General features: G+C 34.8%; 6 protein-coding genes and 1 long non-coding RNA gene across 7 annotated transcripts; 5 read left to right on the top strand and 2 right to left on the bottom strand.

Moving 5' to 3' along the window:
- The first annotated feature begins 2344 nt into the window (after positions 1-2344).
- On the top strand, positions 2345-15806 carry LOC145601465 (protein TPLATE-like). The gene is made up of 7 exons (XM_081657485.1): positions 2345-3617; positions 4170-4766; positions 6343-6704; positions 9955-10258; positions 10332-10454; positions 11092-11544; positions 14981-15806. The coding sequence occupies exons 1-7, from the start codon at positions 2484-2486 to the stop codon at positions 15527-15529; spliced, it is 3522 nt and encodes a 1173-aa protein (XP_081513611.1). The 5' UTR covers positions 2345-2483; the 3' UTR covers positions 15530-15806.
- Positions 15807-34440: 18634 nt separating this feature from the next.
- Positions 34441-37611, top strand: LOC145601859 (uncharacterized). Its single transcript, XR_014104455.1, has 2 exons — positions 34441-34903; positions 37401-37611. It is a non-coding gene; the product is annotated as an uncharacterized LOC145601859 (long non-coding RNA).
- A 3698-nt stretch (positions 37612-41309) lies between these two features.
- LOC145601320 (histidine--tRNA ligase, chloroplastic/mitochondrial-like) lies at positions 41310-63661 on the top strand. The gene is made up of 12 exons (XM_081657319.1): positions 41310-41456; positions 41690-41995; positions 42070-42165; positions 47917-48005; positions 48223-48352; positions 51095-51187; positions 52909-52983; positions 57075-57192; positions 60560-60702; positions 61881-62009; positions 62883-63046; positions 63183-63661. The coding sequence occupies exons 2-12, from the start codon at positions 41699-41701 to the stop codon at positions 63319-63321; spliced, it is 1473 nt and encodes a 490-aa protein (XP_081513445.1). The 5' UTR covers positions 41310-41456; positions 41690-41698; the 3' UTR covers positions 63322-63661.
- A 7190-nt stretch (positions 63662-70851) lies between these two features.
- Positions 70852-87107, top strand: LOC145601179 (phenylalanine--tRNA ligase beta subunit, cytoplasmic-like). The gene is made up of 20 exons (XM_081657131.1): positions 70852-70997; positions 71314-71385; positions 71486-71541; positions 71649-71749; positions 71903-72065; positions 72145-72257; positions 73760-73826; positions 77056-77097; positions 77995-78036; positions 78207-78283; positions 78536-78662; positions 78737-78904; positions 81353-81481; positions 81558-81659; positions 82272-82406; positions 84283-84357; positions 84469-84576; positions 86063-86158; positions 86245-86328; positions 86865-87107. Exons 2-20 carry the CDS (start codon positions 71328-71330, stop codon positions 86931-86933), a joined length of 1812 nt encoding a protein of 603 aa, XP_081513257.1. The 5' UTR covers positions 70852-70997; positions 71314-71327; the 3' UTR covers positions 86934-87107.
- A 9371-nt stretch (positions 87108-96478) lies between these two features.
- Positions 96479-104465, bottom strand: LOC145602652 (chaperone protein dnaJ C76, chloroplastic-like). The gene is made up of 7 exons (XM_081658819.1): positions 104149-104465; positions 102605-102685; positions 102005-102042; positions 100139-100218; positions 99048-99128; positions 98806-98920; positions 96479-96961 (listed from the first exon to the last, which is right to left on the bottom strand). The coding sequence occupies exons 1-7, from the start codon at positions 104455-104457 to the stop codon at positions 96820-96822; spliced, it is 846 nt and encodes a 281-aa protein (XP_081514945.1). The 5' UTR covers positions 104458-104465; the 3' UTR covers positions 96479-96819.
- A 28556-nt stretch (positions 104466-133021) lies between these two features.
- On the top strand, positions 133022-134870 carry LOC145602529 (putative transmembrane ascorbate ferrireductase 3). The gene is made up of 4 exons (XM_081658722.1): positions 133022-133261; positions 133468-133516; positions 134040-134239; positions 134368-134870. Exons 1-4 carry the CDS (start codon positions 133100-133102, stop codon positions 134623-134625), a joined length of 669 nt encoding a protein of 222 aa, XP_081514848.1. The 5' UTR covers positions 133022-133099; the 3' UTR covers positions 134626-134870.
- Positions 134871-136259: 1389 nt separating this feature from the next.
- Positions 136260-143800, bottom strand: LOC145600133 (microtubule-associated protein 70-2-like). The gene is made up of 11 exons (XM_081656027.1): positions 143087-143800; positions 142904-142989; positions 141825-141890; positions 141573-141743; positions 141312-141482; positions 140997-141152; positions 140700-140846; positions 140448-140519; positions 139834-140361; positions 139557-139744; positions 136260-136819 (listed from the first exon to the last, which is right to left on the bottom strand). Exons 1-11 carry the CDS (start codon positions 143382-143384, stop codon positions 136780-136782), a joined length of 1923 nt encoding a protein of 640 aa, XP_081512153.1. The 5' UTR covers positions 143385-143800; the 3' UTR covers positions 136260-136779.
- Positions 143801-144179: the final 379 nt, after the last annotated feature.

Below are 144179 nucleotides of genomic sequence, written 5' to 3'. Positions count from 1 at the left end.
TATACTCATTTTCTTCTTATATTATTTCTACTATCCCTTTATTATTACTTAAAGTTAATTCTAAAGCCTCGTCTTCTGGTATTTCTATGTAATCCCAACTACCTAAGGCTTCCATTAATTTATGATTAGCTTTCTTACATTCATTAGCATAATGTCCTAATTCTCCACAAGACCAACACTTGCATGTTTTCTTTTTCTCAGGACAATATGTTGCTTTTCTGAAAAACCTACTTGGTTTTCTATATTTATGTTTATAGTACTTCTTTTTATAGGTTTCTCCTGTTGATCTGTCAAATTTATTTTTCTTATAATTCCTTCTCTTATTATAGTTTTTTTTTCACATCCATAGTTATTATTTGGGAAGTCCCAACAAGTGAGAAATTGTCTCTTCATTTGTTGAGCTCCTGCAACTTCTCTACATTTCTTTTCAATCCATTTTCTTAAAAATGCAATTCTATTTCCTAGGGCATCCCTAGCTAAGAATTTTTCTTTCCATTCTTGATATTTTTCACTAATTTCTTCATTAAGGGGACTCGGTAATTTATCATTGAACATTCCAAGATTTGTTTCATTTTCACCAATTTAATAATAATATGTTTCAAACTCCATGATGTAACTTTCAACATATTTCATATTACAGATGGACAAATTACTTAACTTTCTTTGATATTCCATTCGTTTTTCATTAGGATCATCTCTTGGGCCAATGAATTCTAACTCAATGTATTGACATAACTGCCTAAACATTCTAGTAGGAGATTCACTAGCTAGCTCTTAACGTAGTTTTGACTTCTTCATTTATACCATCGTACCAGTCTTCTACACAGCCATAAAAACTATATTCGATATAATTTAATAAATTTTCAGAAGTCCAGTCAGTGTTTAGGTTAAGTACACTACTCATGCTCTTTTTCCACTGATCTAAAACATGTTGTCTATCCCTTACTCCATCTAACTTAAGCTTATATTCGGTCTAACTTATAGGCTCAAGTGTTACTTCTTCTTGTTTAGGAATTTGGTTTGGCATAACCTTGACACTAAACCGGGTAGTCTTCCCTGGTATGTATCTTGGTCGTGTGCAACTTCCTTCTCCTTGATTTCTAGGTCTTTGGATAACATTGTTTAAGTTAATTTTTTCATCAATAATTTCTTCTCCCACATCATTATTATCCATTACTCTTTTACCTAGTTTATTTTCAATCTTTTGTTGGACTACTTCTATGGGTAGAAAATCCAGATCATTTAACTTCATTAATCCCATTTGTTGATATAAATTCTTCTAAAGTAACATAATTATTTTCTTCTATAGAAGAAATTCCTTTCTTAGAAATTAAATTAATGACTTCGTTAAGCTTATTAGGGTCTTCTTCCTTATCGAATAAGACTTGTAGTTCTTTAAGCGTTTTCTCCTGAAGATGATGGTTCATCTTTAGTTTCTTGGTTCTTTTCTCGATTACTAATAGGTCCTTTAGGAAGTGATACAGTAAACTTCTTATTTTTATCTAGATTTTGAAAAAGATATTTATATTTATATGGAACAATCTTTCCTTACTAGGTGATACTTCTTTGTTAAACTGATGTCTAACCTCGTTTGTTAAAGCAAGTTGTACTTGTTTAACTTGTTCTTTTAATTCACTTAAATTTTTATTAATCTCTGATATTTCTGTTAATAGCTTATGCTCACTGCTCATGCAACGACAATGTACGCTACCAACTTCTACCTTAAGCTCACCAATTTGATCTATAATATAATTAAGGACTGGGCCAAGATTGTTAAAGTTTTCTGGAATATGATAGTAATGCTTAAACTCAGGCTTCTTACATTCAGTAGATGGTCTAGTATTTTCCAGTTTTACTTAAAAATAGCAACCTATTTTAGCTTTTAGTAGTATGGCTCTGATACCAATCGAACGCAGCTAGATACCAACAAAGTTTTAATTAGGATACCAACTATATAGCTACTTATACCAACAATAAAATTTGTTTAATATGATACCAATCGCAGTACTATGATGATACCAACAAGTTGTAGGATGGTATTTTGATACTACTCAGGATGGTATTGTCTATATATATATCGTTGGTACTCACAGATAAGATACTTTTTTTTTTGTTTAATTACGAAAATAACCTTACTAGAGACCACCATGGTCTCTACCTACTTGAGACCAAGAATTCCTCGTTGGGTTTGGTATCCGACTAACAATGTAGATGATATGAATTTGATTGACAATATTTCATCATCAATCAAACCACACGGTGTGACAAGACAGACATGGTGTCAATGTGACAAGCCGTACACAAGACGGCCTGAGTTCTTCTATTACCAAACCGTTAATTAGCTGTGAATCATTCAGTGTCCATTCCTTTCCCCCCTGTCATTTGCAATTGCAAGCTTACTAGCACTGCTTGTACCTCCATTTCAATGACTCCTCCTCCATAGTCCATAACAAAATCCATCTTCACTAATAACAATAACAACAATGGACATCCTATTCGCGCAGATCCAAGCCGATCTCCGGTCCAACGACGCCCTCCGTCAATCCGGCGCCCTTCTCCAAGCCCTCCAACAATCCGCCGCCGGCCGCGACACTTCCATCATCGCCAAAACCTCCGTCGAAGAAATCGTCTCTTCCCCCGCTTCCGCCGTCTGTAAAAAACTCGCATTCGATCTCATCCGCTCAACTCCCCGCCTTACTCCCGACCTCTGGGACTCCGTCATTTCCGGCATCAAATCCGACCTCGACTTCCCTGACCCCGACGTCTCCGCTGCTGCTGTCTCCTTCCTCTCCGCCATCCCTTCCCATCTCCTCGCTTCCCTCATCACTCTCTCTCACCACCACATCACTGCTTGCTTCGATTCTCCCAGCAGCAATCTCCGCTTCTCCATCACCGAGACTCTCGGCTGTATTCTTGCTAGAGACGATCTTGTTGTTCTTTGTGAGAATAATGTCAATTTGCTTGATCGTGTTTCCACTTGGTGGAGGAGAATTGGGGTTAATATGTTGGATTCTTCCGATGCTGTTGCTAAGGTTGCGTTTGAATCTGTTGGGAGGTTGTTTAAGGAGTTTGAATCCAAGAAGATGAGTCGTTTGGCGGGGGATAAGCTTGTTGATAGCGAGAATTCGGTTGCGATTCGGTCGAATTGGGTGTCTTCAATGGTTGATTTTGTGTGGAAGAGGAGGAATTCGCTTATGTCTAGGGCTTTTGTTCTTCCTGTTGAGAGCTTTCGTGCTACCGTGTTTCCGTTGGTTTACGGTGTTAAAGCTGTGGCTTCCGGTTCTGTTGAGGCGATTCGGAAGCTTTCGTCGAAAGGGGGTGGAGTGGCGGATGGGGCGGCATTGCTGGTTACTGGGAATGCTGAGAAGTTTGTGGGTGTGTCAGATGTGGTTATGCATTTATCCCCATTTCTTGAGTCTTTGGATCCTGCATTGATCTTTGAAGTGGCGATCAATATGCTGTATTTGGCTGATGTTCCTGGTGGCAAGCCTGAGTGGGCTTCGGGTTCTATTATCGCCATTCTCACGCTATGGGATCGACAGGAGTTTTCGTCTGCTCGGGAGAGTATCGTTCGAGCTGTTGTTACTAATCTTCATCTCCTTGATCTCACTATGCAGGTCCATAGCTGTTTTTTTACTCAAAAATTGTTTATATAGTCGAGTTGGTTTTGTTTATGTTCACTTATTGAATGTTTTTGGTAGATTATGATGGAGCAAAATTATGTTTTTGTATGAAAAGGTGCTTTAGAGTAGTTTTAGTTTATTATCAGTAAATTGTTTGTGCATTCTCCCCAAGTCCCCATTCATCAGTTTCGTAAGAATTTGTTGGGAAAGCCGATTATGATGAACAAAATTATGTTTTCGGATGAAAAGGTGCTATTCTTGTTTGTGGTTAACATCTGTATTAGAGAAGTATCAGTTATTATCAGTAAATTGTTTGTGCATTCTCCCCAAGTCCCCATTAATCAGTTTAGTAAAAATATGTTGGGAAAGGCAATTAGTTAGAAGCTGTTACTTTCATACTGATTTAAGAAAGGCGACGGACTTTTCTGGATTTTCTAGCGTTTTAATAGTTGCTTTGTATTGGTTTGTTTGATAAAAGAAAACCTGTATTGCCCTTTGATTATGCAACCACTGGAAGTGTCTGACTCTGTGGCTTCTCTGCAACAGGTCTCATTGTTTAAGAGGTTGCTTCTTATGGTGAGAAACTTGAGGGCAGAATCAGATCGAATGCACGCTTTAGCATGCATTTGTCGTACAGCTCTTTGTGTTGATCTCTTTGCCAAGGAAAGTGTTCGCAGAGGTCAGAAGCCGCTAGCTGGAACTGACATTGCTTCTTTATTTGAAGATGTGAGGATTAAAGAAGATCTTAATAGTGTCACTAGTAAAAGCTTGTTTAGAGAAGAATTGGTGGCTTCACTAGTAGAAAGCTGCTTCCAGTTGTCTCTGCCTCTTCCAGAGCAAAAGAATTCAGGAATGGAGAGCCGAGTCATTGGTGCCCTTGCTTATGGTACTGGCTATGGGGCTTTAAATTGGACTGAGCCTGCTTTGGAAGTCGTAGAAGTGTGTAGACCTTGTGTTAAGTGGGACTGTGATGGTAGAACTTATGCAATTGATTGCTATCTCAAGTTACTTGTCAGACTTTGCCATATATATGATACAAGAGGTGGTGTAAAACGAGTGAAAGATGGTGCTTCACAAGATCAGATTCTGAATGAGACTAGGCTGCAAAACCTTCAGCGTGAGCTTGTCAATGATCTGCGTGAGGTTGGTGCACTTGTCTCAAAACTTTTTTTGGCTGTCAAAGATGGTACTATCATAGCCTTTGCATTTGGCTTGGTCAATACCTACTACTGCTTTCATGCCTTAAATTTTTGCTTTAATGTTTTGTTTCCTCTTAACTTGTGAAGGGGTATCACTGGAACTCATACCTCAATCTCTGCTTGTTGTAGATATTTAGAAATGATCTTTCTTTCTTGTTTTGGTGGGTAGGAGGGTTGGTTTGTGCAAACCTCCCCCACCTTATTTTTAGGGATTTGACATTAAATAAATGATGTAAGGAGCTGTACTAAAATCCACGATTTTGGCAATGCAAAAGCCATTGATAATTGAAGTTATGGTAACAACAATAATTTTTTGTTTCGGTATTTATCTGTATTCATATCCCTCTTCCTTTGGCCCTAGCTAATTGTTATCTAAACAAACGAAAATGAACCATTTTCTCCCTTTCCACTTCCATACCCTTCCCTCCTTTTGCCTTCAAATATTTCTAACTAGACACTACTAGTTTTGACTAAAGCATAAATGTCTTGAGGAGTTTTGTCCATATTTTCCTTGGTAAGTTATAGGTTATGAATATTTGATGAACAATGCCTATTTTATTTGTTTAACTTGATTAATTTTGGTGGGTTATTATATTCTTTAGAATTCTTATTAGTTACTGCACCCTATCCTAAACGATAGTTACACTTAGCAACATAGGCTAAGGAGGGTAGGATAGAGAATTTAAAAACTGGAGTGTGTGTTGATACTGTTGTATGTAGGGTATATTTGTAAAAGAGAGTAAGAAGGAATTGTTTTTAAGAGGGGTATTGTAAGAAAAAAGTTTGCCAAAATAGGAAAAAAGCACAAGTGTAACCAACAAAAAGGAGCGCACATACATAGAAAATGTAACCAACAAAAGGGAAAAAAGGTTGTATTCTACTTCCTCCATTCCTTTTTAATTGACACATTTTTTTTATCACATTTGCCAATGCACAAGTTAATATCTTTAATTATCAATAAGTAAAATTTATTAAAAGTTGATGTTATGAAATTACACATTGTGACTATTTTAACAATCTAACAAGACCTCACATAGTTATGTTTTATCATAACTATAAATCACAGAAACTAGTCAAACTAGTCAACACTGAGGTGTTGAGTTAATTCTAATGCATGCATTTGCATACAAATCAAAATGGGAGTTGTTGTTTTTGTTCAAGGAGTTGATATTCAGGTCCGGCTCACTAGATGGATAAAGATCATATGATGTCCTTTGATGCCATTTTCTAAAAACTATATAGGCTTGTTGCAGCTCATTTATGTAATTTTCTTATTGTCATACGCAGCTGTATTTGAGACGTGTACACATTTATTAGTTTTCTAGTTATTCGTTTCTAAAATTTGGCTATAGACCCTACAGTGAGAAGTCTGAGAATATTAAAATTTGCTTTCTAGCTATGAAGTATTTATTTTGTTGTATACCAAAGAGCTATTATTTGTAAGAAAATCGTAAAGTTAGTGGACTAGATGTGGTTTACAGAATTACTTCCCTTACTGGCTTACTGTTTTCATTTTGTAGGTGAATACACCTAGAATATCTGCCCGTCTCATTTGGTCTCTAGCTGAGCACATTGATCTTGAAGGTTTAGATCCCCTTTTGGCTGATGACCCTGATGATCCGCTGAACATTATTGTGACTAATATCCATAAAGTTTTGCTCAATATGGATTCATCTGCGATGACAACAAACAGGCTTCAAGATGTCCAGGCAGTTCTTCTGAGTGCTCAGCGATTGGGGTCTCGAAATTCAAGGGCTGGTCAGTTGCTGAGTAAAGAGCTTGAAGAATTCCGAAATAATGGCTCGGCAGATTCTGTCAATAAGCATCAATGTCGTTTGATATTGCAGAGGATTAAGTATGCCACCTTGCATCCAGATGACAGGTAAATTTTTCTGTCTGTCCTTATAAATACGGCAATATTCTTCCTATTAAGGGCATACCCTCCCGGTCGTTTCTGTCAAGTTCATTGACCTATTCTCACCTGTGTTTCTCTTTCACTCTCTTTTTTGAAGTTGAGTCTATGATCTGAACTTTTTGCTGAGTATACTAATTGCAATATATGCTGTTAGTTTGTTCATAATTGAGTGGTCTTAAATATTTGTTGCGACTAAAGTATAGAGCTTTGTTATTTGTAATTTATTTTATATATTTATTTATTTATTTTTTGAGGTAAACTTGTTATACTTCCTCCGTTCTTTTATTATTGCACCAAAAGAGTTTGGCACAAATTTTTTGGTAGTGGAAAAAAGGATGAGAGGGAAAGTTAGAAATACAAAGTTGCCCATGCGATTGTATGTACATGATAAAAAGTAAGTGTTGAAAGCAATGGATATTAGCTATTTATAGCGTGAACACAAATATTTCTTTTCCTAAAATGGATGTGGTGCAATATTTGTGAAACTTCCTTAAAAGGCAAGTGGTGCAATATTAAAAAAATGGAGGAAGTATGTAATTTCAACATTCTCAATTCGTCAAATGCTCTGACCTTGGATCATTGACCTAAATCTTGATTATGTGAAAGACTTTTTTCCCTTAACCGGCTAACTCACATTTCAAATTCTTTATCTTAGTGTTTGTGTTTTAACCTGTAATTGAAATTACGTATCAACGCGTATCCAAACTTACTAGGGCTTATTGTAGCTGTGAACTGAACTTGATTAGCCTCTATTTGAACTTTGTTTCCTAAGACTTATTCTAAGGTGACAAAAACGCATTCTTATTATACTCGAGTAAATTTATAAGGTGTCTATCTTGAATTATTTGTCATTCATGCCTCCGTACACCATATTCATTAAAACTATATCATAGAGAAATAAATATCATATAACTAATATATAAAGTTAAATTTTTAGCCGGACGACGAGACAACGACATTTGGTGTTTCATCTTTTCGCCAAGTGTCGTGCCACGTTGGCGATAATAACTAATTATAATACTCCCTCTGTGTTTTTTTTAAGTGTTACAGTTTGACCGGCACATATTTTTAGGCAATTTAATTGACTTAAATAAAATAAGAGGTAAGTGGGGTAGTTGGAGTATTAAACAATTGTAAAAGAAAGATAGTGGGGTTAATAGTTTATTGAAAAGTAATGAATGTGAGAGGAAAGATATAATAAAAAAGTGGTAGTGTGTTTGGGTGGGGACCATGAGAGGAGAGAGATATAATATTTTAAATTTTTAATGTAACTTTTTGCCAAAAAAAAAAGGAAGTGTAACACTTAAAAAAACACGGCCGGAAATGGAAATGTGACACTTAAAAAAACACGGAGGGAGTATGACATGTTGGATTTATTTGAATATATTTTTTTTGTAGAATAGGATAAAAAAGTTATTTTAGAGTTTTATATAAAATAAAATTTGAATAGATTTACTTGGATAAAAAAGTTATATTACACGATAAAACTTTGATTTTGAATTTTATTTCCAATACAAAAGGAAAAAAAATAAAAAATCAAATAGACCTGCTATTATATATAACCGTTCTCTTAAGTCTTAACATATAATTAGCCTTTCCCTAGATGTTCAGAGAATATGGAAAGAGACCACAACTTTAAACAATCGTTCTTTTTAGTTGTACTACTCCCTCCGTTTTTAAATACTTGCTCCATTTCTCCATGCGCGAAGTTTTAGGAGAAATTGGAGAAAGTAATAAAAAAATATGAAGGTAGTGGGGTTGGTGGAAGAATAAAAAAAATGTAAAAGGCAAAAGTTTTGGAGAGAATTGGAGGAGAGAGAATATATGTTGTGTCCACTAGGTGAGAGAAATTAATTAAATATTATAAAAACTTTCCAAATAAGGAAATGTAGCAGATCTTTAAAAACGGTCGCAAATGGAAAGTGGAGCAAGTATTTAAAAACGGAGGGAGTATTACTTTTAATTTTTTTCGATTGTCAAGTGATTATTAATCTATAAAATATACATAAACGGACAAGTATGATTGTCAAGTGATTATTAATCCATGAGTAGAATAACATACTCCCTTCATTTTGAACGTTCTACTCACTTTGCATTTGCGGCTTTGCGCGGTCTCCAACGAATATTTTGACAATGAATATCTTCGGCTATGTATAAGTAAAAATTATAAAAAGTTGATATTTGAAAATTTTATACTAAAGAGAATCTAATAGGATCTCTTATACTAATTTATTTCTATGGTATAAATCATAATATGTGGTTATAGTTTTTTTTATTTTTTTCTTTTATTTTGACCAGAAGAATAGTGAGTCAAACTTTCAGGAACGGAGGTAGTATATATTTTAAATAAAAGGTTTTAATTTAAAATTCAATAAACAACTCGGGCATCGCACGGGGCACAAAACTAGTACTATATAATAGCCATGGTATTCCCATTCTTAAATAATTATGAAGAGGACAGTTTAGATGAATGAAATTTTGTCTTTATGTGGTGTTTTTAGCTCTTGCACTTATCTGAAGTAGCCCAATCAGTAGAAATTCCTAGTTTTACACTTCCATGAAATTTTTTCTTCATAGAGTTTATATGCTAAATGTATTTCACCAAGTCAATAATAAAAACTGGATAAGGCATTAATGAAGAGAATATTTGATTTTAACATGCTCTAACTTGCAGTTACTGCTGAATAGGAGCCTTCAAAAGTAAGATGTTTGCCACTGATTAGAAAAATTAGAATATAATGACACGTACAGGATATATATGGATCATCTACTACCATGAACTTGAAGTACAATCAATAAGATGTATTTACATTTGTCTTTCGACTTTTTGCATGTAGTGTAAATGAATCAGAAATTACAAAGGGCACAGTCTCACCTATAACGAAGACATCACTCAAATTAAAACGTTATTTCTCTTCCCAATACATATCACTCTTCTCTGTGCCAGGAAAATGCTCTCTCATCTCCAACAGTAATATCTGTTTGCCATTGTTTCAGTACTTGTAGCGTATATCGCATGCTAAGTGCTCTATCTTTATTTGCAATTTCCTGCATCTAGTTACTGTAGAATTTTTATTATTTTTATTTATATTTATTTATTTTATTTTATTTTATTTTATCTTGGGGGGAGGGGGGGGGGATATTAAACTGTTTGCTGTAGAATAAATATTGATAAGTGTAAGCTCAAACATATTACTTGTTGGTTTTCTTTTCTCAGATGGGCTGGGGTAAGTGAAGCCAAAGGAGACTATCCTTTTAGCCATCACAAGTTGACCGTTCAGTTCTATGAAGTAGCTGCAGCTCAGGACAGAAAGCTGGAAGGGTTGGTACATAAAGCAATTTTAGAGCTTTGGAGGCCTGATCCCAGTGAATTGACACTCATGCTGTCAAGTAAAATAGATTCAACTCTACTTAAGATTCCACCAAGAGCATTTACGTTGACTGGCAGTAGTGATCCATGCTATGTTGAAGCTTATCATTTGGCAGATCCTAGTGATGGGAGGATCACTTTGCATCTGAAGGTTGATTTTCCCCCCATGAATTTTCCGACTTCCTATGTGGTCTATCAAAAAGCTAAGCAATTGATTCTTTCAGGTTATAAATCTAACTGATATTGAACTTAACCGAGCTGATATTCGAGTTGGCCTGACGGGGGCATTATATTTCATGGATGGTTCACCACAAGCAGTGCGGCAGTTGCGTAACCTTGTTTCACAGGTTCTCTTGCCAAACCTTGTTCAATTTGTGACTTCAAAATCATCTAATTATATCCATCTTATCTTGTGACTATAGGATAGATGTGTCGTGAAGAGACTGATGTTTCAATTCTGTTTGACCTAATTGTTTAATGCTGTAATGTCAAGTGCTTTTCAAAAATTGCTGGTTTGTTTTCTTTTTAATTTCTAGGCAAATAACTATTCAAATTTTTTTGTTATAATTATTTTAAATTTTAAAAGTACTGCACCTCTTTTTGCAGTCCCTGTTTTCGATACTGAGCTATTTTTCATTACTTATGAAGGTAATCTATTCTTGAATGATTGGTTGGGGTATAGCAATTAATTGTAGGTAGTACAACAATTTTAAATACCAGATGGAGATGAATTGGTGGATTGAACAATAAATAGCATAGGGAAATAATGGAGGTAGACTGAAAGACATCCCTAATGATGCTAGTCCTGGTCATTTTCTGGGCAGTGTACTTACTTTAATTGTTTTCAAATGTGTTGCTAAAAGAGACTGTGCTGCTGGTTATCGTGAATTTGTCTGTTTGTTTGTGTTTTCATACATTTATCTATTATCTTGTTGGCTTGTTTGTGCTTGCATCACTATTTACTTTTACTCTGTCATCATGTAGGATCCTGTACCTTGTAGCATTACTGTAGGAGCTTCTCATTTTGAGAGATGTGCCCTTTGGCTACAAGTACTGTATTATCCGTTCTATGGCACTGGTCCTCTACATTATGAAGGTGATTATGCTGAAGAAGATCCCCAAATTGTACGACAAAAAAAGAGTTCCAAGCCAGAGCTAGGAGAACCTGTGATCTTGAGGTGCCAGCCTTATAAAATTCCATTGACTGAGCTGCTTCTACCACACAAAATCTCTCCTGTGGAATACTTTCGGTTATGGCCAAGCTTACCAGCTATTGTGGAGTACACAGGCACATATACTTATGAGGGAAGTGGTTTTATGGCTACTGCTGCTAAGCAATATGACTCTTCACCATTCTTGAGCGGATTGAAGGCTCTGGAATCCAAGCCTTTCCATAAAGTTTGCTCCCACATTATCCGCACAGTTGCTGGATTCCAGGTATGAGAGACATTATGACCTGCTTACTAACTCAATATTTCTTCTGCTTACTTTTCCACTCTCATTTATGGTTATTTGTCCATTTGGCATCTGTTTCTTGTGGATTGGGCTTGTATAGAACCGGATGTTTAAAGCTTTACCTATCATTTTAGCTTAGGGATAATACATAGGCAGCTAACTTGAGGTTAAACAAAATCACTTTGCTAAGGATTCGTTTGGCATTGTTGTGGTTATTAGTTTTTTGTATTTTAAAATTGTATGATATATGTCATATAATGAATTAAAAATTAGTCAAATTTATTAAAATCATGCTAATTTTGAAAACTGACAACAGAAAAGTGAAAACACTTTTTCTTGTTTCCTGTTTTTGGTTTTTTGTTTTCAAAAAATTGAAAACAGAATACAAAAAACAATGCCAAACAAGCCCTAACATGAGGGGTTTTTATTTTTTTATTTTATTTTTTTTTTCCCTCTAGGAAAAGTAAAAATGTTCATTATAAGCCTTTAAAGTTTGTGAACACGACACAATTTACCCCCCCCCCCCTCCTTCCCCCAACATTATGGGGCTATCAACTTGTAACATTGGGTCAGCAATTTGTTTTTGCCATAACCCTGGGGCTTAACAAAGATAAGTGCTCACCTCAGTTTTAGGATACAAATTGCAAGTACCTCGTGCTGGATATTATGTTCTACTCGATTAGTGGCAATCATACCATAATTTTTTTTCTTCATATTTTTCGCTAAATTTATCAAATAGCTGTAATTTCCGGTTTATTAATTGCAACATATATTTTGGTGGTCAAACTTTTCTTTGACTGTTTGCTTTAACCATGTAATAAAGAAATTTATTATCTTGTGAGATCTTGTTAGCTTTGTTTTCATGTGTGTTATAAAAGTAAAAACTTTTTATTATGTTTACTTACACAGAATTAGATATTTTTGTGGCCAGAGTGTGCTTTAGAGCATGTGAAATAGGGCATATTGCTAGTAAATAAGATCAGGAGAAGTATTAAAATTTTTATACTACCTCCGTTACATATTATTTGCAACGATTAGACATTTTCCTTCTCTACTTTATGTCAAATCGTTGCAAATAATGTGTAGCGGAGGTAGTATTATTTTCCCATATTTTTTTTGGTATTATTTCTTGGTGAAAATCTCTTGTAGACTCAAATGCAAATTTGAGCAGAAGGAAAGTATTCGGCCAATTGACCAGATTGGTAAATAAAAAAGACCCCTAGCGACAATTTGGTAAAAAAAAGCTAACCATATGCGACAATTTGGTAAAAACAATAAACTCCGACTACATTTAGACCTTTTTTTTTCCGACAAACTCTTTAAAAATCATAATTTAATTTTTTTTTGTGTTTTTACATTTATATTTCCCTTTTTAAATTTTGAATTAATATGTAATCTCCTTTTTATTTTGCTAAATCCCAATACCAAATTTATTTCCACCCCTTTTAAAAACATTTCGTTAATAGGGGGTTTGAAACTTAAGTGAAAAATTGATACTTAACATGTTTTTTTTTTTTAAATTATTATTTCCATAAAAGAATTGATTAAAAAAGCATGCGAACTACATTAAGTATTTGCGAGTAATTTGTCGGCAATTTTTGTCTTTTTTTGGGTTAAATGTCGTCTGAGATAATTTTGTTTACCAAATTGTCGCTTAGGGTTAACCTCTTTTACCAAATTGTCGCCGGAGTTAATTTTTTTACCAAATTGTCACTAAGGGTCTTTTTTATTTACCAATCTGGTCAATTGGCCGAAAGTATTCCTTATTTTCTCCCTCCCCCTCCCCCTCCCTAGGAGTGTGTTTAGATTGAAGGAAATGGAGGGGGAAAGGAAGGGAAGGGAAATGGAGGGATGGAGGATAACAAATGAGGGATAAAGGAAATTGGAGGGGGAAGGGATTAAATTGTAAGAAAATGATTTCTCCTGCAGTGGAGAGATTTGGAAGGAAAACTCTTTTTTTTTTTTTTTTTTCCCGCTCCCCTTCTTTTCCTTCCCTTTTCATTACCCAAACAAACTGTAGAGGTTCTCTTTTGTTCTATTGTAAAATGAAGATGTTCTCAAATTATTATTGTATGTGGAACATATTGGATTTTAGTACAAATTACTAATTTATACTTTATTTTATGCTATAAATGATCTGTTTGCTAAATTTTCTGAAGCAGAAGGAAAATACTACAATAGTTGACAAATTGGTAACCATGAATTTTGTTAGCCTTTTTTTTTTTTTTTTATTACTGTAAATGCAAATCTGTAAACCCAAGGTTGTGAGAATAACAGTCTGCAGTATCTATTATAATACCAATCAATCAATCAATCCATCAAAGCCTTAATTCCATAAGTGGGGTTGGCTACATGAAATAGTGATTATTCCGTATAGTCATCCACACTTGGAACTTAGAGTTCACTAAATTCGAGTCCCTTCCAAACCCTCCCTCATTGTATTTTACCTCACCTTTGGAAATAAGAGTTTGAAATTCTGCTCCTCTCAGGAAGTAATCTGTCCAAAGACATTTCATTATTAAATTTATACTTTTCTGTTGTAGCTATGTCTGAAGTAAGTCATACTTAATGCTATATTGGAACTTAATAATTCAATTACATTTATTTATTTATTTAATTATGGGATTATAAGTATGTGTTCAATCAATTACCAATCTTTTATATTGTACTTGTAATCTACAAGGCTGAGCATGTCAAATATAAACTACGGAGTAGTTCGATTTAGGTCTTATTTGGTTTAATGTAAGTAATAGAAAAGAAGAGAAAGGAAGGAAGTGGGAATAGAAAGTGAAAAGATTTTCCAATGTTTGGGTAATGAAAGGGAATTGGATTTACCCCTTTTACATTTCTTTTTCTTATTGAATTCCTAGCTGCTTGAATACTCTTCAACCAATTTCAATGGGCTATAAAACATAAAGTTGAAAGGACTTTCTAGAACCAGTAGCCCTTGGAAGTTCCTAATTTGCCTGTTAGTTTTACAATTATTACTACTGAAACGTTCTTTACTTGAGGTTAGAGCTCTAAGACTTGAAGGGAATGGGAAAGCCTTGTAATATACTTCAAACTGGAGACTGCTTAGCCCTGTGAATCTTGACCACAAGATGAAACCTTGATTATTAAACTGCTTTGTAGGACGTTAGGCCTGAAAATGTGGCAGTTGCACATGTTCAATTTTATTTTACCTCATACCCACCAGTTTGGTGCTCTTAAATTACAATTAGAGCTTAATTTGTTGTGTACTTGCGCATGTGTGCGTGTTTTGTTTTATTTATTTATTTTATTTATTTTTGGGTTGGGGGTATAGGGAGGTGTTTCTTTCCTCATTTATTTCTTGAGCTTCCATATAGTTCCTCTTTTCATTTCACATTTTTTTATATTATCAGGGTCCTCTGTGCTTACCATCTTTCTATTGTAACAGCTATGCTTTGCTGCTAAAACATGGCATGGGGGCTTTTTGTGGATGATGATATTTGGTGCTAGTGAAGTGAGCAGAAATGTTGACTTGGGTGATGAAACAACTACCATGATGTGTAAATTTGTAGTACGAGCATCTGATGCCTCGATCACAAAGGAAATTGAATCAGACTTGCAAGGTTGGCTAGATGACCTTACAGAGGGAGGCTGTGAATACATGCCTGAAGATGAGGTTAAAACTGCTGCTGCTGAAAGCCTAAAAGTATCAATGGAGCGAATAGCACTTCTGAAGGCTGCCAAGCCACGCCCCAAAACCGAGCTTGAAAGTGAAGAGGACGAAGGAAGTAGTGGGGGAGAGTGGGAGGATGAGGAGAAGAAGAAAAAGAGAAAGGAAAAGAAAGAAAAGAAAAAAGCGGAGGAGGAAGAAAAAAGTAAAGGACCTTCCACTTTGTCAAAACTAACAGCAGAAGAGGTGGAGCATCTTGCTCTTCAAGCTGCAGTTCTTCAGGAGTGGCATGTACTGTGCAAGGATAGAGACACGAAAGTTTATTAATGTTTCCTGAAAATGTTCGAGTACTCTTCTAATTCGGTTAGTCGTATAAATTTAGTTTAGGTTGCAAAGTCTTTTGGCTGTTTTTTTTTTATCCTCTCTAATTGTTCTCACCGTTGCATGGTGGTGTTATATAGGATTTGCATAGTAGTGTTGTAACATAGGTTTTCAAATTTTCATTTCCATTTTTTGTGTCATGTATTTTCTGATTTCATTCTTGATTCATTACACATTTTGTATCGGCTGAAAGTTTTACTACGAAAACTTTTTTCTATATATATGTCATTGTCTATAGGTGTTCATTCAACTAATTGCTCCATATCTAGTTTTACTAACTCTACCTTAACTACTTGTGATTTAAATGTTACAGTGTAGAAAATTTGTCAATTTAGATTTTGTTAGATTTATCTTGATATTTACTTGAAGAAATTAATCTTTATAACCATTTTATTTTCGAAAAATGCTGACTTTGATTATTTTTTTATTATTTATTTTTTTATTTTTTTTTATGAACAAAAAAGCTCCCTCCGATTCAAAGTAATTGACATTGTTCTTATTTTCGTTGTTCTTGTATAATTGATACATGACCAAAGTAGTGAGGGGCAACTAATATTATTTTCTTTCTATGGCGTACTTATTTTCTATTATTATATAAAGAAATAACAGGTCAAAAAATAGAAAAAAAATAAAAAAGAAAAAATACACTTTAATAATCACAATTATGGGAGCGATTTCCCTCAATAATGTTAAAACAAAAACAAATTCTCACAATACACCCATTTAAAAACAAATTTCCAAATACCGTCCATGTAGGATTGGTATTTGGTTTGGCTTAAAACCGCTAGCAACATTAGCGGTTTTTTATCTTTTTTTAAAAAAAAAAAGCAAAGAGACCCGTTATTAGTGAAATTAGGTCTCTTTGAATTTAACAGTAATAATGTCTAAGACATGGTTTCAGAAAAGAGACCCTCTTTTTAATTGACAGGTCTCTTTGCCTCCTTACTATTTTTCAAAAAAAAAAGGTAAGGAAGAAAAGAGGCTTGTTTATTGAAACAGGAGGTCTCTTTTCTGAAACCGCTAATAACAGTAACGGTTTTATAGCTATAACCGCTATTGTCATTAGCTATTTTAAGGTGAAAAAAAATATTAAAAAATCACACCCAACACCGATCCTACATGGACGGTATAGGGAATTAGTTTCTAAATCGATGCACAAAGGGAATTTATTTTTATTCTAGCATTATGGTGGGAAATTGCTCCAAATATGGACAATTTACTTCTAATTATCTTAATTAAGGTTATATTTTTTAATAATTCTAACTATGAGGTCAGTTTGCCTCCAATGGTCCCTAAAAAAGTTTTTTTAAAAAAATTTTTTTATTAATCGCCACATGTCAACACGTGAATGGTCCAAAATTAATAAGTAAAAAAACTAAAAAAATAACCCAAGTTTCAGCCACCCTTTCCCCACCCCCTAACCTCGCCGAAAATCTGATGGCCAACCCTCCTCGACCCCCAAAACCACCTTGAAAACCCCCTTAACCTCATTAAACCCGTGATGAGATTAGATCGAAATTAGGGCCCAATTGACAACGTTTGCGAGGTGACGAGAAGAGTAGTTGTAATAGGGAAAGATGGTGGCTTGCGGCTGGAGTTGCGAACTAAGTTGCGGGTGCTGTTGCTCTGTTGTTGTTGTGATGAAAGGTCGGTGGAGAAGGTTGGTTGTGGGAATTGGCGACGAGAGTTGCGCGAATTTGTGGCTACAGTTTGCGTGAATTGGTAGCGAGAGGTAGAGATTGTAATACCCCTCATGATTGCTTTAAAAGAGTTTGATATACAACTCATATCAACAAGATGCATCTTCCTTTTAGGGAGCTCATATGCTAAGAATACTCCATAGTTAAGCGTGCTTGGCTAGGAGTAGTCTTGGGATGGGTGACCTCCTGGGAAGTTTTCCTGGGGTGCGCATGAGTGAGGACAAAATGCGCCGGAAGGACTCGTGTTGGTTTGTGGGGACAGTTGTTGGCCCTTGATGCGCATTTCGTGACAATAGGCCCCTCCCTAATCTGTTTGGGGTCGGGGTGTTACAAATGGTATCAGAGCAACCCTGCGACCGCGTGCTGACCGTGGATAATTAATCCTATGTCAGTCGTCTAGCGGAGTAGCGGGGGAGAATTCTGGGGCCATATGGCCATAGCCAGACTGGATATAACACTTTGGCTACCCAGTTGCCGTTAGGCGTAATACTGGAGTCCTCAGGCTTCCAGGCGCAACGAGGGCGTTGTCGTTCTAAAGTGGGGGTGTATGTAATACCCCTCATGATCGCTTTAAAAGAGTTTGATATACAACTCATATCAACAAGATGCATCTTTCTTTTAGGGAGCTCATATGCTAAGATACTCCATAGTTAAGCGTGGTTGACTGGGAGTAGTCTTGGGATGGGTGAGCTCCTGGGAAGTTTTCCCGGGGTGCGCATGAGTGAGGACAAAATGCGCCGGAAGGACTTGTGTTGGTCTGTGAGGACAGTTGTTGGCCCTCGATGCGCATTTCGTGACAATAGGCCCCTCCCTAATCTGTGTTGGGGTCGGGGTGTTACAAATGGTATCAGAGCAATCCTGCGACCGCGTGCTGACCGTGGATAATTAATCCTATGTCAGTCGTCTAGCGGGGGAGAATTCTGGGGCCATGGCCATAGCCAGACTGGATGTAACACTTTGGCTACCCAGTTGCCGTTAGGCGTAATACTGGAGTCCTCAAGTGGGGGTGTATGTAATACCCCTCATGATTGCTTTAAAACAGTTGATATACTACTCATATCAACAAGATGCATCTTCCTTTTAGGGAGCTCATATGCTAAGAATACTCCATAGTTAAGCGTGCTTGGCTAGGAGTAGTCTTGGGATGGGTGACCTCCTGGGAAGTTTTCCTGGGGTGCGCATGAGTGAGGACAAAATACGCCGGAAGGACTCGTGTTGGTTTGTGGGGACAGTTGTTGACCCTTGATGCGCATTTCGTTACAATAGGCCCCTCCCTAATCTGTTTGGGGTCGGGGTGTTACAGAGATGGCTGGAGTTGTGAGAATTGGTGGATGGCTTGTGAGTATTGGTGGGTGGAGTTGCGCGAATTGGTGGCGAAAGGGGGAGATGCATGGGCGGAGCCACGGGGGGGGGGGGTGCTGGTGGAGGCCCGGCCTCCCGTGGCCCAATTGGTGATATAAGTAATATATAATTTGGCCCCCCTAAAATTAACTAATAAATAGCTAATATTTGTTCTATATATCATGATGTTATTAATATCCCAGTTGGTTTGTTGGAGTTTTTCATGGTGACTTGGTGGGAGAGGGGTCTCAGGTTCAATTCCCACTATGAGCGTTTTTTATTTTATTTTTTCGGGGTAACTTTATCGTTTCTTGGCCCCCATAGATTTTTATTCCTGGCTTCGCCCCTGAGAAGATGGCTAGTGGCTGGTGTGAATTGGTGTCATAAGATATGAGGAAGGTTGGTGGTGTTTGGTGGCGAGAAGTGTGTGTTGTACTGTTGTGAGCAGGGAGGAGCTGGGTGGTGGACTGTGAAGGTGGTGGACTGTGACCTCCTGGGAAGTTTTCCTGGGGTGCGCATGAGTGAGGACAAAATGCGCCGGAAGGACTCGTGTTGGTTTGTGGGGACAGTTGTTGACCCTTGATGCGCATTTCGTTACAATAGGCCCCTCCCTAATCTGTTTGGGGTCGGGGTGTTACAGAGATGGCTGGAGTTGTGAGAATTGGTGGATGGCTTGTGAGTATTGGTGGGTGGAGTTGCGCGAATTGGTGGCGAAAGGGGGAGATGCATGGGCGGAGCCACGGGGGGGGGGGGGGGTGCTGGTGGAGGCCCGGCCTCCCGTGGCCCAATTGGTGATATAAGTAATATATAATTTGGCCCCCCTAAAATTAACTAATAAATAGCTAATATTTGTTCTATATATCATGATGTTATTAATATCCCAGTTGGTTTGTTGGAGTTTTTCATGGTGACTTGGTGGGAGAGGGGTCTCAGGTTCAATTCCCACTATGAGCGTTTTTTATTTTATTTTTTCGGGGTAACTTTATCGTTTCTTGGCCCCCATAGATTTTTATTCCTGGCTTCGCCCCTGAGAAGATGGCTAGTGGCTGGTGTGAATTGGTGTCATAAGATATGAGGAAGGTTGGTGGTGTTTGGTGGCGAGAAGTGTGTGTTGTACTGTTGTGAGCAGGGAGGAGCTGGGTGGTGGACTGTGAAGGTGGTGAATGGTGGAGCAGGTGGCTGGTAGGGGGTGGGGAGTAGGTGGCTGGATTTTTGGGTTTTTTTTTAAATATAATTTTATGGTTTTAATTTAACTTTTCAAAATTAATTTGGTTTAATTACGTGTTGACACGTGTCATGTTACTTGTTAGAACAGGTTATTGACCCGTTGTTGACCGGCTGGGATCATTGGAGGCAAACTGATCCCATAGTTGGGATTATTAAAAAATAAACCTTAATTGAAATTATTAGAAGTAAATTGCACATAGTTGGGATTATTAAAATTTATTTTTCCAATAAAAAAAATGGCATCCCTCGGTAGGGATGGCAATCTAGTCCGGATCCGACCCTACTCCGCCCCGATTCGAGGTAAAAAATCCGCTTCGAGTCCGAGAAAAAAGTAATCCGAGTTCGACTCCGTTAAAATAATCCGACTCCGAGTCAAAGGAGGGTCGGAGTCGGATCCTACAAAAAATCCGAGAAAAAAATCCGACTCCGACAAATGTCCGACTTTGACGGATTATCCAACTCCGACTCCAATAGATAGTGGATTTTTGTGTGGGTCATGGTGGCATTGGGTGTGGGTTGTAAAGGCCCAAATAGCCCAATATCTCAAAGTATATTGAATAATGAAAAAAAACTCGGAGTCGGGTCGGATCGGAGTCAGAGTCGGAGGTCGGATTTTGAAGTCGGAGTCGGATATTAGAGTCGGATGTCGAAATCGGAGTTGGATGTTGGATGTTGGATTTAACCTCCGACTTCCTGTCGGGTTGGATTCTGATTTAGCATAATCCGCTCCGAGTCCGACCCGTTGTGGTACCTGGTTTTTAGTGGACAAAGATTAGTCTATAAAGGTTCCACTTAGGTGTCTGATAAGACTTATAAACAAAAATTAGAGTCGCCACCTTATTTTTATTCGAATAAGGACGGATTTTAAAACAGACGATTTTAAGAAATAAAATTAAATAAATAAATAAAATCAACTGCTAACTCCATAAAAAAAAAAAAGGCACAGGGTTCGGGGTTTAGGTTAAGAGAATCGAACGTCTGGAACTCGTCTTCTCTTCCGTTCTAAGGAACGGGCTCTTACTATTGCATTGTTTAAAAAAAAGAGTTTTAAGACATATTAACCACAAAAAAATAATTAATACAAGGTAGGTTTGAGCACCATAGTTGTACTACGTACCGATCATAGTGAGATTTTGAATTCACTCACTGATCAAAACCTTCGTAGTTCGGACAGATGCCATGTTTTTAAATAACCAATTCCATTGGGTTTTTAATTTGGGTTGTTGACATAAATGTCATTTTTGTAAGTGGGATTTTAGTGATCTTTGACGGATTCACTCATAAAGTAAAATGAACCACCTTGGTTGAGGAAAATCACCCCAATTAGTGATCACCAAAAATGTCTTTTGAATAAGACAATTCAACAAATGCGTCCCAATTGACGACTTTTTAGTGGGTCAAGGTATTTTTTGGAGCAAAACTGTAAGGGTTCACTATATAATCTCACTTTGGGTTTAAATTCACTCAAGGGTAATTTTGTAAGGTTTTAAGGATTATGTGTTTAGGCTTAATGGAATTGGCCAAGTAAAACACGACACCTGTCAAGGCCTTACTTCCAAATAAAAGGGAACAATAAACTATTTAATCATATCCGATTGTCAATTAATCCATCGGGTTATTATAATGGGATGTAAGCTTATTTTCATGGAGATGGATAATTGTTACAACCTTATATGGCTAAATAATCAATCTTAACCTCATATTTGAAAATGAGGCCATAACCCCATATTAACTATTATTACTTATTAAAAACAAACAATCATAGTTATGATTCATTCTTGTTCACAAAAGGGTTTGAAATAAGAAGGTTCACAAAATTATAAAAGAAAAATAAAATTTGTTAAAACTTTTATTTCTAAAGTCTTACAAGAAAATTAAAATCCCTAAGACACCATTTATTTCAAATGTCATCTTACAATAAGATTAAAGATTTTAAAACAACAACATTTAGAATTAAAGACTCTTATTTCTGAAGTCATCTTTAAAATAAGATTAAAGTTTCTTAAAATAACATTTAGAATTAAGGCTTGTTAAAACTCTTATTTCTAAAATCATATTTAAAAGAAGATTAAGGACATTTTTATTAAAACTTCATAAGTTAAGAAGTATAAATATAATATAGTGTAATAAAGATTTCATGCCACCATTAATAAAAATTTTAAAAAGCAATTAAGAGAAAAACGTGCATATTTTAATTTTTTGATAGTTTAAACTAAAAAAATCATTAAAAATCATAGAAAAGTCGAAAAAATTATTGTGAGATATGGTTGGAAAGCTCTTGAAAAGTTATATCATTTGAGCTAAAGAACTGGAGCTGATTCTGGTCGTAAAGGTTCTTTCTTAGGCCATCTTTGGGACGTGGTAAGTAACTCACTACTCTTGAATAACCTCTACATAAACTCTTAATTCATTAGGTCTTTAAACACACTTTAAAAAATAAATCATCCTTAAAAATATGCTTTAAGCAGACATATGAATGTATTAATCTTTCATATTTAAAATGCATTAGAAAAAGATGCAATGCAAAATGCAATTACCCCCCTCTTTTAATAACCTATCACCAAACCAATAGGCTTGGCTTTCTAATGTGGAGTAATGAAAGATTTAGGGCTAATTTATCACCTAATATCATCATTACCCCTATTGGTAACATCACATGGAAACAAACATGTTAGTTAGCATAATAATAATAATTAAGGAAATTAAGAAAAGATTGAAGATAATACCTTGAGCTAGATGTAGCAATTTTTTGGATAACCTCTTTGGTTTATCAAGGATGAAAATATGATCACTCCTTAGTTAAAATTAAATTAAAGAGTTTAAGTACTTTTTTTTTAGTTTTGATATATTAAAGAAACTAAAGCAAAATGAAGCTAATGAACTTTTTTTTTTTTAATTTTTGATTAGAGAAAATAAACTTTGAAAAATAATGCTAAACTTAAGAAATAAACTTTTTTTTTTGGGTTTTAAGATAGAATAAGAGTACTTAAGCAATTAAACTAATATTTTTAACAAAGATAATAATAACAACAATACTTGAACTTGAAATATTTTTGTGTTTTTTTTATAGGAATTAAAGATAATAACAATACTTAAATAAAAATAGCAACTTAATTATAAGATGCTTTTTAATAAGTTAATAACTTAATAATAAAGCTAAATTAGAGAGATTTTAACTAAAATTAAGATTAGAGGAGAATTTTAGAGAGAAAAATTGTAAGAATGTTTTGGTGTGTTAAAACTTTGAGAATTAGGGGGGTATTTATAGGTAAATAAAGGGGTTAATTTGTAAATAAAAAAAAAGTAAAGAAGTTAAAATTCAAGGATTCCTTTGGTAAATATCAAGATCTTGGTAATAATGAGAATCTTGATATTAAATTCTCTTATTTCACATGTAACAAACTTGCTAATCTGTTTTGCAACGCTTAAACTGATAAAATAAAGAAAACCGTATTAAAATCAACTCTAATATTCACATAATAAAAAGGTTCTAAAATGTCATGGTATATATATAAAAAAAAATGTATGACCAAGTCGTGTCATAACTAAAAAAAAAAAAAAAAAAAAAAAAAAAAAAAAAAAAAATAATAATAATAATAATAATAATAATAATAATAATAATAATAATAATAATAATACTCACATGGTATAATAAAAGAGCGCCTAAATTTAATTAGTCACTATTATACTCACCAAGGTGCTAAAAATAAAAAAAAAAAGTTAGCTCTGAGATGTCAGCTCTAAAAGATATACAAAGACATTAGGTTACAATACTAAAAGGGTTGGACAAAATATCTCAGAGTTAGTAAAAAAAGTAAAAGAGAAATAACCCCTACCCTTATTAGATAGTACATATAAATTTACCCAAGAATATCTGAACACACGACAAAACCTTATACATACGAGCATTTCTAATAATAACCCTTACTAAAAAAAAGTGGATCATATAAAATCATAAGATTGACAAGGTTAATGTGAAAATACATCATACAATACTAAGTCATACAACATAAATTTAAGGTGGTCAAGAGTAAAATATATTCCCTTAACCGAATGACCTTAAAAAAAACGTGAACTCTTATCTTACTTTACTAAAACGCAAATTTATATAACCATAGTCGTAAAAAACAAAGACAAAAGATACAAAACTAGACCAAAACAACAGGAAAACAAATAAAACAGGAGCCAAATGTATGTCGGCAAACAAAGTTTTCATAACAGAAATTACTATTTGGAATAGTGCCAAATAGTGTTTGCATAGTGTCAAATAGTGCTTGCATAGTAAAATACAATACATGACGCGTATGGAATCCTGCTATCCCAATTAGTGTCGGATAAATATTGATACAATTGATCCAAACTGAAATTTATTGGACACCACATTTACCGCGGGGGATAAAAAAAAGGTAACGTTAATTCACTATTGACAATTGCTAAAAATGTCAAAGGAAAACACAGACTAGATTGAAATAAGCAAGTTATACAGAAATATAAAAGATAAAAATAAAAAGAAAAAAAAAACTGAGCAATTAAGGTGAATGATGAATGATTGAAAAGGAAGAAAAAGACAAAAAAAAAAAGTTCCAAAATGCATATCTGATGTCTTTACTCATATATGTCAGTAGTGATTAAAACCATGCATTGGTATGGTGATCCGCAAAATGCGCTGCCAGTACAATAAATCCTAACTGAAATCAAGATAAATACTCTACTGTCTGTACTCATCGAAATACAGACCGTATTATTTCTATACGCGTAACATTCTAATTTAACCATCAAATTCCCACTGTCCCACAAATCGCTCACGTCTCTATATCTATCATGCTAGATAAATGTTGGCACAATTGGCCCGAATTGAAATTAATTGGATCCGATATAAATTGAGGGAAAAAAAAAATAAAAAAAAAAAATATTCCCCTAGCGAGATAAAAATATTGTACTTTATACTATACGATTATTATACATATACGTATAAAATACGGTCTAAAATACTTACTTTTACTATAAAAAGAAATTACCCTTATCCAAAATCTCCACTCACCACTTAATTCTTATTTTCTTCCATCTTCCTCCTTACCCGAAAAAATCAAACAAAATCCACCATTAAACTCAACCACCATGTTTCAAGAAAATCAAGAATATCCCCTTCAAAAAAAAAAGAAAATCAAGAAGATCAGCCTGTCTTTTCATTTGAGGAAGACATGAGGATGATAAGGGTGTATTTCATGTACATTGTGGGGCTAGTGGTCCTCCTAATGGCCATATTAATTTACTTGTTAATCCACAAGTAAAAACTCGAAAATTACTTCGGTGGAGCAGGGTAATAATGCATGTAATGTGAGCTTGTACTTCAATATTTTGTAATTTAGTAATTTAGAAGTACAAATTGTAACATGTATTTTGGAAATTATTAATAAAAAATCATTATTATTACTCTCTTCCTTCGTTTTATGTAATAAAACAAACATTATTAAGTTTATAAAAATAATTAGCAAAATAATAATTACAAAATATTTGTTGGTAAAAAAAAAAAATAATTATAGTAAAAAAAAAAAATATTAGTGATAATTAAAAAGGTAGGATCAAAATTTGGTGTCTACACCCGTTGCCATCCCTATCCCTCGGCAACTTCCCCAATTTTATTAATGGTCCCATCGCATGTTTAAATATAAGTTGGTAAGCCTTATTTGCGTCGTTCGCACTCGTTGTAACAACTTAAAGGTAAATGTCGTCAATGGCATTAGTTGGTGTTGTGTAAAAGCTTCTTATGCCTAATGTCTATAATATTTTTTTTTTAATTAGAACAATGCCTATAAACTATAGTAACTTGTGTAAAAAAAAAAAAAAAAAAAAAAAAAAAAAAAAAAAACTGAAATTGGCTTCAACAACACGAACTTTTAACAAGGTGCATATAGTAGCATGAACTTTGACAAGTAGCCATAACAACACCAACTTCTTCATCTAGTGCACAAAATATCATAAATGAAACCTTGGATTGGAAGTTTTATCCAATACATGAAATCTTTAATATTGTATTAACTTTTTGCAAATTTTGATATCATATTTAGTCCTCAAGGTCCAAATTGACCGAAGACCTTAACCGAGTCATTTTTATAGCACACAAATCGATTTCTTTTGTAAGTTTTTTGCTAAATTTGATCTCAAAATTGACTAAATTGACCTCCAAAACCTCGTTTTATAATTTCTTTCCGTATACAAATCTAGGCACGCAATACCAGACAATTTTTTATGATAATAAAATATTAAATACCATGTCTTCGACAAACTTTTTAGTATCGAGCTTCATTTATGATATTTTGTGCATCTAATGAAGAAGTTTGTGCTGTTGTAGATACTAGTCAACGTTCATGCTGCTACTTGCACCTTATTAAAAGTTCGTGTTGTTGAGGCCAATTTTGCCAAAAAAAAAAAAAAAAAAAAAAAACAAAACAAAAAAAAAACGTTTGTGTTACTTTACTTTTCTTTCGTTTGTTACTTTGCTGTAAACTTAGTTTAATTACATTAAAAAAAACTTACAAATAATGATTGAAGGATAAAGAAAAATACTAAGCAGTGGTAAATACTCTTGAAAACATATTTAGGGCTTGTTTCTCTTTAGCTTATTTTTCAGTATAATTCTGTGCAGTTCTGTTCTTAATTTCTTTCTCTTATAAACATTCAGTTTAGTTCAGTTTAGTTCCAATAAGTTCAGTTCAGCTCAGTTCAGTCAATCAGAACATGCCTTTACTTTAAACCCTTATCGGGCGTTTATATTTTGGGAATGGGAGTTTGCGAATTAAAAGGTGGGAATGGGATTGAGAATTAATTGATGGGAGTACATCAAAATATGTCAATACATTGTTTGGATAGTGGGTGAAAATACCCTTACTAAGTGTCACAATTAATTTTTCATTAACTATGATAGCGATAGAAACACTAACCACCCTAACTCTTCACACTAACATAATATATGAACACACAATATAATAAACACGATAACACACTCAAACACTTAGAATATAACAAAGCATACTTCTTTTATTAATATCATTAATAACATAATTACACCATAGTTTCTGGATACCTTGGACAGACCCCAAGGTCATCTATTTATAGGCAAAGAAGGACAACCCCTCCAATGCGAACAAACACTAATCACGCATGCACGCCAAGCGGCGCTCATGCAATTATCCGTAAACTAATACAAGTCAGCAATCCTAACCAATCGTTGCTAATAGCAATCCTAATTAACCGACGTGGATAGCAATCCTAGCCAACTGTCGCGGATTGCCACCATCATCACTCGTGCCTCTTCGCTTCATCCAGAATGCCTTTGCCCACAATCCGTTATCCATAATGTGAAGTGTCGCTTCGCCTTAGCTGAGCATCCAATCCTTATCCATAGATAACCGTTCGCATCACTATCGTCCAGCTCCAACCAATGCCTTGCTTCGCATTCCATAGCATCTCTTCACATAAGGATTAACTTCCAACATCCATGCCAACAACCACTAAGCATTGCACCCACATGCTGCATCGTCAGCACCATGCCGGAGCCCAAGCGTCGCGTTGCTTCGCAACACCGCACCTATGCCCAAGCGTCGCATCGCTTCGATGTCCCGTGCTGTTGGCTGGGCAACGCCCCGTAGCAATGCCGGTGCCCAACCGACGCGTGCTACAAAAAGACCGCTACTGTTATTAAACCGTAATTTATCCCTTGCAACTAGAGGTGGGCAAAAAAATTGTAACCTTTTACCATAACCGTCAACCGGCGTAACCGGCTCATTTAAACGGTTAATTTACCGAACCGTTTAAATTAAACGGTTATGGTTAACCGTACCGCTAAATGTAGCGGTTGAATATATATATATATATATATATATATATATATATATATATGTGTGTGTGTGTGTATATATATGTGTATATATATATACATATATGTATACATATACACATATACATATACATATATACATATATGTATATATGTATATGTATACATATATATATGTATATATGTACACACACACACAGTCACACACACACACACACACACACACACACACATATATATATATAGGGAAAATATACTACTTTCGGTTCATATTATATGCAATTTTGGTGTATTATTTGTGAGATATAAAATAATTCAAAGTTATATTATACAAACCGGAGGTACAAGGTTACCCTAAAAAACTCTTATTTCCCGGTTAACCATGGTCTCATTTTGAAGAGGATTACTTAATATTTATGTTATTATGCTTTTTAAAAAACTTAGTACTAATTAAAACATTGTAATGTATTTGATTTGTGGGTTTGTACTCTAAATTAGAACATGAATTTTATTGTTTATTGCTTTATTTTTTAGTTTGTATTAGAGTTGGACGTTTGGAACTAAACGATTAATGGTTAACTTGTAACTGTACCGTTAAGGAACGGTTAACCGCTAGCGGTTAACCATTTCTTAACGGTACGGTTACGGTTCGCAATTTTAAGTAACCGACATAACGGTTAATCGTACCGTTAAGGCTAAATGGTACGGTTAACCTATTGTGCCCAGCCCTACTTGTAACACCCCAATAATTCTCTCTTTAAACCTCTGAGGACCCTGAACAATATTCAAGAGAATTACTGGCGTGCTACCGCCACGTGTTCACACGTTAAGGCTTTATCAGAAAATAGCAGCGGAAAAACTAAATCAGTTATAAATAAGTTTCAAAACCAACGAATTAAACCAAATTAAGTCATACAACTTGGAACCATTAAGGCCCTTATTCAAAACCCAATAAAAGTAGTAAGTGATTAAATTCAGTGTTCAAATAAATTCAAACCCAAAAGAAATAGTGTCGAATAAAATCGAATTAAAATAAATTCAAACTTGCAAAAGAAATAAAATGAAACAACCAACTCTCTAGTCAAGATCCCACAACCCTGATGAATGCTGCATGTGTAAGAACCTGTGGTAATTCTGCTCCCCAATATTACAAGTGTAAAAAATTAGATCGTCACAGGGTCATTGAAAGGCAAAGGCCATGACCAAAGAAAGACACGCAAAGCACGCAATCAGCAAAGCTGAGTACATACAAGCTGCAAAATAAATTAAGAATTCCATAACATGCTACTAATAATCAATCATCATGCATCATTAAATTATAGACTCAACACACGACTCAACTATTTATATTACTAAGACTCCATTAATTAATAATAGGTAAATCATTATTTTTATTCATTGGATTACGCAATAGACAAGGTTGTCCAACCCATGCTCCATTTGGAACATCAATAAAAGAAAAACCCCATGCCTCCTTTCGGAAACATCAATAAACATCCAACGACCACGGGCGCGACTCCGTGACCGTAGTTAGTATGAGATCTCACCTAACTCCTAGTTTTGAAAAATATTTGAAATAAGAAACTCGTAGATCAGACGGCCTCGAGAAAAGTACACGGCTAATACCCCATGTACCCCAACCCCTGATTGTCATTACTCCAGAAGTGCACCAATCCAGAGTTTTATTGCTCATCCATCTTGCACTTTACGTGATTTACAGGTTTAGACTTGGTGATGACTCATATGCATAACAATACAATCAATCCAATATCAATTCAATCAAGTAAAGCAACTTTTCAATTTCAATTCTTGATTTATTAGTGGCAAGCAACATTTATTATTTATTCCTTTACTACCTCGATGTATAAACACCTTGAGTGCATAAGGCACCCCAAACTCTTAACCTTGTCTTATAAGACATGAACCATTCCTTTACTCATCCTATTTCATTAAATCATGAATGAGTAATAATTAAGTCATTTCACCAATCACATACCTTTGCCTCTAAGCGCACCTTGCATAATTAGAACATAACCAATAATTACAATAAGGAATGGTGCACGTCAAAGGAAATTCACAATGTATAACCAAACAATTTAACCCAGTCATCCCTAGACATGATACTAAGTTCTCGATCCGTCCTTAAACATGCACCTAAAAGCAAGGTTTTGTAACTTGTACGTACCTTGAGCAAACGAATTGGTATGCCACTTTACTAACTAGAAATCACCTTCAATAAACTCCTCTCCTAAGCCAAATAATAACATCTCAACCAATACCCAATCAATTAAATTTACAGTAATACTAACTTACTTTAAAACCTTCAAAATCCAAATCAAACAACACTTTAAAACCTTCCCTTTTGTTAAAATTAAAGGCTTATATATAGTTCTTTAAATTTTTCTTCATAAAAACCTTAAAATACACTCTTATACATAAAATTACAGCAAGTTCAAAGTGTAATAAAAATCTGAAAATTATATAAAAACCCCTAAAATCTCTCTTTTTAATGGGTGATTAAACTCTCTTTATAAAACATCAAAAGTAGTACTTAGAAACTATTTCCAACACTTGAAACTTCAATAAAAACATATATTTATGCTTAATTAACTTTAAACATAATTAATTTTATTAATCAAACTCAAGGATAATATTTTTAGTATGTAAAAACTTCGTTAAAATCAAAAACTGCCCGAAAATCATATTTAGAGACTGAATTTGGCCTCGAGAGGGTGGTGCTCACTACCATAGGTAGTGAGATTTTCTTAAAACGTGGTTTCCACATGGAAAACACTACTTTTTTGTCAAAATCGGATGAGTTTAGAACCTGATCGGGATTAAAACGGGATTAATGTTAACGAACGGAAATCTAAAAATTAAAACACGAATCTATGTGTTCAAAATAATCTGGAATTAAGTTAAACTAATCAGTAGTTATAATCACCAAAATTTCAAAACATCATTACTATAAAAACCCTAAATCAATTGTTCATAAAAACCCTAAAATCATGATTTTCAATAAATTGAAACCCTAGGTTTATAATTAATAAAATATGAAATTTATAACATAAATATAATCTGAAATTTATAATCTTTATACCATTAAAATATAATTTGATACTAAAAATATAATCTTTATACTAAAATCAAAACCCAAAACAATTAAATTAACATTAAGCAAAATAATGAAGAGGATGAAAATAAAACTAACCTTTTTGTGTGGGAAATTTTTGGAGATTCATGGGATATTTATAGGAGAGAATTATTGTAGGGTAAAAAGAAAGATTGGGCCTCATAAAAATAATGGGTCGATTAAGTAAACAAATGGGTTAGGCTTGTATGATTGGACATAAATTGTAGAATAAAGGTGCATAAAATAATTTGTTCAAATAATTTTCGACCCAGATTAATAATTTGAAACTTTTGAAATTAAATTATGAAAAATAACAAATAAATATTATAAATAAAATAAATTTTCATTTATAAAATATTTAAAAATACGGGGGATTACACTACTTGGAACCCAAGACGTGTTGTTGGGCAGGAATTGCTTTCTGATATCTTCCTTCATTACATCCCATGAGGCTATGGGATCTTTTCAGGCTACTTAATTTATCCGCTTCTTGGCGAGATCTCCACCTCAGCTTTGCATCACCGGAAAGATACAGTGCGGCCAAATCAACTTTGCCACCATCTCCCCGATTTGTCACTTTGAAATAGTATTCTAAATCCCAAATGAAATTTTTTAGGGTCTTAGAGTCCCTAGAGTCATCGAATGACTTCGATTCTGGAACCTTAGCACGATCCTTAGATGAATATGAAGATGTTTTCTCTTCAACCGCCTTGTGAATAAGAGAAAGTTCTTCCCTTAAATAATTCAACTTCGCTTCCATCCATCTCTATTTCTTTCTCCTTGTACAAAGGAGTACCATTAGGGATAAGCATCTCCCTTTGTTTTCCCACAAGATTTTTTATCATCCCATTCATTTCGTTCAGTTGTTCAGAAAGTAACATAACTGATTCATGCACCATACTAGGGGGAAGATTATCATTTCTATAACCTAAGTACCTTTCAATCTTGGCCAAAGAGGCCGTGTTTTCTTCAGAGAACTTCACCATTTTCCTACGTTTGTTGAGTGACAAAAGTTTCCGAAAGAATGCTAGTTTTATGGGACTAAGATTGAGGGCCAGAATTTTGTGGGGATGGAAGCACACTCAATGGGACTGGATTGTAGATGTGGTGATGGATTGAGTAACCACAATGATCAGGGAAAAATCAATCAATACCTTCCTCGACAATATCCTTAATTTGAGAATGAAGTTCTTTGTAGCGACGAGACTTATCTTTCTTTAATCTTTTAATTTCTCGTAAGTATGGGGCAATAGGACGAGGAACCTTCTTTAAGATCATCTTTCAAGGAGACATAACAATGCAGCAACGCTATCATAAAAACCCGCTCTGATGTAGCTAATTTTTCACTAACTATATATGATGGCGTTAGAAACACTATCCAGCCTAATTCTTCACACTAACATAATATATGAACACACAATATAATAAACACGATAACACAGTCAAACACTTAGAATATAACAAAGCATACTTCTTTTATCAATATCATTAATAACATAATTACACCATAGTTTCTGGATGCCTTGGACAGACCCCAAGGTCATCAATTTATAGGCAAAGAAGGACAACCCCTTCCAATGCGAACAGACACTAATCACGCATGCATGCCAAGTGGCGCTCATGCAATTATCCGTAAACTAATACAAGTCAGCAATCCTAACCAATCGTTGCTGATGGCAATCCTAACCAATGGTTGCTGATAGCAATCCTAACCAACCGACGCGGATAGCAATCCTAGCCAACCGTCACGGATCGCCACCATTATCACTCGTGCCTCTTCGCTTCATCCAAAATGCCTTTGCCCACAATCCGTCATCCACAATGTGAAGTGTCGCTTCGCCTTAGCTGAACATCCAATCCTTATCCATAGATCGTAACCGTTCGCATCACTATCGTTCAGCTCCAACCAACACCTTGCTTCGCATTCCATAGCATCTCTTCACATAAGGATTAACTTCCAACATCCGTGCCAACTACCACTAAGCATTGCACCCACGTGCTGCCTTGTCAACACCATGCCTGTGCCCAAGCGTCACGTTGCTTCGCAACACCGCACTCGTGCCCAAGTGTCGCGTTGCTTCGATGTCCCGTGCCGTTGCCTGGACAACGCCCCGTAGCAACGCCGGTGCCCAACCGACATGTCGCTTCGTAGCAACGCCGGTGCCCAACCGACGCGTCACTTTGTAGCCTACACCAAGCACGCACCAGCAAAGGCTCGCCACGAGCCTTTACTCAAACCCAAGTCACTTAGCCCACTAAGTTTTCAAGCAAACCTTGTTCCCAAGTCCTAGATATCCCACACCATCCTTAGAACCATGCATCATGGCCTTAGCCAATGATGCACCCATGGTGTAATACCCCGTATTTTTATACGTATTTTATTTAAAGTATGTATTTAATGAAATATTTAATTAGTTATAATCATTTTAATTAAAGCATTTTTATTAATATTATTATAAAAGGAAAGTTTTATTTAATTACTTTTATTTTAAAAGATGGGGTTTTAATTTAAGAAAGTTTATTTTTAACAAGTTTTATTTGGGAAGGGATTAGGAAAATTAAAAGAGGAAAGTTTAGGGTAAAAGGGTTGGTAGAAAAGGGGTATAAATATCCCACTTATGAGGCAAATCAACTTTGCCCAGAGTGGAGAAAACCCAAGGTAAGCTTCTCCCCTTTTCTCCTTACTTTTCTTTCTTTTTTTTCTTCCTCTTCCCATTCCCCTTTCTCACGGTCGGCCACCACCACAGCCACACACGTGGCCGGACCACCACCGCACACCACCACAGCCACCGGCGCACAGCCAGCAGCTGCGGCGGCAGGCGACAGCAGCCCAGCCTTGCCGCGGTGGCTGCTGCTGCCGTGTTTGGCTCTCAAAAAAAAAAATTTAATCTTTCTTGCTTTAATCTAATCTATGCATAGATCTAATTATAAATTATGAGTTTTGGGATTAAATTTTGATGTTTGAATGTTGTAATTATGTTAATTAATTTTCAGATTTGATTTTAATTAAAAAGCCCCAATTTTTGAAACCCTAGGTTCTTGATTTATGAAATTATGGAAGTATATGATGTATTAATGTTTAGACCTTCAATTTAAGTGCTTTAAGACTAATTTTCAGCAAGTTTTAATTATAAAAATAGTGCAGGAATTTTATGTAGAAACCTAAATTTTATGTTTTTAAAGGGAATTTAAATTACCCATTAAAGGGGACTTAATTATGGTGTTCTAAATATAATTTCAGCTTATTCTAATTAATTTATGAAGGGTTTTAAAATAGTATATATTGCTGGAAATTTGTTTAGAGTGGACTTTGATACACTATTATAATTTTAATGTGTAGGAGACTTTGAAGTAAGTGATTTTTACTAGTCGTGGCGAATTTAAGATCATATTCAAGCACTACTACAAATCCCTTAGTTTCTCGACGCTTTTGCCTCGACGCTGAGCATAAGGTGTCAGCATAAAATTTAAGGTTCCGTTTTTTTGTGACGCTTTTCTAAGACGAAATTGTGTCTGGTCGGTGAAAAGCGTCGATAAATCATATGCACGTGACTCAATAGCAGCCTGATAGATAAGATTAGAAGTTTATGAGTAATTTTAATAAAGTAGGGTTATAAAAAAATACGCAATAAAAAATTAAAACCTCTTGCTCCCACTCGCCGCCATAGATCTAGATCCCAAAACCTAACTTATGTGCTCCGTATCATCCATCATAATCTTCAGTTCTCAAACAATCTCATCTCTTAATGGCCCTTCAATTTTAGAGATTTTGCCTTTAAAATGTGGAAAATTATTCCTCGTTATTTTTCTCAATTCCCGGTAATGTTCTCATAAATTTCCTTGCTTTTATGCAGATTTATTGTTCAAATTAGGTTTTTATTTTGATTTATTGTGGTGAAATTGTCTTCAATTATTAGTTATTGTGTATATTCGGTCATTATTAGTATCAAATCAAAGGCTTGCTTGATTAATTCAATTGTTGTGTTGGTGTCGCTTATTTTTCTATGTTCCGCACTGCCGCCACCCTCACCTCCTGCACTCGCACTCGCACCCGCACCAACATCATCGCCACCACATGTGCCGTAAGTCCTCTTACCTACTATCAATAGTTTCTACCGTGGTTAAGTGAAAATGGAGTTGTTTGTTAAAAAAAAAGTGAAAATGGAGAATTACTTGCTAATTTATTTTACAATTGTTTCTGTTTTGGTTGATTTATAATGGAGGATTACTTGCTTTTATTTATTTTCGGTTTAGATGAATTGGTAATGGAGGTTTTCTTGAATTTAATTATTTTTGTCTTGGTTAATTGATAATGGAAGATGATTTTAGCTTCATTTATACTATAATAACTTAATGGTATAATTCTTAAGGTAAGTATGTATTACGGGTAACAATTTATGAATGGAGGGTTGTGATTATCTCAACTACAAGATTCGAATGCCGAAAATGGAGTTAGTATTAAGTTTGATTTTATGAGAAATACATTTTGGGTGTTTTGCTTCAATTTAGGGTTCTTATTGCTTAGCACTCATACACCCATATATCTGATTGTTCTTCTTCATCCCTTAATCTTTCGTTTCTGTCCTTAATATCTATGTTAAACTGAAAGATGCTCTTCGAATTCATCAAATCTGGAATTCTAAATTTTTTTAGGAAAGGCAAAACATCAGGTAACATACATTTAGAGCTTGTGTGAATGCTTGCTTGTGATGTGTGTGTGTGTGTGTGTGTGTGTGTGCCCTGATCCCCTGCTACTGCTTGTCCTGCTCCCCTGCTTGCTTATGATGTGTGTGTGTGTGTGCCCTGCTACTGCTTGTCCTGCTCCCCTGCTGCTTTTATACTGCTTGTCCTGCTCCCCTGCTGCTTTTATAATAGCACCAATATGTTGTTGCGTGACTTGTGAGTTATGTATTGGATATCAAATTTCTGATATTGGATATTAATTCTCAAACTTTGGTGATGAGTAATGGAATTAATAAGGTGTTCAATTGATAATAGATTCTCAAACTTTGGTGATGAGTAATGGAAGTGAAGTAAAGGGTACCCGTTTTGCCTCTGAACCAGTGCCTTTTACGGCAAAAAATAAAATAAGTTTTGCATTTTTTCCATTAAATTAATACAAAGACTTGCACATATAAAAACTCAGATATTTCCATTAATAAATAGCTATAATGTTTTACACTTTAATAAAACATGCAAGGAAAAAAAAAATTATAATGGGAGCATAACCACAATAGCAGGGGCATAGCAACATCAGCATCAGGAGGATACATCAGCAGGAGCAGAGCAAAATGAGCATCAAGAGCAGACATCAGCAGCAGCGGAACCAAAACATAGTGCAGCAACAACAACAACAGCAGCAGCAGCAGCAAAGTGCAACACCAGCCACGAGCAACTACAGCCACACGTACATTCACTATAATAGCCACACAAACCGGATTAATATTTACAGCAGCACATACATTCACTAAAATAGCTATACAAACAACTAATTTGAGCCATGTAACACATAGAATCGCAGGGTTCGAGTCAGCAACAGAGGATGTATTAGAGTAGTTGCATTTCAAAAAAAAAAAAAAAAAAAAAGAATTCAGAAAAATGATCTAACACAACCTGCTAGAATGGCTGCAAATTCTGGTTATTGTTTTGTTGTTTGTAATTTTTAGCATGCTGTGATATCTTCTGTGTTGTTCTGTTCTGGTTATTGTGTTCTGTCTTTGGCCATTGTGCTCGGGTTTGGTACAAGTTGATTTAAGGACATTCATCGTGGTCAGACTTTGTTAAATCAATTTATTTATCGTGTGTGTGTGTAGTGCTGTATGTCTTCACTGTTGAGTGTTATCATGGTGTTGTAAGAAAATCCTTTTATCTCTGCTTGCTTTTCTGCCCTTGTGTAGAGCTTCTTATAGCTTTGATTTTTCTCAGAAAATTTCATGAAAAATGCATAGACAAAGGTGGACTAAGTTGGTGACTCCTATAATGTGTACCTTCGTTTATTTTCGAAGAAGGGATGCTTTGTCTCACAGCTATATATTCACATTAGCGATATGTTGCAGTATTGCCTTATTGCATTATTGCCTTTGATAATGCTTTACATTCAACCCCACAAATAACCTAACAAATAACCTTACATTCAACTATGATGCATTGATGTTTGTTGTTCTTAAGTGTTGTTGCTGTTTGCTTTTAGCTATCATAAATTTGACTCTGAGCTTTATTATGGCTGAAGTTTGGGGATAAAATGAGCTTTATTATTATTGCTGTTTGTTAGAGTTGTTACCTCCCCCATTTTGAATTTGTTATGTGATTATTGAGGTCTGATGATTTTACTTGCTCTAATTTTTACAAAAAAAAAAAATACAAAATTTCTCATAAAAAATGGATGAATAAATAAGAAAAGTAAAATGAAAGTGAGATTAATTAATTCAAACAAAACTGATGTACATATATCTAAGCTATATGAAGTATGAACTGATTGTGATCAAGTTATTCATATGTGTAATGGTGGTTGCTTTGGTAAAAAATGATTTAGACTAATTTATACTTTGTATTTTTTTTTTTTTTTTTTTTTTTTTGAAGATTGGAAAAGGCAATGTAGGTGCAACAAAAGAATAGGCCGGGACACTTGAGCATCAACAAGCTACTATATCGATCAATGTGGCCATCATCTATCTATTTTGGTTTTTAGTCTTATATTAGTGATGTATTTATTTAGGGACAAGCTTCATACTATAATATGAGACCATTTTTTTTTTAATGATTGTACTGTGTTGATGTTTTCTTTTCTAAATTTGGTAATTAACTACGTACTCTTTTTATTGTTGATTAGTTAGTGTTTTTTTTAATCTAGTTATATAGAATTTTTGTTTATTTTTATTTTAATGTTATTAATTAATTTAATTTATGATAAATTTAAATAATTATAATATATGTATGATGATAATAATTTGATAAAAGAAAAAAAAAACTTAAAAAATAAATCTAGACGCTTTTTAATGTCTACATAATTGCACATTTTCAAATTTCAAAGACTTTCCCGCCATACCATAGGCCGACATGAATAAACGCAAGACAACAAAAAGCGTCGCTAAATTTGATTATGTGGACAGCAAAAAGCGTCGCTAAAAAACTACATACATTTGGGATAATGCGCGAAATACGTAATTTTCGACGCTTCGTATATTAGTTTAGACAATAAAAAGCGTCGAGAATCTCGACGCTTTTTAGTGTCCTCGAAAAATTTTCGACTCATGGATTTGCGACGCTTTTTTGCAGCGTCGAGAAATAATTTTTCGACGCTTTTTAGCGTCGAAAAAAGGCCTAAAAAGCGTCCAAAAAACACGCTTTTTGTAGTAGTGAAGGTACGTTCGCGTACTTAGCATATTTGATGATGTAGAATCATGTTAGGTTTGGTTGCAATCAATTACAAGTAGTATCATGCTAAGGTTCATGTGTTGAATTGTGAATTATTGGTGTTGGTGATTGAATTGTGAAGCATGAATTATTTGTGATGATCTATGGATTGGAAAATTATATTTTGGCATGATTATATGGACTACATATTTATTTATGGCATGATAGAGAGCATGTTTAGTCAAACTAATTGTTTGGTTATGTTTGGATTATTGAAAAGGAATTTTATTATGGTTCATATAATTTTTATTGATGCTTTAAGCATGAGGAAGGAGCTATGCAAGTGTCTATGTACACAAGGAATAAATTGTATGTCGGTGCCTTTGTGCACTTAAGGTGTTTTTAACACCGAGGGATAGGATTGTTGGCGCTTTATGCGCTTAAGGTGTCTTTGACACTGAGGTAGATTTAAAAAGGGTTCAACATTAAATTATATGTGGTCACTAATCATTCAAGAATTAAATTGGTATGTTTGTTTGTTTGAATTATTATTGATGATTGAATTGTTATGCTTTGTGAGTCATCACCAAGTCTAATAATATGTAAACAACGTAAAGTGAAAGAGATTACGCACCAAAACTCTTGGAACGTATATACCTTGAGTATGAACATATGGGGGGAGTTATGGGGTTTTATATTTAACCATAACTTCTAATGGAGTACCGGACGCTGTATATTCCCTTTTATTATTATTATTATTATTATTATTATTATTATGCGCTGGAATTCCGCCACCAATGTGTGGCATAGGTGATGCTGGCACGGTTAGCTCCCGTGTCAGTGGTCCTCAATTTATTGAGGCAGGTTTGGTTGGAAACCCGTTCGATGTGTAATCAACGCTAAATAAATTATTTTGTGTCCAGTTAAAGAGTCATGTTGTTTGTTGTGTGTGCTTGTAAACAGGTGCAATGAGGTAAGTATGTGTGATGCTAGGAATTTCATGTTAGTGTGTTTAAATACGCTTATGTACTCAGCTTTGCTTATTGTGTGTATTGTTTGTCTCTGGCTATGTCTTTATCTTGGGCCTACGATGATCCATTTTAATGGAGAGTAGTGGGGGCAAGTAGAGATACTCTTTTCAGGTATTGAGGCATGTTCATGATGGGGCATGAGTGAAGAGAGAACTATGCTAGTTTTCACTAGGATGTGAAATGTTTATGTTTTGGATACTTTTGTTTAATTGTTTGTTGGACTAACGTTATTATTTGATTGATCGGTTTTGAATAAGGGCCTTAAGTGGTTCCAAGTTGTAGTGGATTTTATTTAACTTGGTTTTGTTGATTTTCAACTTTACTTTTGTTTAGTTCGGTTTTTAAATTGTGTTATTTCTTAATTTTGACTTTCAAGTCTTCCGCTGTGTGTCTTTGATAATTGCCTTAGCCGTTTTCACGGTGGTGGTAATGTCTTAGATCTTCCTAAATCGTATTTTTAAAAGAGTAAAGTGTGTGTTTAAAGGAAAGGAATTTCTAGGGTGTTACACATGGCCGCACCAAGCCATGAGAGATACCTTCCCCCTAAAGAGCTTTATATTGCTCTGCGCTTGTAATCCTAGTGAACACACCAGTGACAGAAACACAATAATGGACTATTGGCCCCAACCACCGTTGGCTCCAATGCCCATCTAATCAACCTTAGCTTACCAAGCTAATATATAGAAGCAACCATATGCCTTTACTTATTTATTAACCACACCATAGGGTCATATAGTAATATGTACCAGACCTAGCACCTAGCCAAGCCGTAGTGTGCCTTTGCCTAGGCACGCCATACCGCGCATGGCCCAATAGGGGTCTTACACTAAGATTATTACTTCATTCATTTCATTAAAGGCAAAAATGTCATTTACTCCTTATTCCCTTTCCATCTATTTATTACCTACTCTCTCTAGGTAATAAAATGATGGGAATTCACCCATAAATAATCCCATTCCCAATCCCCTTTTTATTCCCATTTCGACCAAACAAATACGCTTAATTTTTAGGAAAAATTGCTCCCATTTATATGAACTTTGCCCCGTCCGCCCAAATTAATCCCTACTTTGGATTATTCCCCATCACTCCCAACTTTAGGGGGTATTAATTTTTATTGCACCAAACCGGTCATCTAACCTGATATAGTAAGTTACCAGACACGTGTCAATACGTGATAGGTCCAAAAAAATTAAAAAAAAGAAAAAAAATAAAAACAATTTTTTTTAAAAAAAAAACTACCAAACCCAGCCCCCACCCTATCCCGGAAAATATCCCTCCCCCTCACCCGCTGCCAGAAAACGATGGCCAGCCCACCCCCGAAAACTCCTCCCACGCTGTCGGAAAACAGCGTGCAGCCCTCCCCCGCCCTCGAAGCTTACCCCTTTCCCTTTCCCCACCCCCAAAAACCCCTCCTCCGCCCTCGAAACTTACCCCTTTCCTTTTCCCACCCTCGAAAACCCCTCCCTCGCTGCCGAAAATCGGCGCCTAAACCTCCCTTCGCCGTCATTTCCTCCCCTTTCTCCTCATTTTCCGCCCTCTTCCCCTTCGTTTCCGCCCCCTTCCTCTTCGATTTTTGCCCTCTCATCCCATTCCTGACGAATTCTGACCACCTCCCTCGCATCCCTGCCGAATATCGCCCCTTCCCCTCTGATTTTCGGCTGCTGCTTTGGTGGCCGATGCTCCGGGGGAAACGGGGATGGCTAGCAGTGGGTGGCTGCGGGTTGGGTGGTTTTGTTTTTATTTTTAATTTTTATGTTTTGATTTTTATTTAATTTTTATTTTTTTTACTTTTGAACCAATCCGGTTGCGACACGTGTGCAACTAATCACAAGTCAGCAAAATTTACCTCATCAACCGGTTCCAAGTCATTTGGGTGCAATAGAAATTAATACCCCTAAAGTTGGGAGTGATTGGAATAATTCAAAGTAGGGATTAATTTGGACGGACGAGCAAAATTCAGATAAAGGGAGCAATTTTTCCTATTTTTTAAATTGGGATTAAAACTCCCAATCCCACCCTCAATTCCCAGTTACCAAACACCCGAGTTATAATTGACCCTCGTGTAAGACCCGCCCCATTTATTAGACGGATGTAACCCATTTATAAATGTGGCGGGTCATGACTTTTATTCTCGTTGGACCTCTCTCTCAGTTATCCATTGAAGCTCACTCAACGTTCTCCATTGAAGCACAGTTGACGTTCTCCGTTGAAGCCTTCTATACTTGTATCCGCCATTGAAGCAGCTTCTGAGGTAAGTTGTTTGTTCTTGTTATTATCATATCAATTTCACAATCTAATGTATTTTTCAGTGCATTAAGTGTAGGGTTCAAAAATCTCAACTCTTGGTTTTAAATTCTAAGATTATAAACCATCATAACCAAAAGCAAATAAAATTATGATTATTGAATCCTAAAATTATGTGATTTTTCGAGATAATTGAATGAAATTTGGTTGCTAATGTATTGCAAAACCCTTTATTGTTAGGATTGAACTATGAAATTAGACTTCTTTTCGCTGCCCTGCCTCAGGGACGGACCTGCATTCTTTCTCCTCGCCTCTCGTCGTAGACATTGCTTGTCTATCGGAACCCGATGTTTGTCTTCGCTATCATCCTCATCAATTGGAAAGGAAAATTTAAACTCTCAAAATGCCGGGCGTACTGGCGGAATTATGCCTTCTCTGATTGCCCAAACGCAGCAGAAAATCGATATTAATCCGCCCAAAGGGACCAGAGATTTTCCTCCTGAGGATATGCGGTTGCGAAGCTGGTTGTTTCAGAATTTTAGAGAGGTTTTCTTAGCTGAAATTTTGAATGATTTTTGATGAATTTGTGGAATTTTGTTTACATTAATTTGCAATTGTAGGTGTCGCATTTGTTTGGTTTTGAAGAGGTTGATTTTCCGGTGTTGGAATCAGAGGCACTGTTTATTAGGAAAGCTGGAGAAGAAATCAGGGACCAGGTATTTCATCTAGATTCATCTTTATTATCATTAGGCATTGTTTTACTAAATCAATCAATTAATCAATCAATCAAAGCCTTAATCCCATAACAATGGGGTCGATTAACATGAACCAAATTTGATTATTCCGTTGTAGTCATTGACATAAATCTTCCTCCTCCATCCCTTATGATCCAATGCTTCATCCTCATGCAAATCCATTAATTTCATATCCTTCCTAACTCTTTCAGACCAAGTCATTTTTGATCTCCCTCTCCCTCGTTTAACCCCTCCATGGTCCCATTCTTCCACTCTTCAAACCGGTGCACCCTAGGTCTCCGTCTTACATACCCAAACTAACACAGATGATTTTTCCTTAGTTTATCTGTAATGCCTTCCACACCTACTTTCTTGCGAATGACCTCATTTCTGATTCTATCTCTTAGAGTCTTAGAGTAATCCCACAAATCCACCTTAACATGCGCATTTCCGTAACCTTCATCTTTTTAATTTGCTTCTTCTTAGAAGCCTAACATTTTGGACCATAGAGCAACAATGGCAGTCTTGTACAATTTTCCCTTTAATTGTAAGGGAATGCTTCGGTCACTTAACACTCCCGTAACCGCTCTCCATTTAAGCAAATCCTTTCCATCCAAACTCAGCACTTCATTGCTTTTTCCCCTCTAAGTACCAAAGCGACATACCAAATATTCAGTGTTACTCCAATTTAGCTTATATCCTCTGGATTCCAACCTTTGCCTCCATTGCTCCAACTTGGCATTAACCTCATCCTTAGTTTCATCCACCAAAACGATATCATCGGCAAACAACATACACCATGGAACCTCATCTTGAATTGGTCTAGTTACTTCATCTAGAACTGTTGCAAAAAGAAAAGGGCTTAATGCAAACCCTTGATGCAACCTAATTGTAATAGGGAAATCTTTTGTTAACCCTCCATATGTGGACACATCCCGATACATATCTTTCACTAGGTTCACTTACGTGGGAAACATTTCTTCAACATTGCCCACCAAAGAACATCTCTTGGCACCTTGTCATATGCCTCCTCTAAATCAATAAAGACTATATGGAGATCCTTCTTCATTACCCTATAAAACTCCATCATTTGTCTAATCAAATGGATTGCTTCCATAGTAGATATTCCCGGCATTAAACCAAATTGGTTATCTAAAATGTTTCAACTTGTGTTCATTCACTCTTCCCCACAACTTCATAGTGTGGTTCATAAGCTTGATCCCTCGGTAGTTAGAAACAATCTTGAGCATCTCCTTTGTTTTTATAGACCGAGACCAAGGTACTCTTCCTCCAATCAATTTTATGCATTATGTGATGGTGAAATCAAATGAACTGTATTTTTTATTTTTTTAAGTTTATTGCTTTAAATTGTATGTAGAGTTTTTTTTTTTTATTTTTTTATTTTTTTTTTATTTTTTACGAGACTTACCTTTGGCTTTCGCCACGGTAGGTGTATTATTATACATTTTCAAAAAACAACATTCATTAATTTCTTTCTTCCTCATGGACCACAACGAAGGAAACAACGCAAAAATTCCAGACCCGGAATGATGAAGAGCCGGTGGTGGGAATTTAAGAAAGTCGGGCCGATCGAGTATCTTTATTCAAGCAAGGGTAAAAAAGAAGAACAAAATGAAGTGAGAGGCCGAAGGGCCGGGAAAAGAGTCAGGTCAATCAGGCTCGACGACCAAAAAAGAAGCAACGCTATGAGTACCATGACCGATCACCATCGATAAAAAAGAATCTTTCTAAATCACTTCGGGTCTGCGGGGCCTTCAAGCATCCGAAATACGCCGCGGTTGTAAATGACATACCCTTAAAAAAAAAAGTTATTCAAGTTGTGTTTCCTAAAGAAGTCCCGCTTCGACGGCCAGACAAGTCATCTACTTAAAAGGACCCTCCCTGCAGCGCACTCTTCCTTTAATTATTGGGTCATGCAATACTTATTAAATACAAAGAAAAAAAATGCATTTCAATCCCGTCCTAGTTCTCAATCATTTCGTGGCACCGGGCGTGGTTGAGCCATTCACGATGAAGAGAGCTAATACGCAGGGAAGAAGCTTAGATAAGAGAATACGTTCTCGCATCGCTTTTTCTGTGCAAACCAGCGAGAAAAAGTGTTTGGTCGAAGCCAAAAAGAGGTTAACCCACTTCATTTGCCAAGCGAATGATCTTCGCTTCGCGGGAAGAATAAAAACCACCATCTCGCTCTTTCGTTTCTTCGGTGCTACCTTTTTCTTTCCAAGGGATGGAGTTAGAGTTTATAAGAACCTCTTTTTTAAAGATGCCCGGGAACAACTCCTAGGTCAATTAAGGAGATAATGTTGGAACCTCATCGGTAAGGATAAGGTAATGAAATTGATAGAAAATTCATAGATCTAGGTGGGATAAGAGAATTGATAAAGGGAATTGAGATGATGATAGAGATCATACTAAAAAATAGAAGAAAATTTCTAAAGAGTATAACTCTTATTTGAACGAAGTGAAAAAAATGCGATCTTTGTTGTCTAATAGAACAAACACTAATACCTTAATTGAATCGGTCAAGATCAAATCTGTTTATACTTTGAACGAAGTGAAAAAAATGCGATCTTTGTTGTCTAATAGAACAAACACTAATACCTTAATTGAATCGGTCAAGATCAAATCTGTTTTTCTTAAGAGTATAACTCTTATTTGAACGAAGTGAAAAAAATGCGATCTTTGTTGTCTAATAGAACAAACACTAATACCTTAATTGAATCGTTCAAGATCAAATCTGTTTATCAAAGTGCTTCTCCGATTGCTCAAGACATATCTTTTCAACTGAAAAAGAAAAGAGGATCATTTAGTTCTATATTTAGTAAAAAAGTGAAAAAAGATTCTATTAGTAATGAAAAAGGGGGTAGAGGGGATTCGTTTATGATGTTCACGTTGATTGGAAGGTGCAGAAATTGCTAGATTTGAATGCGGAAAGTATGGAAAAACATCTTGTAATGTATTACACTAGAAAATGGATTATGCTTCCACGAAAGTATCTACTCTTTACGAAATCGTGGGTGTCAAAGTGTGGATTTCTAATAGTAAAAAAGAAAAGGACGTGCTATATCTGAAACGAAAAAAATATAGTAAATCAAGTAAGAAAGATGTAGTAGAGGTTGCAAACCGAACTGTACACAACTTGGATTGCTCGCGTGTCCACGGGACAAATCCCATTTGAAATGGATGGTGTGAGTTTTTCAAATGCTTGACAAGCCCAATGTCTTAAGTGGTCGATGGAAAGAGATAAGGAAATAAATAAGGCTCAAGACGAAAAAATAGCCCGGCCGAAGGCCGATCTTCGTTCTAAGATAGAGCCTTTTCTCATCATGGAGAGGGCCCGTCGTGACCTTTTGGTCAAATTTCCTCCCAAAGCCCGCGAGCAGTACGAGCTCGACCGGGAAAAACAAAGAAAAAGATTCAAAGGCGGGGCGGGCGATAGCTCCTTTCTCGTGTGGGCAGTCTTCAATGCGAGTTGTGCGCGGAATGTTGCCTAAAATGAAGTGACTCATGGGTGTGGGACACAATCGTGTTTACAGGAAAGTAGTGCTTTTTTCTATTGTGCTATTCTATTGGTATTCTTTAGCCTAGTGGCAACGAAAGCGGACTTTGAGTTGGTGCTACCTAAGGTGTCGCAAATGAGCTGCAGCGGATCCAGATTTCTTATAGCAAGCCAGTCACAGTTCCGGTCACCTCAGTCACCTTCTTCTATTAAGCTTTCAAGCAAGTAAGCCACTATATATTATGTCATAATAGAAGAAAACTAATACCTTTGAAACTCTCACGTAGTTCTAGTTGAATCAGTTTCCTTTGGTATATAGGATAAGTCAGATTAAAGGAAGGAATTGATAGAGTCAGATTCATTTGCAGCTCCTTACTTATTCAAGTAAGTGAATAGGAATTACCTTTAATTTAATCAGTCTATTACTTCTCAGTGAGGCACTCTCCTAAAAAAAAGTAAACAAGAGTTAACAGCACGCACAAATAGGCTTAGATCAGATGCAAGCAAGGAAAGCAGCCCATTAGAGGAAAGGAAAGGACGAAGCACATTGAAGTTGATTGCCACCTAGTTCGTGAGAAATAAAGTGTCTGCAAGTGAAATATCTTGGATTGAGAGTCTATAGTTGACTTTTGTTCTTCCTTTGTAATTGCAGGTGGTTTGTTTTGCACTTAGGGATAGTCTTAGGTGGAGAAGTCTGATGTCTGTGTGTAAAGAATGATTTGGAAAGTTTCATTTTAATTGCTTATTCATCATGCAAGAATATTTCAGGTTGAGCTATATGATTCCAATTGCTAGCAATGAAACATCTAATAGATGCAATTGTAGGAATCTCACCAACAATATACATTACCATTGATGTAACCCACTTGCTAGACATAGCCTCCAAATCCTCCTTTTGAAGTTGAGCAATCTTCCCCCCTTCCTTGACCATTGGGGCAACAAAGTCCAGAGAAGTACCTTTAGCAGCAAGACAAGACCTAGCAAAAAGACCAGCCCATGGATCAGAAGGCAAAGTTTCATTTGTTCCCTACGTCTCCAATCTCCTATTCACCATTCTAGTGTTCTGTGCTTCAGGAACAGGAACAATAGGGTTATTGTTGGTCTGTGTACCCACATTAGCAAGAGCCCTAGTAATATCATCATTCAATGCTTGCATCCTTGCTGTGATAGAGCCGTTATACCAATCCCCAGCCCCAGCTCCATTTTTTTTCTCAGAAATTGGAACAGAATTGACTGTTCCATTGGTTATTGTTCCTCCAGTTTCCAACTCTCCCATAGATAACCCAAGGGCTGTATGATTTGTTTTCGACTTTTGGGTAATTAAATGACTTTGAGCAACTTTATGGCAAGTATTAGTGTCGCATCAAATTTTTTAATGTTATTTGTGGTGGCATTAGAACCTACTAACCAGCCTAACTCTTGGAATATAAACTATAACACAATAATATAAACACAATGCACACACAAATGTTGTGGTAGCACCCGTATCAACCATAGAAAACATTTCCTTACCACTCACAAAGTCATAATGACCTTGCAACATCAGGCCATCAACAGATTCTTTGTGTTCACCCTTGGTAGCATCCAACAACTTTATGGTTAATTCAAAGTTTTCATACAACTCAACCTCTGTCATTTTCATCTATTAAATTCTTTAATTAAGATGGGAGCAAACCGAAGATCATCTGCCAATTGAAACATATTAACAAGGCTAGCAGGCACTATGTAGCCTCAAACTGTGCCAAACAATGAAAGACGCAACAAACACAATTGGAACAAGCACTAACAATGCCAACATAAAAGAGAGGAAAGAAGCTTAAACCGTTTCAAATTTAATCATTTGGTTGGAAAATATGGTGGAAAACCTGGCTCACCAGTGCTGGAAGGAAGCCACTGAGCCTTCAACAACCATAGGTCTGTCTAGGACGTGGGATACGTCAGGAAAGTGAGGGGAAACACATTTTTTTTTTTGTTGGTTATTTAATGTCTATTGTAGTTCTTTAAGTTATCCTTTAATTGACAATCAAAATTGCCTCTTGTTGTATGAGTGTCAATCTCAGTCCACCCCATTTCTTTGGGAAAGCTAGAGAATTGATGCTAATGTTCTTCTATCTCCATCTTTTCTAACCTCTGCTTTGCATATGTTTTCTTTCATTGTTACTTGATCGCTGCAATTTGTTCACAGAAGACTGACTGAAATCTGTGTCTTGCAGTTATATTGTTTTGAGGATCGAGGAAATCGCCGGGTTGCATTGAGGCCGGAACTTACTCCATCATTGGCAAGGCTAGTCTTACAGAAAGGGTACTTAACTTGCCATTTTGAGCTTTTGGTCATGTTGTCATGGAATAGTATTCAATTATTTTTATTGGTTTCTCCAATGCCTATTTCATTGTTCACTTGGGCTTGTGCTTAGACCTGGTAATAAAATGAAAATTGTTTAATTAGTTTGTTTATTATTATGATTTTTGTGTCCAGGTACACCAGCCACAATTTGATCCCCATGTTTTTTTCTGTCCAGAAAATCCGCATCCTTGCCATTGAAATGGTTTGCTATTGGACAATGTTGGCGTTATGAAAGAATGACTAGAGGTCGTCGCCGTGAACATTACCAGTGGAATATGGATATTATTGGTGTGCCTGAAGTTATGGTGTGTGCATCACTTCTGCAAATTCCTGTGTTTTATTACCATTTACTTAGTGATTTATTACTCCCTCATCGTGGAGTTGCACTAGTTTGACTGTCGCATGTTTTTACAGAAAAATAATGGACATATATAGTGGAAAGAGTAAGATTTATTTTTGAGAGATGCGAATGGGGATCCTAATATTTTATGATTTCTTAGGCACTCTCCAATGGTGAGACTTGAGGGAGTTTCTTTAGGAGAGAGTATTTTTTGCAAAGGATACCAATAAGTTGGTATCTAAACTTAGCAACTCCAAAAGAAAGTTGCTAAGTTTAGATACTCAACTTTGAGTCTCATTTGACAAAAAGTGTGGGCCCTTAGCAATATTATAATATGTTTTGTAATTTATTTAACTTTTAATTTTATTTTTTTTTTGAAAAAAACTTATAATATGATTTGGTGGGCCATAAATTGAAAGTGACATTAGTATACTTTAAAAAGTCTTACCATTGGGAAATTAGACTTCACATGAGTTGCCAAATTGAAAAGTGGGTTAAGTATCACCATTGGAGGTAAAAAACAACTCATTTTGTATTTCAATACTTAAAGTTGAGTCTCACCATTGGAGATGGTCTTAGGAAAAAGTAAGTAAAGTGGTCCCAAAGGTAGTGAGTGAAGTGAAACAAGTAGAGTCTGCTTGAATATTTCATTGAAGAGATTTAGTAAGAAAATTGTTCATTGATTAGTGCACCATGCTTGAACGTATTCTTATTACATATTATTTTACTTCGTTGTAGATACTTAGCATTTGATATGTTAGATCTTGTATTCTTCAACTTGTTTCATAAACTTATTGTTTATTCTTGTGACTAGCTTAGATTTGGATCCGTGAAAAACTGAAAAAATATTCACTAATTAAAATTACACACCCTAGCACAGATTATTTGTATCTCTTTGACGGTACAAAATTTGCCGATGCACATTTGACTATCAATATCCTTAATATCTATAAGTAAAAAATTTAAAATGTTGTTACTTTGAAAATATACATTAAGATAAACCCATCAACTTCTTACATACTAACATATGTTAAGGTGCGGTTTGTGAATATTGCAAAAAATCATTTTATGATGGAGATGAAATCTACATATTTGGAAAGTGCACATTGAGAGGACATTAGTTTTAAAAGCGTGCTGGAGGCGCGTTCATTTGTGTGCCATGGTGCATTTTCAACCCAAAGTGCCTTAGCCTAGGTGCAAGGCACAACGCCTCTCTCATTTGTGGTGTTAGGTGGGTGATGTGTCAGATTTTTGTAAATGTCAAAATTAAATAATTACCATGTGATGTATTTACTACTTCTCAATGGTCAAAACTAGTCTGCAAAGATTAGAGGAAGGAGAAAACAATAATTCCTCAAAATCCTAAGTTCAAGTTTCAAATGTAACTTTCTTGGTGACTACCATCCTATAGATCAGATGTATGTAATCTCTTGTTTCTTCTTTCTTCTCTTTTCATCTTTCTTTTCTCAACTACTTTCTGCTTCATTCTTCTTTTCTCTTCGATCTGTCTTTTGCTTCTTCTCTATTCTTTGTTTAGATCTATTTGATTTGGAAGCTTCACCATTAAGTCAATTATAAAGTACTTTTGCCTCCTCCACCCCCCCTCCCTCTTTATTGTCTCTTTTAATCACTCTCATCTAGTTATGTGCCCCACTTTCTCTAAAACAGCAAGTCAGCTGCTAAAAAGTCATGTGAACCCCTCCCTAGCCCCCACTCTTCTCTATCTTTCACGAAGACCTTCATTTCATTGTAATTAATAATTTATCCCCCTCTAGTTGGTTTTTTAATGAAAAAAATATACCAAGGAAAAAAGGTGTGCCTCTCCTTTGAAAGGCGCTTGCCTTCACTGTGTGCCTAAGCTCTAGGAAGTAGGGACCCTTTGCACTTCAGTGTGCCTCACACCTTTGAAAATTAAGATTATGATAAATCTAAGAAGTTCTTACTTGACAATGTTTTTTTATCATACATTAGTGTTGATATACAGTTTAAGTTTAGTTGGACCAATACATCATAAAGATAAATATTCAGACCTGCTATACCACCTTAATATAATCAGACCAAAATACTTTAGGACAGGTTCTTAAGCCTGTGAGGTTTTATGTGATATGGAGATTTAGAACTGTGCTTGCTTCTGTTCCTTTTGTTTAACTTATGTTTGATTTCCTTATACTGTCTACATATCCTTAAGTTACCATACTGTTTTGATCATGATATATTAAAGTGTATGTGTGTGTTAGTGGACCATTTGCTATGATCTTGTAATGTTTAAATTGGGCCATCATATATCATCAATAAAATTCTAGAAATGGCACCTTTAATGCCATCTATCCTAAGCTGGTGGAGGTCCTATCTTAAAATACCTGCAGAATACCCTCAATAATCTATCAACGTAATTTTTATTATTTACTGCTATTTGTTTGGTTTGAAACATAAATCTCATTGTGCTCATGATATTTGTACTGGTAAAAGGCCTAAAAAGTCTAACCCTGGCAATCTGGTGATAAAATTATTAAACATCTCATTCTTTTCCAGGATAATCCATTTATTTCAAAAGCTGTTTCAATTCAGTTGGTTCATGCTATGTCCCCTGCACGTTCCATCGTCAAAACCATGTCTTTTGTCTGATCTTATCTTTGGCTATGACGTATGTATTTGGTAGAGTTCTGCTTCCTCTCGCTGAATTTTAAATTATAATTTCATGCAATAGGCTGAGGCGGAGCTTATTTCTGCTATAGTCACCTTCTTCAAGAGACTAGGGATAACAGAGGCAGATGTTGGATTCAAGGTTTCGAGCAGGAAGGTATGAACTGCTTCTCATGAGGTATCCATTTACTTATGAACCTCGATCCTTTTGACCTCCTCTACTTCTTAAAAAAATAAATGTATGCTGACATGTTTGATCAGGCTTGATTTTATTTTCCTGTATAAAATATTAAAAGGTTTAATGTTGTACATTTTTATAAAGCAAAGATCATGTTTGTTTAATTAATAATTTTGTAGGGTTATCCGGTCATTATGTTTAGTATGTCAATATTTAGGGGGAAACATAATACTTCCTCCGGTTTTTTTATAAGTGCTACACTTTCCTTTTGCGGCCATTTTATTTATTGTTATTATTTTTTATTTTAATTGTTACAAGTTGTACAATTCCTTTTTTTGGCAACCTACTTCATTTAATTTTAATTCTCTTCCCACTCAAGATCCCTACTCAGACCCACTATTACTTTTTTGTTATTCTTTCCTTCTTACATCCCTTACTTTACAATAAAATATTAAGCAGTTAAACCCACTTTCTTTTCTTATAATTTTTTAGTACCCCAACAACCCCACTTACATCTTATTATATTCAAGTATTGGCTAAAAGGCCCTATTGACTCAGTGGTAAAAGTGGTAGAACAATGCCATGGTAAGGTGTTAGTCATCGGTTCAAATCCAATAAGGGGCTTTTTAGGTTTTTTTATAAAACTACCGTCTATTTGAGCGGGGATAGAAGTATTGTTAATTGGTATTATGAAAGTACAAAGCAAGCAACTTTCTAAGTATAATAAGTATACTTATTAGTAGTAGTTATAAAGTTGAACTAATTAATATATCTAAAGCTATGTGCCGATCAAAGTATAACTTAAAAAAAAAAAACAGGAGTAGCAAGAAGTGGAGGCTATGGTTGTGAGAATTCTATGGATATATTTCAAGTGAAACCGATGATTGTGGTTTAAAGGATTTGGCACCCAAATAGGTTTATTTCTTCAAATATGTATATTTAGTTTTGCAAAATGGGAAATTTGAAATCTTTCTTTTATTACGTGATGGAATTTTGTGAAACAAGTTATCTAAAGTTAAAAGGTTCTTACAGTTGCAGTCAACTGTATTTTTGTAAGGATTGTTGCAATATAAAAGTAATATGGGTAAAAGGTGTTTATGAAGATTGTCTTGTTTGGCTAGGTGTAAAGTGTGATTTTGTGCTCATTATCCTATATGGAGGTCTCCTTGCTGTCAACTGATGCATTCTCTCCCATTTTTAATTTCAGTACTTCTGTAGTTATAATGTTCTTTCTCTTCTCTAATGTGCTTCAAATTAATTGTTCTTATTGTCAATGTTCTGTCGATGTTTTTTATGTACTTATCCCTGGAAACCTACTGATAGTTTTATATCTCTTTGTAACTTAGTCCACCTGGTTTGGAGATTGTGAAAAATTGGAATTACATTTATCTTTTCTTTACAATAAAAAAGCTCTATAGATCATGCATTCTGAGTTTATTGTTTATGTAATTCTTTTCTTCAAACCCTGAAAAATTGTTTTGACAGTTAATTTTCCATTTTTTTGGTTGTGGTTTCTTATAGACTTGTCTTTGACTGAATTTGCTGAAGATGAGCATGGAACAATTTTCTAGTCTTCTCTGCAATTTCTCCTTAGCTGTCCTCTCTTCTATATTACATCACCTTCTTATTCAAATGTTAACTAGTAGTTGTTTATTATACTTTTTCAAAGTATGTATGTTTAGTCTATTCCTTTTATTCAGGTTTTGCAAGAAGTTTTGAGGTGCTACAATTTACCTGAAGAATTATTTGGAAGAGTTTGTATTGTTATTGACAAGGTCAGTTGAAGAATTATTTCTTAGCATGCTATTTTGCGAGTGGATTGCTTTATTTCAAGACTTGGATCTGAGTGGCTATCATTTTCCTTTCATCTCTCACCTACCTTTCTTTGGACCAACGCTTTCTTGATGAGCTTGTCGCGCTAACCAACAAAAGTAAAAGCTAAATGATTCTCCTAATTATGTAACAATGCACGACGTATGGTTCAATTAAACAATTGGTTGGTATCATCACATTAGTCGAATTAAATAAGGAGTTGAGTAAATTATGTTAATAAAATAAATCTATGAATATAAGTTCTAGAAATAAGCATCCCAATATAAATCAATGCAATTCATAATTATCCTTAAAAAACCAGTTTAAATTCAACGAGATAGATGTGCCCTACTTGTAACAATAATTATTTTGATTAATTAATTGATTCTTATGAGATGCAATCATGCCTACTTTTGTAGTCATGCTGATTAAAGACTTTGCATTCTGTATACTACTTCTTTCAGCTACTTTTGTAACAATGCTCCCTACTATTAGTGTTGAAGTCAATCAAGAACCATATATTCTTGTTGTGAGCTAATCACATTCATTAAACACTTTTTTTTTTTTAGTCGAAGTATTATAGTATCACCAACTTTAGTGATGAAATATAAGAAACAAATTACATTAGAGATTTGGGATCTATTCATGACATCAATCTATATTAGGGTTCAACCTCACTCTAACCAAGATACCATAATCAAATAAACATAAAATACAATAATCAAAGATATCATAGAAATGAAACAAGAGAATTAAGAAGAATGTAGATACTTAAATTAGTGAAGTGAGAGGCTAGTTAAACATTGATGATCTATTACTTTATTAGTTTATCTCTCGTTTATTAACTTAAAGTAATTTAATGATAATAATGCTGGTATTCTAAAAACAAGGTTTCAAGGCTATTTCATGTTTCTACAAACAAAGCGCGAATCAAATTGGTCGCTAAAATAGGTTGCATGACCCTTTCGGTTGTTGCTTAGGCAAGCTTAAACGACATTAGGTAAACAAAGATATGCTCATGCAAGCACTTGGTGCTTGGAGGTGTATTGGAGTACATAAACGTACACCGTAATAGTGTTTCGGATTTTAAACCTTAAATAGCCCATAGCTTCTTTAACAACTACGATTAGCCCCTCATCTGCTTAACCCTTCCTCGCTCACTTTCGGGTGAGGTCACCATTAAAACAATAGAGAGAGATAATCGAACCTTAGAGGCATCAATGACTATGATGATGGTGATAGATGAGCAAAAAGAAAAGAAAAAAAAAAAGATGAACAAAATATTGTAGATAAATATGCTTTCCAGTTTCCCCAAAACAAACCCTTTCTTCAATGAGGTCGCCATTGATCTTTGGAGAATTTAGGATCAAACACCGAAAAATTCACAAAATAAATTTTCAATTGTATAAATTGGTGCTGCATTTTGAAGTTTGAATTAAATTTATTTGGTGAATATCAGAGGTTTGAGTGGGCTAGAATTCTTCATTAATTTGGGGAAAATAAAGAGCGAGAAGATGGGATGTAGATTTGATTAATCTATCAAACCTTGATTCCATAAGTGGGGTCGCTTACATGAACCAAAAGTAAATATTCCGTGTTGTCATCCACAAAAGCCTTCCTCCTACATTTCCACGATCAAATACCTTATTCTCATGCAAATATTTGCCTCATGTTCTTCCTAACTTCTTCCCACCAATTCATTTTTTGTCTTCCTTTACCTCGTTTAAGCTCTCCATGATCCAACTTTTCGTGCATCTTGGGTCTTTGTCTTACACGCCTCCGTACCAACGCATACAATTTTCCCTTAATTTGTTTGCAATGCCTCCCACTCTCTTGCAAATAACTTCATTTTTATTCTATCTCTTAGAGTGTTCCTGCACATTTATCTTAACATGCGTATTTTTGCAGCCTCCATCTTGAGTGGAAAATTCTAAAGGCGTGAATTTTGTATTAAGGGAATAATTAGTAATGGTAGGTGGGATTAGTTGTAATAGGAGCAATTTATAAAAAGGCTCATGGCGTAATGAGGTGATGAAGGTCCTGTTGCGCTTGGGTGTGCCTTCGGTGCACCTCTTTGATGTGACGCGCAGAATGTAAAACAATTTAAGAAAATTGCTTATGTGCGCCTCTTTGAATGCACCTTGCCTAGAGAAAAAAAAGGCGCTCTATTGCCTAGCGCCTCAATGCTTAGGTGTGCCTTTTTATATAGGAATAAATAATTTAATTGGAAGTAATAAGGACAGTTATAAAAAGTGAGTAAGGTTAGTTTTGGTATTTTGGTGGGGAAAACATACGAAAATTAGTAATGTTGCAACTAAAAAAAACTTGTGTTTTATGGAAGTGCAAAAATAAGAACAGAGGAAATATTATTTTCTAAGTTTTTGTAACAATATTACTTAGAGGAGTTATTACATATAATCATGTACTAACAAATAATTTATGCATAAATTTCCAAAATTAAATTATAAGAGCCAGTAGCATTTTTTTTTTTCAATCAATGATGTACGCTGTTTTATTGTACTCCGTCATTTTTTTTTTTAAATGCTACACTTGCTCATTCAGTCATTATTTTTGTAAATGACACACTTCCTCTTTTAGAAAGCTCTTACATTTTTATAAAATAACGTTACCCACTAATGGTCCCAACTCTTTCTTACTTTATCATTTTTCACTCCATTAATGGATTTTAACTCCTCACTCCACTCACATCTTTTTACTTATCAATAAAATTATAACTCCACTATCTTTTCTTACAATTTTTTTTTATTGTCCTACCTACCCCACCAGTGGCAGATCTTGAAACATTTTCTACCGGGGCCAAATTTTTATAATATTAATGTAATTATGTAAAATTCATAATAAGAATCAAACAAATGACAAAATTACACTAATTGACATGAAACATGACTTAACTTAAACTATTGACACAAAATTGTCCGCATTTTTAAATTAATTTGAGAATGGGCACTCAAGACACCCAATGACATGAATTTAATAAAAAAGAAGTTAATAACGTTATTAGAATGATTTTTAATGATCAAGTTCATGTCATTAATTGTATTTAGTATACTTCTTCGTTTTATTTTATTTTATTTTATTTTTTATTATTGCACCATACAAGTTGGGCACAATAATTTTGGAAGTGGAACAAAGAAGAAAGAGAAAGGTAAAACTACAAAAGTGTCCATGTGATGTAAACATACTAAAGTATAAGTGTGCAAAAAGTAAGGGTATGTTGGGTATTTGTAGTGTGAACATAGATATTTTTTGTCCTAAAATGGAAATGGTGCAATGTTTGTGAAACTTCTTTAAAAAGCAAGTGGTGGAATATTAAAAGAACGGAGGAAGTATTATTGATATGAGTGTTATTAATTCCCTACCAATTTAATGTAAATCTGTTTATGATAAAATTTCATGTTAATGGTTATAGTTCGATCTTAGTTCATTAACATTTGTTATATCAAAATTGATAAACACAATGTCACAATCTAAATATCTAGCTAGCCAAGATAAATTACGACTTATAGCTCTTTTAATAATTAGAATCATCAATTAAAACTCTTAGAAAAACTTTAATCTAAATTTACAAATTCAAAATTGATTTATAAAATATAAAATAGTTTTATTTCTTATTAAAGCTTAAAAGTGCTGTAACATATCTTCTATTCTTCTCCTCTTTAGTGGCTTAGTTAAAGTTTAGCAAATATTTCACAATATTATGGGTCAACTCAAAAAATTGTCACAAAAATGTTTCCGGGGCCAAGCCTCTGTGAGCCTCACTAAAGCTCTGCCCCTGTACCCCACTAACAACTTATTATATTAAATTCTCCTAAAATTTTGTGCATTCACAACTGTAACATTTTAAAAAAAATCCCAACAAATTTCATGATTTGTGAAGATTAATTTTAGAAGATACCAATGTTGCTCTGCTTATTGCCTGATAAGGGATCCAGTCTTGTGGCGTATGTAGGAGTTTTAGGAATTTAACTTATTTGATTTTCCAAATTATGAGTTTTCATGCTTAAGTTCCTTCTTTGTAAAATTTGATTAACAGCTTGAAAAGATCCCTCTTGATGAAATAAAGAAAGAGTTGAAGTCTATTGGAATGTCTGATGAAGCAATCAAGGAACTGCTGGAGGTCCTTTCTATCAAGTCTTTAACGAAGTTGGAAGGTTAGCAACCTGTTTTAGGGCTATCAAAAGTATTGATTTAATGTTTAAGTTGTACTCCTTAGAATATTAGTCAGATACTCGTACCTTGAATTATGCTTCATTGGTCTAGCAAAAGTCTTTACATTACTTAGAGCATGATTATTTGATCCATGCAAATAGGTACTGTAAAAATAAACGTCTTAGAAATATCCCAAAACAGATTTACAAAATGTAAAGAAAATGTGATCAAGCACTTGCAAAGAAATCCTGAAACTACTGAATCATGTACTTCCTCCATATTTTTATTATTGCACCATAGGGGGTTGGTAGAAAAAAGTAAGAGAGAGAAAGGAAAAATACAAAATTGCCTATGTGACATATTGATAATAAACTAAAAAGTAAGTGTGAAAAAGGCAAGGGTCTGTTGGGTATTTGTAGTGTGAACACAAATATATTTTTTTTTTCCTAAAGAGAAAATGGTGCATTGTGAAATTTCCTAAAAAGACAAGTGGTGCAATAATAAAAGAACGGAGGAAGTATATTGATTTTAAATTTTTACTTGATGCCATACTTACACGGTGTGCATTACTTTAGTACCTTGTATTTTCATGAGTAGTTAAAATCGCATTAGAGACTAAGGTGAACTCAAAAGGGACCACCCATGTGGGTATTGCTTTTAGGAAGAAAGAGAAAGAGAGTATGATAATTATTAAATATAAGTGGGTCACAAAAATTGGTATGGAAGATGAAATATGAATAAATAACTGGAATGCATTGAAAATGAGTAAAATATCCTCAGATAAAAAGGGTTTAGGGTTAACCCTGTTAATTTCACTTTTCTACGTTGTGCCTCAATTTTTATCACTTTCCATACTGTAACCCTAATATACATTTTGTTTCCATACGGTAACCTTGCCGTTATCCCGCCGTTAAAAAATTCCGTTAGTGGGGCCCACTCTCCATTTATTAAATTTTTTTATCGATTTGTGTATTGGAAAATGTTCCGTTAAAGGTTTTAGGGGCTATTTTAGGGCTACGGGGTCCAAATTGAGGTCAAATTTGGCAAAAACTAACTTAAATGTCTCGATTTACGTGTTCACGTTTCAATACGCAAAACGAGACATTTACATTTTTTTTTTTGTGAAATCTGAGTTCAATTTGGACCCATAAGGCCCAAAATAGCCTCCAAAACCTTTAACAAAACATTTTCCAACGCGCAAATCGACGAAAAAAATTTAGAAATTTGAAAGTGGCCCCACTAACGGAATTTTTAACGGCGGAATAACGGCAAGGTTACCGTACGGAAACAAAACGTATTGCGTTTACAGACTACACTACAGTGTAGTAAGTGATATATGTTAGGGTACAATGTAGAAAAGTGGAAATTAACAGGGTTACTATATAGTAAAACTCAAAAAAAAAAAAAAAAAGTGAGTAGAACTTAGAAATACATATGAAAACAGAAAGTGAGTAAAGCTTATGAAGACAGAGGTAGTATAATTTTGAGCTGTGTAAGAAGATATAAGACAGAATCTTGAGGAGAGGAAAAGAAAAGAAGAAAAAAAGGAATTTTGCAGTGCTCGTAATAACAAAATTTATAGTTAAGAAGAAATTTATTAGTTGGTTGAAAATGGTTTGTTCCGATTCAGGTCATTTTCGAATAAGGAGGTTGTCCAGTTGTGTTGGGTCAATTTTGGGCCAGCTTATTATGGGACATATATTTATTTCAGTCATGTTTATCTTTAAGTCAATTTGGATCATTCAATTTTTGATACATGTTGGGTGATTAAGTTGGGTAATTTGGGTTGCCGGGAGAAGCCTGTAATACCCGAATATTTTCTGATAGTATACATAAAATATCAATAAATTAAGTTATTTTTTTTATCTACATAGCTTTATATTATTAAACCCAAGTTGGTTTTAGTAGGACTCTTTTTATGAACCTATAAATACTCTTAAACCCTAAAAGTTTTGTAAAAATTCTTTCGATAATTCGATTGTTCTTTTCCTTAATATTTATCTTTATTCCACCATTACTCGTTCCAATTTATAATAAGCAAACAGTGAGATCATCACCTCTTGATTCTTCTTATTTGATGTGCAACTAACCCTTTATTATTACTCAACATCATTCCTTCCACTTCGATTCCAAGATAGACACGTACCTTACACTAAAATCCAAATTGATCATTAGCCTACCAATTAATATTTACTCATCCTTCCAAGTTTTATACTGACAATTTGAAGTAGCCTTCTTGATATATTTGTCAAACAAATTCGTGAGGGAGGTATCGTACATACTTTAGGATTTAGATACTTCGTCTGTGGTTGTTTATGATCGAAAAGGTAATCACACGGAATTATTTTATATTATCATTGTATGATTTGCTATTTATATGCTTGAGTTTATATGTATGATTAATGTATTTAATTTTATGATTTGATCAGATTTAATTGTCTTGTTATTGTTGTTGAATATGATTAATTGTACAAATATGCTAGGGTTTTTAATGTTGTTGCGCTAGAGAGTAATATTATTTTAGGTTTTAGGGTTAATTATATTGTATTGGTTGAGATTTGATTATATTTGGGTATTAGTATTATTGCCCTATAAGAGTTGAGATATTTATATGATACAAGTACATCATAATATATTATTTGGGAATCCGTGCCATTATTGAGATATTTTTTACTAGCATTTGATCAAGTATGAGATCAAAAGGTTGAGAATTATTATTTTGTTCTTGGTTTGAGGCTCTGCGTTATAGACTTTAGTCCTTGGCATGTTGGTAAGGAGATGATGATATCAGTTAAGAATGATGTACAATATTTATTTATATTTTTCTATGGTCCCCTATGGTGGGATTTGACCCATATGTTGGCTTGGTTTAAAGTGTTTTTCTGGTTTGAGACTATTCAAGTTTTAAACTTACTAGTTTATTTATTTGAATTACCCATGTCCAAGGGTAGGTATAAAACAAAGAGCGTGGCACACTTATGGGATATATGAGTTAGTTAAGTAAAGGTAAATATTATTATTTGAGTTTGAGTATACTTGTTGGTTTATTTATTCGAATTACCCATGTCCAAGGCTTGGTATAAAACAAGGTGGCACACTTATGGGATATATGAGTTAGTTGAGTAAAGATTCATATTATTATTCAAGGTTGAGTTGACAAAGGTTATTTTTTTTGCCAAATTTGAGTTAGTAAATCGGGGGTGTTACAAAGCCTTGGCCATCATATGGGTTTGGCTACCTGGAATGTCAATTTCCATGGATTAGATATTTAACATTTCTGAATTCTGATAAATTTTTATGAATATATCGTGGCTTTATTATAGGATGATTGTATATATGCCTTTGTGACACTGCTCATGATAAATGCAGAGAAACTTGGAACTTCTGGTCAAGTTGTTTGTGAACTTAAACAACTTTTTGCTCTTGCTGAGAAATTTGGTTATTCTAAATGGATCCAGTTTGATGCATCCATTGTCCGTGGTCTGGCCTATTATACTGGCATTGTGTTTGAGGTATGTGCTGTATTTGGTTCTTATTGACTCTATAATTTTAATAAACATTATTTCTGTTTCCATTTATGTAGAACTTGTAATTTTTTAGTGTCTTGCTTTCTTTACATATTTCCGCCTTGTTGCCATATCGTTGCCCATTTGCTATATATATATGCTCCAATATAATTTGGTCAATTTTATTTCTTTGGACAATTGAATGAATTTGTGAACCTTTCAAGTTCTGTGGCTTTGCCTTTAGTTACCCATAATATCTATGTATGCAACTACTTCACTTGTCTCGAAATGTACAGTTGATTGATTTTGTTCTCTATTTGGATGTATTTTGAGGATTGTGACTGGTCTATACTCTCAGATATCGAGTTTAATAAGTAAGCATGTACAATATACTAATGCAAAGCTGTTGGCTAAGGCAGTAAGGCCCCAATCTTGTATCGAAGTAAGGACATATTTTCTGCACGGATGTGCTGTAGGTAGGAACTAGTAGCAGTAAATTCTACTGCTGGGTAACTAGTGTAGGGTCATAGCTTGTTGATTTGACTCTTCTTATAGGATTATACTGGTGGAAAAGGGTGCATAAATATTGCTTCTATGCTTTATGGTAAAATTACACAAAATATGGGAATTTTCTGGCCAAAATTAAGCTACGTAAACTGTAAAGATGTAAATGACTTGTCTGGATAAAGTCATCAATAATTCAATACATAGAATATCTTGAGTCTAAATTAGAATTGAGGTGCATAGTAGAACCAAAATGCTCATTGATAATGAGATATGCAGTAATACAGGTCTGGTAAATGCCTAGTTCAACTAATCAGCTCACTAAGGTGATCATGAACTTAACAAATGGCATTTAGACAGTGTAATTCCTGTGAAAGTTGGTTCAGGTGATTTCTTGAGGGATTAATGAGTTATTGATTTCTTGTTGGTGGGTTGAGTTTTCTTGTGCACATACCACCTATGACCCTAGTCACCCAACTGATATTTTTCTTCTTTTAAACCAATTGTATTTGATTTTTCAGGATTGTGACAGGGTTTCCTTGATAATGGCACTGTCATTAAACATTATTTTGTGTTGTTTGTTTCTTATCTTGCTTGGATGTCTCAAATTAATTAGTATTATTATTATTTCATCTGTAGTGGAGTTCCTTGAAAAAAACATTTATTTTTCTATCATTCAGGGCTTTGATAGAAAGGGAAAGTTACGAGCCATTTGTGGTGGAGGACGTTATGATAGACTGCTATCTACATTCGGAGGTGATGATGTTCCAGCCTGCGGTTTTGGATTTGGTGATGCAGTCATTATGGAAGTAAGCATTTTCCTTGTGAATTTGTTGATTTGATAATTTATTTACAATTAATTGAGTTCATCTGTTCATATAAAGTAGCTGTATACTAGCTGCAGTCCAATATCTGGTACTGCTTGTTTGGCTTTTAATCAGTTGCAAATTAAATTAAGGAAACTTTACTAACAAGGTTTTCCAAGCTTTCCTAACCTAACTACCAATTACTTGACTCAAAACCCCAGCATGTACCTGAATTCCTGAAATCATCCCAACTTTGGCGAATCAAAATTTGACCCAACCATATCTGAAAAATGAAAAGTAATTACTAAGTAATGATTGATTATCAAATTAACCCACACTGAGTCACTTACCAACAACCAAACCAATTGAGTGATTCATTATCCAGTTATGGCAATGAATTGACCCAAAATTAGAACAACCCAAATTTCACCTCTATACATGTTGATCTGGGTCTTGAATGGGAAGATAGAATTGAGAGTATATACTTTTAGTTTTCTCCCTCATTTCTTTTATTAATGATATTATTTTATTTAACTTTTCTTTCAAGTTTCCCTATTTTGGCACTCTGTTTTTAAAAGCATGCATAATAAAAATTTTGGTGGACACGACCATATTTTTTGCCTTCAGTAAGGGTCTGCAAAATTAATGGAGTAACTTGTGGTTAATCGCATTTCACTCTTTCTTCCTGGCACCAAAATGTAATGTTAAGGGTTTTTAATTACCGTGTTTTGGTAACTGTTATATTTGTCGCTTATATCAACTTCTAATCGTAAAACAGGTTAACCTGTTTACATCTTAAGCCCTTAGCCTGTACTCTGGTTATTATCTCCCAGCATTAACTATTTTCACAATTTGTGCCCTGGATATTTTGTTCAGCTTCTTAAGGAGAAAAGCCTTCTTCCAGAACTTGGCCTCGAGGTCAACAACATAATATGCTCACTTGATCCTGAACTTCAAGGTGCGGCAGCATTAGTTGCTTCTACTCTTAGAGGAAAAGGTCAGAGTGTTGATTTGGTGTTGGAGAGCAAGCCGATGAAGTGGTAAGCAATTACTTTGATTTGTTTAATGGCTGTCATTTTTATTCTTCGTAATGAATCAGATATGGATATTTGAAGGTTTGTAAAGTGTTTTAAATTCTTAAGTTGCTGAGGGTTGATGTCCTACTACATTATTTAGGGTATTTAAACGAGCTGCACGAATAAATGCTCAGCGCTTAATATTGATCGGAAAATCTGAGTGGGAAAGAAGTACAGTGGCTGTAAAAATACTCTCAACAGGCGAACAATATGAAGTCAAACTTGATGAGTTAGATTGACAAGAATAAGTTCCCATGTATGGAAACAGGATAAGGGGTTGGAGGAAAGAAGGTGTGGGAGAGGGAGGGACGGATCCATTTTTCCTCTCTTTAATAAACACTCTTCAAAACTGGAATTTGAAAGGAAAATGAGTACCACCTCTCTACCTTTCGAACCCTTTCATCCTGTATCCCTCCCCTTTCTTTCCTCTTATATTGCTATCCAAACAATTCTCTAGCAGACTATTATTATAATTTCTTTCTCATTCTTTTGCAAACAGCAGTACCATAATATCTATGTATAATTATGTGTTTTGTTAGCCAACCATCTTATTTGATACTTTCGCTGTTATCATTTCAAGCTGCTGTTTAGATATTTTCATTGCATAGTTATAAGTTTTATTTCTTTGTAATGTGTTTGTATTGGGGAGAATGAGGGGGTGAGGTGGAGGAGGTGACAAGAGAAGAGAAACTGAGGCATTTTGTATTTGTGGGAGTGAGAGAATTGGATGGGAGGAAAATGGAAGGAGATATTATGATAAATATTGATGATAAATCTCCTCAAAATTGATTATTCTTTATGGGTAAATGCAAGTTTTCCTTCTTGAGATACTTGACATGTATTTCAAAGGGTTAAATTTGTCTTTTCATCCATGAAAATGGAGATAAAAATGTATCTCATATTTTCTCTTTCCCCTTTCTCTTTCACTCCCTCTCTTTCATTAAAATTTACTTGAAATCACTATTGAAGCAACATGTGAGCTTTATCTCCCACCATTGAAGCAAATTTCACGATCTAGTGTTAATCATTAATCGTAAAATTTCAATTTCACAATTTATTATGTAGTAGCTTCAATGGAGCAGGGGAGCCTCACAAGCATATGTGAAACATCTATCTTTTAGGGTTAATCATGCCCTTAATTTTGATATTTTTCTTACGGTTTTTCGTTAAAGTTAACGGCAAGCCAATGAAACGGGTGGTAAACGGGTGGTGTTAGGGTTAAGGTTTGTTGTGGTGTTGGACATAATCTGAAATAATATACTAGTATTATATGATTGTCCGCGGTCTATCGTGCTTGCCATTGTTAATGAACCATTGTTAATGAATGATGAGTAATGAGCAAGGAAGAACAAAGAAGGGAGGACGAGAGAAAAAATGAAATTAATGAATGTCTTTTGTGTGTGAGTCAGCAACATAAAGTAATAAAATCTTGATGATTGTGCTCTTATTTATAAACTTTGCCATTAAAGATACATTCATTGTTTTTTAAGAACAAAAATTAAGGCTCGTCCATTTTTTATTAGTTGACACTTTTTATTATGACAAATTTATATAGGAAGTGTGTTAAAGAATGATAATAAACAGTAATCCACCATATCCATTAAACTAGTTTTCTTTACCAATTCACAATTGTTAGTAGTGACAAATAAGCCACGCCATTACCGTTGTTTGCACCACCACCCAAAACTACTATAGTTGGGTACACCACTATTATATAAATAATTGTCATTTCTAACAAGTTACAACACCAGTGTAAGGATAAGTCTTGTATGGGGCTAGCCACACTGTGTGGCCACATTCAATTATAAGAGTAATCTTCATTAATAACATGTATAAGTAACCTCATTTTTTCATAAGAGTAACCCCAAATTGGCCATAAAGTAACCCAAATTCATTATATGAGTAAAATCAAGTAATTTTTAAATAAGTTAGCCCATTTGTTCATTCGAGTAACCCCTATTCTTTTGTTATAAAAAATAAAAGAATAATTTTATTTATTTAAGAGAGTAACCCCTTTTTTCTCAATTAAGTAACCTATATATACGTTATGGTAACCCCTTTTGTTCATTACCGTGACCCCTATTACTTAATTAATTGCCTTATATGTGATTATGTGAAGTGGCCACACCTTGTGGTTAGCCACATATAAGAATTTGTGCCAGTGTAAAGGTATCCTCAATTACTACCACCACAACTCCAGAATCATCGGTGTATTGGTGAAAAAAGTTGAATTCAACATCAAATCCATAAGAATTACTTAGTGATATAGAAGACCCATATCTAAATTTGCTATTTTAGGGGGAAAAAATGAAGAATCTAATTTGTATCATCACCAAGGTTTGAAACAAGGAGAGTAGGGAGAAAATTGAACCCTCCACGGATTGCTGTTGCATAGGATTATTTTTTTTCTTCACCAAATCCAGGGCATGGAGGTATAGTGGTTTAGATCCCTTGGTCAAATCTAAAATCTAACCACATTTTGGTAAATGTAGAATTTAAGGTACATGAAACGTATTACCAACAAAGCCAAACAACTCTCACAATATGATTTGGGTTTCATCGCCTATCAATTTCAAACATAAGAATGTATCTATGCTAAATTACTAATGCATGAAAAATATCTCAGTTTATGACGAAATATTGTCTTGGTAATAGAAATATACGTTATTTATATTATGTACTAGATGAAGCCCGTGCAATGCACGGTTGGTTTGAATTATTATTATTTGTTTTAATTTATGTGCTAAAATTGGTTATATATTTAGATAAAATTCCTAATATCTAAAGATAATATCTTACATTTAATAAATTTAAATTTAAAAATTTCATTCGCCAATTTTGCTTACGTGGCATTTGAATTATTTAATTATAAAAAATTATAATAATCTCTTATTTAATTGGCTACTATTTATAATCCTACGTGGCGTAGTAAGAAAATTAGATCACGTGGCTTTTAAAAAATCAGGAAAAAAAACTCTCGATGAAGTCCGTGCGATGCACGGTTTGTTTGATTTTTTTTTTTGGTATTTATGAGCTCAAATTTGTTTTATATTTAGATACAATTCCATTAAAAGATAATATTTAATATTTAATTAATTTAAACTTAAAAATCTCATTCGCCAATTTTGCTTACGTGGCATTTGAATTAGTTAATTATAAAAGAAATTAATAATCTCTTATTTAATTGGCTACTACTAAGATTTATAATCCTACATGGCGCGCTGAGAAAATTAGATCTTACGTGGCTCTCTAAAAACTCGGGAAAAAACTCCCCTTTATATATATATATATATATATATATATATATATATATATATTAGATTTAATTTGTTTTACGAAGGTTATGAAGTAAGTGTATAGATTTGAATGATGCTAATTTGTTTTATAGAAGTTATGAAGTAAGTGTATAGGTTTCAATTATACATCAGCTCTTAAGTTTATAGTTTAATAAATAACTCCTCTTTTTTTTATACTTGATTAGTGCCCGTGCGAAGCACAGTAGTAATAATATTTTTTTTCCCATTATTAATTTGTGATATAATGTAAATATGAGTCAATTCATGAGGAATAAATAAATGCAATGTATATTAGAAAGTTGAAATAATAGGCAAAATATTAAAACTACAACTAAGAAAAATAATATATTATTGATTAGATATGTTGAAAATATTTTTAAAATAGTATACACTACTCCGTATAATACATTAATGATGCATGTTATTCTCAATATAATTGTAGGTGACCGTTGACTTTTTATTAATAAATTATTTTATTTATTTTTAAAAAAAATAAAAATAAAACAATAAAAAAAACTATACAATGTACTTCAAAAAATTAAGCTAAGTATAATTTTTTTTTTTTTTTTAAAAAAAAAAAAAAAAAAAAAAACCTTAAACCTGACATCATATATTGTATTGGCGATTTTTTTTTTATGATAGTTTGACATATGTCCAAAATGATCGATATAAACATGACCTGTTTTAGTAATAGTTGATAGATTTTTTAAAGGAAAAAAAAAGTTAAAAGTTGGTAAAATTATTATAGAAATTTAAATAGAAAACTAACTCAATTTGAACTTGGTTGACTATATTATGTTCATGAGACTATATTATGTATAAAGTGTTTTCGAACTAATACTATTTATTTTACGGGATGGAGTTGGAATTATTCAGTTTATCTGATTTTTGGGAGTTTTCTCTCTTTTCTTGTTTCTGATTTATTTTGCAGGTTGGTAGGAGGGTACTGGTTACATGTGAGGAGACGTTAGAATAATCACGTAGCTAAGAATATTTTAGTTTATTTCTGAATTTAATAATTTCCTTTTAAATACTGTTCTCAAAATAATTTGCAGTTTTGATGTAATGACTATTTTATTTTGCCGCAATCTAGACCACTTAACTTATTTAATTATTATTCATTTTGCTTTGCATTTATTTTCTACGGAAAATAAGTGTAGCAGTAACACTCCTAGAATTCGATGGTTGGGTTTTTGAAAGTTAAAGGTTACTCTTATTGTTTTTAAAAGACTCGAATTTTGGGGGTGTTACAATAAGTGTTCTTTCTTCCATCATGCAATACATCTCTATCAAATTGCCAAGGCCTTCCAACTAAAACGTGACAAGCATCTATAGGCAACACATCACAAAGTACCCCATCCTTATATAACTTGCCAATTGAAAAAGAAAGAAGAGTTTGTTTTATTACCTTCACCTCAGTGTGATTATTAAGCCATTGAAGCTTGTAGGGAGTAGGATGATCGGTAGTTTCGAGATTGAGCTTGCTCACCAATGTTGTTGAAGCCACATTAGTGCAAGAGCCACTATCAATGACAAGGTTGCAAACTCGGTCCTTGATGGTGCAACGAGTTTGGAAAATGTTTTCCCTTTGCTCTTCTGCTAAAGGGGTGGAAATGGAGTGAAGTGCTCTTCTCACAACAAGGATTTGACCCTCATCGGCTTCAACCAAGATCTCATCTTCCTCATCATATATAGGGTCCCCAAAATCCTTCTTTTCATCTTCATACTCATCATCATCCATTTCACGAATCATCATAGCTCTACTATTTGGACACTCATTAGCAAAATGTCCATAGCCTCTACACTTGTAGCAAGTCTTCCTATTGCTCATCTTGTTGTGATCATCTTTGCTAGAAGAATGCACGGGCGCCTTGCCTTTGTCATCCTTGGCAATGGCCTTGCTTGCCTCACCCTTTGGAGCAAAAGAATTCTTGAAAGTAGGTTTAGGATACCCACTAGCACTACTCATCTTGTCATACTTCTCAAACTTTAAAGCCTTTTGCACAACTTGATCAAAACTTCCATGGGCATACATATCAATCTTTTGCCCAAGCTTTCTCTCAAGACCACCAATATACCTAGCAATCTTATGCTCCGGTGCTTCCCATAATCTGTGATTTGAAATTTGAGGCTAGATGACGAATACATAATCTGTGATGAGCATGTGGTTCTTCCCATCCACTGCCCACCGTGGTCATTGTTTTTTAAATCGAGGCATGCCTATCTGAAATGACACAAAGACCCTCTCTTTGAATAACAAATTATCGTATGCATAACATGAACCATTCCCATGCATCACTCGTCTCACCTTCAACAATGGCAAAAGCAAGAGGAAACAACTAAAAATTAGCTTTTGTGGCCATGGCAATGAGAAGTGTCCCCTTGTATTTTCCGTAAAGATGGGTGCCATCAATGGTAATGAGTGGGCGACAATGGTTAAAAGCATCAATAGATAATTTAAAAGCCCAAAATACTCTCTTGAACACATGAGTAGAAGGGTCTAATGTTGGTGTCGTACACCAATGAACCACTGTACCCTCATTTGACTCTTTTAAAGCTTGCATAAATTTGGGTAACTCTTCATATGATTTATTACAATCCCCAAAAATAGTAGTGATTGCCTTCTGCTTGGCTAACCAAGCCCTCTTGTATGTTATGGTATAGCAAAAACTTTTAAAGAAGGGTCAGCTCGTATGAGATCAAGTATAACACCACACACAAAATCAGAAGACAAAAGGGGATGGTCAATATTATAAATTTCACCTACACGTACATGTGCTTGCATGAGGTCCTTCGTACTTCACAATTCTAAATGTGGGAAGTGCTGGTAACTTGATTGCACGCAACCTCCAAGGACATTTGCACTTTTCCTTTTCTTATGCACTCAACAACATCTTTTTCAGGTTGCACTTCCTTCACTCGAAAAGTTTGATTTTTGGTTATAGAGTATTTTTTAATAGTGTCTTTTAACTGCTGCAAAGTATCAAACTCTTGACCAATTTTAAACTCACCCTGAAGAGAAAATTTGTTGTTCTCCAAGAATCAAGCACTTTTGAGTCTACATTTGGAACATTGTTAAAATCCTGTGTTGGTGCACTTTCCTTGATAAGAATCTCATTAGCTTCTCTCACATCATCATCTTCACCCTCATCACTATCCACCATAACATCATCACCTAGCATATCTAGCTCGGGGTGTAATGAATTATAATCACTAAAGGGAGTTGGAGAAGTCACATCCGATAAATGATCAACCTAATGATCATTGGTAAGCATTCTTGTAAATGATACCCTCCCTTCATTAGGAATTCTTCTCGGCGAGTTTGAGACCATACCCGATAAAGATTGAACGGTAGGAAAAGAACCCGTGTTATCCACGACACTTGCTTGCTTGGGAATCAATTCTATGTACAACTGAATATTAGACATTAAACATTGTCTTACAGTAGCCCACATGTTCTTTAATGAGATATCATCATTCAATCGAATGGCTAAATATGAGTTGTGTGTAGGATACCTCATTCTAATCTTCAACTCAAAATATCGAGATTTACACCCCGCAACTTCATATATCTTACTCACAACCTCCGAGAAATCCATAGAACTACTGACAAGCAAAAGTCTATTCTCCCCACCAATATATGACATGTCACCTCCTGTTTCTACAAGTTCCCTGTGCATAAAACAGAGTAGAGGGAAGTTTGACATCTCATATTCTAAATAAGGAATTCCAGCATGCAAATTACATAGAACACAATTTAAAATAATAAATTGATAACACACTTAAGAATACATAAAGTAAAGAATTATTGCATGCAATGATATTATTTGAAGAAGCCAAATTACTAGAACAGAGGTCGCACATGAACAAATTCCACCACTCCAGTAAAGCAACAGATTTTACTCATAAAAATATTGCATTATCACCATGAAATTTTAGAAATTTACGCTCATACATACACCTAGTATCAAATTAATTTAGGAATCAAGCTGCAATATACATGAAGAATGGGGAAAAAAATTAAAAGGGAAAATTAGGGCTAACCTCTCACAATTGATGGTAGAAATATACAATTGGGACAAATTATGGGCGCCGAACCGCTGCCGTGGAGGTTGTGTGGATGTCGCCGTGCACCACTGCCGTGGTGGTGGTGTCTGGTGGTCGCCTCAATGAAGTGTGGTGGACGCGCTATAGAGTTTGGGTAATCAGCTCTCCTTTTTTGTTTTTGTTCTTCGTATAATATAATATGTCATAAGGAATTACAACAATAAGGGAGGTATTATTTAATTAGGCAAGAACCGCTATTGGTGTTAGCGGTTCATAGTTAAGAACCACTAATGGAGTAATGGTGTTAGGGGTTCTTTGCTGAACTTAAAAAAAAACAAGGAATTAATTTATAATTATTTAATTTCTAGGAAAAACGTTCTAACACTTCCAGTGCTTAAAAAAAAAAAAAAAAAAAAAAAAAAAAACGATTGTGTAAAAAACTAAAAACCTCCCATTTATATATTGGACGGATTTGACCCGTTTATAACCCTATAAAGACGATTGTACTTTCAACATCACACTTGACGTTCTCCATTGAAGTACTTGTATCCTCCATTGAAGCAGCTTCTTAGGTAAGTTGTTGTCTCTTTTGGTAATAACTATATCAATTTCACAATCTAGGGTTTATCTTTCATCTAATCTAATAGAACCAATAGTTGAGATTTTTCAAACCGCCAATTAGATTAGAAGAGAGATAGAAGAAGAAAGAGAAACATTGAATTAAGTCGCACCTTCAGAAGAATCTGTGCAACACTGACCCTAACTTCATGATTTTATCTAAAATTATCTGATAATTGAATTGAATTTGGTTGCTAATTATGAGATAATTGAATCAATTTTGATTATTTAATCTAAAATTATGAGCTTTCTTTGGTTTTTTGTCCGCAGAAAAACATTCAACTATGCCTACTGTTAGTGTTGGTAGAGACGGCCTTTTCGCAGCTCTTGGCCAAACCTATGGTTAACTGCTCACCTTTTCTTCTTTACTCTGAAATTAATAATGTCGATTATTTTGCAACTATTTCAATTTTTGATTTTTTTTGTTTAATGCAAATTTCAGAAGATAAAGATTTTGAAGATCTGTGCTTTAGGTTTGGTATAGAGCTTGATGATATAGTAAGTTATGATATTGTATAATTGCTGAATATTGTTTTTTTTTTTGTGTTTTTTTTGGGTGATTTTTAATTGTTTTATGTATTGTATTAAACTGATTGATGAATTAGACAACGGAGAAAGCAATTATCCGAAAAGAAAAACATATTGTAGACGAAGGGCCAACTGAGGATGAAGAAATCATCTACAAAATTGATGTGCCTGCTAATAGGTTGGCTATTAAGTTGCTTATTTGACATTCAGCTGTACTAAATTATCTGTATATTTTTAGATTTTTTTTTTTTTTTTTTTTTTTTTTTTTTTTTTTTTTTTTTTTGCTAGAAATTAAGGGTCATTTGAACATACAATGTGTATTTATTTGTAGGTATGATTTGCTTTGCCTTGAGGGTCTTGCGCAGGCCCTTCTCGTTTTCGAAGAGCGTGAAGAAATTCCAAGATACACGCTCGCTGATGTTACTCGTGAATCCATGTTGAAAATGCATGTAAAATCAAGTTTTCCAAAAAAGGATGTGCCTACAGAACCCGAGGTATTAGTTTATGGAGTTATTTGTTTTATTTACCGGTCTAATCGACATTAGTTTGTCTTAATTTTGTTTTCATTTGCAGTTATCAATCCGGCCGTTTGTTGTTTGTGCTGTTCTAAGAGGTATTACCTTCGACGAAGCAAGATACAACAGCTTCATTGATCTTCAAGACAAGCTACATCAGAACATATGCCGGTAATTAAAGTGTCCTTGATTTTTGTTTGTTATAGACCATTTATGGCTATGTTATACGCATACTTTTAGAGTGCTTTTATGGTAGCACTGCTGAAGAGACAATGAGCAAACCAAAGGAAATTGGAAAAAAAAACGGATATGTCCATTAACCCATCCACTTGACTTTTGAAAAACATGACTAATTAGTACTGACTATGTGATGCAATCGATATAAAGTAATTTCAACTATAAAGAAAGGCTTTTTGGTGAGGATTTGTCAATTTTGTGTCCTTGTTTGTGAATTTCTTACTTCCTTATATTGATGAAGGCATGTTATTTACTTTATCCGGGATTGATTTGTGAATTTGTAAGGTCTATTTTATTCATTGCTCCTGTATAAACATGGGTAAATCTGAGTATACTATCTCCAACTTTAGCATTAGAGGTTTCAGAGCCTTCTAACTCCATACCCTTAGGTTATTTTCTGTTTGACTCTTCATTTTGCTATTGCTTTTAGATTTGTTGGCTTCTACTTGTATAATTGAAGAGTTGCACATAGAATGTCTTCTGTTCTGCTTTGCCATGTCGCAGGGCTTGCCCACTCTTTACATGTGATACTCGTATAAGCCTTCACATTTATAAAAGGCTTAAAGCACAACCTTGGAGGGTGGTAAAGAGGGGACTCGAAATACTTGAACCCATGACTCCATTGTTTGAAGTTTGAATAATTTAATAATAATGTCAGAATAATTGTCGTTAGCAAATACTCTTTTAAGTATACAATTTGATGAATTGCTTGAATCAAAGCTTGTGATTAATTACTGTATTATCACAGTCTCTATAAACATATATGAATTTTAAGCAATCCTAAAATTCAAGATCATATCAACAACTGAATAGGGATTCAATATAAATCACTGTCTTGAACAATAGTAGGTGTCAATGAGACTATTAACATAATGTTACTAACTTAACAGCCAAATTTAAATCACATGCAAATCATGTTTTTTCTTAGGATATGTAAATTCATGTGTATTCTGGATCTGTAACAACCTAAAGATGAAAGTGAATATCAGGTACACTTACAATGTGGATCTCTTTTGATGTCCATTTAGTCAATTAGATTTTACTTTTGAAAGCCAATCTATTGATGTAAAGTTACATTTTGTGAATTGCCAGAGATCTAAGTTGAAGCTAAGTATGGGTACATTTTAAAGTGGAAGTATCAGGTTGAAGATGACTTTTAACTATTAAGTTCAGGAGTCTAGCATATATCTATTTGGAAATACTAATGGGATTGATAGGCGTTTATTGTCAGGCAGGTTGTTGATTGTTGTAGAACGATTATTTTAGGAACCTAGAAAAAAACATTGTGATGCCTGACATTTTGACTTGCTGTGTTAATAATTGTATTTTTTTTATTTATATAGTGGATAACTATGATAGTGCAATATGTTATTAATGCCAAAGAATGTTCTCTTATTGAAAAACATAGAGGGCTCATATTTATATTCTTTTGACAGTCGAAGAACCTTGGTGGCTATTGGGACTCATGACTTGGATACTATTCAAGGCCCTTTCTCCTATGAGGTATAAAATAGTGTTTCCTCAACTAATTTCCTAATGCATTAGGTGCAGCTTTGGTTAAATATTTTATCATCTAATTTATTGTTAAATTGTGTTCTTTGAACTCTTCACATGAGATACTCGTATAAGCCTTTTAAAGCACTCTACCCTAATCTCCTAGCGCCTGGCGTTTAAGGCGTGCCTTTTTGTACATAACATGGGATAGAAAGGAAGAAGAACAACATGTCTCCCACAAAAAAAGTGATATTAAATTAAAGAAAAGAAAAATAAACTTGGTAGTCCCTTGGTTTTAAAAAGCGCGCCTCTGGCGCGCCTCACTCCCATGCTAGGAAATGGGCTTTAGCTAGGCGAGGCTCAGTCACCTACGGAAGGCACGCGCCTCGTGCGCCAAGTGCACCTTAAAGCGCCTTTGGTAAGGTGCGCCTTTGCGCCTCAAGGAAAATAACTAAGATTTAAGTTATAAATTGAAGAATGGTGGACATTTAATCAAATTCAGACTACCTTAGCTTTACATATATCATTATTTAATTTATTATGAATCTTTTTAATTGGTATTAAGTACAATCAAAGTAAAAAATAATTTGAAATAAATATATAAATACATGCGCCTTGCATACAAAAGGCGCGCGCCTTTGCCTTGCGCCTCGCGCCTAGGCTGCAAAGACCATTTGCGCCTTGGTGCGCCTTGCGCCTTTTAAAACTAAGGGTAGTCCTAAGGTCCTCCAGCAACTCGAGAAACCATTACCAAACAAGTTGGCTAGAGTGATGTAGATTCCTGTAAAGTATACCAAGTTTCCCTAAACAAGGGGAAGGTAATCCATAATGTCTTGAATATTTATTTTGATGTGTCTCATTTTTTTCTCTACCTTTTCAAAAAGATGACTAAACTCTTATGAATAGTGTAGAAACTATTATGCCCCTAAAAATGTTTATTTACATATTTACCCCTTTTAAAAATATGGCTAAACTTTTTATCCTTACCTTTTAAAAAGTTCGTATTAATTCTTATGAATAGTGTTTGGACAATTTTGTTTTCTAAAGTGTTTATTTTATTTTATTTTATTTTACTTATATTCCCTTATTATTGTTTTTTTTGGTAGAACCCTTATTAATGTTAATTGCCTCAATTTTTTTTAAAATTTTATAGTGTATATTCATTTATACCCCTAAAAGTATTTGTTTACTTCAATACTTCCTATATAATTTCCCTCATTAATCCTACCAACAATTAAAGCTGTGATATAAAGCTTAATCGAAAGAGCTTTCGAACATGACTAGCTATGTTAGCTACCCTAATTTATTTTAAATCTAGTTTAGAAAGTGTCTAGTTCATTTTCTACCTCCCATATCTCGTGTCAAGTCATGTCAATGGCTGGTTCAAATGAAGAGTCTAAGCATCAACGGTAGTCCTTTTGGAGGTAGTTTCTTCATTATGAGGGCTTATGGGCCACTTTTCTATTTATTATATATTGATAAGTTCTCAAAGAATAGATTGGCGGTGTGAGGAAAGACAAATTTCATGGACTAAAGGTGCTGTTTGGTAGTGATGCATGTCTTAAATGTATAGTAAGTAGGTGTTGATCAGTCTCCATTGTTCTGGTTAAGCCAATTCACACTGGACTTTCAATTTAAGTATGGCATTTTTCAAAAACCCACTATCTCATCTGAATTAAACATTCCAATCCCAATCACCCCATGTTGAATGTTACATCCCTTGTTTCACTCAAAAGCTACTTGGTATTCAGTGCTTTAGTGAATGATTCCACGTCTTCCCTAAAATAGCTAGCTTTAAGCCTCTGATAATTTACTCTAAGTATCATATTAGCTTACACCTGCTATATATTACTCAAAAGAATTTGATTATCGTGTGCCATCCACAACATGGTCCGCGATCAACACATCATGTCTATTGTCACAACATTGTTGTGCGCCTCAAGGGGTGTGCTTTAAGCTGCTTCTTGGTGTGCCCGTGTGCCTTTGCTGCACTCCATCAAAATCACCTCACCTAGACCACAAAAAGCACATGACCCCTAATGCCTTGCGCCTCAGCGTGCCTGTTCCAACACTGGACACAAAATTGTATCTTTTTATAACTTTTATTCATGTGTTTACTCTTTGTATCTTTGAGTTGATAAGGTTAGAATGTCAATCTCATCAAGTCTAGTGTTGTAGGCAGTGCTATCATAACATGTTTCATGGGCCTATCTTAACAATTTTTCTTAGGCCCCTATTGGAAAGAAACAAACTGCCAATATAAAAAAATATGCAATAACCTTTTCCAATAAAATAAAAAAAATTTGAAGATGTGAAAATAAAATATGCAAAATTTTTATGGCTATTTAAAGAACTTGTAACTAAACTTGAACATCAAAACTTATTTCCAATGAAAAAAAATAAAATACTCGGTAATTCAAAGAGGCAAAAATAGCTTGTGTTGGGATTCAAATTCCTACCTTGTGCATGGCTTGCAAAAACAAGTACAAACTGCTCTAGATTGTTAATGCTAGATAATAATAATGCGAAATTCTATGTATTTCATTTTTTAATACTAGGTTCTTTCTTAGTTTTGGACCTCTTTATTTTGGGGCCCTGTTTAATAGGGCACTTGGCAAACCCTATTCTACGGCCCTGGTAATAGGGACTGACATGGGTTTGTATCTCTTGCAAGGTGAGTGTCTATGTTACAAAGGCTTTCCAGGATGAGCAAATGATAAATGTGATTGGGCATGTCTCTATTTTTGTCCTCTTTTTTCTGGTTTCTACTTAGAGGACCCATAGTCTGCTTTGATGTGGAGACTCTTTCCATGCTTTATGGCTCTTAGCCACCCCCCTTTTCCCTTACCCTCGCCTTGTCAATAAAGGGACATGGGGAGGGAATAAATGCACTGTGCTTTCAAACTCTTTCATTTTAAATGTCTGTCAGAATTACATGTTTAAGTGGCTTTTGTTGCTTTTCTTTCAAATTAGTTCTATTTGACTTTGATTTATATATGTTTATACTTTCCTCATTTCTTTCCTTTATGACTTAAAAAACATCAATTACATTATATGGAGGAATATTTTGAGATTAAGCATGCATTGTTTGAATTTATAGGTAAATACATATAGATGTAATAACTAGCTAGGTGAGGCAAGAAGCTAATTTATATAAAATGTTTTATCAAGGGAAGGTTGCAGCTTAGTACAAGAACTATCTATTTTGCAAGTACTTATAATTTTTGTCTTGTCACAGGCTGCTCTGCCGTCAGAAATAAAATTTGTGCCTTTGAAGCAGGTACTGGTTCATTCTACTAGCACTAAATTTTCTGTTACCTCTATGGAAGTATTCAAAATCTGAAAGTATTAAATATTTTGATCACATATGAAACATTAGTTATGCTGAATGTGTGTTGTACTATTATTGCTATATACGAGTTTGAACTAAGAAGTTCTGTGTATTCCGGACTATCTTGAAATTAATTTGAGATGTTTACTTCTAACATTTAAGTTTGTACATACTACGTAATTTACATTCATTGTCTTATATAGTCTTTCAAAAATTAAATTTTGCTCAAACATTTTCCCATTACTTTTTAGTTCAAAGTTTTTTACCCACCTTTGTAGAATTATGTGGTAATGGAACATCATGCATAGGATATCCACACGGGACCTTTTCAATGTGTTTGGGAACCTTAAAATAAACTATGGAAGATACGTAGAAAGGAAGATCCTTCACAATTTTTAATTTTTACTTGAATGAGCAACACCTCTGAAAAAGTAATTTCTTGACCTAGGAATTTGAAAATAATGAGGGGGCCTCTACAAAAGTTTCGAACCACAGTAGATGTCAATTTCTAATGTTCCTTTTTTCTGATTTTAATGTTTGATTATCTATGTTTATATATTGGGAACCTTAAAATAAATTATGGAAGATACGTAGAAAGGAAGATCCTTCACAATTTTTAATTTTTACTTGAATGAGCAACACCTGTGAAAAAGTAATTTCTTGACCTAGGAATTTGAAAATAATGAGGGGGCCTCTACAAAAGTTTCGAGCCACAGTAAATGTCAATTTCTAATGTTCCTTTTTTCTGATTAGAAAGTTTGATTATCTATGTTTATATATTGGTTCTGAGGTGCTGATAAGTTCATATCTGTTCTTTTTTTTTCCTTTTTTAAATCCATTTTACAGGCAAATGAATTCAGGGCTGATGAATTGATGGAGTTCTATAAGGTAATTATCCCTTGTTGCTTTGGTCATAGCGGAGTAAAAAGCCTAATAATCACGAGTAGCTTTACTTTATATAATTTTAGAGTAATTGTTTGCTGGAACTTCTGCTTTATTTCTTCATAGGCTCTTCAAAGAGCGCCTTTAACCCATTTGTTCTTTATTTTTTTTGACAGTCCGATTTGAAGCTGAAGAAATACCTGCATATTATAGAGAATTCTCCTGTGTTTCCGGTTATATATGACCATGACAGGTATAATCTGTGCAACCTTTTCTTCTTCAATTCCATATCTTTCTTTGTTGTAATGTACAGTTAAAAAAAGATGAGGTGTTGTTAAAATGGTTGGGTCTTATTTAAAGATTATAATTTGCTGTGCTAAAAAAGTTGCCCTTCATGACTCATTATTTTTCGCAGTTTATAAACCGAGGAAATATTTTGTTTCCCATTCACCTGAGATATCTTTTTACATCAAGGATTCTGAAATTAACAGTATGTGATCTGCAGAACTGTGTTGTCTTTACCCCCAATTATAAATGGGGCACACTCAGCTATTAGTTTGGAGACGAAGAATGTTTTCATTGAATGTACAGCTACTGATTTGACGAAGGCTAAGATTGTTTTGAATACTATGGTATGCAAAAAAGATGATTGTCTTGGTTTCACAACTCATTGAGATTTGGCTGATCATGGTTCTTGTTGATTCAGGTTACTATGTTCTCGGGCTACTGTGAGAAGAAGTTTGAAGTTGAACCAGTTGAAGTTATATATTCTGATGGAGAGTCATATGTTTGTCCTGACCTCTCATGCTATGATATGGAAGTGTCTCTGTCTTACATCAATGACGCAATTGGAGTATCATTAGAAGCAGACCAGGTGATGTGCACTGCCTTCTTATAAAAGATGATCTTGTTTTTTTTTCCTCTCAAAGGTGCTGCCATGCTAGTTGTATTTGTTCTTTAGTGTTTGAACGTCCTGCTTTTTCATTGACCACGTCAATACCCAGAGAGATAATCATCTTTTGTCATTTCTTTAAGATGTTTACACTTTAACCTTGCCAGTTGTAGTTGTCATTTTGGTGCTTGAACATCGTAGTTTTCTCGTCATATAATCAAATTGGTACAAAAAATTAGGGGTTTTAAACAATTTGTTTTTTTCCGGTGACCTTTGCCCATAGTTGAAACCTATGTTGCATAGACTCGGATTTGGGTGTCGTGTACGACATGGTGTCTGATCCTTCGACACTCCAGATTTTGTAGAATTTCATATAAGACCACTATATTTCTGGGTGTTGTGTCGCACTCAACGTACAACAGGGTGTTGGAGTAACATAGTTTGAAACTAATCATGTTATCTGGTTTGACTAGTTGATTGTACCACTATTTCAACTAGCCGATTGTATAAGTTGATAAAAGTGTTTGGTAAATAGCTGTTACTTGTTAGCTTATGGCTATTTGAGTATATAAAATTACCAGTACGGACATTTGACATATTTAGTATTTATTAATTGTTAAAAAATAAAATATATGGTTATAATGCTATGAAAAATGTACTAATATGAAAATAGCTATGTAGGAAATCATAGAAAATTATAAATTTATTAATTACACTAACAATATTTACCAAAAGAATTCCTTAGGTTTCTTATTGTTCTTATTCTAATGTAATTATGCAATGCACATTGTATTCTATTTTGTTCTTATGGTGAATATTTTGGTAATCAATCAAATCAATTCTAATCTTTTTTTTTTTTTTTTTTTTTTTTTTTGGTACTCTTGTTTTGTTTATTATTTATATAATTTTATATGTTGATTTTTTAAATAAAAATATAGCTAATATTGTACAAGTAAATAGTCTTTTTAAAAAATATTAGTCATAGTTTAGAAATTCAATCATACAAATATTTGATTTGTAAAGAGAGAAATATCACTTTACTGATAGTTTTTGACAGAATTCTAAAATATAATCGATTACTTACTACAAAACTATAAACCTTATCCTCCTTGAAAAAAGCCTATTAGATTTTTGTACGTTACAAAGCAAGTAAAGGCAAAATAACAACTCTACAAAATGACGCACGCACACCTCAGCCATCTTCTTCTTTCATATTTAGATCTACTTAAAGCTCATTTCTCAACCTCTTGATCTTCTCAAAAATCCATCTATACTTCCTTTGATCATCTTTATCTCATGCTCTCAGGTTTCCATCCTTATTTTAAAAACAATTTATAAATTTTCCCTTTCAAATCTGATCGTAATTTTCATGGATATTTACATAAACTCAACATGCTACATAAAATTTGGATACTATTATTGTTTTTTTATTTTATACATGCATAATTCATTAACTCAATTGTAATTCTGTTGATTGACAAAAAAATTTTCATTATGAATATAATTGTAGTTGTGTTTTCATAGCTGATACGTAATTGTTACTGGAATTTTTCTGTAAACTTATAATGTATCATCTGTTAACTTTATTTGTTTACCCTTTCTTATACATGGTGTGTTTTCATACTCAGCGAAAATTCTCATTTTCTTCCTTCATTTTTCCCTTTGTACTACCTCTATTCTTTTATGTTCATCTCACTTATTATTGATACGCAATTTAAGAAATTGTTGAATAATGTGAGTGGGTGTAAGATAAAGTAAGAGAGAGAATATTATAAGGTGGGTTAGTCTAAGAAAAAGGTGAATAAAGTAAGGAAAAGTATGTAAAGGTGTAATTATTTATTATTGTGGAGTTAAAGAGATAGATTGTAAAAAAGGATGTTATAAATAGAATAAATCAAAGTGAGTAGAACATAATAGAACAGGGCAAGTATTATATAAAAACCCAAGGTTTTGCCAACCCAACAGGAGAAAAGGCTGCAAAGCCATTTAACTTTTATTATTTTCGTATTTTCTATCGTATTAGCTGTCATTTACCTGGCATAATTCTGTTCTCTAAGCAAAAGAAACCCAGATAATCCTATCTCAACTAGGCTTGACAAGTAAAGGACAAGCACATCAATAAGTTTCAATAGAAGTCGAGGGAGGAACAATTGAAGGCACTTTAAGCTGTGAAACTGAATTTAAAGTACTTGTTAAACACTTTGTTTTAGCCCTCCTTGAATTTGCATGACCCCCTCATTGAATTTGTGTTTTGATAATATGCTTAGCTCGATTATTAAAAGTCTTATTTTTAACAATTTGGATGATTTTATTTATTTATTTCTTTTTAATATAATTAATGCTGGTCTTTTGCAGTTTCCTGTTAAATCTAATATGAGCTCTTTTATGAATGGAGGCAGGATGCTTATTTCATTTATTTGTGTCCTACAGGTTACTCAGTTGTTGAGAAGGATGCAATTGCATGCCAAGAAGTCTGATCCAGCTGTTAATCAATGCAATATATGTGTTTCTGTTCCTCCTACCAGAAGCGATGTTCTTCATCCTTGTGATGTGATGGAGGTATGTAGCTAATTTTGGCTGATCAGTGTTCATTAGATTTGGGGAACAACAGTAAAATTTCTCTCTTTGTTTTTAGGATGTTGCTATTGCATTTGGATACAATGAAATCCCAAAAAGAAGGCCGGCATCGATAAAGCCACTTGCATTAAATGAGCTAAGTGATATGATCAGATCTGAGGTAATTATATGTGCAAGTGCATATATTTGTCTTTTGATATGCCCATGCTTGGTTGGCTTCTTGTTGTCATGTTCTGTATTTGTGCTTGTACTAGTTGAGGAGTGATGTTTCAATCTACAGCTTTTTGGGATAATGCTTGCTAAGGACATGAGTTTTATCAAGATAGGTATCCATGTAGGCCTATTTTATTTTAATATTCTCGGACCACCCAGTACATGGTATTCAAGTAAGAATATCAGAAACAATGTAGTAGCTTTGATCATGGTTGCAAACTGGAAATTGTCTGTAATTGTTTCTATGAAGATTGATATTCATGCTAACATGGTAATTAGCAAATTATTTGGATGGGGTCGGATGGTGCTTAGCTTTTAACTGCAGTTTAAATGTGATAGGGGCATAGGGCAGTGAGATTTTAACTATTTGCATCAGAAAAAATATTGACATGAAACAGAGATTGATTTGTTAGTAAACCTCATGTTGAATTAAATAACACAATTTTGGGTGATTTTTATTTTTATTTTTTTTTTCTAATAAATTTATGCTTGCTGTTTCATGAACCCACAGCTGATTCTTATTATTTCATATACTTCCTTTTATGTTTTGTTCCCCCAGATTGCAATGAATGGGTTCACTGAAGTTTTGACATGGATATTGTGCTCTTACAAAGAGAATTTTGCCATGCTGAATCGTAAGGATGACCGATCAACTGCAGTTATTATTGCCAATCCTCGTTCTTCTGATTTTGAGGTTAGTGCTAAAATCACATGAAATAAAGTAGTTGGATTTTCCCATTGTGGCATATTTATCTGTGTGAATTGACTTGTGGAATATGAATGGTACAAATAAAATCCAAGATATGTTCTCTTAAGAAATAATTTGAAACACCAAGGGAATAAATTTTTTTAAAAATTATGTTTTCTACTTGTGGCTGTATATATTGGATGTCATATAAGATTGTTGTTCTTGACGTACTAATATACTCTTACGGGCTTCTAACTAGAATGATTATCCATGAGTAAGACACTTTATATGAATACTACTGTCTTCATCCTAAATGTTCTTTACACTTTCTTCATAAGTCTGCTCCTTAATGGTCTTTAGACTTTTACTTTATTTCACTGTTGGCAAGGAGCTGTTTTCTATTTTGTACTCCTTTGGCCTTCAACTTACACACTTGCAATTTTCTAATATAAGATTTAACTTATTTGTATTGTTGGCCAATTGATGGGCAATCATTTTCCCACTTGTTACCTCACCTTTACAATGTCAACGCCATAGTGCTTTAATTCTTGTGCTAATAGGTGACAAGAGCATTTAGGGACGGAGGTTGTACTTCAGTTTATGAGATATTCATTGCTCATTCACTGCTGACATAATGCCTTGGTTTTGTGTCAAGAACTTAAAATAATCCGTGTTTTTATTTGGAAAAAGGGGGTAGGGGTTTCAAGTATTCCATGTAATAAGTTTCGGTGTTTCTAAGTTTCAAATACATGTATTGTGGCCTTCATTAGATTTTTCATGCATTGAAGTAATATTACTTGTGATAACATAAAATTGTTCATGCGTGTAGTCCTCCCCCCTTAATACATGTTATGGTATAAAATTTCGGCATTCGAGCTTCAAAATTAGTAAAAATTGAAGGCAAAAAAAAAAAAAAATTGTAAACATTTAAAACCTCTATAAAGTTACAACATCTACCACAAGCACCAACCCAAGAGAACCTGTTGTGGTTTAATAATACTCCGTACTTGCAAAAGAAAGTGCTAGTGGACTACTATGAGAAGAAGAAACAAAAAAAAATGAAGGATTGTACCGTGGTTATCATTCGATAGCTTATGTTTAGCTTCTCAGGGGTTCACAATAAATGCATAAGAGAAACTAGAAAGAATGGGAGATAGAGTAACAGGAAGAAAGGAGAAATGATTACAGAGAGAAGAAAATCAATCTTTAAAAACTTCACTGGCAATGGCTACTGCAGGATTTTTGTCCTCGTAACCATTTAGGAAGTCTGGTTGGCAACTTCTGTCATACCACTGACTTCAAGTGTTAGTTTTACCAAACATTGCAAATTATGGTCTTTCTCATATCGGGACGTTTTAATTTAGGGAGAACATTGTAGCATGGGCAACGATTGCAATCAAATGAGAAAATTTGTCAAATCTGAGTCTTAACGCCTTGGTCACATCAATCCTTTTTATTTACAGTGAAAAAGTTTCATAGAGGTGTTCAATAATGGAGTTCATATACCATATCATTTTATAAAAAAAGAATAACATGGACTATATTGTTCAATTTTGATATCATGGCATTGATAAGACGCATAGTAGGAGTATTAGTGATTTAATATCTTATGTTAATAATATGTGATTTTGAACGACTCTGTATATTCGATTAAATGAGTAGTTCCTCACTTTAACCAGGTGTGAAGTTTCAACTCTCATTTAGGGCATGTAGTGCTTTATGAAACACTATGGTGTCTTTCACTTTGTCTTTTCAATTTTTTTAATGTCCTCTTGTTGTGTTCCTGGCCTGTTTTATGATATGCATATTTATGTTTTCATCATGTGATTATATCCAGACCCAAAGTATATCTCATGTTATCTTATCACATTTGCAATTTCAGGTGGTGCGTAGTAGTCTTATGGCCGGTATACTGAAAACTGTTGGGCACAACAAAGATCATCGGAAGCCTATCAAGGTAATCTGTTGTGCTTATGTAACAAAGTCTGGTCATGCTTTTATTTAGTTATATAGTGTAGTTTGTACTTTTGGCTTTCCTTTGTTATCATTCTTCAATTTATGTTTTTAGATCTTTGAAGTTGGTGATATAGCGATCCTGGATGATTCAAAAGATGTTGGTTCCCGAAATTCTCGTCAACTTGCAGCACTGTATTGTGGTAATAGCTCCGGTTTTGAGGTGAGCTTCTGACTTGTCAATAGTTCAAATTGATTAGTGACGATGCAATTCTTGTGGGGTGCAATAATGGATCATTGGCTGGCAATTTGGGCCAACAGGTCGGATTTGGTTTAAATTTCGGGTTTATTTCTAGTTGGGCTAATTAACTATCGGAAAGTGTAAAACTTAGGGGGCGTTTGGTATAAACAATGGTATGGGTTTGGAATGAGGAATGAAACCTGGGTGGTATGGGGTTGGAACTTGATACTTGATTTCATGTGTTTGGTTTTTATGTAGGAATGATAGTTATTCTTTTAATTTTAAACCTAAAGGTATGGGTATGAGCCATACCCACCTCCCCCCTTGGTTTCAAAAACCCATACCTTGGGGGTTTGAGGTATGGGTTTGAAAAATGAAATTTCTAAAAACAAACACAAGGTATGGGTTTTGGTCATTCTAAACCCATACCTTATACCTATTATGCTTGAACCAATCACCCCTTAATATTATTTAAAAAAAATGATATATGGATCAAATCAGGTTCAATTTAGGTTGGGATGAGGTTCTCTTAGAAACTTTAGGACGGATTATTGGGTCAGACCATCAGATTAAGAATTGCCAGCCTTGGGTCAAGATGTCATGTTTAGATTCGTGTATAACTCTGAGTAGGTCTTTAGATTGTATGTGATAATCCGTTAACATGTGCGATATAGAAACATATTATAGCTACTGAATTAATATGTTTAGAACCTATGCTTGAATGATAACTATACAAGGCTTGGAAAAAAAGATGAGTTTCACTAGGCTTGGAACTAGAATTTAATTGTGGTATAAGATAATTCCACCATGCCTTTAATTTTGAGCTATGTACCAACGAGAGGAGTTTCGCTAGGAGTTTAAGTAAGAAATATAAAAGTTGGTAGAAATTTGAAAGAAGTTGAAAAAAAAAAAAAAAGAAGCGGGACTTGGGTTTTTGAATAAAAAGGCTATATTTCATGTCGATACCATATAGAATTCTAGTACTAAATGTTATGTTCAAGTTAACTTTTTTGGAAGCTATTCCTTTTTAGTGAAATATTGTTATTTTACTTTCTAATAGCTAGCTTATGCCACAATTAAATTCCCCAATCTGCATGTAGTGTGGTACTTTAGTAATTGCCAGAAGGTGTCATACAGATTTTCCCTTATCATGAGATATGCTCTGCAGTAGACTGAAACAGGTATGAGACATGTTGCTGCTCATGTTAGATGAACTTACCTTGTGTTGATGTGATTGCCTTTACCTCCATGCTTCGATTTTACAGACCCTTTACGCCTAAATGCACCTCACTCCTTACAAGCCTACCAGGAATCCTGCTTGACTATCTAATTTTTTTGAGACTTGAAAAGTTGATCCTTTAGCTTGCATACTAAACTCTGTTGCTTTAACGCCTTAATGCATGCATTGGAGTTAATAGGTCTTTATTATCAGCAGATCTAATGCTCTCTTAATAATTGGGCCTCACAGATTATACACTCCCTAGTTGACAGAGTTATGGAAATAGTTGGCACTCCTTTTGTCGCAGAAGGGGATAAATCTGGCTACTACATAAAGCGTGCAGATGTAAGATTTCTTGGCACTTCAATTTGAATTTTACCTTGTTAATTTTTTATTTTTTATGTTTTGATTGTTTGTTTTTTTTGTTGAAGAACCCTGAGTTTCTTCCAGGAAGACAAGCCGACATCATGTACAAAGGGAAGCACTTAGGCTCCTTTGGCATTGTGCATCCTGAGGTATGTTCTTGTTATAAAGCCAATTTAGTTTCTATGTTGTTTCACTCTTTATCCATGTTGTTTCACTCTTTATCCTTTAAGTTTTCGATTTTGTGTCATGGTTTCATATGTATCTTATGTAGCAACTTGGAGTACAATTTAGGAGACATACTCTCTCTCTCTCTCTCTCTCTCTTTTTTTTTTTTTTTTTCTTTTCAATAAGCTACTTTCTGTTTTTGAATGTTAAAATCTATTCAAAGCTCATAAGATCTTGCAATTGTGTTGGCTGCTATTTACCAACATGGGTAGGGAACTAGTGATTATAAGTAATGTGTATTGATTGTTGGTTTATATGCATGAATAAGCTCACGATACAAGTGAAACTCTACATGCCTTTTCATAGTTGGTTCTTATAGAGTTTAGTTTTTGTCACCCTAATTTTCAGCCAACAGAAATCATGTGCACCAGTTAGATAGACTCGTATTTTCTGTATTTAGTGTTCCTTGATAGTTGCGATCTACACTTTTATAATCCTTGTCCTAAACATGTGGTTTCAGGTTTTGAGCAACTTTGATATCTCAGATCCTTGTTCATATGTGGAGCTTAACATAGAGTGTTTCTTATAATGTTGTTAAAATGGTAGTTGGTAATTTTTTACCAATTTGAATTGTCGACCAATTTGAATCGTCGATGGAAACATCACTTAACCTTTGTATTCTTATATCAAGATATAATGTACACCATTTGAATGGGTGATTTATTCAATTTTGTCAATTTTAAAAATTTTGTGATTCTTCTAATTGTTTGACTTAGATTTTTATTTAATTTTTTTTCTTTGAATTTAAAGACTATTGGCTATGAAAGTTTAATTATATATTGAAAATTTCTCTTGAAATTTCATAATTAAAGTTGAAACTATGTTGTGTTACTAAGAATTAGGGGTGTTCAGATCCTAGTACCCGAGTTTTTAAGTATCCGAAAAAGCAGGTAATTGGATTCACGGGTAGTTAATAAGTCGGCCCACAACCTGACTCGGTGGGTTACTAATTTTACCGGGTCGGGTCATAGGGTACTCTACTTTTGGCTAGATATTTGTTGCAAGTAAAATCCCTAATCGAAGAACTAGTTTCACATAGTGCTAAGCACAGTGCAATTCCAATTGAATCAAATTAATCGAACTATAAGATAGCCTTAAATTAAAACTCACAATTAATCATCAAAATTACTTGAATTAACAAAAAATTGAAACTATGTAGAGTAAATTAGTGATAAAACTCACTTTAACAATCATGATTTTGTAAATTTCATTAATTTACAGTTACAAGTTGCAAAATACATAATGAAAAAACTCCAAATCAGAGCTAGAAATTAGACAAAACATAATATTATGTTTTCAATTAATTGATTAATTAGGATTAATGTACATGATTTTCTTCATTAGTCTTTCAAATCTGAACCTTAATGTGCTTATACTTCGATGATGTTGCTAATTCGTACTTATTTAAGTAAATCTTCCCATTTTGAACCTATAAGTGCAAAATGGTTTACCTTCGAGCTTTGACTACATAAAGCTCCACCATAGTACCTCTCAAATGACTATCATAACGATTTGGGACTTTAGGGAATGAATATAGAAAAACTCATCATTATTTACAATCTTTCATTTGGCTCAAGTGAGCTAGAACTTGAGCAGGTAGATAGAGAAGAGAGGTCATTTGGGAAAGAGGCGAGAAAAATAAGATGTAGGTGATGAATAAGGAGAGAGAAAGGGAGAGGGGTCTACGTAATTTTGGAGGAAACTGTTAGATTAATGTAAAAAAATTTAGTGTATATTATTAGTTGTAATTTACTAATGTATCCTTAGCCCTAACCCTAGTATATTCTTGTATATGTACAATTGTTTAATCAATGAGAAAGACACAAAAAATATTCTCTCATCTCTCGTATTCTCTCATGGTATCACGAGTCTAGGTTGTGATCTGACCTAATTCGCTTCCGCAAATTTTCTTTCCATTCTTCTCTGTTCTTCTTCCTACCTTCCTTCACCATGGCTGATTCCTCCAAAATCCAACCTGCTATTGTCGTCCCAAACATCAAGGCTTGTATCCCTATAACTCTTGAATACGATGGCAAGCAATACAACAATTGGTCTACGCTATTCCAACTCCATTGCTGCGTTAGTATGGTCATCGATCATATTAAACCTAAACCTATCGAACACCTGTTGACCCGGCTTTGAAGGAGGCATTGTGCGTCAATGGATGTACGGTACTATATTTCCACTTACCTTCTCAATTCCATCGTCGACCCGGATGACAAAGTGGTGGATGCTTGAAAACGATTGGAAAACTTCTTTCACAATAACAAGACGGCTGGGGCATTGCAACTTGATGCTTAATTCACAAACACCAAGCTCTAGCATTTTGATGGAATCAAGTCCTATTCCACTCATCTCAAGACTCTCGCGTCTCTGACAATCGAATGGCTCTTCAATTGCTTATAGGTTTCTCGGAGAAGTATAAGCCTTCGACACCTAAATCCACTGCCTTCGTTTGATGTTCTTTGGTCTATGCTTGAACTCGAGGAACAGGGGAACACTGTTGATCTGTCTCATGAATCCCATGATGAGGCGCACATCACGTACACCTCCCGATCGGCTTCGCATCACAACACTGACATGGTAATCAATGTTCTAGTGGCCGGAAAAATAAGGCAAAGGGTGGCTCCACCAAGGGGAAGGGTGGCGCTGGGCAACAGCAGCAGTGTGGTTGCTCCACACAGCAGCAACAGTAGCCGCCAATGCGTGGAGCAGGAGCACCAGCACCACAACAGTGTTGCTCGTACTGCCAGGGAATTGGGCATTGCCTCCCTGCCCTTATCCATCTCAGGGCCAAAGCCCACAACAATGAGCGCAAGCTAGGCCTATGACCTCTCAGCCTGGAGTTCTAGGGCCGAGACCACCTCAGGCATATTTTGTGAATGATCCGTCTCAAGCTTCGGGTTATATGCCGACCAACATTGAGCAAGCGATGCAGACCATGTCTCTTGCTAACCCGAATTACTATATGGATACCGGTGCTACTAGAAAACTCTCAAGGTAATTTGTCGTCGTATTTCGTTTGAGCAAAAATAATAATAATTCTATTAGTGTTGGTGATATTAACAAAATTCCAATTCACGGTTATGGTTACAAATTCTTGAGCCAAAACACAGTTAAACTCAACATTATTCTTCAAACTTGTCAAAAATCTTATCTCAGTTAGAAAATTCACTTCCGATAAAAATGTTTCAATTGAGTTTGATCCTTTTGGGTTTTTTTGTGAAGGACTAGTGGTGATCTTTATCCATTTTTGCCTACCAAAATTCTTGGTTACAATTCTCCGACACAAACTCTTTTTCAAAAGAATCCCGATTACTCTCATCTTCGAGTCTTTGGATGTTTATGTTATCCTCTCTTTCCATCTTCAAAAATTCATCAACTTCAAGCTATATCCACTCCTTATGTTTTTCTAGGCTATCCTTCTAATCATAAGGGATTAAAGGGGGCGTTTGGCAAGTGGGAATGGGAATTTGGGGATTATAGGATGGGAATGGGAATGGGAGTTAGAAGGTGGGAATTCATAAAATATGTCCAAAGCCTTGTTTGGAAAGAGATGAGAATAGATGGGAAATAATATTTTACAATTACGAAAACACCCTTGTAAAAATTATTCCATTCTATTTCATTAATGGCATTTTAGTCAATTCATTACTTGTTTCCAATTCCCATCTCTATTACCTACTCCCCCTAGGTAATAGAATGATGGGAATAGAAAAATTTTATTCCCATTCCCCTTCCCCTTTATTTTCCCATTCCCATGAACCAAACATGGGAATTACCGTAGGTTGGGATTAATATTCCCAATCCCACCCTCAATTCCCACTTGCCAAACACCCTCAAAGTGTTATGATATATGTCCAGTCATAAAAATTATTATTGCAAGACATGTGTAGTTTGATGAGTACATTTTTCCATTTTCTAACATTCACACACCCGAAGTTCACACAAATGATTTTTTGGGTGATGTTCCTCTTTTCCAGCATTAATTGCCTCTCAAAGTCAGCCCCACCTAGCAGGCCATCCCCACGCAGTACCCACACCCACAGTCCACCCAGCAATCGCTTGCGTTGACAGGGGTATACCCGAGGAACCCACTGCCAGCCCGCTCGATTTCCATCGGGCGCTGGGTCGGCTGATGCTAGCAGGCAGGGCACAGCAGCCTCGCACGCACAGCCTGCTTTGCAGGCAGCCTGCGGCGAGGACTGCCAGCCCGCAAGCATGCTGCGGAGTCTGCTACCCCCTCCTTCCCAGTTGCACTCCCCTGTTTTGCGTGCTGCCTCCTCTCCATCTCATTCCCTATCTCCGGGCACCAACAACTCTGTTGGGCAAAATAGGTCCCCTGTGGTCCGTGGGTGTGTTCAATCAGCCACGGCTCACTCGATACCTATCCATATAGTAGTCCGAGGTGTCCCTCCTCCTCTCATACACTTGTCTCCTCCCGCACCATCACCAATGCCAACTCACTCCATGACTACTCGTAGTAAGCATGGCATTGTCAAACCCAATCCAAAGTACTATGACAAGTCTCTTCATACTACTACCTCCATATCACCTATTCCCAAAAACCTGATTCATGCACTTCGTGACCATTATAAGAAAATTGCTATGCAGGAGGAATATGATGCTCTTATTGATAATTGTACTTGGGAATAAGTTCCCTGACCAAATAATGTGAATATTATTCGCTCTTTGTGGATTTTTCTGCATAAAACAAAATCTGATGGCTCTTTTGAGAGACATAAAGCTCGTTTAGTTGGTGATGGTAAAACTCAAAGGGAGGGCATCGATTGTGATGAAACTTTTAGTCTGGTTATTAAATCGACTACAATTTGGGTGGTTCTTAGCATTGCTTTATCTAAGTCTTGACCTATACATCAACTGGATGTGAAGAATGCTTTCTTACATGGTTATTTGAATGAGACTGTTTACATGTATCAACCTTTGGGGTTCAAAGATCCGGCTCGTCCTGATATGTGTGTCTTCTTCAAAAGTCCTTATATGATCTGAAACAGGCACCCCGGGCTAGGTATCAACATTTTGCAGATTTTGTGGCTACTATTGGATTTGTTCTTAGCAAGTCGGATAATTCCTTGTTCATTCTTTGCTTGGTAACTCTACTGCTTACATTCTTCTATATGTTGATATTGTTGATGATATTTACATTAATCTGTTGCAAATGTTGTTTCTGAGTCCTGTTGGGTTGCTTGAGCTTTTTTATTCTATTATTAAAGCAACATTGGTTTATTGTGACAATGTTAGTGCTATTTGGTTCAAAAGGGCGAAGTTCGTGTCATACATGTGCCATCCCGTTATAAGATCGCAGACATCTTCACTAAAGATCTATCTAAAATTTTTTTTGATGATTTTCGGGACAGTCTCAGCATTCGCAGTCCTCCCGTTTCGACTGCGGGGTGTGTTAGATTAATGTAAATAATCTAGTGTGTATTATTATTTGTAATTTACTAATGTATCCTTAGCCCTAACCTTAGTATAATCTTGTATATATACTAATGTTTAATCAATGAGAAAGGCACGATAAATATTCTCTCATCTCTCATATTATCTCATAAACGGAAAGAAAACAAGTGGTGGCCCAAGGCCCATAATGATAAGTAAAGTTAGAAAAAAAAAACTCACAGGTCATTGGGTACTAGTCAAGCATAAGGGATGGCCCATGACCTGGCCCAATTCTAGGCACTTTTACCGGGTTGGGTACTCGACCCGTTTATTTTCCTAAATATGAAAAAACTACCCGTCTAAAATGAACCAGGTCGACGAGCCGGGTATTTTGGAACACTCCTACTAAGAATATTAGAATATGAATCATTGGATAATTTTTAATAGGATTAGGGTATAGATGGATTAAGTTTATCAAATTTGGAAATCAAATCAAGCCACAAATTAAAAAATAAAAAATTATATTTATAGTAGCCTATCAGATGAATTAAATATAACATTAGTCTCTTCGATTAATAAAAAGTTGGTCCTTACCTTTATCAAAGGTACTATTGCATGCAATAAGCTACTCTGTATTGAGATATGTGATTGGTTTACAATTAATACAAATATTAAATAGTTTAATTAACCTCTTTTCAATTCTCATTTCTAAACATTACAAAGGATACCCAATTTGTACAAACGATTTTAGTAATAACTTTGAGACTGAAATGGATGCACAAGGGAGTAAGGTTAATAAAAAAAATTTGTATTGCTTGGGAGAGTGTTTATAAATTTGCTTGGATGATATAAAAATAAGAGGGAGACTTCCTTTTAATAGTGCTCCATACATCCTGCAACATTCCTCTCTAGAGTGCTCTTAAGCTCTTCAAATGGAGGGTACTACACACAAATGTCCTATAGAAGTACACGATACAAGTGAAACTCTACCTACCATTTCATTGTTGGTTCCAATAGAGTTTGATTATTTGTCATCCTAACTATAAGCCAACAGAATTCATATGTGCAGCAGATAGACTCGTATTTTCTATCGTTAGTGTTCTTTGGTAATTGCGATCTACACTTTTATGATCATTATCATAAACATGTGGTTTCAGGTGTTGAGCAACTTTCATATTTCAGATCTTTGTTCATATGTCGAGCTTAATATAGAGTGCTTCATATAATGTTGTTATTTTGATTTGAATCGTCAATGGAAGGATCCTTCAACCTTTGTAGTTGGCTGTTAAGCTTGGAATTTTGAATAGGTGATTTATTAAATTTTGCCAGTTTTTAAAATTTTGTGATTCTTCTCTTTAAAATAGAAGATATATTTCTTAAAGTAGTAAATTGTTTTTTTTTTTTTTTTTTTTTTTTTTTTGGAAATTTCTCATGAAATTTCATAATTAAAGTTAAAAGTAGGTTGTGTTATTAAGAATATTAAAATAAATATAATGTTAATTCATTGGATAAAATTTTATAGGATTAGTGTACAAATGTGGTTAAATTTTATCAAATTTGGAAATCACTACAAAAAAAAAAAAAAAAAAAAATAAATAAATAAATGTCACACTTATATTAACCTATCGGGTGATCTGGATATAACATTAGTCTCCAAAATTAATAAACAGTTAGTCCTTGGCTTTATCAATGGTACGAGTACTACAAACTATTCTGTATTGAGATATGTGATTGATTTATAATTAATACGAATATTAAACTATTTTTTAATTCCCATTTCTTAATATTCTAAAGCGTACCCAATTTACAAAAAAAAAAAAAAAAAAAAATAGTAATAAAAATGAGACTAGATTGGATGCACAAGTGAGTAAAGTTTATAAGAAAACTTTGTATTGCTTAAGAGAGTGTTAACAAATTTGCTTGGATGATATAAAAATGAGAGGGAGACTTCCTATTTATAATGCTCCATACAAACTACAACATTCTTCTCTAGAGTAATTTTAAACTCCTCAAATGGAGAATTCTACACACGTAAGTCCTAGAGATTTTTACACTTTCCTAAGCATATGAGTCTTATATACAAGATCTTATTTATTTTAGCTCTTAAGAGTACGTTGTACAAGATTGCCCAAGATAGTTCTAGAAGTTTCTAGATGTTTCCGAACCTTAGATTGTAGTGCAATCTAGACGTTTTCAACCATCGTACCTAAAATTAGACTTCTCTATGGTGTTCATTGGGTTCAAAAATGGTGTACACTCAACTTTGGGCCCATTCGGACTTCATATAGGCCTTTAAAGGGCCAATTATTGTGTTATTGTCAATGTGGTATTGCTAAAAAATTACCCCACAGTAAAATAAAGTTTTATAGGGGGAAGGTGCTAAATGGCACCCTTGGGCATCTTCCTTGGCCCCAATTGTTGCTTACTACCCATATGACCATGTTGACTCCTTTGATGGTGCACGCTCGTTGGCCGTTCGGAGCAATTCTTTGGACCTTATTCTGTTTAATAAAAAACGTAACTCATTCTGTACACCTAAAAACATGAGCAAACCCCCAAACAGAACAGAAGGACCGAAGAAACTACCAATGTACCAAAATAGGTTAGAAAAGGGCTAAAATAAGAGTAAAGACTATAAAAATAAATAAAAACACTAGAAAAAGGGAAAATTTCCAATTATCAAACACCTAACATGATACTCTACTATCAATAACTTTATATACTAAAAGACACACCAACAATGACACGTGTCATCTCCTAGTGATTTTTAAGTTTTTTTTTTTTTAAAAAAAAAAAAAAATTTATAATATATAAGAAACAAATATTCACATATATATTATAGTAATTATTTATGTAGTATAATAGAATTTTTGATGTTTCCTTCCCAAAAAAAAAAATACTAACAATAATAGGTTTAAGGAAAAAAAAAAAAAAAACTTAACATAATTTGTGATGAATGGAGTTTTTTTTTTTTTTTTTTTTTTTGGAAAGGTAAATACTACGTACGTTTATTACAAGAACATTTTTATTTTATTTTTTGTGGAAACAACACGATCATATTTTTTTTCCCTGAATTTATTTATTTTTCAAAATTATGTAATAGAAGCTATTGATTTTTACAATGAAATGCAAATATCAAATCAACAAATTATACTTTTGTTATTTCCTTGGATAATCTATGATTAAAATTTTAATCAATTTATGATTTATAATTAACTATGGATACTTTAATAATACTTGCCAAGAGCGACACATGTTGATTATTCTTAGGGCTTGTTCTCTTCAACTCAATTCCAGTTCAATTCAGTTCAATCAGTTCAATTCAGTTCAAATTCATTTCAACTCTATTCAGTTTAGTTAAGTTAAGTTCAGTTCAGCTCAGCTCCAATCAATTCAGTTCAGATCAGCTCAGCTCACCTCAGCTCAGCTCAGTTCAGTAAATCAGAATATGCCCTTAGTGTGATTTTTTCCTACTTTTTTTTAGAGAATAATTCCTACCATTTTTTTTGTTGTTCTTCAACATTCAATTGATATTAATAATATAACATATTAAAATCGTATATTAGTATAAAAATGATAATTTGAATATAGTTATTAAAATTTACCGTGCATGACATGGGACCTAACCTAGTTGATCAATAATAATCAAGCTATTCTATCTCTTTACCCCAAATTTGTCAGATTCAGATCGAGTATTGAATTCGATATGCGCTAGTGGTTAGCCCTGTTAGACAACTATTGGTTTGATTAGTGGTGGGATGGGTCGGATTGACTTTGATGCATATTTGTCGGATTTAACTTTGAATCATATCTTGTTTGAATCATGTTTGGGGTGAAATATTGATCTTGGTGTTTCGTTTTATATTGTCTTTGGAATATGAATTTCCAGTAATCTAAAGGGGGGGTTTGGTTAGTGTATATTTTGGAGTGGAAACGGACTTAATTAAACCGATACCGTTACTATGTGTTTGGTTAGAAGACATGATAACAATTACCATTAGCTAAGGGTAATGGTTAACCCTTATTTGTTACCTCTCAAAAACTTAGGATAATAAATATCCTTACCCTCATCAATCACAAAATTCTTATTTCTCTCCTTTCCATGGTTAAACTAAACAAATGAAAAGACAATAGTCATTTGATTCCTTTCCCCCTTTTTATTTGTTTCCTTTCCACTCCGACACTCCGTTTCCATTATTCAAACCAAACACCCCCTAAGTGTTGCGTTATTCGTGATAGTAACTAGTCCCCAAATTAATTGTGCAGGCGTTTTCCAGACTTAAAGAGTATTTCTTATTGCACTGTTCTCATACTATAAATCTGATTTTAAATACAAATAAAAATCTTGTAAGTATACAGATCATAGTGAAGAAAAGTTTACTGAAGTCTAAATACTGACTATACATAAAATTAGTACAAAGCAAAATACGAAAAATTGGCAAAATGAGGCAAAAACAATTGATTTGTTTGTTCTGAAATGTACTACCATACCAGATGAGCAAGTTATATATTCTACTAGTAATCAACGTAATATGAATTTGTTGTATTTCAGCCAGCAAACCTATTTTTCATTTACACTAAATTTGTTGCATCTCCTCAAATAGATCAATTAACAGAAAACTTACTGAAATGTACCGCCACACGAGATGAGCAAAGTAGGTATACATGACAGGCTGAAAGAGAGAAAAAACAATCAGCTGAACATATTCTTAAAATGTGATAGCTTATCCTCCAGTACCAGCCATTGATATATGACAAATTTGTTACACTTGGTCACAATGCTTTAGTAAGATCTTTGTACAGACATGAATATATTTGAGACCTATGACCTGCTACATTCCGTCTAATCTTGCCACCAATTTGCTCTTCGGCATCTTCAGTACATTAACAACCAGATAGACCAGAATATCATAGAGGTTGTACTCCAATCCTGAGAGCTGCATATACATAAAAAGGTATTATTGTAGATGTCATATTTATCAGCCGCGATTTAGACATTACTTCTGAGAGTCCATTCAAAACCAGTCCACATGCTCAGTAGATGTTTTAGGCTGCTTCTTTGGTTTTTGGTATCTGTTGTTCTCAAACTTAGCTTTTATAATGAGAGAATAAAGCAAGTCAGCTTCAGCAGAGGTATCGTATGGAGTATTCAGAATACTGACAAAATGAAACAAACAAGATTAGTACGTGGATGTCAGAGTCATACATCAGTGTCCAATAAATCAAACAAGTTGCCTATTAGGCATAACTATGATATATAAAAAAAAAAAAAAAAAAAAAAACTTTGGTGTGCATAAAAGGCATATGAGACTGTTAACAGATTATCCTGCTTTCTCTTGCATTCTAGATGATGCACTCCAAAGTTAGAAGCAACAATTTTTCCATGTAGAAAATACGATGCTGGAAGTATAGAGAGATTAGTTGCATTTCACAGAGATAATAGTACTCGTAGCTTGCTATTGGCTTCTTGTGTTAATTGTGACCACTACTATAAGAGCCCATGCAGTGAAATTCAATGGAGTGACTTGTGTGTTAAATAATCACGCTAACTAAGCGCGAGTTCCACAATATTGTGAGTATCTCAAAACAATCAGTAAGAGTGTTTCGTAGAATAAAATTGTATGAAAAATAAATCTTTGTCTACTATACGTACAATTGGGTCATTTATATTTTACATTTGGTATCATTGCCTGCAGTTAGGAACCATAGGACCTTAGCACTCAAGCTAGCCACAAATGTTTCCAGTCATATATGGTCCTAGGAAAAATATATATGGAACTTTCCCTATACTATGCTTAGGAATTTCTTAAAATCATTGATATGGGATCAAGCTATTTGGTTGACTGCAAATCTGTAAGTCACTTACGACATTACATGACTGATTTAATAAACACAACTATTGAAATAGCCCAACAGTGGCAACCATACTACTTGGAGTCTTGCAGTAGTATTAGCTATCATATACTATTGGTTTGGGCATGATATATAGAATGTTATTGGAAGTTATGAGATAACACAGATTCTGTAAGAAGTAAAAGGAGTCAAAAATTACAGAAAACCTGGTTTGTATTATCAATCACAATGGAAGACAAGGTCTAGCATTAGATCAATCATACAAGAATCCCGAAGAAGGCTTGGGACAATTCTACATTCAGATGGGGCAAGTTAGAAAGATGCCAAGAGTTCCGGTGGTTGCCAAATGAGCTTATGTACACTAGCCAATATAATTCCTCCACAATCCGGTAGGCAAGTTAGTAAGGTGCCAAGAGTTCTGGTGATTGCGAAATGAGCTTATGTACATTAGTCGATATACTTCAATTATCTCTCTCTCTCTAAATCAACATCGGATAAAGAAAACATCTTCACCAGCCAAGAAAAGTTAAATAACCACATGTTTAACTCCATATGAAGGAGAAGATACGGCTCTCATTTGTAATTGGAGAAGTAAATTTGGAGAGAAGCCTATCACAATTTATGACATTGGCTCATTGCCCCCGTTTTAGAAACTATGAAAGGAGCCCACATAGTGCATTTCAACAAAGTGAGTTTTTAAGTTAATCAAGTTCATTGAGTGTGGATTCCACATAATGATGTGCATACAAAGAGTGTGCGAGACATCCTAAGTGACTATTTCCAAACTCTTAAGATGTACACAGTTTTACAAATGCACTATCTATCCCTAAGGTTACTCAACACCCTTAGATCTATTGACTCTCACTCAATTTTATATAAAGAAGTTTCTATACCTTCAACATTTAATTTTTCCAACCGAAAGTAATAGGTAAGAGGGGTTTGGAGAAAAAAAGAGTAGGGATTTGAGACTTTTGGTAACCTCATCTTTTGCATGTTTTGAAACTAGGTGTCACCCAAAATATTATTAGTGTGTGAAAACTGTAAATTTGCTTCAATGAGAAATCTGTTCACTTTGAATTATGCTTTCGTGTGTCATAACATGTGCAAGGAGGATGGAATAAAGGATGAAAACATCAAATGTGGATTACCAATCAAGAAGCTCCTCCAATATGATTCTCTGTGAAGGTGTAACATAGTGAATGCAATTTCTGGGGCACTGACCCACAGCTATCTGGACTTTGTAATCTTCACCATATCCTGTGCCTGTCCAATAGCGATTATATTTTCATATTAAAAACTCAAATATCCAGCTAATACTCCTGATTTGTCTACTGATCCCCTGCATAATTTTTCTGATAATAAGAGGCAATAACTGAGCTGATTCACAAACCTTGATAAGTTGCGCGGGCAGTTCCCAGTGACGAAAAGGAAAAAGCATGAGGGGCCTGTTTGACACATGAATATGGGCATCCTGCAAATACTTCAACTTTTTCAGACAAGTGAAAGTCAATTTTTACATAATTCATTTCACAGCTAGCTGCCTGAAGGCTTCCATCTGTGGAGGGTTTTAAATTCTGATTTCAATAGCCTTTGGCTCTCCCAATGAGAGAAGCTGTGCATATTTGATTGCAGATCAAAAACACAATGAAGGTGCTTAATGACAAATTAAAAGAAAAACATCACTTGGACAATAATTGATATAGTTCAGATTGAAACCTGTTACCTAATGATAAAATAGATCTGGAATTATTTTCACAATATACATGCGCGGATAGCAAAAAAAGTAAATCCAGGTTTCCTTTTTGGATAACATGCAGGTGGGCTAGGTCAATTTTGGGTGGGAGGGGAAACATCAGAAGGTGCACTGGAGATGTGATGAGTGGCAATAATGCTACAATTTTACCTTTGTTTTGATTCAATTCCCCTTCGTTTATGTATTTGTATACGATTTGACCAAGTGGAATATCAAAGAAACATAATGACAAAAAGAGTAAAGAAATATGATAGTGAATTAAATATTTCCAATGAAAATTTGGCAAAAGTAAAATTCTTCCGTTTTCATTTACTCGCAAGTCACGCCATTTTAATAATGTTTATCTGTTTACTATTTACATACTCAACTTAAATTGCAAATTATAGATTTATACTTAATGAAAATGTAGTCAGATGTGACCTTTTTTTTTTCTTTTTTTTTTTGAAATAGTCAGATGTGACCTTATTAGATTTATCTCAATTTCTTCATCATTAAAGTCTAATATGTATAGTTTTTTTACATATATATACATAATTGAAAATATAAACAATAGAAATTTATGCATCAATTCCTGATCTTGAGGCGCCCTAATTCTATGAGTATTTAAACTACCAATGATGCCTAAGATATTATTTAAACAGGTGCTGAATTTTGTTCCACCAATAATTAATCTTGTTGAAATCTACTTCATAAAGGAGTTTAGAAGGAGACAGAAAAGAATTTAGTACCTTTGCCAGCACACACAACTTCATTGACAAAAATATCGAATGCTTCACATTCTGGATTGTCAAAAGGATCTAAACATTCGCTGCAAACACGAGTGCAAGTAATAAGCATGCAGTACAATCTTTAAGGAAGCACATAATTAAACAAAATACAAGGCTCATAGAATAATAAAAAAAAAATACGAAATTTTCACAAGTATGATATTAAAATTATAATTTCCGCAAAAGTATGCAGTATAAATAGCTAAACTTGTAGGAATAATTAACTACAAAATGATGAGAAATCTGTCAAAGATCATACAAGATATAAGAACTCCCGCAAAACTTTTAGCACTGAAAACAAATCCCAGGATTCTTTTCAAACAGGATAAGCCAATAAACCCTCAATTTGTTCAGATCGAGGACTCAGACAGTATGCTGATGCAATCAAATAAGGAAGATTTTCTGTTTAGAACATTGCTAAAAAAGGATATTATCTTTCTGAGCAAACGCACTTCTCTGTTGGTGAAAATTACCAGCTCAGAGAGGCAAGAAAGGGACAAAAGGGTGAAGAGCTGAGCTGTAAGGGTTCAACTGCGGCTTCAATGACGGCATGACATACAAAATACTTCCTAGGTTCCCTCCCAACTGTTGGGTCTAACAGCCACCATCGGAGCTGCCTCATTCCACTAATGTAGTTGTGCATTACTAGCAATTTTATTTACAATTAATGTAATTGCCAGTTCAGTCCATTTTAAGGCTGTATAAGCCAATAAAAGGTGTGGCTGGAGACATATGAATGAATTACAAAGCTCATTAAGACATTAATGCTGCAAATTCTCCTATTAAGTTTTCTTAATTAAGTTAAACCTCGAGATTTTCCTACTTTTATTACTGGATTATTTCCCGAATTATCTTAACTTGATCTACATTAGCATCCTAGGAATCAGATCAACTACTTCAGGTTATAACATGTTCCTCACAATTTCCTATTTCTATTCTTTTGGAAGCATCGTTGACCTTCACATAATCTCATTACATTTGTGAGAGTCATCCATACACCAGCAGACGACACATAATTCATTTAGAAGGGAAAATAAGTAACAAGTTGATAATGCAAAGCTCACAAAAAAAATAAACAGATACACTTGATAGCTTCAAAATCCAATATGCAGGCCATTTTAATTTTATTGTAAGGAAGAGAGAGCAAAAAGTCACCAAGGCATAAAAGTTTTTCTTTTTAATTTTCAATTTTTTTGGGAGAAGAAAAGAGAAAGAGGATAAAACCAAGAACACAAAGTGTCTTCTAAACAAAAACCAGCATTATAAATCAACCCAGTTTCTTTGAACCTCTCCAACCGAGTAACTCTTTAAAGCCCCAGCTGCCTAGCCCCAAACATAGCGAACTAAGTAACTTTGTCCCACAACAATCGAGAAGACAAAGAAACTTATGAAAAAACCTTCAATCCAAATCCAGTAAGACACAACACATGATTGCCATAAAAGTGCTGCACTAGTGTGCCCACAACTACTGCCCCTTGCCTTAATCAAACTTCAAAATAATGATTTGCATCTACTCCACAACCTTTACTAGCTGAACTTTACAATTTAGTCTTAGTCTGTATAAATTAACAAGTATTAAAAACAATAAAATTTCAAGTCCAAATACTGCTCAATATATTTCTAACATTTCACAATTTGGAGACTGCAAAATCAGAAAACAATTCTAAGGATTTGACAATGTAACAAGAAAGCGTGTGGAAGTAAACACAATAAAGACAAATGAAAACCTAAGCATTTTGTAGGCGATGGGAAAATTTAGATGCAACAACACAACGGTAGAGACCAATATGCTATATCCATATATAAGAATATACAAGAAGATTCTACCTTTCAATTATCTCTGGCCTGCTGATATTTGAGAGAATCTGCATCATTATAAAGTTTTAATTGTCAGCAGTTAATTAGTATCCGAGCAAGCTAGAAACGATTCAGAATTAGATTGAACCATATAATATAAACATTAGTGCAGTAAGTTGACTCCAAAAACCTTACATATGCAACCTTAATATTCTCATACATGCCTGATGCAAAACTATTTTTTCTTTGTTCCCAAAAGTTCTTGATAGTTACTACTATTTTGCATACAAATTAAGCTAAATGGAGAGACAGTGGAGATGTGGTGTGTGGGTGTAAGAAAAGGGTGGGAAGATTAAAAAAAAGAGTGTAAATGTGTAGATATTGTGGGGTAAGGGGAGTAAGGGTGTAATGTAGTAATTGGGGTTTGTCACAAATAAAAATAAAGCAAAAGATTAAATAGCACTTAGGAAACTAATATAGAAAAGAGTAAATAATTATATACCTTTCAGAAATGAAGGTAGTAGTTCACATTGATAATAAAAAAAGGAAGCAAAGTAAATTCCAAATTTAACACTTTTTTCTATTATTCTCTCTTGCTTGAACATAATAACTAAATATAAGTTTGATTACCTCATATGCTTGAATCACACGGCGAATCATCAAATCGGAATTGTGTTGATTGCTCCTCACATCAGGGTGAAATTCCTTCACCTGTTCCAAATATAAATTGAGCCTCAAATTATTCATAATAGGTATTACTATATATTATTATAGGAAAAAAAAAAAAGAAGAGAATTATTACATAAATTATGTTATTGACATGGCTTACTTTACCCGCTTGATCTTTTAGCTCATGTTGTTGTTTACATGGTTTTCCAATATCCAAATTACCCATTATAAAACAATAATTTAACATTTGCATAATGAATTCCAAAACATTCTCAATTTTATGGGTGACACTTGGGATTATTCATGTCAACTTTCCTATAATAGTGACAAGAATAATTCCAACTGTAGCTGATTTGCTTATAATAACTTTAACTTTTCCTCCAGTGACATAAAGAAACTGATTTAGGAGCATGAATGGGGAAAGATGCTTTGGTTTACAGAGTGGTATGGGTTTCCAATCAAGAATGAAACCAAAGTGAGTTCAGGTTGAAACTTGATTCTTCATACATCTTATTTGGTTGTAGTTTGGAAATGAATTTTCTCTTTTATTTGATTCCTTTGGGGAGGAGGGGGGGGGGGGGGGTGATTGGTTTGCGTACTTTTGAAATGAGGTATGGTTTTAGAATGAATGAAACTCATACCTCGTTGTTAATGAAAATTTCAATTTCTAAAGTCGTACCTCAAACCATCAAAGTACGGGGTTTAAAAATCCAAGGGAGAGGTGGATATGACTCATACCATACCTTCACAATGTCAATTTCTAAACAAAACCAAACACAAGGTATTAACAATAAGTTACACTCCTATAACACTTTGGTTTCAATTCTGATTCTAAATCCATACCACTTTGCAAAAAAAAAAAACACCCCTTAGAGTTTGGTATGAATCATACTCACCTCCCATACTTTGTGGATTTGAGATATGTTGAAATTTCTTAACAAACACTCAAACACAAGGCATGGGTTGTACTCATTTCAAACCCATACCCCATACCAAAAAAAAATTGCGAACCAAACACCCCCAAAGTTTCAATCTCTAATTGGCCATTTCTTTTTCAATCTCTATCTAGTCTCTCCTCCCCCTTGTCCCTTGTGCAGCCACTCCGCTCCCAAACCCAAGTCGAGCCACCCCGCCACTACCCGCCTTCTTGACCACCATAAAACGTAACTGCTCACAAGACCCCCAAACCCATTGCTGAAACCGAGCAACTGTGTACTCAAACCACCACCACCACCCCCCCCCCCCCCCCCCCCCCCAATCTCAATATATACCCTCACTAAGCCCTTTCAACCAAACCCCAAGACAATTTGACAAGCAAGAACTTACAATTCAACAAATATGATCAATTTCTGTAGCAAGTAAATCCGACCCTAAAAACCATCGAAAATATAGATTATTCAAACAATTTGTAACCCCAAAAAAAAAAACAATTCAAAATTAAGTAATTAATCAATCAAAACATTATATCATTTCAATTAAAAGACAGAAGTGACGAAATCACTGACTTTAGCTCTGAAAGCAGCCTTGAGTTGGGCAGCAGAGCAGTGGGGTTCGACGCCGAGGATGTCGTAAGCAGCAGCAGTGGTGGTGGGAGAATCATTATCAAACAAGAATTGGTCTCTAACTCCACAGTTGAGTCTAGATGACAACGATGAAGAAAGATTATAGGGTTTGGATTGATGAGGTGACGAAATTGGCGCGTAATTTTTGAGTAGAAGGTAGTTATGACAGTTATAATTATTTAGGGTGGATAATTTCAGAAAAGGGGGGGAGATGGGAGTTGGAGTTGCAGCTCCTCTTATTATGTAAGCCATGGACTCATCTAACTTCGTTATTCCTTTTCTCTATTTTATTTTCTACATCCTTTTAAATTACTCCGTATTAGAGTGTACCCGTGCAAAATGCACGCGATATATAAAAACTAATAACAATTATATTTCAAATACGTGAAGTTGATATTGTATAGTATATACGAAGTAATAAAATAGGTAGTTTTTAGGGTAGTTGAGTGTTATTAGGAAAAATAATAGTGGAAGTTATTTGGAGGTTTTTTTTAGAGGTGGAAGTTGTTTGAATACAAAAAAAAAAAAAAAAAAAAAAAAAAAAAAAAAAAAAAAAAAATGCATGAGAATCAAGAGTTGGGGTTTTACAGGATTGTGGTAAAAAGTTGCCAAATTAACTCCTAAATTATATATTAGATTAACTAGTGAATAGCCCGGGCGTTAACTGGGTTGCTATTAAATTATATATTAAAGATTTGTCATACATAGTAGAAATAGAATAATAATTTTAAAGAAATATACTTACTATCAAAACATACATATAAAAGATTTGGAATAATATATTAGGGAAATTCTCTTTGGTAAACCTCTATTTTTTATTATTCTCTTTGGTAAATTGTGAAAAAACTTATTATCTTTGATAGACTATATTTTAAAACATTAATTCATTGGTAAGATTAATGATGTAATTAGGGATTATGAGCCTAACCATGGTTAGCCAAAGCCTTAATGACAAATTTGACCTTAATTAAAAATCAGACTTTCCCTCCAAATTACTTTCCTCATCCTTATATATCCCAAATCGATTTTCCCCTTTTTTCCAAACCCTAACTTCACGATTTTCCCCTAATTTCACGATTTCACGATTTCCCCTAATCATGAAGAACAGCCGATCTTCTCGCTCATCTAAGCCAATCACCATGGACGATCAAATTGGTTGGGTGAAGCATGTACGCTGCGATTGTGTACCCCCTCAAGTTGCTGCAGTGATGGTGTCAGAGACCACGAAGAACCCTAGGCGACTTTTTTTCAAGTGCAGGGCTTGCGATTTTTTCTGTTGGTTGAAGGAGCATGATATAATCAGGGTTGGTGACGAATTGGAGGTTGAACAAGGTGCTCTTGTTGCTGTTACTTCAAGACTGGATGATTTGGTGAACTACATCAAATTGATTGTGAAGATGGCTGTGATTATGTATTTTGTATTGTTATTTGTTGTTACGAAATGATGAATTAGGTTATGTTAAAGGTTATGTATTAGGATGTTGAAGGTTATGTATTAGGGCTATGAATTAAGACTGATGTAATTTTTTATGCATGATTATCAATGAAATTGGTACTACTTTTCTTGTGCACAGTGTATGAGTATTTTGCAATTGCTTAACTTAATAATAATGGCCATATTTCATTAAAACAACAAATCATTACATTAATCCTTAAGTTATCCAAAAAACCACACTATATGAATGTGTGACAAATACAGTTAATTAGAAGCAAAATATAACTGTTTTGAAATTCTCAAAATACATGATTTGGCTGTAATAAAGTTCTCTAAAACACTAAGATGCAGGCTGACTTGCTGAGACACCTCCCTTAGCCTTCCTTGTCCTTGGTGAGACTCTTAGTGGCTGGAATGTAACACCCCAATAATTCTCTCTTTAAACCTGTGAGAAACCTGTAAATAACCTGAACAAATCCAAGAGAATTACTGGAGTGCTACCGCCACGTGTTCAAACGTTAAGGCTATTACAGAAGTTAGCAGCGGAAAACCAAAACAGTTTAAATAAACCTCAAAGCAAAGTATTACAAGTTGGAACCTTTAAGGCCCTTATTCAAAACCCAAAAGCATAAGTAAGTAATTAAAATTCAGTGTTAAAACAAACTTAAACCAAAAGAAATGGTGTCAAGTGGAAACGAGTTAAATAAAATCAAACTTGCAAGAAATGCGAAAATAAGCAACCAACTCTCTACTCAAGATCCCACAACCCTGATGAATGCTGCATGTGAGAGAACCTGTGGTTATTCTGCTCCCCAATATTACAAGTGTAAAAATTGGATCGTCACAGGGTCATTTGAAGGCGAAGGCCATGACCAAGAAGGACACACACAAAAGCACGCAATCAGCAAAGCTGAGTACATACAAGCTGCAAGTAAAATAAGGAAATACTTAACATGCTACTAATAAACAATCATACGCATAAGTAGATCACAAACTCAACACACGACTCGATTATTTAATTTATTAAGACTCCACTAGCTAATAGTAGCTAACTCATTTCAATTTATTCATTGGATTTAGCAATAGACAAGGTTGTCCAACCCATGTCCCATTTGGAACATCAATAAAGAAAAACCCCATGCCTCCTTTCGGAAACATCAATAAACATCCAACGACCACGGGCGCGACTCCGTGACCGTAGTTAGTATGAGATCTCACCTAACTCCTAGTTTTATAAAAAAAAGTATTTGAAATAAGAGACTCGTAGATCAGACGGCCTCGAGAAAAGTACACGGCTAATACCCCATGTACCCCAACCCCTGATTGTCATTACTCCAGAAGTGCACCAATCCAGAGTTTTATTGCTCATCCATCTTGCACTTTACGTGATTTACAGGTTTAGACTTGGTGATGACTCACATGCATAACAATTCAATCAATCCAATGTCAATTCAATCAAGTAAAACAACTTTTCAATTTCAATTCTTGATTTATTAGTGGCAAGCAACATTTATTATTCATTCCTTTACTACCTCGGTGTATAAACACCTTGAGTGCATAAGGCACCCCAAACTTACTCATCCTATTTCATTAAATCATGAATGAGTAATGATTGAATCATTTCACCAATCACATACCTTTGCCTCTAAGCACACCTTGCATAATTAGTACATAACCAATAATTGCAATAATAAATAATGCACATCAAATGAAATTCACAATGTATAACCATACAATTTAACCCAGTCATCCCTAGACATGGTACTAAGTTCTCGATCCATCCTTAAACATGCACCTAAAAGCAAGGTTTTGTAACTTGTACGTACCTTGAGTAAACGATTCGATTGGCCACTTTAAAGACTAAAAATCGCCTTCTACAAAGTCCTCTCCTAAACCAAATAATAAGGAATAAATCAATACCAAAGCAATTAAAATTACAGCAATACTAAAGTATTTAAAAACCCCTCAAACCATTAAGATAAAGTCCTTAAATTAATCCAATTAGCCAAAATTAATAGTACAACATCCCAACTACAAGTTTAGGTGTTAAAATCATGAAAATATAGTGTTTAATAATAAATTACAGCAACTTTAGAGTGGTAAAATAAATCTGAAAATTTGGTTTAAGCATATAAAATAATCCCATAAGCATAATTATTTGAAATAGTCATTATGTAGCAAATTAGTGTGTTAAAAACCCAAGAATATATCAATTCAATGCAATTAGAGGCTTCAAAATAAAAAACATAAAATCTGAAAATTATTTTTAAGGTTAGAATATAAAGTTCAAAGCTTTTTCAATCACAAAATACTCACAATAATTATTTTATAGGTTTAGAAGCATAAAAACATGAAATTAACACTACTTGTTCATAAAAATTGAAACTTTAATAAATCTGAAAATTTATATACAACCAAAATAATCATACTTTGACATACTTTGAACATAGAAAAATTAAGTAACTTGTTTAGTACGTTAATAAGCCTTTAAACATGAAAAATCAACACTTTAATACCCTAAATTCATACATAACCAAATCTGAAAATTTATATGATAATTTAAACATACAAAAACCCATAAATTTATAATCTTTTATAATCTAAACATACTATCAAACTATAATAATAAGAATTCATAAACAAAATTTAATAAAGATCAAAACTTTAATTAAATAAAACAAGAATAAGAGAAGGAGAAATAAGGGAAGGAGAAGGGAAGAAGGCAACTGTTGGCTGGGCTGCTGGTGGTCGGCAGCAGGCAGGCGGCGGCGGCAGTGGCGGCAGTCCGGTGGTGCTGCTGGCGGCAGCACTGTAGCAGCAGGTAAGAGTTTTTTTTTTTTTTTTTTTTTTCTTCTTCTTCTCTTCGTGAAAGGCAGTAGGAAGTAGGAGAGTGTTTCTTTTTTTTTTTTTTTACGTGAGATTTGAGGGAGGAGAGCTATAAGGGTTTTTATTTTGGGCTTTTTAATCTCCTAATTAAATTAGGATTGGTATTCCTAAATAGGCTAGGATTATTAATAAATATAAAAAAAAACACTACTTTATTTTAAAAAAAACTTCCATAAAATAATTTATTTAATAAAATTACCATAAATATAATTATAAGAGTAACATATAATTAAATTATAATTAAATTAAAATTTGGGGGATTACAGGAATGCCACTATTGCTGGTTGTGGTTGACTCATTGACACACCCTTCTTCTGCTTCTTTGGTTGCTTCTGTTTTGGCTGAGCAGTTGAGCTTTCACCCAAGGCAGCCTTGTCTTTCATTGTCAAGCCACCTTGGCATGTTTGTGAGTTATGCCCAAATTGTTGGCATTTCCCACACCTCACAGTCCTAGACCTTTTCCCCTTTGCTTTCTCACCCTCCTCCCTCCTCCTGTTCCTAGCAGGCCTGCCTATGCCTCTTTTCATTGCTGGTGGGGCAATTTCTGGATAACTGCTGTCAGGCCATTGCTCTACATCTGGTATGGCCTTGATAGAGTTTGCATAAGCCAGTTTGTACCTGGTGACAGAGTACCACTCACTAATGTATGCTCTAGGGTCTTGATTATCATACAATATTGCCCTCATTGCATGCTTGCATGGCAACCCAGTTAGCTGCCATGCATTACACACACAGGTCTTCTCCCTTAAGTTGACTGGGAGCACAGACTTCCCATCAAGCACTTCAAATTCTCCATCTCCAGATTTCAAACACTTGCATGTTCTTGACTCTTGGCTTATCACTTGAAGCCTTTTCATGATGTTAAGGCAAACATCATCTCTCCAGTTCTCACATGCTTCCCTTCTGGTTGCCATTCTAACCATAGTTAGTCTTCTAATACCTGCAGTAAAGGTTCATGACAGCAAATTAGCTTTAGTGCTATCTTAGTTGTTGTAAAACTATATAAAGGTAGGTATGCTTAGTTAATAACCTTCAAGCAGTGTAAGTACTGGTCTGCATCTATCAATGCCCATGGTTGAATTGAAGCTTTCAACAAAATTAGATTTGTTGCTGTCATATTTCACAGTTGGATTGAAGGCATGTTTTGACCATCTTGACTGTGGTCCCAGTTCAGCAAGCCACACTAGAGACAGGGGATTGGCTTTTTGTAATGCCTCCATTGCTTTCTTGAATGTGAATGGATTGTAAGCTCCTGCAGCCTTCCAGAATAGTTGAAACATTAACAATCCAGGAAATTCTTTCTTAAAATTCTTGACTAAATGCTTGCAGCAATATCTTCTGCCCACTTTTGGCCAAATATCTGATATGGCAGGATCAATACCCTGCACAAAAGACATACTAATGTTAGGTAAACACACTATATTGTAGCATAATCAAATTATAAAAATGAAGAAAGCTTAATTGGTATACCTTTTGCCTATCACTGATGATGCACCAATCATCACCCCTTCCACTTGGTTGTAGTGCATTTTTCAAGTGATAAAGGAAGAACTTCCAACTGTCTGCATCTTCTGCACCAACTATTGCCCATGCTACAGGAAAAATTTCATTATTACCATCAAGAGCAACTACAGAAAGTAAGACCCCACCATAGTTGCCTTTTAGGTGAGCTCCATCTACACCAATCAGACTTCTGCAACCAGCACTAACCCCATCAAGTGCAGCTTTAAATGCAATGAAAATGGAACTAAACACCATAGGTCTGTCAGGACCTACATTGTTCCATGCACAAAAAGCTAATGAGTTAGGGTTTAGCTCCTTGATCACATCACAATACCTTGGCAATTCTTTGTAGGAAACATCATGGCCACCATGAATTTCCACTAAAGCCTTTGTCCCAACCCTATACAAGGTGCTTTGTGCCATTGTGACCCCATATCTTTTCCATAACAGTTGATTCAGAGCCTTTGCAGGGATATCATTATTTGCCCTGATATCTTCAAGTAAAACCCTCATTGCCCACTTAACATTAACCATGTTGTTTCTTGTCTCAAGTCCTTGACAAGTATGCTCTGGGCTTTGTATGCTTTTGATTGCCCAAGTTGTACCATCTGGAAGTACAGAAGCATGCAATCTCCACCCACAGTTCAAATCTGAGCACCTAGCACAGTATCTCTTGTTGCTGGCAAAGTCAACAACAACTGAAAACCCATACTGAATGCAGTAATCCCTCACCAGATCTCTGAGTTGTTGTTTATCCATAAATAACTGCCAAGGATTCAAAACTATCTTCCCAAATCCCTCATCAATATACACTTCTCCATTACTGTATAACTTAGTCAGATAATTGTCTTGCTTATTCTCACACTCAAACTGTTCATCTTCAAAAGGATCAAAGCTGTCTTCAATCATGGGCCCATACTCATCATTAGGTAAGTCCTCTTCCTCATCTAAACTCACATCATCTGACTCATCACTATTCTCTTCATCTGACAGCCCAGTAGGGATGTATCCATCATCCTCACTATTATCTTCATCATTAAAAGGCAGCACAGTTGGCTCTACATCATCTTCACTTAAGCTAATTGCCAAATTCCTTCTCCTATTCTGCTCTACTGGTTGTTGTTCACTCACATCACCACTGTTACTAGTGCTAATCACTATCCCCTTTCTCTTAGCAGTTGTCCTAGGTAGTCTCTTTTGGAAAAAGGCTGACACTCTAGAAGATTTAGAAGAATCACCCTAACCTGAAGTAGTCCTAGTCCCAAACTCACCTATGTTTTTCAAGGGAGGTATCACAGACTGGGTTTGTGGTTGGGCTTGACTGTCTTGTGTGATGATGTCATGTGGCATATGGTATTGATTTGGATGTAGATCATCACTTTGGTCTTGGTCATTTGTTTGGTCAGGCAGCCATGGAGTTGGTGAAATGTTGAACCATGTTTCTAAGGCATTCCTTCTCCCCCTCCCTCTGGCAGATGATCTCCCTCTCCCTCTCCCTCTGCCTCTTTCATTCCCTCTCCCCCTCCCTCTCACAGCACCTATCCCTCTCCCCCTCCCTCTTCCTCTCCCTCTCCCTCTACCCTCTGCTTCCAACTCAGCTTCTAACTCAGCCCAAGTTTGATCTGGATCATAATTCAGAACCACAGGTTCACTCACCTTGTCTGACTGCCCTAATGCCTTAACATGTCTATCAAATTATGCCTTGCTAACTACTTCAGCTTCCACCAACTCAGTTTGTTTTTGCTTCCTAGGTGTGAGCTTTTTCTTAGTTGTAGCAGATGGTCCAACTTGTGGCTTAGCTAATGGTTCAACTACTGGCTTAGCTAATGGTTCAACCGGGTTAGCCCCCACTACTTCCTTCCCAGCCATTAATGATCTTGCAGCAGCAACTACCTTACTATCTTTTACACCATCCCCAACCCAAATGTAAATCTCTTTTTTGTCAGGCAAATTTGCAAACATCTTCATCAAATCAGCATCACTTAAAAGTGGCACATGCTTCATTTTATATACATATTGAAAGGTGGGGTTCTGAGCTGTTACAATATTACCTTCCCTAGCCTTTTCCTAATACTCTACAATAAGGTCAATCAAATTAACCTTATCTATATCATCAACCACAACAGACACATCAACACCATTAAACTGAAATTGTAGCACAATTTTATCACCCATTCTGCATCAATCAAACAACATGCAACAAACAATTGTATAAGCATCTGCCCTAAAATAGCATAATTCACCACACAAAAATACACAACAAAATAAACTGATAATACCCCACAAAAACTAATAAAAACTTCAACTTTATCAATTATCATCAACAATCACACAAAAATACCCACAAAATCAACAACATTTCATAATCCAACCCAGTAAATGAAAAAACAGAGCATATCAAAATTTTAAGCGGAAAAACCACTTACCTTGCTTAAATTCTGAGTCGATGATGATAGACTATAAAAAAATGCGACCTTTGAAGCCGATCGTCACTCCAAATACCACCCAAGCACGACTTTTTGGCTATCAGAATTCCCGATCAAGCCGTCCAAAATTTTCACTGAAATCGCCTTCAAAGCACAATCAACCAATTACAAAACACTACCCAGGATTATTATTGTCACAAGCCCTAATTTTTTGTCGAGTAATTTGTGAGGATGAAGAATATCGAAGGTGAAATGAATGAAGATGAAGAATTTCGAAGGTGAAATGAATGAAAAAATTCAGAATTCTCCCCTCCAAAATTAATCTGATTAGACATATGTGGTTGGGCAAAATTAAATGAGGGGGAGGGTATTTTAGGCAGCACAGTCATTTTTTTATTAAAACAGTTAACCATGGTTAAATAATCCCTAATTACAATCATTAATCTTACCAATGAATTAATGTTTTAAAATATAGTCTACCAAAGATAATAAGTTTTTTCACAATTTACCAAAGAGAATAATAAAAAATAGAGGTTTACCAAAGAGAATTTCCCAATATATTATGATATTTATTTTATACTAAGATTCTCAAAAAAGACTTTTTTCAAAAAATTGAAGGAGTATTTGTGGAGTGAAAAAACTACACCAAGAATTGACACGTGTCAATCTTGGTGTCTGTTTTAGTATTATGTTATTGATTTTAATTAAACTTCGTAGTTTGCATATTATTTTTTAGAAGATTTGTCAAAAAAAAAAAAAAAAAAAAAAAAAAAACCCTTTTAAAAGGACCATTACGAAAAAAAACAAAAAAAAAAGAAAAAACACTTTGTAAAAGCATTTTGGTTAAAAAAGATCACCACATTCATTTCATTTGCGAGAGGAAACCTATTTCCCTAATTACCCTTTAATTAAACTCTAATTTCTTCCCATTTCTTCTAATTAACCTCTAACTCACCAAATTACTAAATAATTAGAATTAATTAATATATACAAAAATCCTAATACACCCTAACAAGTGTAAAGTCCTAGGCTTTTAAAGAGCCATGGGCATATAAGGAGAAGTATCCCATATGATGGGCACACCCTCCTTACACCGGACGTGTGTTTTTGAAGAGTTTTGTGACGTTAATCGCCGTTTTAGCTTAGGGTTTTTATGCCTTAGTATAAATAAGCGTAAGCTTTTTGTTAAACCATGCAATTATGTCATTCATTAGTTAAAATTTCAAATTTTAGATTTTAAGCTTACTTAGTATTTTGTTCTCTCAACATTCTTTGGTTTATGCAATTCATTAATTCCGTTTATTTTGGTAACGATTTTCTTCCCTTTTATTTCTAGTAAATTTATTGCTTTGATTAATTATGTCTTGTTTTATTGATTTTGTTAGTTTAGATTTCATTATTTGTGAGTATGGGTAGTTTATTTCTAGGGTTCTTTGGGATCCGTAAATAATATTAAGGGATGATTTATTATTGTTGATTGTTAATGCTTTCATTAATTTCCTATTGATTGATCATTTAATGTTATGCGTTTAGATTAGGCTTGGTTTAATTGTATGAGTTATGCAATATTGATTCAAGATTCGAAATATGAGAATTGATGTTTAGGCTTAGTTTCAATAATAGACAGGTTATTTTATAAATGGTTAAGTCAAGATTCGAGAGATGCGATTTAATACTGCTAGACTAATTATAATTTTGTGATTGTAATTCGTAGCGAAAGCCCTTTATGATTTGATTAATTGATGTATTGATAGTTGATTGGTGTCCTTCATCCCGGAGTATTATTTATTGATCAACCTATACCCTAGGCTTTGATGTATTGTTGTTCCTATAATATTTTATCGCGTTAGTTTAATTAGCTCTCTTAGTATAATTCATATAAAATCACTCTGGTTACTTAATCATTTAGATTATATTAATTCCTTAGGAATTAAAAAACATTGTTTCCCTGTAAATTCAACCCTACTTCCCTATCTACTTTAGTTAGAGGACTTAGGAATAACCTTTTGATTAGGTGATACGACTTTATTAGCCTATCGATTCTCCGTTACTAGAAATATTGCCAGTTATCTGGTGAAAGTCTCAGGAAGGTTCTAAAAGAAGTTTATAATTTTTGGGGAAATCTCGCCGATGACGTTGAAGAATCCCCAGGGTGGTTTGGGAAGGGTGTTTTGGGAATGGCTATGGCGGCAGGTGGGAAGTGGGAAAAGGCACCAGCGAAGGCAACGGGCTCAGCTGGCTCAGGTCACCAGTGGGAGGGTAGGGTGGGGCCAGATAGAGAGTGGCTACAGCTGGTTTGGGAAGCCGGATGGGGAGGGGTTCTTATTTTTTATTTGGGAAATTCTATATTATAACCCTGAAGATTTAGAAATTCTATGCTGTATCCATAGTTTTTGAAAAGTCTACACCATTACCCCAAGGTCCACTTAGTAACTCTGTTGTACCCTTGACGCTAAATCACCGTTAGTATGTTCCGTTATTTTTAACGAAGCAGCGTATGATTGACTTACAAAAATAAATAAAAATAAATAAATAAAGTAATAATAAAAAAAATAAAAAAACACCAAAGCCACCCATGGCCAGCCTGTTGCCACCGCCAGCCCAACCCCCTTACCCCTGGAACGCCAACCGCCGCCCAAACTCCTTCCCCTCCCCTGATGTCGTGCCTCGACCACCTCCCCTTTCCCCTTCGTTTTAAAACCACGAAATGCAGCAAATTCTCCCAAATCTCAACCCCCAAATTCCAAACCTTAACCCTAACCTTCGATTCCCGACAGTCAAAGGCTAAGGTTGAGAGACAAAGAGAAAAGGAATAAGAGCAGAAGGCTACGGCGGTGGTGAGGAGAGGTGCGACTTGTTTTTCCGGTAATTGAGGAGGCTATTTAAGGTTTCTTTGAGAAGAGGGGGAGGGTTACGGGGAAGGGGAAGGGTGGTCGAGGCATCGCCGAAATCGGGGGAGGGGAAGGGGGTCTAGGCGGCGGCCGGCGCTCCAGGAGACAGGGGTAAAGCTGGTCGTCGGTTGCAGCGGCTGGCTGTGGGTGGCTAAGGTTGGCGGTTTTGATTTTTTTTATTATTTTTTTCTTTTTTTAAAAGATAACGGGACATTTTAACGGACACTTAACGACAAGGGCACAATAGATTTATTAAGTAAACCTTGGGGTTATAGGATAGACTTTTCAAAAACCATGAACATAGCGTAGAATTTCGAAGTCTTCAGGGTTATAATGTAGAATTTCCCTTTTTATTTTATTTTATTTTATTTGAGAAATTATTTTTTAATCTAATTAGGAGTTATTTAAAATATTGACCAAAGTTAAAGGTTTAATTAGGAGTTAATTAAAATCCATTATAAAAAACAGAGTTAATTAAACTATTTAATAATTTTATATACTAAAAATATGGTTAATCGGTTCCATTGGTAATGTAATACCCCGTATTTTTAATGTGTTTTATAAATTATTTATTTAATTATAAAAATATATTTTGGGTTAAACTATTTTAATTATTGGATTGTTAATAAAGCAAGTATTTATATTTAGGCCAATAAGTATTTAATCCAAATGTAGCCCATCTTCATTATAAAACCAATCATCCTATTTTTATATTTGGGCCAACCCTTTTATCATCTAAGTTTATAATTTTTATAAGCCCAAAAGGTACCCTAACCTACACTACACTATACATATTCCATTCATCCCCAAAATTTTCCCCACAAAAGTCAAATGGTAAAGGTAATTTATTTTCTTTCTTTTTTTTTTTCTTTCTTTTCTTTTTCTTTCTTATTTTTCCTAACCTTTTCCTTCTCCTTCTACGTGAAACCCATGAATGGGTTTTGGGTTAAGTGGGATTCCAATCCCACTAACTTGTTGTCACCACCTAGCCCCACAACCACCGACAAGAAGCCACCTCCAGCCGGCGGTTCGCCACCCACGGGGGTGATTCTTCCCCTCTCTCTCTTGTTTTAATTATTATTCCTATAATTTATACTTTGGAGTTTTTTATTATAATTGTTTTAAACATGATTAGTATATTCTATAATTATGTTTTAATGATTGAAAGTGCAATTTCATATTATTTAGTTGGGTTTTAATTTTCAGATTTTATAATTCATTAAGTTAGGATTTTAAAGTTTATAAAGTTATGATTTTTAAGGTTCTTGTATAAATAAATTTGGGGCTTTTTATATACTCAATGTTTCTATGGATAATTTAAGTACAAAGATGTATTTTGATGAAGTTTTTAAGGGTTTTTAATTAGTTTAAAGTGCTGGAATTTTATTTAGAGTAGTGGTTTTGTGATTTTAATAAAAGGGTTTAATTACCCATTAAAGAAGAGTTTAATTAGGGAGTTTTAAATAGTTTTCAGATTACTTTAAGTAGTCTAAAGTGAATTTAACTTGCTGGAAATTGTGTATACAAGGAGAAGTAATATAGTATTATTGTCCCTATAATCCCCCATAGTTTAATTTAATTATAATTTATTTATATATTATTCTTACAATTATATTTATGGCAATTTCATTAAATAAATTATTTTTATGAAAGGATTTAAAATAAACTAGTGTATTTTTATTAATTTACAAGTAATTCTAACATAGCCCAAAACCCAAATACTACTCCTAATCTAATTAGGAAACCCAAAGCCCAAATAAAACCCTCACTTTCCTCCTCCTTATCACGTAAAAAAAAAAAAAAAAAAAAAAAAAAAGAAAAGCCCTCATAATTTTCCTCCTTTCCTACTGCTTTCACGAAGAGCAGAAGAAAAAAAAAAAAAAAAAACAAACCTGCACTTGCTGCCGCCCAGCAGCCACCGCCGCGCCGCCAGCACCGCCCCTGCAGTTTGCCTCCTCCCTTCTCTTTCCCCTTATTTCTCCTTCTCTTATTTCTTGTTATTTTTAATTAAAGCTTTAATTTTTATTTGAATTCAATTATGAAATTATTGTTATTAGGCTTTGATATTATGTATAAATTACAAAAGATTATAAATTTATGGGTTTTGTATGTTTAAATTATTATATTAATTTTCAGATTTGGTTATGTATGAATTTAGGGTATTAAAGTGTTGATTTTTCATGTTTATAGGCTTAATTACGTACTAAAAAAGTTACTTAATTATTCTATATTCAAAGTATGTCAAAGTATGATTATTTTGATTGTATATAATTTTCTGATTTAATAAAGTTTCAATTTTTATGGATTAGTAGTGTTAATTCCATGTTTTTATGCTTCTAAACCTATAAAATATTTATTGTGGGTATTTTGTGATTGAAAAAGCTTTGAACCTTATATTCTAATCTTAATAAAAATTTTCAGATTTTATATCTTTTATTTTGAAACCTCTAATTGCATTGAATTGATGTATTTTTGGGTTTTTAACACACTAAATTGCTATATAATGACTATTTCAAATAATTATGCTTATGGGATTATTTTATATGCTTAAACCAAATTTTCAGATTTATTTAACCACTTTAAAGTTGCTGTAATTTGATATAAAACACTATATTTTCATGATTTTAACACATAACTTGTAGTTGGGGTGTTGTACTACTAGTTTTGGCTAATGGGAGTAATTTAAAGGCTTTATTTTAATGGTTTGAGAGGTTTTTAAATGCTTAAGTATTGCTGTAATTTTAATTGCTTTGGTATTGATTTATTTCTTATTATTTGGTTTAGGAGAGGACTTTGTAGAAGGTGATTTCTAGTTTCTAAAGTGGCCAATCGAATTGTTTACTCAAGGTACATACAAGTTACAAAACCTTGCTTTTAGGTGCATGTTTAAGGATGGATCGAGAACTTAGTATCATGTCTAGGGATGACTGGGTTAACTTGTTTGGTTATACATTGTGAATTTCCTTTGACGTGCACTACTCCTTATTGCAATTATTGGTTATGTTCTAATTATGCAAGGTGCGCTTAGAGGCAAGGTATGTGATTGGTGAAATGACTTAATTATTACTCATTCATGATTTAATGAAATAGGATGAGTAAAGGAATGGTTCATGTCTTATAAGACAAGGTTAAGAGTTTGGGGTGCCTTATGCACTCAAGGTGTTTATACACCGAGGTAGTGAAGGAATAAATAATAAATGTTGCTTGCCACTAATAAATCAAGAATTGAAATTGAAAAGTTGCTTTCTTGATTGAATTGATATTGGATTGATTGTATTGTTATGCATATGAGTCATCACCAAGTCTAAACCTGTAAATCACGTAAAGTGCAAGATGGATGAGCAATAAAACTCTGGATTGGTGCACTTCTGGAGTAATGACAATCAGGGGTTCGGGTACATGGGGTTTAGCCGTATACTTTTCTCGAGGCCGTCTGATCTACGAGTCTCTTATTTCAAATATTTTTCAAAACTAGGAGTTAGGTGAGATCTCATACTAACTACGGTCACGGAGTCGCGCCCGTGGTCGTTGGATGTTTATTGATGTTTCCGAAAGGAGGCATGGGGTTTTTCTTTATTGATGTTCCAAATGGGACATGGGTTGGACAGCCTTGTCTATTGCTAAATCCAATGAATAAATTGAAATGAGTTAGCTACTAGTAACTAGTAAAGTCTTAATAAATTGGATAATCGAGTCGTGTGTCGAGTTTGTTATTAATGATGCGTATGATTGATTATTAGTAGCATGTTAGGTATTTCCTTATTTTACTTTGCAGCTTGTATGTACTCAGCTTTGCTGATTGCGTGCTTTTGTGTGTGTGTCCTTCTTTGGTCATGGTCTTCGCCTTTCAATGACCCTGTGACGATCCAATTTTTACACTTGTAATATTGGGGAGCAGAATAACCGCAGGTTCTCTCACATGCAGCGGCATTCATCAGGGTTGTGGGATCTTGAGTAGAGAGTTGGTTGCTTGTATTTCATTTCCTTTGCAAGTTTGATTTTATCTTGACTCCATTTTATTTGACACTATTTCTTTTGGTTAAGTTTATTAAAACACTGAATTTAATCACTTACTATTCCTTTTGGGTTTTGAATAAGGGCCTTAATGGTTCCAACTTGTGATACTTATTTTGATTTAAATACTTTGTTTTGAGGTTTATTTAAAACTGTTTTGGTTTTCTGCTGCTAATTTCTGAGATAGCCTTAACGTTTGAACACGTGGCGGTAGCACACCAGTAATTCTCTTGAATTTTGTTCAGGTTTTATACAGATTTCTCACAGGTTTTTAAGAGAGAATTATTGGGGTGTTACAAAGTGGTATCTGGGAGCTTAGGTTAGATTTAATTACCACTAAAGCCAATTAGCTTAATATGTCTTAGGCGCCTAACTAACTAACATTGAGGATTTAAGTTCAAAGGCTAAAGTGATTTTTCGAAACTTAGTATGTTTGAAACGTTTTATCTAAAATGATTTTGAAGTTTATTTTGTCTACTTGGTGAGCTTTGGGTAGACTTAAGAAGGGAATCCATGCATATTTCATACATATCTTTACATTTTATTGTCACTTGAAGTGTCATTTTTCTTATTTATTTAACATGTAGTAATTAATGTCTCAATTGATGTGTTTTATGATGTGCTTGTGTTATGCTTTTGTATGTTCGTTGCGTTGGGATGACGTAGAAAGGAGATGAGTGACTCAGTAAGCACGTCTAGGAGCACGATTAATGGTATTAGGAACAACCCCGTTGTTGTGTCTGAGGATGAGAATGATGCGCGAAGTGAAGATACCTTAGAGAGGTTTGAAAAGACTATGACGCCAGATAATCCTGATGAAGAAGACTACCAGTATATACATGAGTTTAAGACTGCAGAGAATAAGAAGCATAAGATTAAAACTTATACAAGAATGTTCCATGACTATACCCTTATTGAATTTCCACATGAGAATAACCTTGAATGGCTACAACCACCATTGGAAGATCCAAATGCGGGAAAGAGAGCTACTAGGAATCCTAATCCGCTTCACAAGTATATAACTATTGAAGACTCAGATGATGAGAAGGATCCCGATTTTGATGTTAATAACTATGATAAAAAGAAAGATAGGAACAGCAATGTGATACCTTGAGATTTTTTTTTTTTTTTTAGGGTAGAGTTAGCATGAATAAGGCAATTTGCCATTAATGATGGTTATTAGAACTTTATTACAGTATGCTTTAGATGATTGATTTAAATAAGTAGCTAGAGCTATAGAGTTATTATTCTTTGGGATTCATACTTTTATTTATGTTATAATAAAGTCATTATTTTATATTAGAAGTTTCATTTTACTAATATTTGTGAGCCAAAGAAAGTTAAAGTTTGTGAAACGCAAGATTTTAAGATATTTCCTTTGGTTATGATTAAGTTAGTTAGAGTGACGTGGTATGGGGATTATTTTCTTAACTTTACTTTATTTTGCGTGTGAATTGTGTTTATATTTTTATGATTCTACTTGGGACAAAGGGGTGCAAAGCAAGGTGCCCTTTTGAACCAATATATGTGATATGTATTATGATGATTCTGTGAATATATGAGAATGGTATTTGAACTAGAGTATGATGTCCCTATATTTTCAGTCGTAAAACTACCATGGCCAATAACACCGCCCTTGCTGAGGCCATCCGAATGTTGGCAGAGAATCTGAACCAAAACCGAGGGGATCAGCTTGACCCGCAGGCAGAAATGTTCAAGAAACTAGCACAAGTAAGACCCCCAGTGTTCAAGGGAGGTGCTGACCCCACCTTCTTAGAGAACTGGATACGCGAGTTTGACAAATTGTTCGTGGCACTGAACTGCCCTGATAATCTGAAGGTGGATCAGGCAGCCATGTATCTTAAGGACGAAGCTGACATATGGTGGAGAGATAACTGTGAGCTAGTGAAAGCCAAGCCTAACTTTGGGTGGGAGGTATTCAAAACCGCTTTAAGAGACAAATTTTACCCTCCCTTCCTAAAGAAACAAAAAGCTCAGGAATTCATAAACCTGGAAATGGGGCAGATGACAATCTCCGAGTATTATAATAAGTTTATGGCCCTTGCTAGGTTTTCCCCTGAGGTAGTACCCACTGAGGAGCTGAAGGCTCAGAGATTTGAGCAAGGGTTAACTAACCAACTGCAAAAAGACCTAGCGGTGAAGGTATTTAAAACTCTAGACAAGGTATATGAGAGAGCTTCCCACATGTACCACCTAAATTCTAAGAGTGTAGGAGAGACTGCCAAGGCCGGGGAGAAAAGAAAGGACTTTGGGAGACCAGAGCACCAAAGTAGCTGTAAGAGGCCTAGAAATGGGAACTCATTTGATAGAGGTGACCAAACTGCTAGCAACCCTTCTAATGCTAACAATGGAGAGAGAACCTACCATTGTAAGAGGTGTAGAAGAAACCACCCTGGGAGAGACTGTGATGGGAATTTAGTGACTTGTCAGTTCTGTAATAAGAAGGGGCACAGGGAATATGAGTGTTACACCAAACAGAAACAACAGGGAAATGGTGGGAATGGTGGGAACACCCAACAGAGGCCTAACAATTTCAACAACCAGGGGAACAGGGGAAATGGTCAGAATGGGAAGTTTGGAAATGGTAGCAACAACAACAACAGATCTGGCAACAGCAGCAACAACTTAGGAAACAATAACAACAATGGTTACCAGGCAAGAAACAACACTCCCGGACGCTTGACTATGATGAGCAAGGGAGAAGCTGAGAGGTCCTCAGATGTAGTTACTGGTACTTTTTCTATTCATTTTGTCTCTGTCAACACTTTGTTTGACTCTGGAGCAGCTTACTCTTTCAAATCTACTTCTGTCATGCGCAAATTAAACTTCACTGAATCGAGTCATGTTGATGTGTCGGTCAGTCTGCCTACAGGCAAACTTGTCCATTGTAATAGAATATTCAAAGGCTTGCCTTTGAAAATAGGAGAAGCCATCTTTCCTTCGAATCTTATTGAGTTTAATCTAGGGGATTTAGATGTAATCTTGGGGATGGATTGGCTGAGTTCATACAAGGCCAAGATAGACTGTGAGATGCAGAGGGTGAAATTGAGAGATCCTTTGGGTAATATGGTGTCATATAGACGTTTAGGGAAGCCTAAGGGTTTAGGGATTAATGTTGCTTTGAAGGTCAAGAAGCTAGTGAGTAAGGGATGTCCATTGTACTTTTGCTGTGTCCAAGATTTGAGTATGAGTGAGAGTAGGCGGATGGAGGATGTACCCATTGTGAATGAGTTTTTAGATGTTTTTCCAGAAGAGATTTCGGGAATGCCACCTAAGAGGGAACTTGAGTTTACCATTGACTTAATCCTAGGAGCTGCACCTATCTCAAAAGCACCTTATAGAAATGGCACCAGCTGAGATGAGTGAGCTAAAGGCTCAACTACAGGAGTTGTTAGACAAGGGGTTCATTAGGCCTAGTGCATCACCTTGGGGAGCACCTGTGTTATTTGTGAAAAAGAAAGATGGAAGTTTGAGGCTATGTATTGATTACAGAGAGCTGAATAATGTGACTGTGAAGAATAAGTACCCTTTACCTAGGATAGATGACTTGTTTGACCAGCTAAAGGGGGCAAGTGTGTTTTCGAAGATTAATTTGAGGTCGGGGTATCATCAGTTGAAGGTTGCAGATAAAGACATTCCAAAAACAGCCTTTAGAACTCGATATGGGCATTATGAGTTTACTGTCATGCCTTTTAGGTTAACCAATGCACCAGCCATATTTATGGACTTGATGAACCGAGTGTTTCACGAGTATTTGGATAAGTTTGTAGTTGTGTTCATTGATGACATTTTGGTGTATTCGAAGAATGAGGAAGAGCATGCTGAGCACTTGAGAACTACCCTTGAAACTCTTAGAAAGAACAAGTTGTATGGTAAGTTTTCTAAGTGTGATTTTTGGTTGGAGAAAGTTGCATTTTTGGGGCATTACATTTTGAAAGAGGGTGTATCTGTGGATCCTGCGAAGATCAAGGCAGTAAGTGAGTGGCCCACACCTAAGAATGTGACTGATGTTCGTAGTTTCTTGGGATTAGCTGGGTATTATAGAAGGTTTGTTAAGGATTTTTCGAAGATAGCTAGACCCATGACTACCCTTATGAAGAAGCAGAGTAAGTTTGAGTGGAATGAGAGTTGTGAGTCAGCTTTTCAAACCCTCAAAGAGCGATTAACCACTGCACCAGTGCTGGTATTACCTGATGGGAGAGAAGGATTCGAAGTGTATAGTGATGCTTCGAAGCATGGTTTGGGATGTGTCCTACAGCAGAATGGAAAGGTGATCGCATATGCATCGAGACAACTGAAGAAACATGAGGTCAATTACCCTACCCATGACTTGGAGCTTGCAGCTGTTGTGTTTGCTTTAAAGATTTGGAGGCACTACCTTTACGGTGTTTCTTGTAAGATCTTCACAGACCATAAGAGCCTAAAGACCTAAAGTACATCTTCACCCAAGATCACTTGAATATACGGCAACGTAGATGGCTAGAGTACCTCACAGACTACCATGTCCACATTCAGTATCATGAGGGAAAGGCGAATGTAGTTGCTGATGCCCTTAGCAGAAAGTCGAGTCATAATGTCAATGCTTTAATTGTGGCCAATGAGTTGTGTGAAGATATGAGGAGATTGAACCTTGAGGTTATCAATCAAGGAGAGTTAGAAGGATTACTGAGTGCTTTAACCATCCAACCTACAATATTTGAGGAGATTAGAGAAAGGCAACTGGAGGACGAGTCGTTTCAGAAGATTAGGGATCGGGTGACTAGTGGTGCGGAGACTGAATTCAAGATTCATGAGGATGGGAGCTTGAGATATAAGGAGAGATGGTGTATACCACAAAAGTGTGAGGATATTAAAAGAAAAATCATGGAGGAATGCCATAATACACCTTATTCAGTTCACCCTAGGGGAGATAAGTTGTATAAGGACTTGAAAGAGTTCTATTGGTGGCCGAATATGAAGAGAGAGGTAGCTGAGTTTGTATCCAAGTGTCTGACGTGCCAGAAGGTGAAGATAGATCACAAGAGACCCATGGGAAAAGTACAACCCTTGGACATACCAGAATGGAAGTGGGATTCTATATCCATGGACTTTGTGACAGGCCTACCCAAGACTCGTTCTGGGAATGACACGATTTGGGTGATTGTGGACAGACTTACTAAGTCAGCGATGTTCATTCCTATCAAAGAGACCTGGAAAAAGAAGCAGCTAGCAAGTGTCTATGTGAAGAATGTAGTTCGGTTGCATGGAGTTCCCAAGGACATAGTGTCAGATAGAGATTCGAGGTTTCTATCAAAGTTTTGGCAAAAAGTGCAGGAGAACCTTGGGACAACATTGAAGATGAGTACTGCTTTTCACCCTGCAACAGATGGTCAGACTGAAAGAACAAACCAAACCATGGAGGATATGTTGCGAGCTTGTGCTTTAGATTTCCAAGGAAATTGGGAGGATCACCTACCTTTGATAGAATTCTCCTACAATAACAGTTACCATGCAAGCATCAAGATGGCACCTTTTGAAGCATTGTATGGAAGGAAGTGCAGAAGTCCAGTTTGTTGGAGTGATTACAGTGAACGGGCTACTTTGGGTACAGATTTCATTAAGGATATGGTGGGCAAGGTGAGACTAATCCAGTCGCGTATCAAGGCAACACAAGATAAACAGAAAAGTTATGCTGACTTGAAGAGGAGAGATGATGAGTTTAATGTTGGGGACAAGGTCTTTCTAAAAGTTTCTCCAACAAAAGGTGTGATGCGATTTGGCAAGAAAGGGAAACTTAGTGCTAAGTATGTGGGGCCATATGAAATCCTCCAACGTGTAGGAAAGGTGGCTTACAGATTGGCTTTGCCGATGGAGTTTGAGAAAATGCATGATGTGTTCCACATTTCCCAGTTAAAGAAGTATGTGCCTAGTGAAACCCATGTTTTGCAACCGGAGACTATTCAATTAGATGAGTCTCTAACTTATGAAGAAAGACCAGTAAAGATACTAGACCACAAAGTGCGTAGTACTAGAAACAAGGATGTGAAGATAGTGAAGGTCCTTTGGTCTAATCAGGAATATGAAGAAGCTACTTGGGAGGCCGAGGAAGAGATGAGGAACAAGTATCCCGAGTTATTTGACGAGGTGAGTTACGAGGGTGTAACTCTTTTCTTTTGAGGGGGGAAGAATGCGATGTAATTTCGCGCTTTTACCTCAATTATACCATTTATTGCTTGATTTTGCATGTTTTTGCATGTTTTTGGTTATCATTATGCATTATTATTGCGTTTACATATACAATAAAAGTATGTAAATTTAAGCCAAATATGATTTCATTGAGTACAAAGTCCGATTTGTTAGGTATGTTTGTTGAGAAGCAAGCAATTTACAGTAATACAAAACACAAAAAGTTTGAATGATTTTGGAAAATTATGGTTTTTGGGTTAAGTTTTGAGGGCGAAACTTCTTTTAAGAGGGGTAGATTGTAATCCCCCATATTTTAATTTAATTATAATTTATTTATATATTATTCTTACAATTATATTTATGGCAATTTCATTTAATAAATTATTTTTATGAAAGAATTTAAAATAAACTAGTGTATTTTTATTAATTTACAAGTAATTCTAACATAGCCCAAAACCCTAATACTACTCCTAATCTAATTAGGAAACCCAAAGCCCAAATAAAACCCTCAAAAACCCTCACTTTCCTCCTCCTTCTCACGTAAAAAAAAAAAAAAAAAAAAAAAAAAAAAAAAAAAAAAGCCCTCATAATTTTTCTCCTTTCCTACTGCTTTCACGAAGAGAAGAAGAAGAAAAAAAACAACAAACAAACAAACAAACCTGCACTTGCTGCCGCCCCTGCCGCCCAGCAGCCACTGCCGCGCCGCCAGCACCACCCCTGCAGTTTGCCTCCTTCCTTCTCTTTCCCCTTATTTCTCCTTCTCTTATTTCTTGTTATTTTTAATTAAAGATTCAATATTTATTTGAATTCAATTATGAAATTATTGTTATTAGGCTTTGACATTATGTATAAATTACAAAAGATTATAAATTTATGGGTTTTGTATGTTTAAATTATTATATTAATTTTCAGATTTGGTTATGTATGAATTTAGGGTATTAAAGTGTTGATTTTTCATGTTTAAAGGCTTAATTACGTACTAAAAAAGTTACTTAATTATTCTATATTCAAAGTATGTCAAAGTATGATTATTTTGATTGTATATAATTTTCTGATTTAATAAAGTTTCAATTTTTATGGATTAGTAGTGTTAATTTCATGTTTTTATGCTTCTAAACCTATAAAATATTTATTGTGGGTATTTTGTGATTGAAAAAGCTTTGAACCTTATATTCTAATCTTAATAAAAATTTTCAGATTTTATATCTTTTATTTTGAAGCCTCTAATTGCATTGAATTGATGTATTTTTGGGTTTTTAACACACTAAATTGCTATATAATGACTATTTCAAATAATTATGCTTATGGAATTATTTTATATGCTTAAACCAAATTTTCAGATTTATTTAACCACTTTAAAGTTGTTGTACTTTGATATAAAAAACTATATTTTCATGATTTTAACACATAAACTTGTAGTTGGGGTGTTGTACTACTAGTTTTGGCTAATGGGAGTAATTTAAAGGCTTTATTTTAATGGTTTGAGAGGTTTTTAAATGCTTTAGTATTGCTGTAATTTTAATTGCTTTGGTATTGATTTATTTCTTATTATTTGGTTTAGGAGAGGACTTTGTAGAAGGTGATTTCTAGTTTCTAAAGTGGCCAATCGAATTGTTTACTCAAGATACGTACAAGTTACAAAACCTTGCTTTTAGGTGCATGTTTAAGGATAGATCGAGAACTTAGTATCATGTCTAGGGATGACTGGGTTAAATTGTTTGGTTATACATTGTGAATTTCCTTTGACGTGCACTACTCCTTATTGCAATTATTAGTTATGTTCTAATTATGCAAGGTGCGCTTAGAGGCAAAGGTATGATTTAATGAAATAGGATGAGTAAAGGAATGGTTCATGTCTTATAAGACAAGGTTAAGAGTTTGGGGTGCCTTATGCACTCAAGGTGTTTATACACCGAGGTAGTAAAGGAATAAATAATAAATGTTGCTTGCCACTAATAAATCAAGAATTGAAATTGAAAAGTTGCTTTTCTTGATTGAATTGATATTGGATTGATTGTATTGTTATGCATATGAGTCATCACCAAGTCTAAACCTGTAAATCACGTAAAGTGCAAAATGGATGAGCAATAAAACTTTGAATTGGTGCACTTCTGGAGTAATGACAATCAGGGGTTCGGGTACATGGGGTTTAGCCGTATACTTTTCTCGAGGCCGTCTGATCTACGAGTCTCTTATTTCAAATATTTTTCAAAACTAGGAGTTAGGTGAGATCTCATACTAACTACGGTCACGGAGTCTCCCCCGTGGTCGTTGGATGTTTATTGATGTTTCCGAAAGGAGGCATGGGGTTTTTCTTTATTGATGTTCCAAATGGGATATGGGTTGGACAACCTTGTCTATTGCTAAATCCAATGAATAAATTGAAATGAGTTAGCTACTAGTAACTAGTAAAGTCTTAATAAATTGGATAATCGAGTCGTGTGTTGAGTTTGTTATTAATGATGCGTATGATTGATTATTAGTAGCATGTTAAGTATTTCCTTATTTTACTTTGCAGCTTGTATGTACTCAGCTTTGCTGATTGCGTGCTTTTGTGTGTGTGTCCTTCTTTGGTCATGGTCTTCGCCTTTCAATGACCCTGTGATTCTTTACTCAGCACACCAGTAATTCTCTTGAATTTTGTTCAGGTTTTATACAGGTTTCTCACAGGTTTTTAAGAGAGAATTATTGGGGTGTTACAGTCCCTTTATGTAGGAGACTTGATTCGGGAATTGTTGTAGTGTAATCGGCTACTTTAAGGGCTTAATTGAGGTACGTTTGCGTACTTAGTATATTTTGGTGATGTAGTATCATGCTAGGTTTGATTTAAATCAATTACAAGTAGCGGTATCAGTTCGGATAATCGGTTCGGGTTTGATATGGCCGGGTCGGGTCGGGCAAATTTTTAAAGTTGAGCCATACTAAATTATTATGTCCAAGCGAGTCCAAATTTGAATCGGATATTTTTCGGTCGGGTCGGGTGTGCTTTTGACACCTCTAATTACAAGTAGTATCATGCTAAGGTTTGTGTATGGAATTGTGAATTATTGGTATTGGTGATTGAATTGTGAAGCATGATTTATTTGTAATGGTTTAAGGATTGGAAAATTGTATTTTGGTGCCTTCGTGCACTTAAGGTGTTTTTAACACCGAGGGATAGGATTTGTAGCGCTTTATGTGTTTAAGGTGTCTTTGACACTGAGGTAGATCTTAAAAGAGTTCAACATTAAATTTTATGTGGTCACTAATTATTCAAGAATTAAATTGGTGTGTTTGATTGATTGAATAATTATTGTTGATTGAGTTATTATGTTTTGAGAGTCATCACCAAGTTCAATAATATGTAAATAACGTAAAGTGAAAGAGATTTCGCACCAAAACTCTTGGAACGTATATACCTTGAGTATGAACAATGGGGGGGAGTTATGGGGTTTTATATTTAACCATAACTTCTTATGGAGTACAGGACGCTGTACATTCCTTTTTATTTATTATTATGCGCAGGAATTCCGCCACCTATGTGTGGTTTTGTCGCTGGCAGGGTTAGCTCCCGTGTCAGTTAACCTCAATTTATTTGGGGGAGGTATAGTTGGAAACCCGTTCGATGCTTAATCAACACTAAATGAATTATTTAGTGTCTAGTTAAAGTGTCTTGTTGATTGTTGTGTGTGTTTGTAAACAGGTGAATTGAGGTAAGCGTGTGTTGTTAGGAGAAAGCATGTTAGTGTGTTTATTCACGCTTATGTACTCAGCTTTGCTGATTGTGTGTGTTTGTGTGTTTGGCCATGTCTTTATCTTGGCCCTATGATGACCCAGTGTTAATGGAGAGTAGTGGGGACAAGTAGAGATAAACTTTTTAGGTATTGAAGCATATTCATGACGGGGCATGAGTGAAGAATGAATCATGCTAGTTTTCATTAGATTACGATGTGTTTTATGCTTTAATTATTTACGATAAATTTTATATGGACTAACGCAAAGGTTTAGTTTTGGAACGGTTTTGAATAAGGGCCTTTAATGGTTCCAAGTTGTAGTTTGATTTTATTTGACTTCGTTTGTTTTGGTTTTAAACGTTACTTTCGTTTGGTTGACTCTTAAGTTGACTTGTTTGAACGGTTTTTGATTTTAAGTCTTCCGCTGTGTATCTTTGATAATTGCCTTAGCCTTTTTCACGGTGGCGGTAATGTCTTAGTGTAGGCGTCGTTCGAAGCGCGCCTACGTTTAAGCATGTTGTGAATATGCTTGGGACTCATAGGAAGTGGGAATTGACAAATACGATTAGGGACAACGATAGGCAACAACGATTGACCCGTGAAGGTTACACCCCATTCATAATCCATGAGATTACTAACTCCATATGGTTCGGAACCACGAAAGGAGGATCGGGAATGAGGGTACAAAGTGAGTCATGGAGTCACATTTGCCCGTATTGGCCTCTACTCGATTCTTATTGTGAAAAATAATCCTGTGATCTCAAAGGCATACAAACAAAATATTCAATTTGCTCCAAACTATTATTATGCTAAATTGGTTTAATATTAATGCAACATATAATTCTAAAATATTAGCTAGTGATCACTTGATTAAATAACAAGATTAAAGGAACCTAAACCGGTTGTCCAAATTATCTTATTAAGCGTTATTTTCAATTACATATTCCCTTTAAACATGCAATATGGTGATCATAATAAATATAAGAATAGACATTAATATTGGAAGCAACATAGCAATAAATCCAACAATACACAATCGTTAGAAAAATAATAAAAATAAAAGGAACATGATTTCTACTTTGATTTTGTTTGCTTGCTACTATAAAAACAATAAACGCGTTAGTAACTTCAAGGAAAATTAATTAAACAATAAGTAAAATATAATTAAATTAAATTAAATAGAACTGATTTGGGGCCAAACCCTCAAACAGTTCTACCTTTCACACCGTGGTTTAAGGACGGAACCTCGGGTAAAGTATGGACTCCTTGGAGTGCTTAAGGAAGGTATTTTGAGAGACAAGGGTAAGCTAGTGTTTAGGCTAGAGCTTAGAAGAGAAAATGAGAGAGTTGATTGATGCCCCGTATATCATAAATGAGGGGGTATTTATAGAAAAAATGCAGAGGGAACACACGGAACCCTAAAATGATTAAAACCCTAAAATAGTATCCCGCGTCACGGCAAATTGTACCGTGACACGGAAAGTTCCACCGTCAGACGGGAACCACTACCGTGACACGGTGCAGTTTTTGAGTGACGCGGGAAGTTTTTAGCAAACGGGGAAGAAAACGCGTTAAGGGTTTACGCGGAAAGGCCACGGAAATTCCCGTGTCACAGCAAGTTTCCAGTGTCACGAGAATTCCCACCGTCAGACGAGAAAGATTCCCGTGACACGGTGGATTTCTGTCGTGACGCGGGAATTTTCAATCTGCTTTTCCGTCTAAATACATTTTTACCCTAATTTCATTCAGCATTTTAAGTGCCAATTGATGATTTCCGGCCTTTTTCTGATTTATTATTATTTGGGCTAAAATAAGAAAATAAGTAAAAAGAAATAAATAAAAGGTTTGGGCCAAACAAAAATAATAAAACAATAAAAAGGTTTAGGCTAAAATTAAAACTATGCTTTGACCAAACATCAAGACTGATCCATGGACTATTCCAAAATTGAATTTAATTAAATATGATTTTTTTAAGCACTCTCGGGATTAAATACTGAACCCGACCAATAGTGGCGGTGAAAGGTTGTTCATCATCGGGTTTGGTTTTGGGGAGACATTTTTAGATGTCTACACTTAGATGTTCCTATTTCGTATTTTAAAGAGTAAGATAGGTATTTAAAGAAAAGAAATTTCTAGGGTGTTACAAATAGGTTAATTATCTTGTTTAAAACGGACACCCTTCAAAGTTTGTATTAATTAGAAATAATAGGAAGTTTAACTTGTTTTTGGCGGATCGCTCAAAGTTTATATTATTTTGATAGTTTTTCCTTTGTTTTTTTTTATAATTTAAATCCTAATTAAATCATGGAATATTTGACTTTTTACCAAAAAAAAAAAAAAGAAATCAAAAAAATTGTTTTTTATCGCCAAACTTCTCAAAGTTTTATTACCACCCAAACAAATTCAACTTTTAAATAAATCGGATGTACAATAAATATTGAACATCCGTTATAAAGTTACCCCTAAAATGAACAAAAGTTACCCTAATATGAATAAAAGTTACCCTAACATAAATAAAAGTTACGAAGTATTTATGCTTTACTGATAGAAGTTACCCAAAAAATTATAAAAGTGACCCTAAAATTAATAAAAAGTGACCCCCGATGTACAGTAAATTACTGTACACCGGATGTATACAAAAGTTATTCATAATTTTTTTACACCGCCTGTCTTAAAATAAACCATTAAATCTAATGGAATATAAAGACAAATACATGCTTTTAAGGGTTTTGGGAGCCATTTTGGTCATTTAGGTGTGATTTGAGGTCAAAATTGATAATAAATGATTGTAAAGGTCTCATTTTCCTACTGAAAAATACCTCAATTTACTCTAATTGTTTTTTTTCTTTATCACCGACTATTTTCTTAAAACATCAAATTTTCTCATCAAAATGTCCTATCTTTAGTGTATTTTTCTTATTTTTTTTTTTAAAAAAAAATCAAATTTTCCCATCAAATATATACTCTATTCAATGTACTCCCTCCGTTTTTAAATACTTGCTCCATTTCTCTTGGACACGAATGCTGTTGCTAATCTTTGATCAATAATATCTTTAATTATTAATAAGTATAAATTCTAACAATTGAAAATTAATAATCTATTCACTAAGACGACTCCAACGAGTACCCATAACAATATATTTTTTCTTATGTATAAATCACAAACGTTAGTCAAAGTAGGATGAATGAATAGTGTAAAAAATAGAAATAAAGCAAGTATTTAAAAACGGAGGGACTATAACATGTATATCATGTAGCTTATCAATCATAAAATAAAATAAATCTCAATGGTATTCTCCAATTCTACTACACTGAAATGGTGACCTATATTTTATTTCAAAATGACCCCAAACGAGCCATAAAATAATTTTAAAAAAAGGAGTAGTCAATTTTTTAAAAAACCATCCCAACACGTGATCAATCAATTATTCTGGGACGAATAGATTACTTGTTTACCGAGGAAGCATTATTAGAATTACAATCCTTCCTTGATAAGATTAGCTCAACAATATTTTACATATAAACATACAGCTAAGATTATAAGGCAAATGTATAGTAAAATTTGTTGTTTACAAAAGCTAAATTTCATAATACTATAGTAACTTTGCAGCATACATAATATGCTAAACCTGTTATAAAAGCAATCCCAAAGCTGTAAAATCAGCAACCTGCTATTTCATTAGTATACTTTCCATACTTTTTTTATATCCAAAGAATTTTTACTTTATTTCTCCATATATATACTATAACTCTTTCCACCATAATCACCGTCAATTCATAACCAACATACAGAAAATAAAACTAAGTGATACGTACACGAACACGAACACGACCACGACCATGGATGCTATCGAGAGAGATTGGTACAGAAGACGAGCATCTAGCATAACACCAGTGGCACATTTCTTCGGAATTTTGTCTATTATCTTGTTGTTAGTTTGGCTGTTGCATTATCGTGGCGGTCTTAGTCTTGATTCCGATAATCCATACCGTATTCTCAATGTAAGTTGCTGATCGATTTATTATACTATCTCTGTTACATATTATGTGCAACTTTGAAATTTTTTTATGTTTCTCAAATAATACCCCAAAGTTGCACATAATATGTAACGGAGGTAGTATATAATCTTGGTTTTAGCTTAATTAGTTTGTTAATGAATTCATTATCGTTTTACTAAGTACGTACGATGACTAATATTTTTGTGCAGGTTCATATTTTTCTCATGTTCTTTGGTTTCATTTTCTTTGCTGGTCAAGGTAATTTCGCCACCCTTAGCTCCCTATGTCTCAGTTTTATTTTTATTGTTTTTTGAAACACCCTGTGTCTCAGTTTTAATTAGACTTGATCAAAGTGTGGGTCGGGTCAGACCAGGCCAGGTGAAGTCAAACCCGAAATCACATGTCCAAACCCACCCAAAATGGCTTAGGGGTAAAAAAAAACAATTAAAAATACATAAAAGCGTATGGCCAATCCCACCCAAAAAATTAAAAATTTCGGGCCGAAAAAATCTGCACAAAACCTGCACGCCTAGTTTTAATATATTAAGTAAGTACGTGCAATTTAAATACAATGATAAAGTATATAAACCTATTATGGACTTCAAATATTAGTAATTGGATTAGAGAATGCGATTTTTATTATAAAGGCACAATTGAACGGATAACTTTAATTTACGAGTACAACAATAAGGCATTTAATGGCCCTAAAGTTCATTTTATAATTTGTGGTTTTTCATATTTAATCCTAATATTTTGTTGCATGTATAAATAACTTGGGTAGCCATGATGGTGTACAAGAGCGTGAATGCGGAACACCGGGTACAAAAATTGGCACACATGTTAATGCACGTAATAGCGATTACACTGGGAATTATTGGCGTATATGCTGCCTTTAAATACCATTACAAGGCAAACGTTACCAACATGTATAGCTTGCATTCTTGGATAGGTCTCGGAACCTTCATTATTTACGGAATCCAGGTAAAAAAAAAAATATAAATTTCATCCATGATATTGCATTATTATTATTATTATTATTATTATTATTATTATTGGATACGTCTCGAATAATTCAGACTTGTTACAATTCAATTATTGTACAATTGTAGTGGTTCTTCGGTTTTGTGACATTTTGGTTACCAAGGCCAGGCGCTACAAGGGCAAGGTTAGCGCCGTGGCATGTGTGCTTCGGAAGAGCATTGTTGTACTTCGCAATATGCACGGCTGAAACAGGACTTATGCAATTGTTTACCATCCTTAAATTGGCTAACAGCAACGAGGGTCGATTGATCAACTTCACTGGCCTCGCGATTCTCATCTTTGGCATTAGCGTTGATCTAGTTATTGCCATATCTCGCTATTATTGAGATAGATGTTTTATTCTTGTGATCGAATTTGTGGTGTTCTAAGATTGTAACACATTTTTTTTATGGGTTGTGCATACAAATTTATTCATATTGTTGAAGTGATGAAAGTGTAACTTATTCTTTGAGTTTGTTGGATTGTTGGCTGGGTTCTCTTTTGTAAGACGAGTTTATGTTATGATATGTGCATTTTGTGCAATGTACACAAAAATCATTTGTTTGTTTATAAATAAGAGATTATTGTGTGAGATTTTTTTTTATTTTTCAATTCAAACTTGATATCCTAGTAGTAGTATGGTTGACATGTTGAATAATAAGGAGCTTGACTTTGTTGTACATGGAGTAAGTATAAAGTATTCTTCTTACCTTAAGTTGCAAGATTGGGATCCAATAATATTGTACTATTGGATGGACTAGAGCACTAGACGTTACAAGAATGTTAGCAAATATTGGCCATGCTCTTAGACTAAGGAGGGCTTAATTCTTATTTAGGCTCGATCTTCATCTATTTTATTCTTAACTTTTTTTTTTTTTTCAGATCTATAAGTTTAAGTTATCTCAAACTATATAATATAAGAGAATACTTCCTCTAGATTTATACACTTACAACACTAAATCGAAACAAATCTATCAAGTTATTACATAATTATAGTTTTTCTTAAGGATAAGTTATCAAAACGGTTGAAGTGGAATACGTAAATAGTATGTAATCAAAAGTATTGCAAGTAAACAAAAATAGAGGATGATTTCAAAGAAAAAACAAGATAAGGGTTATAATTAGCCTTCACAAATTGAGATAATATAAAATAAAGGCTAATAATAATTTTGCAAGTTCTTCCCTAACATGACCAAATGTAGAGGAAGCTAAAATTTTTAGCCTAATCCTATTTTGCAATGTAACATGAGGGTACGTGGTAACCTAGTAACTTAATAGTATGCCCAAGATGAATGGTATTGATTAAGATGGAGTTTAGCATGGTCTTTTAGACATTAACCTAAGAGTTAGAACCATCTTAGTGGCTAAGCCTATAACTAAAGTAGAGATTTATACCAAATCAATTTGGCAAAAACAAACTTCACCTACCTATTCGACCATAGGTGAAGAAGATATGTATTTTCCTTTTCAATTCCGTATTTCCTTCTTGCATCACTTTAACTTTTACTCGTACGTTATTCACATACTTTGTTTTGATAAACTTCATCCCTTCGTCCCTTAGGCCTTAATCTCTTCGAATAAGGCCTTAATCTTTAATATAGTAGTGTGTTAGGCTTAAATCATTAGTGTATATTCTCAAAGTAATACATTGACAAACATGTACAGTTAAAATGAAAAGAACTTGAAGGAACAAAGGGAATACTAAACTAGAGCTAAACTTTTAGCCTTTTAATTTGTACTTGTTTAAAACTGAAAAATGATTTAGCACCAAATGTGGTTTTCAAGTTGTTTTTTGAACCACAAAATGGTCTAGTTAGCGTTTTCAGATTGAAATTGTGAATCAAACATATTCAAATTGGGTCTAAATAATGGCTAAATCAAGTCAGTGAGTCCAAACAGATCAAACTTGAAATAGATTAATATATCACATAAGTTTAGTGTCCTCGGATCGGGTCAATTTTTTATAGTTCTACATAAAAAATTCTAAAATAAATTAAATTTCCGCTTATATATGATTCCATTGTTAGCTTAAACAAGACCAAGAGAAGAAAGCAGACAGAACAAAAAAGGAACGGTAATAGAAACTGCAACTCTGATGATTTTGATCTGATTCCAAGAATATTAACAAACCTGAAAAACATCACACTAGCTGACTACAAATACAAGGGGCTCCAGCACAGCACATGAGCTAGAAGACTAATATCCCTATCTATACAACAAGCACACCACTGCCATTTGAAAATACTCTTGCCATAAGGTTAGTTACTTCGATATCCTTAACCCGAAACTCTCAGCGCGCGATACGGCCATAGCAGTCAACGTCAGAAGCATACCAAGTAAGGATGCCATAATTTCCACTTAATACAAAATAAGTGGGATGCTGATTGCAATATTATAATCAATCACCAAATAAGATATATAAAGAATAAGAAAAGGACACATTGGAGCAGAACTGTCCAGTTTCACTCCTAAAGAGCTCCTAAAGCTGTTCTTGCTAGCTGTTATTGAGTGCTGCGTGTTAAACCACCTCGCCCAGCAGCCCTGCACAAATTACAATTGGTGGTTCGAAAATTAGACTTGCATAGAAGGTAACCGCATAACGTTGCCATCATGAGTCATGACAACCAATCTGCTTCAAGCATTAGAACTCCACAAGTTCCTCGTTATCTTTATTAAATGATCTCGATGCAATAAACAGTATAAAATTCTAGCCCAAGCACAAGTCTAACCTTAATTTAATCTTCACAGGTTGATACTTCATTTTTTTTTCCAGATAACATTTAATTTTTACAATCTACTTTTTCTATTTTTAGTAATTATTCCAAGGAAAAATATAGTTAAGTGGGATCATGCTAGATTTACCTAAATGTATATTTTCAAAAACATCATTTTTCCTTAGAAAAAACAAAAAAGGAAGCAGTAATATAAGAAGACATGTCATTCAAGGGATTAAGATGAAATTCAATACAAGGATTCCTCAGTTTGATAATGTTGAGATGGCCAAAGTGGACAATATTTATAGCTTTTTTTTACCTCTTTGACTATACACCTAGTTTAAAGTTTTAAACCCTTCCTTTTTCAACTCTCACTAAACATAACTGTGACATTCACTAAAGATTCTTAATAGTTTGCCCAAAACTTTCAAAGCTCCTTAGGAAACATGTGACATTTCTCTATACCAAGGAACACAAAACATTTTGTTCTTTGATAGACAAGGTCACTTATCTTCGTACTTTTAATTTTTTGTGTTTTTGGTAGCGTCAGTTATCTTCTCTGTTGTTATTTTTCATCCATTTTCAAAGCTGTTTTGTTAGCGAGGAAAAGCAAGATGCAAAATAAAAATTAAAAGAAAAAAAAAACCCCATTTTGCAGCTCTTACGCAAGGGGAAATAACAAGAAAAAATGGGAAAAGCGACAATGAATAAGTAAATGACCCTATGTATATAAAGTAGCAAATAACCAAATATATAACTAGTACTCAGAATACTCCATACATGCAGACCATGTGTGTATCAAATGTGGATGATTGCACTTGGTAAGAGATGGAGAAGGCAGTCACTAGAGTTTAAGAACATAACATAACTATTGGAGAACAGGTGAGGCCATGGAAGTGGTACTGAATGGAGGGAAGGGTCTATGATTTTTTTTTTGGTGTTTATGGTGCCACAAGGGCAGGTGATGAGAATCGATCCCAAGATCTTTTGGAATCGGGAGGAAAGCTCTAACCACTTGAGCTATCCCTCACTCTCAGGAAGGGACTATGATAACCTTTACTCAGCACAGGTAGAATATTTTTCAGTAAATGTTTCCTTTATATCTCTGTTTTTTGGAGCAAGTTTCGTCTTCAATGAGTGAGATTAATTTACCTAAGATACTTCCAGAAGTTGTTGGTTTCTGCTTCAGAAAGCCTAAGGCTAATAACAGCTAAGAGTAAGGTAAATGAAATTTTACAACGGTTAACTATAAAATAGTGTAAGAACCAGAAATCAACTTTAGATCGATAATATACTTTTCCTAAAAAAAAAAAAACTAAGAGTTGGAAACACAGGGGAAAAAAAGATGGTTAGTAAATAAGGGCATAGCATAACTGCACAAGAGTGCACAATCATTTCTAGACACTCAGATGTTAAGCCACTACTTGGAAGTTGGAACACATCAATATTTTACCACTGCTTCGTATGTCAAACAAACAACTTGCGCTACTGCAATTAACACTAAACAGATTGGGCAAAACGTTAGATAGATCTTATCAATAATTTTAGAATTATCAATTAAGGCCTTGTCTGACAGATCCTCTTCCACATAACAAAACAGATTCTGTAAAAGATGGATGAGTAATGAGCAACTTACTAAGAATACTTAATTATTGACAAACTTACCTACTGAGGCTGATAAGCTAAGTAACAAAGTCTGGTGAATTTTCATGTAAAAAATTGGTGTCATTGTGTCAACATGCATAACCTTTATATGACTTAAACTAAAGCATTTAAAACACCAAATAAAGGAGCATAAAATTTTCTGAAAGCTCTTCCATACATCCTTAGCCAAACACCCCTTAAGTACAATAAGTTCATGATACTCCACAGTCTTACTGAATCAGAAGGGTAGAGTATGTGATTAAAGGAAGGTTTGGAAAAAATAAGTAGCAAGGATATGACAAATCGGACAAGTGAACAGGGAAAAGATTTATATCTGTTCCCATCACCAAATTTCTTAGACCCATACAGTGTATGCAGGGGTTTATTTAGCTGGGATATTCATAGTAATCCTAAACAATACTCAGTGAAGCAATAGTGTATGGTTTATTTTTTAAAATTAAATAAAAGGAGCTTAAGCACTGCATAACTTCCAAGAAACAACTTCTGCGGAATTCTAGATTGAGAACATGTCAATAAGCGCTCCTTATTAGTCTCACATATATGTACTTCATTTCATGTTATACCGGGCCAAACATTATGCACTATAGAGACTTACTACATAAAACATAGTAAATATATCAATATCTACTACCATGAGCAATAGTCTTTGGCATGGTAGTCCTAACATAACCTAACTATTTGAAATTTACAAATTGATAGAATGGAGCCAATTAAAAAAGTTTCCTAATTTTATCCATCCCCAAGAAAAACCATGTTTCCATTCTATTGTAGAAAAGAATAAGGTCAGCTGATCAGGTAATTTTTTTCTGTTCCTTTTAGAAAAAGGTCTATCTTTACCCATTAGAATAACAAAAAAATTGTAACATGCCTGACCAACTATAAAAGTTTAAAACACTGACCTTCCAGCGAGTAACTGGGAGCTAGCCATGGGACCCTTGGCACTACCAAAGCGCTTAGCTCTGTTTTCTTGCTCCTTTTCTAAGCGCATGGCAGCAACCTCCTTCTCCATAGCAGCTACTTCTCTTCGCATCTTTTTGGCCTCAACTTCCATAGCCTTTGTCAATGTCTCTACTTTCTTTGCTAACATCTATAAAAAAAACACAAACCTTTTTACCAACAAGAAAGAGATAATGAATTGATGGATAAAGAATGATGTGGCAAACAATAAATACCAACCTCAATGGCATCATCCTTGTCCTTAAGGCTTTGATCTTTTTCAAGACCAGCCTTCCTCAGAGCAACGACTTCCTTTTGTAACAAATCATATAATACACCTGGGACACTATCTTCCTTAGCAGCTGTTGGTACTTCACTTGGCTTTTCATCAGAATTTTCCTGGGAAGTACTCTGAGGCTCACAATCCTTTGATACTTCAGAAGATTGGTTGGCAGCATAGTTGGAGCTACTTCCATTTAACAAGATTTTACCCCTGTCTAATGACCTTGTACCACCATCGAATGATTTTGAGACCCCCTTTGCATGTCTTAACATCATGCTAGCACTTGAAGTTAAAGAAGATCTTGATTGAAGACTAGGTGATCTCTTGGGTAAAAACCCATTAGCTTTGGACATGACATCTGCTCCTCCAAGGGATTGACGACGCCCATTACTTACACTTCTTCCCTCAGGTGTAGATCGGTTAGTATTAGTTGAAACTCCCCTCAGGTTCTCTTCTAACACCTTGAGGCGTAGCTGAAACTTTTCCTGCAGAGTGCAGCGAGAACTTTTACCTTTAACTAGGCAGGATACAATAGATATCAAAGCACCTTTTTGCAAAGAGGTTATCTTACTTTCAACTGGGCTTCAGATTTTGCTGCTCGCTCTGATATAGCAAGTTTATCCCGAAGCTGCTGCATTTCTCCCTGAAATGATTTTTATAAGGATTAGACTGACTTTGTAAAAGTTAACATCAATTTTCTTTTCTCCTTTTTTCTTTATTGTGTGAGTGCATACGTGTGCACATGCACTAACTTGATACAGAGCAAATGAGCCAAGTACAGTCCGCCTTAGGTAGTTAAGCGTTTAACAGATACAAGAAATACCTGCAAACATCGCCGCTCTTCAAGCCACTGCTTAACAGGCATCACCTTATCATTTGAATCTTTCCATTCATTGGCTACAACTGTGGCCACCCTGTTAGCAGTTACTTTCGCACGAGCTAGCTCCCTGTCCAGGGTTTTTCTTTCTTCCTGCAGATCAGAAGAAAGCAGAGACTCTAGGTTCAGAAATGTCTACTTCTCGCAACAAAGGCATTCTTAAGCCTTGTCCGAGAAAAAATTAAAAAATATAATACATATTTAGTATCATCCAGTGGACAATTCAAAAACAATAAAACGTACACTCATTTCTTGCATTTTTCTTTGGTAATCCCTCACTGCATTAGCAGCTGCACCACCAGCAAGAACAGCTTCCTCTAGTTCCCGTACTGTTTGGGTTAGCTTTTCTACTTCTGAAACCTTCTGTCGATGCATTTTGTCTAAAATCTTATTTTCTTCCTGCCAAACACGCGCATTTTACATGTAAATCTTTTCTACTCATAACTCATTGAATACAGACCTTATAGAGTGAAAAAGCCATCAGGATGAATAATATAAAAGCAATTTATCACAAAAAAAAAAAAAAAAAAAAAAAAAAAAAAAAAAAAAAAAAAATACCTGACATATTTCTATCTGTTTCATCAATTCTTGATTTTTGTTCTGAAGATCATCTACCATGGAAGCTTTAGCAAGGGCCGACTGAATCGTCCTCTCAGCTTCCAATAAAGCAGCTTCTTTTGATTTGGTAAGACGATCTAAAGCTTTGTTGTCATCCTGCAACTTCCCAATCTACAAACATAGATGAAATTTTCAATAAATCCTTGAATGGTAACACTGCAGTAATTCATCAGAAATTGATGGAAAGCCCCAGCTAGTTACCTCCTGTCGAGCAATTTTAAGCTCAGCTTCTAAAGGTGCAAGAATGGCCTCAATAGGAGGCATGTCATCATCCTTTTGAGCAGCATGGACCCTTCTAAGGGTAGCTTCTGCCGCAAATTGAGCTGCCATAGAAGCCTTCTTCTCTTCATTGATTTTCTTAATCTCTAGATTCTGAAAGCAACTGCTATTTAGATAGATGTAAACACAGATTTACATGACATACCAACAGGCCACCAGAAATTAAAACATTACCTTGCTTTCTAAAGAATTTTCTGTAAGTTTAAGTTTTTCATCCACCTTCGTCAGTTCATCAGTGAGCTATTTCTCAGGGAAACACGGACAAGAGAGTCAGTTTTAATACAACGACTACGTAGAAGAGTAAGAAGACAATCAAAGATGTTATCCTTCAGAGTAACCAAATGAAGTAATAAAGCAAACAAGTAAATATGTGGAAATTAATAGAGAAAACACGTTACACAGCTACATTCTCTATTCATCGATTTTCTGAAACAGCTCTCTATTCATCCTGATGTGGGTTTTAAACTTTTAAATTCTCCTAATCATGATGGAAACCAATACTGTATTAAGTTTCCGATACATCCACAGAACAAAAGGTACTTCCTCTTCCCCAACCATAGAGTATAATGTGTCTTCAAGTCGTTACAGTCAATGTCAATTACTAATCTGAGAGCATCACAACGCCAGAACCTCATGAGTAGACCAACCTTGAAATCAGTTCTAGAAACCTCTTGAACATATAAGAGGCATCATAATATGAGTATCCATTTTCCTAGAATCTATGGTCCTTAACCACATAACCCTTTATCATTATAGGTGTAGACAAGACGGATTACTTTGCAGTTTTTTCCAGACATCGTCTAGTAATAATCACATACTGATATCTATCACCTGCCAGGCTCACACCACAAAACCACATCTCAGGCATTAACATCGATCTACCACTCCAAGCTTCGACAGTAATCCCCCTAGAGCACACACCGAAATCCCACAACACTGTCCTTTCCGGGTGCTCGCGGCCAATCTCAGAAAACCTTTGATGAGTCACACAAGTCTCAAAATTTCCACCCATTTTCACATAATAATACCATTTTATTAATACAATGCAGCAAATTTTACACTATATAATTTCCCCATTTCCGAATTTCTAGCAAATAATACCCAATTAAGATTTTAGCAACGAGATCTCACAAAAATCGGACACAAATTACCAAACATAGCATATTTCAAATATAGAAGAAAATCTATAAATGTAATCCAATTCTCAATTTAATTAATGAAGTAAAAAATAAATAAAATAAAAATTAATTAACCTCTTCAACAGCTTTCTCCCTAAGGCGTTCAGACAACCTCAATGCTCTGATCTCAGCTTGTGCTTCAGCAAGTTCCCGCTCTTTATCTGCAAATCCCAACAAAACCCGAAATTGCAAATCAAAATAAAATCCAGCAGAACAAAAACAAAAGATCAAATTCGAAATCGAAATCGGCATTATGACCTCTGACTTCATTCTCAAGCCGATTCAGCTCCACTTTAACCGGATCCGACCCATGAAGAAGATTCAAGAACTCATCCGCATCGAGACTCGGACGTCGAGAAGGGCGTCGACGGGACGAACTCTTGCCTTCTTTAAACGATCCAGACACCGCAAGAGGCGGCGGAGGAGTTGGGTTTGTCGGTGACAATGTATGAACAGTAGAAGTAGTTGTTGTTGATGGTAAGATTTCAGTACTATTTTCAGAAGAAGCCATTGAAATACTAAGCTCTTCATCACCCAGATGATGATGTTCAGCCATTGTTGAGAAATGGGGAAGAAAACCCCCCTTAAAAAAAACTGATTTTTATTGTTTTTGAAGATCAAAATGAAAAACCCACAAAAATTCTTCCTTGATTTTTCTGTTTTTATTTCTCTCTCTGCAATGTGGCAGAGGAAGAGGATTGAAATGGAGGTATTTCAAATCTGGGTTTTTGTTTTTTGGGTTTTTTTCATTTTTATTTTATTTTAAATTTAATTATTTAATGGGGTTTGATTTTGATTTTGATTTTGATTTTGATTTTGATTTTGTTTTTGTTTTTTTTAGGATAGACAGTAATTACAGTAAGAAAGAGTTAAGCAGAGAGAGAGAGTGAGAGAGGAGAGAGGAGAGAGGAGAGAGGAGAGAGAAAGAGAGGGAATTAATTAAGCTGGGACGCTTTGCTGTTAAGCAGACATGACCCAGTGATTGTGAGAGAGATCACATTTTTGTGTCTCTGTGTATTACAATATCAGTAAATTTATTACTGATTTTTTTGGTTAAGTTTCTAAATAGATCTAACAAGTGAGGTTCTGTAACTAACTCCCTCCGTTTTAATTAACTAGTATGGTTTCCCTCAAAAAAAAAAAATTAGAGCAAAATTAGCGCAATCTCATCTTAACACTCTAATTCATTGCCCCATTAGTTCGATCCCCGAGTTGATACTGTTGTAGACGTACAAGCGATAATTTTTTTTCAAAAGCTTTTCAAAACTACAATTGTCATTGTTAAATCAAAATTGAGTTATTCTTTGAATATAGTTTTTTAATTTTTTTAATTGAACCTTGTGGTTTGCAC

The sequence above is a fragment of the Chenopodium album genome, chromosome 21 (genome assembly GCF_948465745.1).
Source record: "Chenopodium album chromosome 21, dcCheAlbu1.1, whole genome shotgun sequence".
NCBI lineage: Eukaryota > Viridiplantae > Streptophyta > Magnoliopsida > Caryophyllales > Amaranthaceae > Chenopodium > Chenopodium album.
This window is presented reverse-complemented; position numbering and strand designations above follow the sequence as displayed.

Excerpts from the sequence above, each read along its gene's own strand:
- LOC145601465 (XM_081657485.1), top strand. The coding sequence starts at position 2,484 with ATGGACATCCTATTCGCGCAGATCCAAGCCGATCTCCGGTCCAACGAC. Across the intron at positions 10,259-10,331 it reads GGATCACTTTGCATCTGAAG|GTTATAAATCTAACTGATAT; the intron begins GTTGATTTTCCC and ends TGATTCTTTCAG. Across the intron at positions 11,545-14,980 it reads GCACAGTTGCTGGATTCCAG|CTATGCTTTGCTGCTAAAAC; the intron begins GTATGAGAGACA and ends CTATTGTAACAG.
- LOC145601320 (XM_081657319.1), top strand. The coding sequence starts at position 41,699 with ATGAAATTAGACTTCTTTTCGCTGCCCTGCCTCAGGGACGGACCTGCA. Across the intron at positions 42,166-47,916 it reads GAGAAGAAATCAGGGACCAG|TTATATTGTTTTGAGGATCG; the intron begins GTATTTCATCTA and ends TGTGTCTTGCAG. Across the intron at positions 63,047-63,182 it reads GAGAGCAAGCCGATGAAGTG|GGTATTTAAACGAGCTGCAC; the intron begins GTAAGCAATTAC and ends TACATTATTTAG.
- LOC145601179 (XM_081657131.1), top strand. The coding sequence starts at position 71,328 with ATGCCTACTGTTAGTGTTGGTAGAGACGGCCTTTTCGCAGCTCTTGGC. Across the intron at positions 72,066-72,144 it reads ATGTGCCTACAGAACCCGAG|TTATCAATCCGGCCGTTTGT; the intron begins GTATTAGTTTAT and ends TTTCATTTGCAG. Across the intron at positions 86,329-86,864 it reads TTGGCATTGTGCATCCTGAG|GTTTTGAGCAACTTTGATAT; the intron begins GTATGTTCTTGT and ends ATGTGGTTTCAG.
- LOC145602652 (XM_081658819.1), bottom strand. The coding sequence starts at position 104,457 with ATGGCTTACATAATAAGAGGAGCTGCAACTCCAACTCCCATCTCCCCC. Across the intron at positions 102,686-104,148 it reads AGGCTGCTTTCAGAGCTAAA|GTGAAGGAATTTCACCCTGA; the intron begins GTCAGTGATTTC and ends TATTTGGAACAG. Across the intron at positions 98,921-99,047 it reads TGCCCGCGCAACTTATCAAG|GCACAGGATATGGTGAAGAT; the intron begins GTTTGTGAATCA and ends GCTATTGGACAG.
- LOC145602529 (XM_081658722.1), top strand. The coding sequence starts at position 133,100 with ATGGATGCTATCGAGAGAGATTGGTACAGAAGACGAGCATCTAGCATA. Across the intron at positions 133,262-133,467 it reads ATCCATACCGTATTCTCAAT|GTTCATATTTTTCTCATGTT; the intron begins GTAAGTTGCTGA and ends ATTTTTGTGCAG. Across the intron at positions 133,517-134,039 it reads CATTTTCTTTGCTGGTCAAG|CCATGATGGTGTACAAGAGC; the intron begins GTAATTTCGCCA and ends TAACTTGGGTAG.
- LOC145600133 (XM_081656027.1), bottom strand. The coding sequence starts at position 143,384 with ATGGCTGAACATCATCATCTGGGTGATGAAGAGCTTAGTATTTCAATG. Across the intron at positions 142,990-143,086 it reads GCTTGAGAATGAAGTCAGAG|ATAAAGAGCGGGAACTTGCT; the intron begins GTCATAATGCCG and ends TGGGATTTGCAG. Across the intron at positions 136,820-139,556 it reads TCCCAGTTACTCGCTGGAAG|GGCTGCTGGGCGAGGTGGTT; the intron begins GTCAGTGTTTTA and ends TAATTTGTGCAG.